We start from the raw sequence: 144,179 nt of genomic DNA on the forward strand, positions 1-144,179 counted from the left end.
ACATTGTTTAATGACATTATTAATACATTAACAAAATTTCTATAAAGTAAGACACATTGGTGCTAAAGTACATCTGGAGGAAATCCAAGTCCTTTACAAAACCACATACAAAAATGGCAGTTGTAAGGTAACGTTGACTACAAGTCTAAACATGAAGAGGTAATAAGCATTACATATTAAAAAAAGTATCAAGATATACACATTTTAAACCATTTGTACAAAACCTCTATAAATCTCTCTCTCTCTTATGTACAAAAATAGCTTAATATATCCCCAACCGGGTTAGGATAGATACAAATAGATTTTCTTATCATAAAAAAATTCACAAAAAAAAAAAAAAGATTGGAAGCATTCTATGATGGAAACAAGAGGAAAAGCTCGGATCGAGGGGAGGGAGAGGCACGGGGAGGCCGAAGGCAGATGGGGCTCCAGGGACTTCTTTGAGTACAGCATAGCTTAACTTCAGCATCTCCCCAGACATCGGGAAAACTAAACTTTGTCCGCAGGTGATGAACGCCAGTCTCTGAAGGGCCGCGGCGGCGGCGAGGCGCGGAGATGGGCCGCCTTTCTGCTGAGGAGGAGGAGGAGGAGGAGGAAGAGCTCCTCCGCCGGCCGAGGGGCGCAGCGCCCTTTCCCGCCGGCCAGCCGGGGCTCCCCGCCGGCCAGCCGGGGCGACGGAGCTCAAAGGCCGGCCGGTCTCCGGGGCCGGGGGCGGCCGCCCCGAGCGGCCCGCCCGCCGAGAGACGTGCCCGCACCGCCCTCCGACGGCAGGGGAACTGGAAACGCAACAGGTTCTTTTTTCGCGTGGATTCTTGTCTCTCTGTGTGTGATCTGCTTTTGTGTGGGTTTTTTTTTTTTTGGTTTCTGTTGGTGTTGAGTTTTTTTTTTTCCCTTTTGCAACTGTCCTGTAACAATAAAAGAAAGAGGCGATCAGAGCCGTCGGGCCGCAGAGCCGCTCGGAAGCACCGCGGGACACGCGGGGCAGCCCCCGCCCCCGCTATCCCCCCGCTGTCCGCCCGCTATCCCCCCGCTATCCTCCCGCTATCCTCCCGCTATCCCCCGGCCCTCCGCGGGCGCCTACCCACCTGCCGGGAGGGCGGCCGGCGCTCAGAACCAGCTTGTGAAGTCGAGAAGCTCCTGCTCCTCGGGGCTGAGCGGGTCGTAGGAGCCCTCGTCGGAGGAGTAGGAGGAGACGGGGGAGCCCGCCATGGAGTTCATGTCGTGGGAGTAGCTGGGCGAGATGGTGGGCGAGAGGACGCCCGCTTGGAAGGCGGCGCTGACGGCGTCATGCTCGTCGAGCAGCTGCTGCAGGGCGCGGATGTACTCGACGGCGGAGCGGAGCGTCTCCACCTTGCTCATCTTCTTGTTGGCCGCGCCGTTGGGGACGTGCTCCCGCAGCGTGGCGAAGCCCAGGTTGACCAGCTTCACCCGGTTGCGCTCCCGCTCGTTGCGCCGCGCCACGGCGGCCGGCTGCTGCTGCGGCAGGCTGTACCCGAAGCCGCTGAAGTTGAGCCTCCTCTTGCAGCGCATCAGCTCCGGCGAGGCCGAGCGCTGCCGCTTGGCCGCCCGCGGCGCCGAGGGCTTGCCGCCCGGCGAGGGCTGCCCGCCCGCCGGGCTCAGCTGCGGCGGCNGGCGGCGGCGGCGGCCACAGCCGCGGCGAAGAAGCACGCCGGCTGCAGGAAGGGCGGCTGCCCGGCGGCGCTGGACATCCTGGCGGGGCTGCCGCTGGCCATGGGCGAGGGGGCGTCCTGCGAGGCGGGGGCGCCCGAGGGACGGCCGGTCCCCGTACCCCCACCACCACCACAAAAAAAAAAAAAAATTCAAAAAGAGAAAAAGGAAAAACTTGCGACGTTCAATTTAAAATTAAAAAAGAAATATATAGGAAAAAAAAAAGAAAAAGAGCTAGGCGACAGACGGCAGGGGAAAGGGACAGCGGCGACCGACGGGAGCGGACGGCGGAGCCGGGCGGGCGGCGGGGACGGCGGGCGGCTCTGCCCGCCCCCCTCCCTCTCGCCCTCCGTGCGGCGGCCGCGGGGAGGCTCGTGGCGCTCGCGTGTGCGCAGGCTGCTTTGCAAAGCCCCTTTTGCAAAAAAGTGGCTGAGGATTGTGTCTCTTATAAGGGGCGGACGGGGCTCGCCCCCCCCCCCTTCTCCCACACGCACACACACACACACACACACACACACACACAGAGACACACAGAGAGAGGCAAACCTCCCCCCGCCACCCCCCGCGCTCACACACGCACACGCACCCCCTGCACCTTGCGCCTTCCACGCTTTGCCGGCCGCGCGATGCGCGGAGCGCTGCGGCCTTTTCAGCGCGGGGCACACACGCGCGCACACACACACACACTCACAGACAGACAGACAGACAGACAGACGCACAGACAGGCACAGCAGCCCCCGCGCCCCCCGCCGCACGCGCGCTGCCGGCCGCGCGGCCCCGCCTCCCCCCGCCGCCCGGGAGCTCTGCCCGCCGAGGGGCGTCCGAGACGGGGTGCGGATCGCGCTGAGGGTGACTCCCGGCGAAGCCCCGGGTGTGCGGGGCATCCCCTGCTGGGGCCGCCTCAGCGGCTCCTGCCTGGGCTTGGGCGGGATGTGGAGGCTCGGAGGCGCCCGCGGCGTGGGCAGGCGGGAGAAGCGCCCTCGCCACTGCGGGACGCGTCCGGGGAAACTCCGTGTGCGGGAGCTCGGCTCCTCCTTGTTCCTAGAGAACCGGGAGCCCGCCGAGCGCTGCCATGCCGAGCTCCATGAGTGCCCGAGCCCCGCCGTGCGCCCGGCACCGCACAGGCCCCGCGGGCCGCCTGGTGATGGCTCTATTAGCCGGCGACAGCCGCGGTGAGCCGGGCTGGGTGACAGGAGGAGGGCGGCTGAGAGCGGAGCAGGGTAGAGACTTCTCGGGAGAAGTCACCTCGAATTACCCCTCGGGAATGCTGATCACCACGGGATCAGCCTGTCAGGGGAGAAAGAGCAAACCGCTCCCGGGCACGTCCCAGCACGGGAAGGGAGGAGGATTGCCTCATAAAGTAAGGGTGTGTTGGGCAGAGCTGGCAGGTGTGGAGCCAGCCCACCCTTCACTGCCTGATCCCATTTCCCAGGCCATTTCTGCTTGCTGGGCCCGGGAAAGCCACTGACCCTGCTCCTCCCGTGGCATCCTGCAACGTGGAAGTGGGGCACCAGCTTTCCAAGCGGGCATTGATATTGGCTCATAACTGGGGAGTCAGGTTGGAGCTGGCCTATGCAGGGGAAATTATCACTGCTTTCAGGTGAAGTCTCACTTGTGCTTCAGGACCGAATGAGGCAAAGCAGCTCTGAGGTGCTGGGAGTTTGGGGCTGGTGTGCTTTGGGGGTCACACTGACCCTTGGAGCTGCAGAGGTGCACAACCAGGTCCAGCACTGGAGGATGTTGATCTTGGCATTCTCACCCTGCCCTCTGCCTTTCACATATCCATGTATTTCTGAAATCTTTAGCACATTTTCTACCTTCTACTCTGTCTCAGTTCTCTCTGCGCCTTTCCACTCTGTAAACTCAGATGTGTGTGCTCTCTAGCCCACAAAAAAGAGCAGAGCCATGGTACGACAGCCTTGCCATGGTGATATTATGGCTCTAGGAAGTCCCTGGTAGGTGGCTTTAATCCCTGGTACTCACACAGGCTCCAAAGCATGGAAGGAGGGGACCTGCACAGTCCATGTTAAGGTTTCAGTGGAAATGACTGCAAAAGTAAGCCCTGTACTGTTGTCGACCTCAATTACAGCAGTCTGTAGCTCTAGAAATCAGTTCTTCTCATCTGGATCTCTGACCCTGGCTGTGTGTGTGAGTTAAAATAGTGCTAACCAGAAACATAGCACAGGAGAACCTCAATGTGCACCTGCTAGCTGGTAATTGTATAATTTTTTTAACATGTTGGCTTTTCAGCACATGTGATGAAAAATGTGAAGTAGTTCTGTGTGGTCATATTTATTTTGGGACCACTTCACTGATCACGGACCAGTTTCTGACTTCTAGCCTACTGTCTCATCACATGGGAGATGTTTTAACTTATTTTATCCACTCTTGGGCAGGACAGCCAGACCTTAGCAGGATAAAATGTTTGCTTGTATTTCCTGTTTGGGAAGCTCTCCCTATTCAGTTCCAGGTCTCCTGGGTGGTTTGTTCAAAATCCCTTGTCTGGTGTCAGAACAGACTGCACTGGAAGCAGTTGTTGCACCACCAGCTCTGCATTATGACTTTGGGAAGTGCTAACAGAAATATCAAAGTCATTGCAGTCATTGCATATATATGTTCAAACAGACTGATTCTTCTGGATCAGCTTGCTTCCAGAACGGGTGCAGAAATACCACATAGGGACATTCCTGCCCTTTTTCCTGGAAGTGGCAGAATAAGACTGGAGTTTCTGGGTCCCTTCTTCTCCAGTCTCAGAGGGCTCTTAAAAAGGCAAAAACTGCGAGTCCCAGAGGTCACCAAGAGTAACTCATGTCATTGTGCCTCTGTGGCCCTGTGCCCATTTGGCCACCCTGGGTCACGGTACGTGTTTGTGTGAGGGATGGATGAGGGGGGCAGAGCCTTTTCCTCCTTTTTCTCTTTCCTCTCACTGCCCCCGGGGACCGAACTCACCCGTTATGTCTGAGGTGACTCCAATCTCACCAGCCCCTCTGTGTGCTCGCTGTGCAGAGTTAGGGACCAGATTTCTAGATAATAAATATTGTTCCAAGGTCCCCCGCCTCCACTCACTCCTATGCACAGTCCTGCACCTGCGCTTTGAAATTCTTAATTCTAATATAATGATAAATAGCCCTTGCCCTTTTCATTTGGCACTTTTACTTCAGTCTTCATTTATTTATTTATTTATTTTTAAATCTTGAACTGCCATTATTTTCTGGTGACTTTTTTTTTGTGCCTAAATTGTAGCCATACTCATGAGGCCTTTTGAAGTCCTTGCCTTTAAAAAAAAAACAAAAACAAAAAACCAAAAAACCAAAAAAACCCCAAACCAACAGCTCTGGTATGCTTTTTTTTTTTTTTTTTTTTTTTTTTTTTTTTTTTTTTCCCCCTTTTTTTTTTTTTTTAAGGCCTTTTTTTTTTTTTATCTTGCCACTTCTTTTCTTTTTTAAAGGCCATTTACGTTATGATTAAATGCTGTCTTGGAAAAGCAGAACGAAAGTCGTTAATCTATATAGATCTTCAAAGAATCGATACATTCGGGACTTCTGTAGGATTTGTTACACTCCATTTTGTTACAGTAGGCAGCTCGTCTGGATTTGGGCACATGTGTTTCTCTCCCTCCCCTCGCCCTCCCCCTCGCCTTTCCAGCTTCCCCCCCAAGAGTGAAAATAAAGTAAAAGGTCTTTCATGGTAAACAAAACCAGCTTATTCTCCACATAGAACACATGAATAGCTGGAAAAAAACTTACAATAAATGGTGCATTTTTTTCTCTGCTGGGTATAGCATTCAAGATCAGTCCAGTATTCAAGAAGCAGTCCATTTTTTGCTCAGCAAGAGAGTTTAGAAAAGAAGCGTGGGGTCTATTCAAGGATCTTTTCCCCCTTCACAATTGCTGGGCTTTATGAAACCTATCTTCCATGCCTTGTCAGAGTATTTCTGGGGACCAATTAGTGCTTTGTTGCAAGGCTTCTTTGCTGAATCTTTGAGCAGCAAGAAAAAGCTCTCTTGAGTCTCCCCTTATTTTGACTATTTCAGTCATTACTCAGTGTAATAATTAATATGACAACTGGACGCTGAAGTTTGTATAGAAACACCTCGGCTGCAGGAGAGAGCGTGCAGTGGGTGGTAACAAGCTACAGATCAGACCGAGAAGCCACACACACAAGGAAGGGGGGAAAAAAGAGAGGGAGAGAGAATAATGAATGAAAAGAAAGAGAGAAAGAATAAAGATAAATAAATAGTTGGTGCGGCCTGAAGAAACATAATACAGACTTAGAAGGGAAAAAAAAAAAGGCACTTTGAGTGGAGTGGGGGGGGGTCAACCCCACAGAGTTAAACTTATTTTGAAACAGTTTGCATGTGAATATAATTTTCGACATTTGCTACTTTCAGAAGTCAGGAAATAGATTTTCTCCTGAAAAGGTAAGATGGTTCCTTGGGTAAGTAATTTTTAAGGACCGTGTGTTTGCACTTTTGGATAGTTGATAAAGTTTAATGCCTCTTCCTAAGCGTCCCTTTATAGAAATAACTTAACCATGAAACCTTATTCTTGATTAATTGTTGACCACCCTGCCCAGGGTGCAGAAGGTGGGTTATCGGGGTAGCAAGTTCCAGTTTTCTTGGGGTTGTATCGTCTACAAGAGGAATAAAGCCTGTGCCTCAGTGAAGAATTAAAAATGACGTTTGACCAGGGACACTGCTGAATTCCCCTCGAAAGGCGTCTTGGGATGAACACTCATCACTTTGCAGACATTTCTTGGGCTGCCAATTAGGGCATAATAAATAATTAGAGGTTTTAAGCGTATTAGATACAGCTCATGCTAATGAGCTACATCAGGTCTTGTGCTAACCTGAAGTGACAGTTTGCATATAGGGCTAAAAAAAAAAAAAAAAAAGGAAAAAAACAAAAAAAAAAAAACAAAAAAAAACCCCAAAAAAACCCCAAAAAAACAGGTCTGGACCGGAGCAGCTTTTCCCGCGGCCCCGTCCAGCTCGCCCCTCCGCAGCTCCGCGGGTCCCGCGGGCGCTGCTCCCCTGCCCTCCGCGCCCGCGGAGCGGAGCCCTTCGCTGCCGCTCTGCCGGGTGGCCCCATTGTGCGGCCACGAGCTGTGCGTCTGTCAGAGCCCCGGGGGATAAATCACACCGGGCTGCCCTCCCGCATACCCCCAGCGCCACTTTTTGGAGAGCTGAATATTTTGGGTGGAGGGTGGGTTGTTCCCGGCTCCTCCGAAGCGGTGGTCCCCTGGCAGGAGGGGTAGGAGAGGTTTGGGTGATGCCTGCGCAGGCTGGCAAGCGGATCCCCCGCTATTCCCGGGGAGGGCAGGCAGAGGGACAGCCGGGGTCCCCGCCGCCGCCAGCCGCCTCTGCCGTGAGGACACAGTGCCACCTCCCGGCCACCCGGCCCAGGAGGGAGGGAGCCGGGGAAATCCGGCCGGAGAGGGATGGGGCGCAGCCCTGAGGCCTCGGGGAGCCCGGCTCTGCCGTCAGAGGGGATACGGCTGGTGGCTTTGCCAGCACGATGCAGAGGGACGTGCGAGGAAATGCTGTCTGTCTGTCTGTCTGGGGTGTAGGGAGAGCTACAGCACCCTGAGATCTCTGGTAAATGCACGCACGATGGTGGTAAGGGGGATGCCCCCCTCCCATGCACACACACACAAACCACCTAAGACACTCGTGGAATCCTCATCTGGGAATTTTTCCACCAGCTTCTGTCTTCATTAGAAAATTCTCCTTCCACTGCTTACTGCACCCTCAGGTGCACTGGGGCATCCTGAACCAGCAGGGAAGCAGGGAGCTGCAGGCCAAGGATAGGCCCAGTGTCCTGGCACAGGAAGGGACATCCTTGCCCAGACACAAAGACTCAGAGCTCCAGGGAAGCTGCCACTCTGCAAACGGGTGGCAAAGAGCAGTCTGAAAAGCAGCCAAAGTCCATGGCCTCTTGAACTCGCATCGCGCCGGCCAGGGGAGCTTGCCAGCTTCAGTGCAAAGAGCCCTGTGAGCTGTGGCTGAGAGCACAGCCAGAAAGGACTACGTGTGGTGTGTGCATGTGGGTGTGTGTACCCAAAGAAAGCGTGTTTTGGAGGAGAACACGTGTGTTTAGGCAAAGGCAAGGTGGCACATCAGTGCATATCTGCATATCGTTGAAAGGAGAGGGGGTGCTCGGTCAGCAGCAAAAGCCCAGAGCAGGACTGACAGACTTAAAGCCAAGCCAGGGAATAAAGCATGTGAAGAAGCTTGAAACCCAAGTGGGGAAACCTGGTTGGCAGTGTCGCTGCAGGGGGATGAACCCATGCTTGGTAGGCTGAAGTAGTGCTTCAGAGAGGACAGGGAAAATCCAGCAGTTTGGACTCTGAAATGGCCCAAGGGAACAGATGCTGATGCAACTGCACATTCCAAGAGTAACGTCACTGGGGACACACACCCACACACCACTTTGCTCCAAAACAAGAGACACTGGGAATTCCTCCTAGCAAGATAGAATTGTTTTTCCTTCAGCCAGTGCCTTTTGCTACAAAGCAACCTCTGACAGTGCAGACTGATCAAACAGTGAATTGGTGGTAATACACTGGTGATATTATTAGGATTGTGTAACAACAAGGGTGAGAGATAAAATAAATAAATTGCAAATAAAATTGCAAAAATATTGAAAAAAATTGCAAAAAAATTTTGCAAAATAAATACAAAAAAGCAGGGGGTAGGAGGCAAAATAGATGATTGTACAGATTTGACATGAGCAGTACTTTAGGTATTTGATATTTCTCTTTTTCTTGCCATTACCGTTGGGTAGAGTTTTGTTTCTTACACATGTAAGAAAAGGGATGGAGAAAAGGAAGGAACGAAGACCAAAAGCATGTAAAAGACATAAAGAAGTAAAAGAGAGATTAAAGCTTAGTCAGAAGAGAAGGAATAAGGAAAGAAAGAGGAAGGCACAAGCAGAGGAGAGAATATTATATCTCACTGAAAAATACACCAGATGGCAAGACATGGTGTACGGGGAAAGTAAACAAGACCAATTTCTGGAGTCTGTCTTGTCCTGCACAGGGGCTATAATCAGAGTTGTCACCATCTTCATCTCACTGTTATTTTTTTCCCAGGTGGCCTTCAGTCTCCCTATCATGGATAGGGCTGTGCCTTGTGCTGCACAAACACAGGACACAAAATACTGGCTACCATAATGAATTTACTGGCTCAGTAGTTAAAAACCCAGTAGTTTTTCTACTGCTGGCAATTACTGGGGATACTTTCCCCCTCTGTTCTGCCTTTCCTTGCCCCATCCTACCGCCATGTGAGCAGGATCCAGTGTGTTTCGTGTGCATTTGGCTATCTTGACCTGCCTGCCCATACCACAGGCTTGCTGATCACTTCAGAAATAACTTTCTACCCTACAGGCAGTTTCAGCATGCACAAAGAAGCAGCTCTTCTGAAAAAGGTACGTATTTGCACCCAAAGCACAGAGTCACTTCAGATGCCTGTTATATAATTGATCATTTCAGTGGGATGGATTCTGACTCCACAGTAAGAACTAAGAAAATTGTTCCACTCAGTTTCCCCACTGTAAGGCTGCTGGGTTTGGTAGGTATGAAAAAAATTACAGGAAGTCTTTTCTAGTGTTCACCAATATGAGTTTGCATAGGTGTGCGTAGTAGAGCTTCCTTCAAGGACAAAATAACTGTAAAGAGAATTCTCTTCATCATAAAAATATAGCAAGATCACCTGCCTTGACACAGTTTGTCTTTGTAAGACTTCATTTTCCCAAATAGCAAGATAGATACTTGTCAAGTTCCTTAATTTTTTCACCTGCCTTCTGATATTGGGCTACAGCTTTCCAATCTCCTTTACCCCCTTTAGGTGACTCTTATTAAGCCAAATCTGGGCTCTCTTATATCAGTACTTTACTAACCTTTCCTGAAATCATTTATGTGTCCCACCCTGTTCCCCTTGTGCTTTCCATGGCTGACACCACAAGCGAGCACAACACATCACCTGCAGTTCTACATCTTCCTGCCTGGAGCTCTGATCTACTCTTTCCTGCTCCTTTTCTTCCTTTACCTTCTTCCCCTTCCTCATACTCAGGCTCATATCCCAGTGTGAGGTTCATGCTGCTAACTCCTGTCTCATGCTTCCCCTGTGCTGGCTGTCTCTCTCCAGTGTCCAGCAAGCTCAGTGGTGTCTCCTGCTCTCTGAGCTCTTTGGAAGCAGCCCCAGAGGTCCTGCTAAAGGACAAATCCCTCAGCTGCTGTGCCTTGCCAGAGCCTTCCGTGCCTGACATTTGACATCCAAAGAACACATCCTGGAGGACGGCTGATATCTGTCCAAGGGGAGTGACCCCGAGGTGAAACCCACCTGAGGCTGAACGCGCAGCTGCAGGGGGAAGGAACGGGCTGCAGGCTGAACTGGAAACCATGTGTTGACTTGACAAAATGAAAACAGCTGATGTTGATCAGGAGGAGGAAGGCTGCTAATTCGGAGCATGCTGCTCCTCCACGCTGGGTGCAGACAGAAACAATCTGCTGGAGAGCTGCTCCACGCAGGCGTGGGGCTCATGGGGATGGCCGGGCTGGAGCTTGGTGTACCAGGGGTGGGTGGGGGGGGCGTGCAGGGAGAACGCCCCCTTGGCACGCTGTCCAGGGGAGGGAGCTGGGGAAGGGAATGGCTTTGCCTTGGCTGCTCCACTTTAAATACCTTTGCACGGATCTCTGGCCACTGCAGTTAAGCAGAAGGCTTCACCTGCTGTAGTGGAGGGGCCTCCCTGTGTGGGCATTGCTGGCTCTGCAACATGGACTCACAGCACTGCAAAATGAATGGTGACTCTTTCCAGGTAAGTGATGGGGTCTGTGCCTGCTTTTTGCAGAGGTGGAGGGGCGTCCTGCCTCACTCCTGCACTCCTGTGCTTGTCCTCCACCCTCTGAGGTGCAGTGTGACCCAAGAGAGGAAGAATCAAGGTGGTTTGTCATGATGCTTTGCAGTACCTGAGCAATTTTGGCAGCTCCTGTATTTGTCTGCTGTTAAATGTGCTCACAAAAATGCAGTGAGAATGCAAACAAACATTGTAAAAGTATCCTTGTGTACATGGCAAAAAGACAAAGAATCAAAAAAGACCAGAAGCTTATTGGAGGTCTTAAATGTGTGTGATGAAAAAAAGCTGTTTTCTTTTGTTAAGGGAAAACAGATGAAATTATGGGCTCTTCTGGTGTAGCTTTTTGTTAAATTTGGGGCTCTCTTGTTCTCTTTTTAATGTTTACTGACTGACTGACTTTGAACTCTTTGCTTTGGGAAATACAGGAAGGACCTGAAGTTCATGCCTTTTAAACACAGGCACTGATGTTACTGCAGGGGCAAGTGATGTAACCTGAGTCCAGCATGGTTAATTATTAGGATAAAATTCTGCACTTCTCTGTCCTATGTAATGCTGCTGAAGTCAGAGACAAGCTGCATCAGACGTGCAAAAAAAGGGGCTTCTATTTTTTATAAGAGCAGTGATGCCAAGGAAGCCTCTAGTCCTACTTTGTGTGCTGAGGCTGAACTCCCACAGTATTTCTCTAGAGTCTCACCTTGCTGCTTATCCAAGTTGTGTAATTGCTTGGTTCCAATGATGGCTGCCATGATAAGCATTTAAACGCCTTAAGAAATCTGACTTGGAAACTAATTCCATTTTGCATATCTAGTAAATTTGAGCATTACATCAGTGAGGTGAAAATTTTATATCCCTGAAATTGCAAGAAAAACTTTCTCTGGCTTTGCCAGTGTTGGAGTTCACTCGGAAGGACTTTAGGTAAATGTCTCAGCAATGGATTAGAAGGCTGACAGGATTGTGATATTGACCCCTAATGCTGCCACCTGTGTCAGAATGGCAATACTAATCTATGTGCAATGTGGCTAACTAAAAATGCAGGTTTGTGCTCAGGTAAACCTATCCTTGCATCTACATAACACTTTGTTTGAGACTGTCTTAGATTCAGGATGGGTGTTCATCCCCTTCAACTGGTTCTCATTTTATTTCCTGGAAAAAAAAAAAAACAGGTCTGGAAGAAAATTAGAGCCGAATTTATGCACACTGTAAATCACATACACATATCACAGAGACAATATTTCAACCTAATAAAATTGTTTCTTTGACTGAATCATAATCACTGTAGTAACAAAACAGTAAAACTACCCCAAAGCTGCAATTCCTTCAAGTATGTTGAGGGACTAGAAGTTAAAGTCCAAAATGAGAATGGAAAAACTGATCAACAGTTAAAGCTATGCTTAAGTACAAAAAGCTCAGCAATAATGTGAGTGCCTCTGTTTTTGCTGCTGTCACCTCCAGTGCATGTGTTGATATTTATTATCTGCAGCCTGTATTGATGCAGGCTGTCTCCATTATCCTGATAAGAATTAGGAACCAGGAAAACAATAATTTCAGTCTTCTTCCTCTTTGCAATTAAGGATGTCACCTCTGTGAGAGGCTCAGGTATGGACTGATGCTTGTTAAAAGACCTTCCAGGGAACTGAGGTGCAGATGTGCAAGAAGTTAAGCAAGTATGATGCTGTTTACAGCACTAGTGCCTACTCCCTACTGCAATGTGTCTTTCTCTTAAGCACCAATATAAATCAACTTACAAGAGTGGGAAAATGACTGAGGACAGATTGAAAGCAGCTGATCTCAACAAATCAAAGCTAGTGACCAATGAGTTTGGAAAGGCTTTTTAAGGCTTTTTTGTCTAAACTCATTGTACAAAGAGATCAGTTGTTATCATCAGGATTACCTTGCAGGACTTCAACTTTGCACTATATCCCCTGCAAGTATGCAAACCATGAATTCTTTATTTGTCACACACATTCAAGTCAATCTGTCATATAAGTTGGTTCTCACAGCATGACTTGGCAAGAATATGTTAAGTATAAAGCTGCATGTCTTTTAGAGCAGTTTCATTGCAGACAGTGAAAACCAAAGTCTCGATCCATTGGACAGACAATGGTGGAGCCAGTTCCGTCCTTGAGATCAGTTTTGGCTGTGGTGGGTGAAAACAGAAGGAAAAAGCCATGCATGGATAGTATTTGAGATGACAGTTTTGGTCACACTACCATAAAATTTCAGTACTACAGACATTTGTTTTGGCTTTTGCCAGACTCCTGTCGTCGATTTCCCTTGTGGTTGCTTGAGGTGTAAATGGGCTTCATTAGCCAGCTGACACATCACTTCCAGCTGCTTTTCCTCTTGGTCCTCCCCATGTCAGAGCTGGGCTGACTCCCTGGCTGCATGGGGACTCAGGAGACGCAGAGATGCTGCAGGAAGTGTCACAACTGAACAGGTGGCAATTTTCCTTCTGGGGCAGCACTCCTACTACAGTTTGCACTAGAGGTCCCTCATACAGCTGGTTTTTGGAAAACCTTTGCAGCCTCTGGAAACAAAGCCAGACAGAAAAATGTGTGGCCAGTCTGTTAGCAGCAGCCTTGGAGGCAGCCTTGGAGATGGCTTGAAGAATCAGCAATTATTTACTTTACAAAAGAAGGCAGCTCTTCATAGCTCTGCCTCAGGAAATGTAGACCCACCAAGAGCTTTATGGCTTCAGGGCAGCTGGCTTTGATTGTTAATTTGTCTTCTACAAAGGCTATCTTTACTGAGGACAATATTTGGGAACTGGGACTCTTTTTGCTCTGATTTATATGTTCAGTTGAGCAATAGCCATAATGAGAGCAAGCTCTGCCCAAAAATACAGATTTGTATAAGGAATATTTGAATGGGTACCTTGAATCAAGCTTTAATCCAGGACTTGTTACACCAGAACTCCCCTGTGTTGCAGATGTCTGGTGTGATCTTTGAAATAACAACCACAGGCAATTTGTCCAAGGCCAGTAGATGTTAAAAAAATTGAATAAACATCCAAATAATACATCAATGTAGTCTGCAAAAGATTGTGATGGTTGTACATCAAATTAACTCTGATATCAGAAAAATTAGGTGGTTGAAATCTCAGCAGGCATTTACCTGCCATGCCAAGTACCCAGCTTTCAAGATTTGCCTCCACTCCAGGTCGCAGTTTCCTCTTTCAGAAGGGGTGAAATAACTCTTCCCTTCTTAACAGGGCTTTTATGAAAAGAAACATATGTAGAGACATGCAAAGGCGTTCCAGTAATGAGAACTGTGAAAATAATGAAAATAAACCTTTGAGAGTACTGGAAATTGCCTTTTGGAATTTGCAGAGTAGAAAATCAATAAGAGAAAGAGAACAAACATAAATGAAAGCACATCTTGCCCTGAGTCTTTACTCATTATGGGATTTAGGGAACATCTAAATGTTCGCTCCAACATTTTTCCTCGTTTTGTTTTCTTTGATTTTCTTTGCTTGATGTTGTTTAGTTTTAAAATCACTTTCCATATCCTTCCTGTGAATGCTACCTCTCTCCTGGGGATATCTGGAAGGTACAAGCAGAACTGAAGGGAAACACAGACCACGGTCTGCATCTCTGCACAGAGCTCATCCACATTGCTCAGCTTAACCCCCAGTGCTGATGAAAAGGAAGCCTGAGGGAAGGACTTTGCACTGGAGCTGAAACCAAAGTGCAGGAATGTCTCCAGTCATCCCTGAGGGGTGAGGTGAGGCAAGGATGGCTTTAGGTTTATTTGCATGCTCTTTTTGGCTACCTTGCTCTCACAAGGGCTCTAGTTTGAGAGAAGGGGTTTGTGTCTCTACCACCATAAATCAGAGCAGCCCCAGAGCTGCTCTGCTGCTCACAGAAGCAGGGAATCTGCCTTGATTCCCATTCAGATCTGTTTTACACCTTCTTTACATCGCAAAAGGGACACGCAGAAAGGCAAAACTGACTCCTAGGGTGAATGGTAGTAATTTTTGTTTGTATATTTTTTTCTTTCCTTTCAGGAATCTAGCTACATTGAAGACTCCCCCAGCAAAAATGGTGTGATTTCTTTGATTTTCTCTCTGAAAGAAGAAGTTGGGGCATTGGCTAAAGTCCTGCGCACATTTGAGGTAAATATTTTCCTTCAGGTCTTTACAATTTTGTATTGCAGCCACACTTTCTCAGGTCTTGGAGGTTGTGTTTGTGATTCTATTTCATTGCTATTACAGGGGAAAGCAGCCTCCATTTCTTTTCTGGGCTTAAAATCCCTTAAAGTCTTGGGGCAGAATTAGCTTTTTTAAACTACAACCTCTACCTTTAACTGACATGAGGGTGAGAAAAATGCATTTTTTCCACTTAAGAGGGAAATATTTAATCATGACTGCTGTAGTAAAAGGTAGGGGTGAGTTGGGCTGTGACTTAGGATTGACTTACAACCAAGTAATTTGCCTTATAACTTGTAAGGCAAATATAACCTGCATGTGAGCCATGTGACTCACAATGCACATTGCACAGGGTGTTTCTGCTGGGGACAGCTCTTGGCTCTTGTCCACCCCAAAAAATCTGATATAAAAGATTCTACCATCTCCCACCTGCAGTACTTCTAGAGAGGGGGTTGAGGGTGCCTACAGAACAGCACAAAAATGACAGCACTTTTCTTTACACCAAAGGGACCCAGTAACTTATGCTGAGTGATTTGTAAAATTTTTGGGGAAGCAAGGAGCCATTTACCTTTCAGGACATTGTGTGCCTATTTATTCTTGCAGAAATATTTCCCAGATGTCATGAATGTTGTTTGAAAAGCACGAAATCCTTGTGGTTCAGATGGTTGTGTTGCAACACACAGCTGTGTACTCTGTGCTCCCAAGCAAATACACTTTTATATTGGTTCTGTGGCTTTTTTTTTTCATGCAATAGTTGTGCCTGAAAACAGCAATTTCTTTAGAACACTCTAAGAAGTTGTGGCCTGCATATTTTCCATTTGTAAATTGAATTTACTAGGAAATGAGAGATTGTGTGTACAAAAGAAAAATAATTATAAATTTTAGGACATGTTTGATTCATTAAGATAAAAGGAAATTCACCAACAACAGAAGAGCAAGTCTAAATCTGTGAATTGACTAGTAAAATCCTGCAAAATGTCCATATGTCTGTGTGCGTGTCTGAAAATGAATTAATGAAACAGTAGACATCAATGCATTTAATAAGAGAATACCAACAAACTAAATTGCTATCAGCTCTAAAGGAAAGTTTGTAGAGGAGCTAGTATAGGAAAGAGAGAAGAAACCATTTCTTGGATGTGATTTTTTTTGCCCCAAAGCAGATATTTAAACTAGATCAACAGAGTCACTTTTTCCCAGTGGCCCTGATTGCACCTGAGAGGGTGGGACTCGGGTGGTTTTCCATCCAACACAGCCAATTCTTTCTGTGCTAACTCCCAGCCTCCTCCAGCACCAAGACCTGGCATAGGTGCTCTTATATCAGTTTTACATTTGGCATTGGGATGGATGGATGGATGGATGGATGGCAGGCATTTAATGGTACAAGGACAGATCCTCAGGGCTGCTGTTGGTGAATTCCTGGTGTAAACCAGAGCAGCCTGTGGGCTGTTGTAACTCCACTCCAAGAACTCCACAGAGGTGTAAGTTTTACATCCATGCACAGCTGGGAAAACCTTCCCCCTTTTCCATCTGGGCCATAGCTGTGGTGCCTGAGAGAAACAGACTTCGTGCTCACTGACATCCACAGCACAGACAGGGAAAGTGGTGATAGGCAGGTAAAGACTGGAAACAAGCAGGAAGAACTTGAGGGAATTTTTTTGTCTTGTACTCCTTCACTCCCTAATAGTATTAGCTGTGAGATGCTGCTGGAATTAGTTCAGTCTCTCTGTGGGTGGGCTCCTTGGGCAGGGAGACACCCAGCCTTGTCCCCTGGTTTGTGTCACCAGCTTGTTGCTGGCTTGTAGAAATGTGGTGGATTCGTCTCAGAGGGGCCTCCCAAGAGGAGATGTGAGGGTGGCTGCTCCAGCTGTCATTGCCTCATGCAGCCACATGCAGGAGGAAAAGAGAAAACTGACAAGCCACAAATAGGATCAGGCTGTTTCCAGGAGCAGATGTGGTGCTGCAATTGTTCACTTCATGGAGGGGGTCCACACCTTGTGCAGCTGCTGGTGCTGCTGGCCACATGTTGCATGTCTGTAAAGCTTCTGCTCCCTGCTGAGGTGGGGGTGCCCAGACTGCTGGCACCTCTCTGGGCACTCATGCATGGAGATGCACAGCCCAACCCCTCCTCCCAGCTCAGATTTGGGAATGAGCAAGGGACAGTGCCTCCAGCACCGGCTTTGAGGATTTTGCCTCTTTTCTAGACAGTCTGTAAGACTAGTCTGGGACATGAAAGGGAGAGGAGGAGTGTTGAATGAGCTGTAAATATGAAAGACTTGAAAATTTGCCCTCTCTCCCAAGGAAAGAAGCATGGAAGGAAGATCCAGACTGAGTCATAGGGAATTGAGGGGATACCTAAAAAAAGGAGAAACCTTGAGGAGCCATCAGCACATGGGATGTGTTTCTGTAGAGGAGGTTTCTGTGTGGAGCTGGGAAGGCTCATCCTCTCCTTGGTTTAAGAACTGTAAAAAAAGAATTTTTACTCTGTGGGAGCATTGTTCAGCCACACTTGAGTCCCTTGCTGGGATGCACTCCCAGGTTCACACCCTGACCATGTCCCACTCCTGTGCTGGGGTGGAACTGTCCAGACTTTAGCCCCTGCCACAGCTTGTTCTCCATGGGCAGCAAGACAAAGGGACACCAAAGGGTGTGCTCTAGCCTGGGCCTGCCCCTGGATATCATAAAGTACAAGACGTCTGGCTCATCAAGCATCATGGCAGGTAGAATCTCTAGTCACCCACGGAGCAAACCACCCAGGAAAGGAATTAGTGTCCAAACACAGCCCAGATGGAAGGGGTAAGGCCTCATTATGGGATGGACTGAAGGTAGGGGAGCCTCCTCCAGGTAGGGGGAGGCTCAAGGCTAAGGGCTACAGAGTGCTCATGGCACAGAATTATGTCCTCTAACAGAGACTCCAAGTTTAAGAGAATTTCAATGTGTTTTGTGGAAAGATTAATGTTTGTCCTACTCAGACATCCCTCAGGGTTGCTCATGCAGTTGGCAGAGTACTGCATGCTCACATTTGTTTTTTTGCTCAAAGACCCAAACTCTAGTTTTCTGTTCAGGTCCCAGTTGCACACAAGTATGTGGTGACAGTGACAACTCTTATTTTTCCTATGTAGCTTGAAGGGCTTTTTCCTGAGCAATATTCTCAATGAACTCGGCTCTTTTTTGTCTGCTGGCTTTAGGTCCAAAACATACTTGATTATTTCCACTTTTTTCTTATGTTTTCTCAGGAAGACCCATCTAAACACCTGACCTCAGCAGGGTTCTAAGCTTTTCTGATCACTGGTTCTTGTCCCTTCTCTCTACTTTGCACATCCTTGCCTGACAGCATGAATCTCTTCCTCCTGGGCTGGCATAGCACAGGGCCCCTGCAGCCCCTTCTTCACTGTCCTGTGGAGAGATGTGTCTGCAGGGCCAGATTCACACTCTGATGTGCTGTGGAGTGTTAGCAGCTCAGTCATGCTCAGCAATAAGCAGATTGCTACAGCTGAATCCACTTTGCTTCCACACTAGCTGCTCTGTTTGTATGTTGGGATGTGGCAGACATTCACTTTTTGCTTGTCAAACCCAATTGTTTTGCACTTGAAAAGCCCCTTTGTCACCTCTGTCCTCATTGCAGGCTTGGGGGTGGCTGTAGGGGCAGCACAAATCCACCAGCAGGGTCTTTACACCGACTTAATTTTAATGGGATCTGCTGTACACTGAGGTACTTCTTGGTGTAGCCCTGTGCTGCTTATTTGTGTTGTAGAAGATGACAGCTAGGCAGCCAAAACTTGAATAAATACCTTCATCTGAAACAGAACAGCACACATGAGTAAAGTATCATGCTTAAAATCAGGAAGACAGAACAGTCATCATGAAATTGTGTTTATTTTTTGATTCACTGGATATATCAAAAATGTTCAGAGTATAAGTTGAGGCCAAAAAAAGAGAGGAATCTTCCAAGTTTCTTATCAAAATTGAGCACTTTGAGTTGACCCAAGTGTTACACTTGGTAGAAATAGTTGTTTCGCTATAGTGATAAAAACCTATTGAAATTGAGGAAGCTTTTTTAAACAACAAAGTTCATTCTGAAAATAAAAAAGGTGAAGAAAACTCCACATTGTTCCCCTTCAAAGATTGCCTTTTCTGTAATTAAATACATCATTTAAAAATATAGGAAATAAGAATTTCTATATACAAAAAGGATTGTCTTCAGTTTTAACTGCATATTTTCCACATGAATTTGTGAATACATGAATCTTCTCTGAAGTTCTTTTCCTGATGGATTCACAAGTAGTAGATTGTCAGCTGTTTTAAGTGGCAAATGTTGGAATACATCACAAGTATGCTCAATCCATTGTGAGAGAGGAAACGTCTGTCTTTTCCTCAGCGATGGGACCTCCTCAGATACAGAGCAGGACTTCAGTGCAAGGTGCAGCCATCAGTGGGTAGGGCTCTAGCTCAAAAGCAAAAAAAAAAGAAAAAAGTTGATTTGCACCAAGTACTCCTGCTCCCAGTGTAAGTCACTCTCCCATGGGGGTAAGTTACTGTTCCACAGAAGGATGGGATGGGAGTAACAAGCTGTACTAAATGAGACCTGCCACTTTCAGAGTCAGCAGAGGTGACTCTGCTCTGTTTCTGTTTAGGAGCTTCATTCCACAGCAGGTCCTACGTGACTGTTTTCTCTTTGTGCCCTGGGAAGGCACTGGCTCTGCAGTGGCTGGGGTTGTTTCCATATCAGGGGGAGAAAACAGTCACTTAGGCCAGGGGTGTGCTGGAAGTGTCTGCAGTGATAGGTGAACTGGCTTGCCTCTACCACAAGATAGTTTTTTCATTATACTGTAGATGTGCACAGGAGTGATCATTTCATTACACTGCTCCAAATCCACATCCTTGGTCTTATCCCTCCTCTTCCTATGGCCACAAGAGCAGGATTTCTGGATCTAATTGATCACCATGGGTTTAAAGAGAGGAATCTCTCTTCACAGCTGCTTATGCAATGCCCCACGCTGTCACGTTTTTGGTTTGTCCTGCTCCACGTGTTTTGTAGCCAGATTCTGCTGCGAGCCTTGTGCCAAGTGTCAGGGTTGGAGCAGAGTGATGGACACCAGGGGCTGCTCCAGTGCCAGCTGCCCTCTAGCACTTTGTTAGCAGGGACCTGCTCTGAGACACTTTTTCTCCATGAGTTTGGAAGGAAAACCCTAGCAGCTGTGAAGGAGAAGATTCTCTCTGTCTCCAGCTGAGAAACAGGCCCTTGGACAGCAGAGCTGCATCAGATGGCTGCCTTTGCCTTTGCTTTGGGAACCCATGGCTGAAAGCATTGCTGTAATTTCCTAAGTCCTCTGACCTATGAAAATTAAACACTGAGCTTATACTTGTGCTTCTGGAAGTGTCCACCTTCAGGAAACCCTGAACTATAACATAACAAGGGTTTAAAAAACATACAATTTTTTTTTTTGTGCCAGAAAGTGCAAGTAAAATCCTTCTTTTGCAAGATTTTTACCCAAATTCTCACTTAGTGTTGATTAGTGACACCATGGTGTTGTTGAAAGTTCTTCATCTGGTAACCATGTGGGGTCTCCTGATGAAGCCAAACTTCAATAATGACAACACTCATGGAAACAAGCTGCAGCTGGATTTCACAGCTGTACTTAGTTTTAGAACCATATATAGGAGCATTTAGTAATTAGTGAACAGAAGGATGTGTGAGAGTCATGGGAAGTAGTAACCCATAACAATTTCAGAAAGGATCCATCCCTACTGAAAGCTTCCCCACGTAGCCATGAACACACAACTTTCCTTTTCCAGTGCCCAGGCCATTAAACAGAGGGTGGGACTAAATTCTCTTGGTAGTGACCTCAGCAAGACTGCTGGTGTAGTGCAACACCAGTCTGGTTTTCTCCTGCTAGTGTGAGGCAGCTGCAGCATAGGTGGTGCTCAGTTAGGATGGAAAACCTGGAATAACCTGGGCAAGGGGCTGGAGCTGCTTCACAGACTCTGAGAGGGAGCCAAGGCTGATATCCAGCACTGTGAGGTAAGGCAGGGAGGGACATGGGCAATCTCCCCCCTGCATCCACCATTGCCTCTGTTTTAAATTTGTATTTGTCTTGCTACCCCCTTCTCAAGCTCTGTTAGAACTAATTCTAACTTGACCTTTGAGCTCTGAGAATGTATCTTGAGACTTCCTTCTCTAATGGGCAATGATATCGGATACTGGATCCGTTGACTTGGATACTAAAATAACGAAAGCTGAGTTTTTCCACCCCACAGAGTGAGGGTTTTAAGAAAGGTTTAAGAAAAAAGAAACCTACAACTGGCACATGATTTTATGACAGGATGTATCTATTGGGGAGGGACTCAACCTCTCTCCTGGTCATAAACCTGAAGAGAAAGAGAGAAGTGCCAACCTGCTCTCTGAGTTCCTTGCAGCTGCAGTGGGTGGTGGGGTGGATTCAGCAAAGACACATCTAATCTCACTCCATGGGCCCATCTGATCCCTACCAGCTCTAAAACAGGAAGGGCGGAAGAGATCCATGTTAATAGCTCAGAGGGGAACCCAGCCACAAACATGTGACAGCTGAGATCTTCCAAAGGTGTTAGGGTAGGAGATAGGTTCCATCAACAAAAAATAGCTCATAAAACTGGAATAACTTTTTTTAGCTGGCTTTTGAAGGCATACATTGTCAAGATGTCAATCTCTGATAAAAAGCAGATAGACATTGAAAACTGCTTAAAATGTACAACTAAACCAAAAATATGCCCCCATTCTCCTTTCTCAGGTAACTATTTGTCTCCAGAAGTTGGAGCTTTAAAGGAAACATCATCTATTGGGAGAAATGTGATGCAATAGCGAGATTTGGCAGCATCAAGAATATAAAAAAGTTCTGAACAGTGTGAAACTATGAAGATTAAACACTAGATGGAGTAGTAGGACTAGAATGAAATTGAGATTTATAAAGCAACTCTAGTAACAGAGCCACTGTAAATATTTTGAAATCAAGGGCTTAGTAGCAAGGCACAGCACATGAGAACACACATCTCCAGGAGTGCCAGTTCAGGGAGTTGGACATATGCTGCTGGATTCTTGCTCTATAAACAGTCACCAGAAGGGTTCTCCCTTCAGCTTCGCTGTTGTGAGGTCCTGAAATCTCAGCAAAAACATGTAACAGGTTGGCTCTGGACGTTGCTGAGTGGCAGATATCCCTCAAATAAACAGCAAAGCAGCTTGACACTCTGTGGGAAGGTGTGTTGCTTCTCTCAGGTGTAAGAAAGGAGGTAACTCTCTCCCTGGGCTCCTTCCTCCATCTTCTTTTTTCCTGTTTTTTCTCACTGTCTTAGGTTGTGATAGTTTGAAGGATATTGAACTCCTGCTGCCATAAGCATGTCTCATGCCTACCCTGCAGCTTATCTCTTCATTCCCAACCCTTGCATCATCCCGTTTATTGTGGGGGCATTGCTGTCTGTCCAGCTGCTCACCGAGCCTGACTGGAGAGCTGGTACAGTGTAAGAGTCACCTGATCACAAAACAAAGGGATGCAGTTTAAGGAGCCTTCAGCCCAGAGAAGGGAAGGTGCTGGGGGGATCTTATTGCGGCCTTCCAGTACTCAGAGGGGCCCTATAAGAAAGAAAGAAAGATGAGGACAGAGTTTTAGCAAGGCTCTTTGTGATGGCACATGGGTGATGGTTTTAAGCTAAAAGAGTGTAGACCCAGAGTAGGCGTAAGGAAGAAAACTTTTAGGATGAGGATGGTGAGACACAGCAAAGGCACAGCAGCTCCCTGTGCCTGCTCTCTGTCAGGAGCTCCCAGTGCCTCACCACATGGACAGGACAATGGGCAGTCTGTTTGGGAAGCAGGGCTTTGGAGGCCTAAAACAAACTGTCCCCAGGGCCAAGGACAGTGCTGGCCATTCTCTCCCTGGACAGACAGCCCTGTGAGGACGGCTTCTCTTGAGAGCAGCAGTTGGTGAATGAGCTTTTGACCTTTTCAACTTATTGTATTGGTATCTAGCCAAACAATTTGAGTTCATCTGTAGTGTGCAATGCTCAGGAAACAGAGCAATGACATATATGTTTCCTACCAAGGAATAAACTGCCTTTTGTGGAGGAGTAAATCAGGCCTTTGCTGCTGATGGCCAGATGCCCTTCTGCGCTATGCAAGCACTGAGAGGAGCAAAGAAAACCCTAAAGAGGCTCAGAAAGAGGGATGTACAGTTAAAAAATCTTCCATTTTTCTTCCTTGTAGGTCAAAAGTAGATCCTAATAGCATTATTTTGTGGATGAAATCCTGACCCCACTGTAGCAGGGCGTTTGAGATTGACACCAGCAGGGCCAGCACTTCACCCCATGTAGTTTGGAGTCTTCTTCAGCTTGAAAGACAAAAATCAACAGTTTCTCCAGGGATGCTGATCACCACATGTCAGCCTCTCAGACTCTTCTGAGGGTAATGATTCTATGATTCTGAGATCTTCAGGCCCAGATTTCTTCCAGGGATTTGTATATTCCTCCGAGGGGACAGAAGCCCAGACCTGGCCATGGCATGTTGTGTCTGCAGCACCAGTGTGAGCCTGACAAGATGGCCAAGGGGCAATGTCCATGGAAACCTGTTTAAAAGATTTTTCTCAAAAAAACAAAAAAAACCCCCAAAAAAACAAAACAAAACAAAAAAGAAAAATAAAAAACAAAGAAATCCAAAAAGAAAAAAAAAAAAACCACCAAGGAAAAAAAAGCAGTGTTTTCATATTCAAGTTATAGTGCTCAAGAAAACATTTTAGTTCAGTTAACAGGGTTAGATGTTCCTGAATTTTTGTTTTGGACTTTCTGGGTTTGTTGTTTTTTTCTAAACATTTTTTTTTGCTTTCCTGGACTTTTAATTTGCTTTTTGTTGGAAAAATAGGATTTTTAGTTACTTGTTGCTTACACATCAACATGGCAGCATGTCTGAGGTCAGGTTCCCACTGGCTATAGTCACCAATGCTACAGTTACCAGTGCTCTCTATCTTCAGAGCTAGGAGACGCTGCTGATGGTCAGCAAAGATTTTTGATGAGACAGAACTTGAATTGCTGTGCTAAAGAAAATAATCCTTCTCTGTGAGGGTGAGTAGACTTGGGAGCAGTTGCTCAGAGAAACTGAGGAGTCTCCAAACATGACTGGACATAGCCCTGGGCAATCTGCTCAGGCAACCTGAGCATATTATTGTACTGGTTGATCTCCAGAAGTCCCATTGCACCTCACAAACTCAGTGATCCTGTGATTTTAAACACCCATATTTTTATTTGCACAAACCTGGGCTGCCTTTTTTAGTGCAGATCCATGTTTCCCTTTGGATCTTTGCCCAGCAGCTGCTCACAACTCTGGAAACTGTGCAGGTGGCTTTGCAGGTGACTGCACAGAGGTTTGCAGAGCTTATCTCACAGGGTGCCCAGCTGCCTGCTTACCCAGCCTTCCCTCAAGATGCTCATCAAGACTGCATTCAGTTTCCCATGAGAAGGTGCTCTACAGGTGGAATGCCTTCTTCCTGTGTCGATGCTGGGGAAATGTTTCTGTCAACACAGACGAGCTCTCATTATGTGCTTGAGGGACTGGAGTTGCCATTTACAATACAAAGCCTGTTTACAACCTGAATCCTGCTTCCACTTTTCTCTAAGCCTTCAGTAGTCCCTAGTCCTCATGATGGAGCTCTGTGCAAGGGTGAATCCCACATATTTCTCATTCTTCCTTTCTGTTTCTTGCTCTGCTGTGAAAGTCCTCAAGTCCAGTGGCTGCTTTTGAGTTATTTGGATGGTACAGTATGGTTTGTTGACTGACATATGTATTTCTTCGGTCTTTATGTCATATTCCTTTCCCCAAAAACTGTGGGACCAAAATTTCTCTTTCTCATAGGAAAAAGGTATAAACCTGACCCACATTGAGTCCCGACCTTCCCGTCTCAACAAAGATGAGTATGAATTCTTCATTAACCTGGAAGGCAAGAATGTCCCAGCACTGGACAAGATCATCAAGTCCTTGAGAAGTGATATTGGAGCAACAGTCCATGAGCTCTCACGGACAAAGAAGAAGGACACTGGTAAGCATATGCTGACAAGGTTAACATTGACATGGACTGTTTATGTCACATACTGAAATTACTTATTTCCCCTGTAGTAAAGGAGATCCACTTTGGTCTTTATGGCTACACTTCTCTCTCTCTATTTTTCCTGTAATGTAAACGTTTTCATTTGGAGATTTTCTCTCAGTGTAAATTTTTGCCATGATTCTGACTAGGTCTCCTGGGAAGCTAGGGAGGCTCTGCCACCCACTTTGGTGGGAGCAGGACTAACTTTCCATTACTGTAAGAAATCCCAGGGAGGTCAGTTGCAGTTCTGCCTTCGCAGGGAAATAAGGAAAGATTTTTTGAGTTGTTCCCGCTCCTAATTCTCAGAGATTTGCTGGAGTTGAGGCTGCTTGGTGCAGTGGTGGCTGCCTAGCATATAGTCTCAGACAGACTTAAATGCCTCTTCAGATAACAGATGTGATTTTAATAGGATTTCAGACTTTAAATACTTTAGGCCTGGATCTTCCTCTTCCTTCCTAGGAACAACATGAAAGGACATTAATACCTTCTTGAGATCAGTGCTGGTAATCCTTTTACCATTTCCTTTGTGTCCTACCCATGACATTACATTTGAAGATGAAAAAGAAGAAGGCAGATTCTCTTTGGAGTCAGTTTTCTCCATTCATAGACAAAGGGACAAAAGGTTGATTAGGTGATTTATGATCATGTCAGATCGAAGAGGTTCACTTTTGGGGGCTTTTTTATTTCCAGAAGAAAGCTACAGGACCTACCAGGGTTTAACATTCATTTTTCTAGTTACTATGAAAAAGGTAATAAAGAATTTTATGAAATAATAAAGTTGTCTATAAACATTTGCCAGAGTCAGACAGAGATACAGCTCTAAATATCATCCAGCAAAGTCTTGCATGTGAAATTCTGACCTCACAGAAGTCAAAACTCCTGTGGTCAGCTGTAGGATTAGGATTTCACTGCATGTTGCTGTGTTGATCAAAGGAGTTTTTGAGCTAGATTATCCTGTCAGTGCTTCAAAAAGGGACTTGATCCTCTTCTGTCTGAGAGGATAACTTGTGTTTGTTAGTTTCAGCAATTCAGAAATATTATAAAATGAGAACAATTTATTGCCAAGGAGAGAGGGGAAGATTGATATTTTTCCTTGCCTTTTCTCATTTCTTTTTCAATTTCAACTCCTCTCATGAGCAATAAGGGTCCAGTCAAACTGAAATCCTCCAAGGACCATATTTTGAAAGGTCAAACAAGCCCTGCTTCGGGGATGAACTGTGGGTGGCAAATCCTGGGCAGAGGCACTGCAAGGGCAGAGTGAGATGGGAACAGCCCGAGCTGTAGGAAGTGTGGCGAGATGCTGTCCTTTATCTGGGACATTAACAAATAACAGGCCTTGTGGTGCCTTTTAGGCCAGCTTGTCTTTCAAATGTATCCTCCTGGCAAATCTGGTCACAGTCCACAGATGTGCCTGTGTGAAATCTTATTCCCAAAACACAGAACAAGAGCACTGTGCCTCCAGGGAGCAAAATCTCAGACAGATGGTTTATGGGGATGTTGCCACACTTGTCTCAGTGGGCAGGTAAAGGCTGGGAAGGTTTTCTTCCAGAGGCAATCTGGGATCCCATGGGACCGATTCTTTTGCTGCAGCCTGGGATGCTGTCATTTCTTCCCCGCAAAGGATTTATTTTGCTCCCGCTCATGATTTGAAAAAGAAAAACCTTATTTTTCTGTTTCCTGTGGAAAACACACAGTCCCATTCTTGGGGCACTGCTTTGTTGGCGCTCAGAGGAGATTTCTGCATTCTGTCCCTTCTGTATAGCTCAGTGTTAAACACTGTGTTTGTGTGATTTATTGGGCAAGGGATAAGTGAATGGCTTTTAATTTTTTTTTTGGACCTTTTAACTGCTTTTAGTACCTTTTCTTAACTAAATACAACATTTAATTGACACATTCCAATGGTTAGAAATATCAGATTTGGATCAACAGTGTAATTTTAGGTGAGAGCAGGCCAGCAAAGTGTTCTAAATCCAAATGTAGCTTTGGAGCTTCAAATGAGAAGGGCTGGCAGCTGCTGAGCCAAAAGCTCTTTGTGTATGTGGAAAGATTTGTTGTGAAAACACAGCACATCTCCTAGTGGCTCTTTTTGGAAACAAGATGGTAGCTGCAGTCCATTTGGAGCCCATGAATAAAAATAATTAAATATTATTCTGTTGCAGCATTAGGGAAATGCAGACAATTTATTGCATTTCTGAAACAAGCTGGGAGCTGAGGATCTGTAGGGCCCTTGTTTGCTAGACCCTGAGGCTAGCCTGAGCACTTGAGAGTGTTTAAAAAAGGGCTAAACCTGGGCCTTGAACTGCTATAAATTGCATAGACCTGTCTTTGACCCTCCTCACAAACCCTTGTTTGCCAGACCCTGAGGCTAGCCAGAGCACTTGAGAGTGTTTAAAAAAGGCTAAACCTGGGCCTTGAACTGCTATAAATTGCATAGACCTGTCTTTGACCCTCCTCACAATGGTCCAAGTGGAGGATTCTGCAGAAGTCCTCGCTGGCCCTGCTTTGCTGCCTCTCATATAAATGGCTTATTAGCATTCTGCTCAGCATTTGACCCCACGGTAATTTGGTCACCACTTGGGTGTCCAGCACCATCCCATAAATGCTGCTGTTTCACTTACAGACAAATCAATATTTATTACTGATCAGCCCACGTTTGCTCCTCAGACCCTCACAGAGGCCCAGTGTTGCAAGAGTTCGCCCTGGCAGTTCATTAATGGCTGTGCAGACAGACAGCCAGTCTGGACGGGCTGCAGGAGGATGTTGCAAACAAAATATGGGATAGATTCAGCCAGGGGGTAATTTGATTTGATCTTTTGAATAGTTTCTGGGAGGGCTGGGGACAGCGGCCTGGCACATTGCATCCAGGCAGAAGACCCACCAGTAGCCTTTCTTCACCCTGGCCCTCGATGTGAGGGCTGTATGGACTTAATGCAGGGTTTGCCCCAGAACTGTGCTCAGAGTCTTGGATTCTTGTTTCCATGAGAGCTGAGAAAGCTCAACACTTTCAAGGACCCAGCTTAACAATTTACACTGGTGCAAGCAGCACTAAGTCTCCTTGGGATTTCCCTTCCACAGCCTGCCACGTCCATCCAATTCTGCAAGCTCAGAGCTGCTCTCATTTAGCTACTGCTGGTGTTTGGGTAGGCAGGATCAGGACTTGGTGCTAGGAAGTTGCTTCTCCTGTTTAGGGAAAAAGCAAATCGCCCATCTCCACACCCAGGACTGGCACTACATCAGCCTGGAGTCAGTTTTTCCTCGAGTCTTTAATGAGGCCTGCACCAAGTACTAAGGCAATCTAGAGAATAAGATATTTAATGAAAGTAACTCTGTATGGAAAGTAAGTCAGCAATGGTTCAAACCCTGCCCGGCAAGACCTTTTTGATTCAGGCCAGCAAAGCCCTACAGACACCACTGCCAAAAATCCAGTGCAGACTTCAGCCCCCACCAATTTTTCCACACAGCTTGGACCCTTCAGATCATGCTGCATCCCTGAGAAGAGTGGTTTTCTCTCTAACACTGACAAATCCTTTGCTGTGGGGCTGCCGGGCAGCCTTTCTTCCCCAGTGCCTAACACAAAACCATTCACCAGTGCACCTCACCCCAGGCTGGTAGTGGGGAGTCTGAAGCACAAAACAGTGAAGCAATTCCCCACCATCACACAAAGCTCAGTGCTACAGCCAGGAGGCAAACCCAGATAGAAAATGGATGTAAGTAGTGACCACTCTCTATAGATCAAACACACTTTTTTCTACTCCCCCCTGTGACTAGTTCAAGTGAAGGGGTGGGGGTGCAGGAAACTTTCTGACGGCGAGGGCAGAGTGTTCCTGGAGCAGCTAGGAGAACCAGCGGTACATCCAGCAGCAATGAAACCCATCTGGGGACCTTCCTGGGTCTGCTGCTGCCATCTAGTGACTGCTCAGCTCTGGTTTTTAGGGCAAGGAGAAGCATCCTGGAGAGGGGCGGACAGCATCCCTCCTGTGCCGGGCGGAGGAAGGCGCGGGTACCGCTGAGCGGGTCCCTGCATCCCGGGGAGCTCCGGCATCCCGGGATCTTCCTGACCCGCAGCAAACAAATGAAGGCTCCCAGCACGGAGCCAGGCTGGAGATGGGACAGCAGCACGGGGTATGGGCGCTCTCTCTGCTTGGGCCCCAAATTGAGCGCTGTAAAGCTGCTGCTGCTGCTCCAGTGCCTCCGTGCAGGTGCCTCGCAGAAACCCGGAGCCACAAGCGCCCTCCGTGCCGTGAGGCTCGGCACAAACACGGCTGAATAGTCCTGGAGACAGGGATCCTCTTATCCTGCGGGTGGTCCATCAGGTCTGGGATGAGCCTCATTACCAAGGCACTGCAGGGAACTCATCTGGCAGCTGCTGGCCGAGGATCAGGTTCACTTGATAATAAGAAGGGGAGGTATGGCCCAGCAGCGGAGCTCCCAGCTGAGCAGAGAGCCACAGAGGGGAATCTGCTGTTTTCCAAGCACTGGCTGAGCAAGCAACACCCATTTGCACAAGAAAGTCTCTTGATTAATTGCAAACTTTTTACTGATAGAGGCTGCCCCTGTTCAGTCCTCTGTGTTGAATTGCCATGAAGACACTTGACTTACTCTTTTTTTATCTCAACATATCACATCTGGAAATCCCTGTGATTCTTTATTGTCTCTCATCTTAAGTCCTTCTGCAATGAGAGGGTCACATGGGCATTACACTGTGCGGTCAGCAAGGTCTCTCCTTGCTGGCTGTGCCTGAGACAGTGTGTATAGCATGTGAGTTACAGGCAACAGAGAAATAGACCAAGAGAGTTAATCAAGTTAATGCATTATTGTGGAATGACTGCAGTGATACAGTGCTAGTCTGAGGTATTAGGAAGCCATTTGTTTTGTTTCAGAATCCTAGCTCAAGTGGGGCCACCAAGTACGTTTTAGAAAGAGTGTTTCAGACAGTCCAAAAATTCTTTATCCTTGTTACGGAGTTTCCTGTGATTCCTTTGAAGGGGATGATTCTGGCTTATTGTGAAAATTTTCTGCATTTTTGATAAGCCAAGACACCAGAAGTAATAAACAGAAAATCATAAACATTGCAAGCCAGCTCTGCACCAAGATTCAGATGCTTTTGATGTTCTGTATTCTTCCAACAGTATGAAACGATCACAGATTCAAGAGAACTTGCTTGGTTTGTTCTTGTTTCCTACTACAGGGAAAAGAATTGAAATAATTTAGCCCCTTGCATATGTTTCTTTATATATATATGATGAAAAGATGAAAATGTCAGAAGAAGGCAAAAAATCAAATAACAAAGAAGGATACCAGTCTCTATTTCTTTTCTGTTTTGCAGTACCGTGGTTCCCAAGAAGTATCCAGGAGCTGGACAGGTTTGCCAATCAGATCCTAAGCTACGGAGCAGAATTGGATGCTGATCATCCTGTAAGAATTATTTTTTAGCAATTTTTCTAATTATTGGCAATTATGTTTCATTTAAATTTGCTCTTTTTCAGTACAGATCTAGTAGACTAAATTTCACATGGTACAGGACAAGAAGGCTACCACATTTCTAGGGTTATAATCAGCCCAATCCCTGGTTATGGAGTAAATCAAACCAAAAGTTGCTATAATTGAGCAAATGCCAAGAGATCTTAAAAGTTGTAGTGGTTTTCAGAGCAGAAGGCCACCACAAGGACACATCTCACGCATACTCTTCCCAGGAGGCTCTGATGTAGTGATTTCAGGCTCACTTTGTGTATCACTAACAAGAAAAAGAAGCTACATGGCATAGCCCAGAGAAAGACTTTTTTCATCATTGATTACATACACATGATTTAGCTCAGTGTATTATTATGTGGATACTAAACCTGACATGGTACTTTTATGGTGAGACATGACAAAAGAAAATGTTCTTGGTTCAAAAAGTTTATGGTTTAAATGGTAGCATCAGAAAGTTTTGTTCATTGACTTAGCTGATAAAAAAAATTGTTTTGCGGTTTTTCAGTTTTGTTCAGATACAAGAATATTTTCTGCCTCTATTCCCTCTCCAAGCAAACAACAACTTACTTTCATTTGTCAAAACACACTGAGTTCCATGCAGTGCACCAGAAATTGCTGCTATTAGTTTAATTGAGATAGGGTGATTATAAATAAATTACATGCAGTGCACCAAAAATTGCTGCTATTAGTTTAATTGAGATGGGGTGATTAGTCATTCACTACCTATTGCTTAATTCAAGACGTGTTATGTACCATGTACAATGATTCATGATGTTCACTGTGGTCATATGAGAAGCAGAATGAAAAGAGATACACTGAGCCAATGGCCCCCTTGTGTGTCATGTGGGAATAGACCAAGATTGTATTTGAAAAAAGAACCTAGGGAAAAAAAAAAGAAAAATATATAAAAAGGAATGAAACGTCTCTCCTCCAGTTCCTAGAATTAGTTAGTGGGTACTTGTGCTTAAAAAAGAAAGCCAGCTGCTGGGGTAAATAGGTGACAGTCCATAGAGTGCAGAAAAAGAGAAATTAAAGGAGCCTGTGTTTTTAATAAAGTGAGGCATGGAATTTAATCACAATGACCTCCGTGACAGGTTAACCTTGGACAGTGCATTTTTTTGGCTGTTGGCTATCCCTTTTTTATTCCCGCTCGTGAATTTACACTCCACTCCAGCTGCCTCCTGTACTTGGCTGTGTTTTGTGGCCCCTCAGTCCAGCTGTGCCATTGACCACTAAGAGATGCATTTATGGACTGCTGAGGTGCCCAGGGAGCTGTTCCTATCCTCCCTGCAGAAGGGCATCCTAGCTTGGAAGGAGGATGTTCCTGCACTCCAGGTGGTGAAGGCACTCCTGGTCCTGAGGATCTTTTAGTCTAAACAGCAGGCACACTGGGGTGGAGGAACGGTTATCCCAGATGAAGATTTAGAGGTTTTATTTCTTATCCTTGGTTTTATTGCTAATTAGCTGCAAAGGTCAAGCTCCCAGCCACAAGGTCTATGAGACATTCTTTGTAGTCATTAATTGCCTCCAAATTGTTGAATTTGTACTACAAATAGGGGGTTTTGGCCTCCTAAGTGGCTACTGATCCTCCAGCAGTTTGAAAATGAGCACTTTAAAGTGTGGTTCCTGCTGAAAATCTGCCTAAAAGGTTCGATAGAAATGTGTTTCTAATGTGTTTTGATTCTGCTGCTCTAGAGCAGCCCAGCTGTGCCAGGGACAGCAACAAGCTTCAAGGGAAACCAGAAGGGCATGGTTATCCCAGTACTGATAATTCTGGGTTGCTCTTGCCAGGAGCACCTTGCTGTTGCTGTAAAGAACAAATTTCCCTATCTTATATGAAGTGGAAATGAGAAAAAGAGAGGACTTGGAGGGGTGGGGGTGGTGAGAGGCTGTGGCTGCTCAGTGGCTCTGCAGCCCAGGAAGGAGCGCTGCCCTGGCTGAGTGGAGGCAGCTTTCCACCGACCTTGCTGCACTTCTTGGATGCACCAGCCATGCCTGAGTGTGCTCACTGGGAGGAAGGCTCTTCACCTTTTGCACTTGCTGGCCGTTTTGCATGGACTGCCCATCGCTGTTTCTCTTCAGGGGTTCAAAGATCCCGTGTACCGGGCCCGCAGGAAGGAGTTTGCGGATATCGCCTACAACTACAGACAGTGAGTACCCACTGCATGGGAGCAAAGCAAGCCCTCATCTCCTGCCCTCTCCTGGGGTTCTCACCCTGCTGCCTATCCCTCCTTTTCCACAAACATCCTCCTGCTGTTGGTTTTTCTCTGCCATGTGTTTAAATCTTCCTGTTCATGCATTTATCCTCAAATCGCAGCAAAACAAAGGTAAATTGTTCCAGGCACTTGTTCAGAAGAGACATCATCTCCCCTCTCTCCCCACAACACCCCTCTTTCCCAGCTTTGTTGTCTAATTGAGCAGCAGACTGTTGCTGCTACAAAGACCTGAGCATTGAATAAATCTGGTATTCCCCATTTAACCAGGGCTGGGGGAGGAGTGTCTATCATTAACATTAAAGCAGGATCTGCATACCCTATTAAAATAATGAATAACATATGGTTCTGATGCTAATCCAGTGTCTGTTACCCTACTTTTATCATGTCTAATCCAGCTGCAATCAGTAATTTAGGCTTTAATTTCCCAAGAAAAATAAATTAATAGAGATGATAAATTCAGTTAGAACAGGCATATTTGATTGCTTTCAATGATCAGATCTGGAGGAGAAAAAATTCTGTTCCCAGAGACACTCACACGTATAGATCGGTACTACTGCACCTGATTCTTGCTGGGACTGGTAAAAACTGTGTTTGCAAAGAAAAAAATAACATATATGGTAAATTTTGGGCTACAATTTGCACAGGATCAAAATATAGCCCCTGAGCCAAAGAGCTAATAATGTAATCACAAAAGGAGAAACAAAATTGGACTGGTTGATGGAAAGTATAAAATGTCAGGTGAAAAAGTCAGAAAGCCAGTTTATAGCTAGAAAATTTGAATAAGATTTTTGTGTCCAGATGTGAACAGATCTAATGTACATTCTTAGATATCCCACAGAAGATACAGAGAAGTGGACAGGATGAGAGGCACAACCAAAGTTATCAGGCTTCAAGGAAAGGAAAGGGTTCTTAAGTTGTGAAGGTGCTACACAGCTGCAACAATGAGATGGGTCACTGGTTGCTTGCCTTCTTCCTAACATTAATCTAATCCTCTTCTGTATCCCTTCTTTTGCATCTGTTCTGTCCTCTTTCTTTGTGCTGTTTGCCCCTACTTTGCCTTTGGTTTTTTTGGCTCCTCTCATGATAGATTTGCCTACTGTTTTTGTTGAATGCTCAGTTTCCCTGATTTCTCTTTTCTTTGCTTTTAGCTTGCCTCTTCTCTCTGCCTTACTTTGCTTCTGGCTCCATTGATCCCTAGAACAGTTTTTTAATTGAAATTTGAAAGGTTTTAAAGCCATAGCTTCCCCCAGTAGCACTCGAAGATGGTTGAGGATTGTTTAGGAGTGCTATAGGAACAAAAATCACCCAGCAATCCTCATAATTCAACATGATGTTTAAAGCTCCATAGATCAAGGAGAGCTGATACAGAGAGACAGAAGGTGATGGTTCTCCATAGGAGCTGCCCTGAGGCTCAAGAAAAAAAAAAAAGAGAAAGTGAGAGATGGTGGGGGGTCATCAAGAGTTTAACAATGGGTCTCTGGGGTTTGGAAAGCTTCAGCATTGTTCCAGCAGTGTTGTTAAACCTATTAAGTTACTTAAACCCCTTTGATTTTTCAAAGCTGCTGGATTCACCTATGGCCTTAACATTATTGCAAAGGAATTGGTTATTCACAGGAGACCAAACTGCTTGTGATGTATAACTCCTGTTAGCTTCAACATGAGCTAAGCACGTGGAGGCCTGAGGGTGGGATTTAACTGATAATTGCTCATTACAATTATAAAAAGTCAAACTGGCTGGAGTCTGCATCTGTTATGGCACAGAGCACAGATCAGAATTTCTCTGCCACTGCAACAGAGTTTTATGGATCTGATGGTTTCATGTTTTTACAAAAACCATTAATATAATGCTCACTAGAGCAAGAAGTAAAACAGCTCCTTCATATAAAGAAAGAAAAAAATAAATCGAAACCAACAGCAAGCAAGTATTTTTAGAAGAGCACCTTTAAAAGACAAACAAGCACTGATTTATTTTTAACACAGTAATGCAAGGAGCTGTCTAAAGGCCATTATCTCAGCCAAGGTCAGTTGAGTCCTTTCCAGATACTGCCTAGGGACCAGTGAGGCTCCTTTTGCACTTGTGTGTCAGCCCAAAAACATCTCCTCTCCTGCACCAGCAGCTCCTGGCCAGTCCTAGTAAAGCTGCAACATGAAGCAGAATAAGAGAACTGTTTTGAAAATGGCAAAGGACATGGGAAATGGGAAAGGACAAAGAGCATGTTGATGGCATGGAACATTTTCTGTGGCTGCTATTGAGGACATCCATTTTCTTTCTAGTGGCCAACCTATTCCTCGTGTCACCTATACAGAAGAAGAAAAGAAAACCTGGGGCACTGTCTTCAGGGAGCTGAAGACTCTGTATCCAACTCATGCTTGCTATGAACACAACCACGTGTTCCCACTGCTGGAGAAGTACTGTGGCTACAGGGAGGACAATATTCCCCAGCTTGAAGATGTTTCAAATTTCTTGCAGAGTAAGTTTGAAGCACCTAAAAGAACCAAATGAAGTGAAAGGCCTCAGCTGTCAGTGGGGGGTGATGCTTCCAGAGAAGGAAAACCAATCCCTGATTTATCAAATGTTTCCTATGATGTTTGGGTGCATCTCTTAGCCTGTGTCCCAGGTCTTGCTGTAATGCTTCTGGGAATACAATGGGACAAAATGCTCAGATGCTGTGTTGGTGGTATTCCTGGTCAGAAAATTGCCTGCAATTAAACTCTATTTAACATAAGGAGATTTCTTGGGGTTTGTGTTGCTGAAATGGCTCACGAGGTATTAAAGTCTTTTCCCAGCCCCGTGACCACAGAAGAAGCCAGATTCCTCAGCTCTGCTTTTCAAGGTTGTTTATTTTCTCTTATCTAACACATTCTTTCTCCAGCCTGCTGAGGTCTGTCTGGCAGGTTGGTTCATGGCACACTCCCTGTCCTTGGGGTGGTGTTAATATTTTATACTAAGAACTACATGTACTTATTTACCAATATTTACCAATATTTCCCAGTACCTATCACCTATCATAGACAGTCTGTCTTTACTCTAAACCAATCCAAAAGTGCCACCATCACAGCAGAAGCCCTGTCCTTGGGGTGGTGTTAATATTTTATACTAAGAACTACGTGTACTTTATTTACCAATATTTCCCAGTACCTATCACCTATCATAGACAGTCTGTCTTTACTCTAAACCAATCCAAAAGTGCCACCATCACAGCAGAAGATGGAGGAGGAAGGACAGAACACACCCAGACTCCTCCATCTTGCCTCTTGAATCCCCAATCTAAACCCCAAAATTCTACTTTTTTACCCTGTGACAAATTAACTATCATTCTACTTAAACTCTTGCATATTGTACGTCTTCATACACAGCTGGTAATTTTTTCCATGGGTTAAAATTGAAGGCACAGGTGTCTTTGACTGTGTGCCAAGGTCTCTGAGCCCCCTGCCAGGGTCCAGGGCAGCCAGAGGAGTGTCCTGGCTTCCAACAGAGATTAAAAAAAACCCAAAACCACCAACCATCAACAAACTTTTCCCACTGTAAGGAGTCTGGATGAGGATAAATCAAACACATCAGCTGTTTTTAAGGTGCTGTCTTTCTGTCCCTCCAGGCTGCACTGGGTTTCGGCTGCGTCCCGTGGCAGGCTTGCTCTCCTCTCGGGATTTCCTGGCTGGGCTGGCGTTCCGCGTGTTCCACTCCACGCAGTACATCCGCCACGCCTCCAAGCCCATGTACACCCCGGAGCCGTGAGTACCCTGGCACACAAAGGGTACTCTTGAGAGCTGCAGCACACCAGCAGCAGGGTCAGCACAGCTGGGAATTGCTGCCTGGGACTCGGCAGCACTCCCGGGAGCAGGGCTGAGGGAGAGCAGCCAAGGGACTACTTTCCTCTGGAAACATTTATGGAGCCTTTCTAGTGTGTTTAACAGTCTGCAGCCACTTCTGCAGGTTCTCCTGGGGCAGATGAGATAGTTTTGCTACTGAAGGCCTGCTTGTGTGGTGGCTGGGATGCAAGAGAGCAGTGTACAAGGGCACTTAGCTAAACCATTAGCACCAAGGAGTGCAGCAAGGACATAACCTGCTGCAAGCAAGCTACTGGCAGTGAGACAGGAGAAGCCCAGACCACTGAACCCATCTCTTTTTCATTGTGGAGTGTTTCTCTCTGTCCCTGTCAACTGTGCTTTTCCCCCTGCCATTTTAAAAACAGATTTCTTATTCTGTTTCATATTGTTGCAATTTTTCCTTGGCGTTGTTTTTTTTGTTGTTTTTTTTTTTCTTCCTACTTTTCACAAACTCTTTTACCTTTATTTTACTTTTTACTAATGATTCTGGTTTTGTTTACCCCATTGTCATCATGCCATGCTGAAATGTCTTTTTTCCACCTTTTTTCCTTCAAAAAAGGTCTTCCAGGCCTTTTTTGGACGTCTTATCCCCTTCCCCTTTCCATCTCGCCAAATCACTTTTCTGTATTTGAAAAATCTAACAGTCCCTGCTGCTGAGGGGATGTATGATACAAAAGCACAGAAAGCCCTGGGGTTTGCAAGCATTTCCACCACGAGAATAATTTCAGTGCAAAATGTTTTCCTGTGAACAGTATCTGCTGGTAGGAGCAAATGCACTGACCTCTGGACTGTGTGCTGGCTCTAGGGCATTATTCCAGCATTGCTGGACTTTTCCTGAATCACAGCTGTTCAGATGTCATGTTTTCCTGCAGTGACATTTGTCATGAGCTGCTAGGACACGTGCCTCTTTTTGCTGATCCCAGTTTTGCTCAGTTTTCCCAGGTAAGTTACTCAATGGTTATATTATGTATATAATTAAACACACAGTAATTCAGAGGATGGTCCAAGAGCTGTGAAGGGTGGTGCAGATTTGCCTTTAAGCATACTGTATAAGAGTGGCTGAGGTGGTTTATTTATTGCTTGAAATCTGAACACAATTCACGTAGGTGAAAACATAAAGTCCAACTCCAAACATGATCTTGTGTGAGTTGCTTTTTGACAGACCCTGTGAAGCCATCATTTTAAAACCTTCCTGCAGATCCTTCTGAGTGAAGTCACATAGCTCATGAGTCAGATGGATTATTACCTCATGATGATATTCAAATGTTAGGGAAAATGGAGATTTTGGTTTTTTTCTGTTGAAGTGACATTGGAGGCTGAGTAAAGTGATGAACTGTCTCAGCTGTAAGCATGGGAGAAGGCTGGAGAGGAGATTTCTTTTTGGTAGTGTTAATGTCTCTGGAAAAGAAGCCAAACTCCAGTGAAGCAGTAAAGTTTTGGCTGCATCCTATCAGAAAACATGGAAATACACAAAGCTAGAAAGGCATAAAGACTGATAGAGGGAAAGGAAAGGAAAGGAAAGGAAAGGAAAGGAAAGGAAAGGGAAAGGAAGGAAGCTTGATGCAACATCTCAAAAGACAAAAGTCAGTTTGATCTCGTTAGTAAGTTTTCAGTATTGCCTTTAGGCTTTGCCCTTTCCAGTACTGGTGTTTCCTTCTAGATGAGCCCTACTGTACCTTGGCTTCCTAGGATATGACATGGTGATAAGCTCCTCTAATGCCTTTGCTGTGTGTGGGGAGAGCCCTCTGATTTTTTGCACAATGCAGTCCTCACTAGAGCAAATCAAGAAAGGAACCTGGCTATATGTAGTCTCATGTGTCTGTCTTTTGAATCCAGCTATTTCATGCCTCCTAGAAAAATCTTCATTAGCTCCCAAGGTATGAATAAGCTCTTTCAAATCATGCCCTGTCATTCAAAAAAAATAGCTCATTCAGGGCTCCAGGAGAACTCCTTTAATCAGACCCATCAAAACAAAGAGAAATATATAAGGTGTGTAGGTGTGATTGATTTGCCTCCTTTTGTCCCTATCATTCTCTCAGATGTTCATTGTAGACTTGATCAAAAGCCTGTCAAAGCAAGAGGAAAATTTTATTTGACCTCAATGGGCTTTGTACCAGGCACAAAGGATCATGCCTTGTAAATGACATTTGGACAAGACCCTTTGTTCATTTTTGGAGAGATTTCTGGTTTAAAATTGATCTTGCATGATAGGAACATGTCCTGTAAACATTTGTGTGTGGTAGTAAGCAATGGTAACATTTAAAATGTGAGCAATTACATAAAACGAGGCAGGAAGAATGTTTGCAATAAACAGCTTGAAGAATAATGGTTTATTGTTACAGGAAATTGGACTGGCATCTCTGGGAGCTCCAGATGATTTCATCGAGAAACTTGCTACGGTAATTTAATAAATGAGGGCTCAATTTTCCAAAGCGCCCTGTGTTGTCTTAATTCTGCTGCCACTGAAGTCACTGATAGAACTCCCATAGAGCTGAATGGGATCAGAGTGAAGATCATGATTGGAAAACCCTACCCTGAAACAGTTGTGCTGAAGGAAAATAGCTTTGGCACCCCTTATTCAAAGTGACAGTTGTGATTAAACACAGAAGTCCAAACAAGATTTCCTCCAGCACAAACATATTGGGCAAGATGAGATTATATGTTGCTACATCCCCACAGGAAATTTCAGAGGCAGCTTCTGTAGCTATTTCACCTTCAAGCATCTCTTCCACTTTGCCAGGCAGGCACTATCCTCTATAGTCAACATAGATCACCTGGATAGCTACTACTGAGACCCAGAGCTGCAAATTTTGAATAAAATCAGGGATATTGCTCTGAGATTAGTGTCCCCAGTGCCAAATGGGGGCCACCTAGGCAAAGAATTCCACCAGCTTTGACACTTCTGACAGATAGGGTAGTTTTTTCTGAGCCATGGCAGATATCCCTTCAAAAGGACAGACACAGGAGTCAAATTAGGCCACTCACCATCTTCCTCCCCTATTGCACCAACAGCCTGATCACACCGCTGCTGCAGTCAGATGCCCTGTGTGATGCAGGACTCAAACTTTTCTAAAATAAGGTTCAAACTTTTCTAAAATAATTCAAACTTCCACTGGGTTGGCCAGTCAAAATAAAGCTTTATTGCTGTAATTTCATTGCTCCTGCTGACGAAGATAAGCACAGTAAAACACAAACTTTGTTCGTCATGGAACTGAACTGATTCTCAGGCACAGAGAATCTAGTACTGTGCTTCTCCTAGGAGAAGAATTTCAGTCTGAAGGGACATTTATTGCATTTATACACTCGAATTTAACACATATCACCATTATCTTATATAGAAATGAAAACTCTAAATATATTCAAATAAATGGTGTACTTTTTATCTAGTAATAATAAGTTTCTGTCTCATTTTCTTTCCAGGTTTATTGGTTTACAGTTGAGTTTGGACTTTGTAAGGAAGGAGATTCCCTCAAGGCATATGGTGCAGGGCTGCTGTCTTCATTTGGGGAGCTGCAGGTGTGTTCTAGAAAATATTTCAAATACGTTTATAATTATTCAAATTTCTTTTCTGAACAGCTTCAGATCTTTGATTTTGCTTCATATTTTGTGCACAAAAGTAGGATGAAATGTAGTATTTCATTGTAGAGCTCTGATAAATGTGTAGGTGTATGGATACACAAGGAATTCACACCTCCTTCTTTCCCAGTGACATTATCACTGTCTACCACAGGAGAAACTCTTCCCTGTCTGAAATGGAGTTGCTCTTGATTTTTTTCGCAGCATGTTCAAACACTCTTACACTGAAATTAATTTCTTACCTTTTTGTTCATAGTATTGTTTATCAAGTAAGCCTGAGATTCGGCCTCTTGTCCTGGAGAAGACTTCTGTGCAGAAGTACTGTGTTACTGAGTTCCAGCCTATCTACTATGTTGCTGAAAGTTTTAAAGATGCAAAAGAAAAGCTAAGGTACTGTAGTCATTCCAGAGAAGAACTCATTCTTGTCTGCTGCAAAGGCAGTGGATCTCATCGCCGTTATAGGTCTTGGGTTGACAATCATGTTTTGGGAGGCATTAGAAAAATCTGTGCAATGCTAAAGCATAATAAACGTTTTATAGCCTCAGAATCTTGGGCAAAAATGAATAGTAATAGGAATATACCTTATGCTTGAATCCAAGATTTGTGCTTAGTGTAACTAAGAGCTTCATCTGTCTAACCAAAAAAAAAAAAGGTTATTTGTTCAACTGCAGTGATACTAATATTTAAAGTCAAATCTGGCTAATTAATGCAAACCAAGTAACTTTACCATTACTAGAATTAACAGTTATTGTAAAAAAAAAAATCCTCGTAGTATCTACTCCTTTTCCTCTGAAGTCTCCCCAGCTCTGAGGTCTTCCTAGCTCTCTGCCCTGCTGCTTCCTTAGCTGTCATAACTCTGGCAGCTTTTTCTTGTGCCTTTTTCTTTGGGGAAATACCTGGGAAGGATGGCCTTCTCTTCTGGGCTGGGCTATTGATATCCTGCACAGAGCTTCTGTCTTCTCTGTGTGTATCCCTGAGCAGCAAGCTCCTTGAGGGTGTGGAAAATGCTGCCTCACTTAGCTGCAACAAAATATGTTGGAGCTTTTTTTATTTGCTTCAGTGACCAAATTGAAAAAAAGTGGTTAAATTGAAACAGAAGGTCTGGGGTTTGGTCCGGTGCCTGTGTTAGAGGCTTGCATCTGGACATATGTGTTTGTGGGCAACAAAATACCTTTCTGAAAAATAATTCTGAGACTGACCTAAAATATCTCAGCTTAAGACATTAATCTTCTAATTGGGATCTTACCTTCATCTGAGATTTAGGAAAGCCATCTTCTAATGTGATCTTTCCTCTTAGAAAAACTAGACCAATGCTGCTAAATTCATCATAACCAACGTAATATTTTTTCACCGTCACACCTTGTGGCCTGTTGATACTGAGTTCTGTTTGAGACAGTGTCCTTAATAAGGTTAATAATAAGGTTTAAACTGAAGAAACTTTGTGGGGGTGGCATCTCCAGCATATTCCACTGTTCTAGGCCTATGGGATTTACCCTGCTGAGTCACAGTCTGTGTAGTGGGGCTCCATAATCAACTCCTGCGTGCTTCCCTTCCTCTTTCAGCAATAACTTCAGTAATACAAAGCAGATATATAAGCCAGCATCCTGCTGGGGTCTACAAGGAGCCTGGAACAATAGCTCTGACCATCTCATCCCATTCAGAGCCCTTCTTTCCGCAGTTCTGTGGTTATGCAAATTAATATTTTCCCAAGACACCCAAGTCTTAATGCTTTTGACATGGAATTAACTATTTTGCAGAAGGGAATGCTGCTTTACTCAATTAACTATTGTCTAGCTCTTAAATTACCTGCAAACCACCAGGTAATTTAAGAGCTAGGCCATGCCAGAAGTTAGGTGCCTGCTTGCTCCTTGACATAGATCCTTGACCTTAATTCCCCAGAAACTCAGACTTGGATTAGAATTCCTACCTTTTGCACTAATGAAAGGAAAATGAGGTTTGCAAGCTTGGCAGATCCCAGTTGCTACATAGTTGGCCTATACCAGGGGCAGTGTTGCCATGCCAATAGCTTAGTTCTGTTCAGAAAAAAAACAGAGGTGATAAGGACAAATGCAATTTCAAGTGTGTTGCAGAACATTGTAGGTCTCAGATCAGTCAGCAGGAATTTCAGTTATATCCTTCCATAGATTTTTTCACCCACAATCAACAAATGCACACACAAAGAAAAGAGTTGGTGGAAAAAAAAAATTAAACTGTACATTTGTTTATGTTTTTTCCCTCAGGAAATTTGCTCAAACAATCCCTCGTCCTTTCTCTGTTCGGTACAATCCCTACACACAGAGGATTGAAGTCTTGGACAATGCAAAGCAGCTGAAGAACTTAGCTGACACGATCAATAGTAAGGAATTGCACATTTGTTACCTTGAATTCCTCAAAACTTGGGTCAGAAATAGGGAACCACAAGGCGGATTCCATCTGGCTGCATTTTATGTTCCGAGCCCTATCTAAGATAAGGCAGCACATATCTCCTTTCTCATGAAAAAAATACTTCCAATTTCTAGCCAAGCTTCAACAAGCATTTCCACTTGACTGTAACTTGCTAAATCTGAAAAACCCAGTTTTGGGGGAGATGCTAGGAAATGGCAGATGGCCTTGAGGTGGATCCTAGCCGTTTTCAGTGAGGAAGAGAAGGAGAAGCATGGCTTTGATCACATTTTCCCCCTCACATTGGCTGGCCTGCGGAGAGCCAGCTCCTCTGATCCTGTGAGCCAGCCTGGCTACCGAAGGCAAAGGGATGACTCTGCAGACCTAGTTCCAGTAAGACTCTAATAAACATGTTCAGTTCAGCACTTCTGTGCTCACCTTATTCTTTAAGTGAATGGATATAAAGGGCAAAAAACATACAGGAGTGTTAGAAATGGGCTAGTTCTGGAATTAACTGCTCTGATTCTTTCCTTTGCAGGTGAGATTGGGATCCTTTGCAATGCCCTCCAGAAGATCAAATGAAGATTTGCTGTAACTTGCTAGTGACTAGAAGCTATCATGTGCAAGTGCCAGTCTTGATCTAGCCTCAGTCTATTATCTTCCAGTGAACTGCATCAATAATTATGTTATAAATCTTAGTTATTAGAGATTAGCAGAGAAATAGACATCTATAGGTGACTCTCAACTCTTCTGGCCTTCAGACACTAATCCATTTTTTCTCACTAACGTATAAAAGTTACCTTATTCCTGGGAACCTGGGGGAAGTCTGTGCATGTTTTGTGCCAAAGGTTAGCAGAAGGAGATCTTCACCATGCAGAGCATAATCTGCTGCACCTGGGAGGTCTGGGACCAGGGATGGGATGCCAATGATGAACAGAGTGATCCACCTTGCCTTCTCTCAAAGTCACTCTCCACTCAGGGCCTCCCAATTGTCCAAGGTTCCCATGGAGTCTGGAACTCTACACCTTTCAGGATACACAGGGAGATCTTTCAGGATACAAGGGGAGATTTCTCTTACAGGCATATTCATCTGCTCACATGATGGCTGGTGTGTGAAGGCTGCATTCTTTGTGTGTCCTTCCCTGAGAGAGGTCTCACAGCCTAGAAGGTGGATACCAGCAGCTTGGAAATTGAGAGGAAATGCCTGTTACAATGCAGCTGAAGGTGCTGGAGCCTTCCAATTCCTAACTCAGTCTGTCTGTGGCTAGAGTCCCCACCAAAGCCATGGAAGGCCTGGGTCAGCTGTGTTCCGTGTAACTGCATTCAAACCCAAACATGTTATGTTTCAAAACAGGTCCTAAGTAATGACATTTTTTTGTAATTTTTTTGTAGCTCCACTGCCCTTTTGAGCTTTAATCTCCCTCTTTTTTTGGGGGGGTGAAAGCAGTTTAATTTTTCCTGAAGTATATCTCAACTGTGTCAGGAAACGGAACCAAAGGTGGCTCCAGCTTAACTCAGCAGCTGAGCATGGAGAGAGAAGAGTCTTGCTGTTCAGGAAGCTCTTTCTGTATTTATCCAATAAATTTCACTCGATCAACTGAGTGCCCTCTTGGACTGGTCCACATTGTATAATTCCTTCTTGTAGCTCCCTGGTTGAAGGAGGGAACTCAGCATTGGAGCAGAATGGAGCAAAGCTGAACTGCATTTCCAGCTTGAAGTAATTTTGCATCACGACACTAACATGGCTTGGGGGGGGTCACATTTCTGTTAGAAGATTGAAAGATGGAGAGGGATTTGAAAGGCCACAAGTCTCATACCTGTGATAGTACTAATTTTGTATTTATAGTTTGAAAATCAATATGGCTTTAATGTAAGCATCATCCTTTAGGAAGATAGAAAGTACAGTTCTTTTCATTACATATATGGTAGGTAATAACATTAATTTAAGGATACCAGCTGGAATGCTTTTCAATAGACATATTTATGCAAAATGGTATCATTTTGGTGCTTTGAAGTAACCTTTTTTATCTCAGTATCTTTTTATTCCTTTCTTTCTCATCACAATGTCTCTCCAGATCTTTCAATCCCACTTGACATGTATTTTCAGTGTGAAAGTAGCCCATATTTTTCTCTCTTAATATAATAGGACCCATGAGGTAACTGTATACTACAAAGAGGCAATTTCATCCCAAGGGTAAAGTCTTTCAAAGTAATCCTCAGACAGCTTTCCAAGCTCCTCTGCTTCTGGCTTGAATGACAGCAGCAGTAGTTCTACAGTGATATTGAGAGCTTAGGATTCATGATTTTCTTTTATGTGCAAGTGGAATAGTTAGAGAATATTGATGCCACATGTCTGATTCTCTGTCCCCTAATGCAGGTTTAAATAAGCAATAGCTCCAGCCAAAGCAGCATAGCATGGCTGCTCAGCAAGACAAATGAGAAAAAATTAAATGTTCAGCATTTTAAAAGCAGAGGAAATGTATGGAAAGTAGATTTTCTTGCAGAATAAATAATCTTGTACCTAAGTACTTTAAATACTACAAATAAATCACATTTTAAATAGTACTCCTTAATGGGTGACTTCTTATTTCCATGCCTAAAGAAAGTTCCAGCTGTGCAGGAAAATGCTTTTTGCATTATCGGACCAATGTCAATCCTCCTTGTATGGTAAGCATCCAAGTCAACCTGAATTAAATACTCTGGTAGGAGGTAATGCCCATCTGAGGTGCTCCCCAGAGCAGAAAAAAAGCTCTCTTGGGCTGATTGACTGTCACTCATCCAGCCTAGATTATGGGACTTCCTGATGTGTGCCATTACTTAGAAATGCACAGCCACGCCCAGCCTCCTCTACATTTGCATACTCCAGAAGTCTTTGGGTGCTACTCTGACTAACCTACCCCAAGCTAGTCTTTTAGGTAACCTTCCTCACTTCTGTCCCACTGTGATCACATTTTTTGGTGTCCTCATCTCCAGCTCAGTTTCAGGTGATCAAAGAAGCTTTTTGTGAGACCCCTTCCTTTCAGTGACCTTGGCCCAGGGCGATGACTGTGATGGAAGGACACCTGGTGGATTCCTCTGGGTGTCTGAAGATGCCTACATCTGACAGCAGCTGTGACTGTGATGGAAGGACACCTGGTGGACTCCTCTGGGTGTCTGAAGATGCCTACATCTGACAGCAGCCTTGGAGAAGGGACATTTTAGTCCCAAAGAATGCAGAAATTGTTGAAAAAGAGATTAAGCACAGGAGTAGTCCATAGGAATGCATTCTTTTTACTCCCTCTGCTGCAGGGAATGCATTCTTTTTACTCTTCTCTGACAGCAGACAGCTCCCTGTGCTGTCTGCTGTCAGAGAAGACATGTTGATATTCACATGTAACCATCTAAATTAACCTAAATAAACAAAAAATATTAATGCTGCATCCATCCCAAATGAGTGGCCCTCTTCTCATATCCAGATTATGCTGTCAGCTGTCAGAGAAGACATTTTGATGTTCAGATGTAATCATCTAAATTAACCTAAATAAACTAAAAATATTAATGCTGCATCCATCCCAAATGAGTGGCCCTCTTCTCATACAGGATATAGACACCTGAAATGGCACCAGATTAAAAAAAAGGGCAGGTTGTTTGTGGTGATCAGACATGGCCTTCTTCTCCTGTGCCAAACCTTGCCACCGCTCCTGGGGGAACGTGGGAGTGGGGAGAGCTTTTTTTGTCTTAAAGCCCGTTTCTCCACCCAACTAATTCAGTTGCAGCTGCCATTCGACCACCTCTGAGGTGCCCCCTTGCCCTCCTGGAGTCGCCTGGGACACAAGCCAGGCCTGGAGGGTGCTGCAGGGTTCATGAGGGATGGGTTCTGCCAGGGGTGGGTTCTGCATGGCAGACAGTGGCCTGCCCCATGGCCCCTGGGCCTGGGCTGGGCATGGCTGGCACACCCCTCTTCCCAGGCTGGCACTCACCACACCCTGCAAAGCCCACTGTGCCTGAGGTCTGGAGGAGCCAACATTCCCCAGGATGCCGAGACCTCCCTCCTGGGCACAGTGCTGCGAAATTCCCCTTGGGTTGGTCTGTCAGCAAGGAAAGAAATGAGGAAATCAAGACCTTCCCAGTGCTCTGTCTTGACTCAAGGGAAGACATGGTGCTGTCATGATCCCTAGAGAACAAAATTTTATTTAACTCCCTCAGTCAGGGAAGAGGTAAGAGCACAATAACACTTAGGGGTGTGGCTGAGCCAGGATAAGCTAAGTAGCACATAAAAAATGGCTCCATCTGGAAAGGGAGGCCACAGGGGTGGTCTTATCTCTGGACCTGCAGGATAACCTTCACAGGGGGTCTGGCACACTGTAACTTGAGGTATGAAGATATGGGTGCTCATATCCAGAAATAATTTTTTTAATGTCAAGTGTAAGGGAAGGGGAGATGTTCCTGCTTTGTCAGGAGCAGAGTTAAATCCCTCTGGAACTTATCGGGCCACCCACAAGAAAGATGTGACCCTGGTCTATTTGAGAGCCTATTTCACTGGAGATAAAATCATGACAGAAACAACTTCCAACAGAGGAATGTAGCCTGGGGACAGCACTCCTCTCTTGGAGGGTAGAATAGAACAGGTTCAGATCCTGTGGGCAGGAAAAGCTCAGAAACAGGCAATGGGTTCTGACTCTGGCTGAGGTCTCTGGCACTTCCAGAACTGTGTCTGTACAGAGCAGACAACACTCAGAATGGGCTATGATTTGGGAGAGGAGCCCATTGGTTCACTGGGGATATAGACAACCCAGAGAGGGTCCCAGTGAGGTGAGACAGAGTGGGCATGAAGGACAGTGTCAGACACCATGCAGGTCAGTCCAGACTGGGAGATGTAAATGGACCTCAGGCTAATGGGCTGCATCTCCACAAAGGAACCCCTATCCAAGGCTGAACAGCTTGCAGACACCTTCAAACAGAGCAGGAGGACTGCACTTTGAAGTTGCCCAGGGGAGGAGGGCCATCTTGGGCTCTTGCGCACATCCTACGCAGGTGGCTTCCCTTGATGTGCCTAGCACAGCCAACATAAATGCTCCCACACCTAACACACAGCAGCCAGCTTGTGTCCCTGCTCCTGGCAGCTCTGAGCTCACCACACACAGACACAGTGCATCTCCAATTCCCCTGGCCATTGCTCCCACGCCCTCAGGCAGTTTCCACTCAATATCTGGCTGTTGCAATCCACTCCCCTATCTCCAGATGAAGACTGATTTGGTGGGGATGTCAGGCCCAAAAGAAGAGGCCAACAAGGAGGAGATGTGTGGCATACAGTCATTGAGCAGCCAAGGCAGCCTGGACTCCAACAGGGAGGATGGCAGAGCATCTGTTATCCTGACCCTCACGCTCTACAATGTGAAGAAGATTGAGCTCTCTAAGGCAGCCAAAGTCTTTGAGGTACAGACCTCAATGTCCCTTTCCTTTGCTGAGCCCTCTCTTCTGTCTTTACTGCCTTCATGTCTCACAGTCTGCACCTCTCCCCCTCTCACCCTTCTCCTGGCTTACACCTCATGCTGCCTTCCCCCTTTCCCACTGTCCTGGTTTTGCTCCAGCTGCTCAGAGGGCTGGGCTGGTCTCATGGTGAAGAGGGAGAGTGCTCTGGAGATGGGGGGAGAATCTGGGCACAGTGTTTTAGAAGAATCACCATTACCATTTCATGCAAGGGCTGTTTAGAGCAGACACCAATCAGTTGTTTCTTTCTAGCAGTTGTGGTGGCCGGCATTTCAAGCACTCAGACTGTGGGGATGTTAGAAGCCAGTGAATTTTCTCTGCATATTTGGCAGGAGATACAAAGACTATAAGAGCTGTGAACCACACAGGCATTATGTAGTCTGGACACTTGAAGTACCCCTACCAGGTGCTCACTCTTATCTGGGAAAATGAATTACTCTAAAGAAAAGTATTGTGCTTGTTACTTATTTCTCACAATTATTTAATGATTATGGTGCTATTATCCATCAATAGATCTGCTTTCATTCTGGCAGGGTTTTAAGTTACCCAGCCACTCATTTGCTATTTCTGCACAGATGAAATTCTACAGTCAACAGTATCTCATCTTTCATCTCCTTCTTTCTCTCCCCAATGCTATAGTGTTTAATCTTTAGCTCTGTCTGCATTTTAGCTCTTTGTAAACCAGATGTTATTGGACTTCATTGCTTAACATGTACTTCTAGTTAATACCTCTTTTAGTCACCTTTTAAAGACATTGTAGAAGTGTGTCTAGACTTACCTGGATTTTCAGTCTTTGGAGAAGCTTCATCATATGAACACTTGGCTCTTGCAGATGTTTGAAACTCAAATCTATCACTTTGAATCCCGTCGAGCCAAAAAGCCCAAGAACTCTGTGGATGATCTTGACATTTTTGTTGAATGTGAAGTTCACAGTGCTGATGTTGGTATCCTTATCACCTCCTTAAAGAAAGTAGCAAAGGATGTGAAAACCAGCAGAGAAGACAAAGGTAAGAAATGTATGCATCTCTTAGTGCAGTTCTTTTGGAGTAACCTTTTTTTAGTTTTAGCTTCAGCTTCATAATAGTAATTCAATTTGTGAGTGTGCATTCATTATTTGTCTCTGCATGGCTGCTTTCCATTGCCATTGGTGCAGAAAGAGAGGCACTTTATCATAGCCAGTGGAAGTGAGGTGAGAAATGTTCCAGCAAAGAGGGAGATGGGAAGGATAGAAGAGCAGAACAGAAAGCTGAGGAGAAACTAGAAACTCCTCAATGACAGGAAGATTTTGTGCTGAAAGCTGTGCAGAGAACTGATTGCTTCAAGACAAACACAGAGGCAGATGGGTATTTTTCCTCTTTGCAGGCAGGAATGGGTGAATACAGCTGTTAGAGACCTTTAGTACAATCCTGAGGATGACAAGGCTGAGGGTCCAGCTCACAGACTGAGTTCTCTGAGTACAGAACTGCCATGGGGTTCCCCTCTCTTGACAAGACCAGACAGATATTTCCAGAGCACTTTAAACTTACACAGTCCTGTTTGGGCACCTTTGGGTGTTGTTTGAAATTCACTGCCAGGCTAACATGAGAGGCAGCCCTGGTCAAGCTGTTCTCAGGATCCGTGGGCATATGAAAAGAGCATCACTATTATCAGGGAAACTGGAAAGCCAAAGAGGGTTTTGGAGATGGAGAAGAATTTCTGCAGGATTTCCTCAGGATTTGAGAGGTTTCAGACATGCCAGGACTTAGAACTACAATAAAAACTGGGGATTGTTAAAAGAGGGTGTGCTCATGGGGTCTTTTTTTCTGTAGGGAACAAGCAAGATGTGTGGGGACAGAGTGGGGCAGCTGTGCTCAGGTCCAGGTTTGGAGGGGATATGGCAATAGATGGCAGAAAAGATTCCTTGCATGCAGAACCACTGGTACAGCCAGGGACAGAGGCTCAGGAAAAAGTTCTGGGTGCACATAAGGCACCTGTCAGACTGGTATTTCTTCCTACTTATCACAGAATTTGTTGTAATGCATGAAAATTACATAATTTCCCCAACATGCGCGAGTATTTTTAGATTTGTACTTCTTTAAACTTGGTGTTCTTGGATCTAAGATAATACAGCAAAAGTTAAATTTACCAGTGAATAGAGAGATGTTTCATGTCTTGTTTAGTATGTCACCTTAATGACCCCAAATGGACCTTTCTGAGTTGTAACACAGAAAGTCTGATTACAGCATCAGTGTGACCTCAGAAAGCAATTTCAACTTTGTGTTTTTCCAGCAATTCTTTTTTAAAATTAATTTCTCATAAATGCTGGCATTTAAAATAAAATTATCACATTTTATTTTCATTTTAGTCAAAAGCTTCCCACTTTATAAGAAGGAAGCTGTTTGGAAATATAGCTAAAGAATAATGTTGCTGGAAAAAATAATAAGCCAGAAGGAAAAAAACTTGAGGATTCTTCACCTCTTTGGTTTCTAGAAATTTTATAAATATCATGTATTCTTTTTAAAATATTGTCTAACTTTTAAAGGTATGAAAATGTCAGACTGCTTTTTAGACAAACCAAAATAAATTCTTAAATCCAGAATGTAGAAATATATTTGTTGCCCTGTGTCAAATAAAAAACACATGTGATCTAAAAAAATATTTTTGCCTTTAAAAATTGTTTCTAATAATTAAAACTGAGAGATTATCACAGTAAGTTAATTTCAGATAATTTTTCATCCAATCTGCCTGTTTAGTAAGAAAGCAAGTCAACTACTGAGATGTATGACAATTATGGTAACATGTAGATATGAAAATTCTTAGATATTGATGAAAAGACTTTGTAATCTTCAGCACAGTTTTTATTTTCACTCTAAAATTTATTTGATTCTCTTTCATTTAACTCTTTCTGCTTTCTCTCCAGTGCCCTGGTTCCCCAGAAAAATCCAAGATCTGGACAAGTGTCACCATCTGATCACTAAATATGACCCCAGTTTGGACCATGGTCACCCTGTAAGTTTAACATTACTGTTGTTTTATCTTTAAAAGAGAAACTCTCTGTAGGGAGATTGTTGTAAGGGAAACTTCAGGAGTAAAGAAATACTCATGAAAGAAGAGGAAAAAACCACAGGGGTAGGTAAAAGCTCTTCTTCAGTGGAATTAGTGACTGCATGTCCACATCCTAAGCACAAATTCTAGGAGAGGGAAAGAAGAATGCACTGTAGAGCCCTGCTATAGTGATGATAGTAAGGCAAAGTACTGAGAACAAACAAACAAGCAATTTAACACTTACTTCTCATCAAAGTTTCCCAGCTTTAGTACAGATGAGATGCAAGTTAGGCACAGACACAAAAGGGACCCCAAAAAGCCATTTGTCACTTGACAAGTCAGGTCACAGAAGCATTTTATTCTGTCAAGCATCACATAGAAACTATCCATGGAAAGGACAAAAATAAGAGATATTTTGCAGTGAGAAATGTAGTGAAGATGTAGATGTGTGTCCACAGAATCTACAAGAATGTTTTTGTCATTCCCTTCTCTACATGTCTGAATTCTATTAAGTCCCTTTTATTAACCTACACCAGGTTTTGTTGAGAGCTGTGTACAGTCCTGTGCAATACAAAATAGACCTTTCCAAGTCTATCTTCTATTTTTGAGAATCACTCAACTATAATGTTCTAGGCGAGCTTCATGTCCTCCTTAACCAGGACATTTTTCATTATTTCTTTCTGGTACAAACAGTCCAAGTGTTTGTAATTTTCCTGAGCTAACTCTTAGGCTGTTTCTCATTAGATAAATGAACACACATAAGGAATTCTTTGAACTGGACTAAGTTCCCTCATCCTTTGCCAAATAGAAGGTGTGAGCACTGAAGAGTTTGAGGGAAAGCAGCAGTGGTGATGAGTTACTGAAGTATTGAGTGGGGATAAATCCAAATCACAGAATGTAGTGCAATTTAGAAATACCTAATGAGTTGAAAACAAGTTACCTCAGGCACTGAACATCACTTGTCTGTGACAGATGGGCTGATTTACCAGGCTTCTGAGCAGGGCTCAAAAGTGGAGAGGCCGGAAGAAAGCACAAAAGAAGCTGATGTACAGGGAGCTCAGCAAAGATTTTGCATTTTCCTAACCAATAGACAGTTTGGGTTGTTTCTCTCCACACCTTCAGTTTGTCCTTTACTGGCCACAGCAATCAAACTGACATCCCTGTGACACCAATGTCTGGGCCACCCTGGGCCCCCAGGGAAGTTCCTGCTGCCCAGAGGGTGGGAACAGAGCCCACAGGGACAAAGCTGGGATGTCACAGCATCTCTGTGAGTCTGGCCCAACAGCTTTCCGTGTGTTTTACATGGATTGTTGCAGCCACTGACTGAATGAACATATTATCCACAACACATGACATCCTGACATGCTCTCAGGATCCAGCCCTTTCCTCAGATTCATGCATACAGCACTCATTAACTGCAGGGTTACTGGTATTATTGCTACACTAAAAATTATGTGAATATACCTAAGGGACAAATTTGGCTTGCAGTACACAAAGTGGTTCCAGTAAATGCTGAATATTTTAGAATAATAAATATTTGTACAGTGATGCTGATCAACACTGTTTCATAAGTTACATTAGCACACGGTCCCACATTTAAAGTTTTAATTCCTAGTATGAATGATGTAAAATTAAAAGGAATGTGATTCCATGCCTGCATGCATATTCAATATCTGGCCAAGACTGCCTGAAGTTTTAATTCTAGTAAGCACAGAAGGAGCAGAAAGAAAATGCTGGTATTCAGTAGGTAAACTTCCCTTTTAAACAGATACCACTGAGTGTGTCTTTATCACAACATAGTAATAAATGGGCAGTGAGAACTGGGTGTGGGGGAGCCTGCACTTCTGATGGTAGTTCTGATGATTTCTACTTATGCCCACAGATCTCTCATGATGTAAAACTCTTTTTTCCTAATTATTTTCTAACCCAGGGATACTCTGACCGGGAGTACAGCAAGAGGAGGGCATTCTTTGCTGACCTGGCCTTTAACTACAGAGCGTAAGTACAAGGCTGCTGAGGGGAGGTGCAGTGCTCCATACTGCCAGACCTCATGTCCAAGACATGTCAGAGATGTCATATTCTGTCCATGGATCAGTGGGGCCACAAAAGCTCTCACTCCATATGAAATAGACTTTTGTGATGACACAGCAAATACATTTTAAGACAAAAATCTTAAGGTTGCATTCACATATCCCAATCCAGTGCTATATTTTGTTTTAGCAGAAGTGATTGCAATATGACCCTTTACTTCAAGTTTCTTTTAGGACTTGGTCCTGAGCTGAGGGTAATGCTTTTCAGGGAAATTTGAGGAACTATATTTAGCAACATATTTTTGATGGTGGAAAGTGATTTATTATTTTTGTGTTTCCTCTTTTAAATGTCTCTGTCTATGCACACTAACTACCTAAAAACGTGAAAAGCTCTCAGTTTTCCTGTAAGTGATGGGAAATGTTTCTACCTTTATGTGTGGAGCTTCACCAGAGCTACACTGCTTTCTGATAGGGTTAATCAAAGGTATAGGTACAACCAGTCATGGATTATCAGCCTCATGGTATCCAAGAACCGGTGAAGTCTGTGAAGTCTTGTGAGACTTCTGAATACAGTTTTCTCTCTTCCATCAATTATCAGATTCAGCACAGCTCAGAGCAGCCCAAAATCAGAACTGAACTGACTCAGAGCTACAGAAGAAGCAGCAGTGAGGAAGAGGAGAAAAGACCACCCATCAGAGAGTCAGTGCTAACCCACAGTGAGCTCCTGGGCAGCTCTCTGCTCATGGGTTTCTGAAAGCTTCTCTGTGATGGTGCTGAGCTGATCACATCCTCCAGGGAGGGCTCCTCCAGGCACACACTGTGTTTTGCTGCCAAGATGCCTTCAGCAGAGGTGATGGCAAGCCTGGAGGTCTCTAGTTCCATCTGTGAACCAGAACACAGCTCCCTTTCTCACATATCCCTCTGTTTCCTCCCCACATTGTAATAGAAGAGGGAACACCCACATTAGAGCTGACCAAAACAAATGGATGGTTCATTATTTACTATTTCTGTTTCTATTTTCATTATGGCAAAAAATCATGGTGCAGGCAAAAAAAAAAGCTTGGAAACTGAACTTGAAATCTTAAAATGTGTCATATTTCTTCTCTTCATTACAGAGGAGACCCTTTACCTCACATTGAGTACACAGCACAGGAAACAGCAACTTGGTGAGTTTGGTAATTATGGGCCATTCCATAGCAGTCCCAGGAAAGGCTGGCAATGTGACACAGCTATAACCTTTTTAAAATGTTGTTCATCCACCCCACATTTTACTCTTTGGTTAAATGTAATCTTTTGGTCATTTGGCTTTCTGCAAAACATTCTCAGGGCTGGTCTTAACTATTCACTTTCTAGAGCAAAAGGCATTTTCCTGACTATCTCCCTGCCTGCAGATCCCATCAGGATATCAGAAGCCAGAAAACATCTGGGCCCTATAGAATAACTTCTGACAGACCTCTAACTCACCATAGCTATGGTGCTGGCAGAAATATCACATTTTCAAACTTGTTGTCAGGAGAAAACACCCACTCACAGGACAGAAATTCACTCAGAGGACACAGCTAATTCAATATTCACAGGACAGAGGAGCCTTGCTTGTACTCCTTCAAGTATTCATTGTTTTTAACATGAATGTGTAACATTTTACAAACTGAAGGTGGAGGGAATTTTGAAATACCTCTATAATACACATTATTTACACTGTAAAAGGGCCTTAGATAACATATAGATATCATATGAAATTATAGTAAGTTACTGTTACAAGGGTGCAGCATTTCTTCACTGGGGCTTTGTTTCTCATAAAGGTCTACCACTCAAAAAAAAAAAAAAAAAAAAAGCCCAAAACACAACCAATTAATTAAAAAATTAATTCAATTCAGAGTATTTTTTAAAACATTATGTGAAATATGTGGCAGATTTGAAAGGAAGCAGAGCTCTTGTTTCAAATCCCTCTGTTTCCACTTTCTGCCACTAACTTGAAGATCTATCAGTAAGCAGCAGAAATTCCACATTTGTGTGATACTACAAAACATTAATATGTCCAAAAGTCTCAAGAGCAGAGTCCTGGGATTGTGCAAGGTGCCACACGTGCACATAAGAGACAGTCTTTGTTCAGAAATTTAAATGGAAAGAAGGCCTAAAGGTGGAGGAAAGGAAGAATGAAACCACATTTTCTAACTGTGCCACTGAAAACCCTAGAACTTAAGTAATTTGCCCTAAATCACATCATCAAAGTTTATTCCAACACCAGGATTAAACCCATAGAACTAGATGTCTCATGCCAGAACCTCTCTGGCAACCCATCTCTTTCAATAGTTCAAGTAAAATCTACTTTGCCACAGAAAGTCACAACCACATAAAAACCTTGCATCCAGCTCATCCAGGAGGACATGCTTTTATTAAGCTCAAATAGGTTTTTATAGCATCTTTCAATAGTCAAAGATTGATGGTCAGTGTCTTGCTCATGATTACTACCACCAGCCAACAATCTTGGCATGGGATGGCGTGTGGGAATGTCGTATTTAAGAAAATTTAATTTTGTGTTCTTTCCTGTTTTTCTCTTTTATTGCCAACCTTCGTCATTCCAGCTCTTCTCCACCTAGAATTAGACCCATTGTGGCAACAGAATAGACTTTTAAAGGAGTATCTGCCCATTTCCTTAAACAGCCAACCCCAGTAACCCAGGTTGTCTTGTTATGTAAAGCTGTTTCCAAAATTAGCCTTCCCAATTGTTATCACAGCCCCCTGAGGTCAGCTGCATTACAGCACAGCTTAATTGAGCTGTGCAATTGCAGGGGAAATTCATAGCACAAACTAAATTCCCTTGGTATCACTCTGAGGAGTTGCTGGATGCCTTCAGTTTGTAGCAACGTGGTTATAAAAATGAAAACCAAGCCAGCGAAGAAATACGACTTTCAGAAAACAGAGGGTACAGATGATCTGAGCTTTTGTTTTCAAAGCAACTTCTTGGAAGGCCCTGAAACTAAGCAGTCAGAGATGCCATATGGGTAAAAGCTGTGTAAGAAAAATGGAGAATTCAGGGAAAAATTATGGGGATGCACCTGTCACATCTTCCTAATGAAGCTGAATAGTGCTACTTTTTTTTTTCTCCCTGAAAAATAAGGAAATTTATGTAAAATTAGGTTATTATCTTTAAAGTCTTTCAAGCATCTGGTTCCGTCTTTTGTCAGGATGCTCCTTTCTAGAGTTTTTAATAATGTTTGCTTCCAGCAGTGACAACAGCATACCTGCTCCTCTCTTGGCTTTGGAGGGTTTCCTTAGATGATTATCTTTGGGTAATTCATCACTGGTCCCTGGGACTGCCTGCAGTTCTGTGGTAGCCAATGTTTGGACACACACAGAATGACACTGATAAAAGAGACCATATGTGCACAAGTGTAAACAAGCCTGCTCTCTCCAGACTCCAGTCTGGGCATGAACCCTGCACTGGTTCAAATCCCACACAACCCCACTGAAGTCAGTAGTATTCTATGAGGAAATAAGCCAGGGCAATGCTTGAACTCTAGTCCTCCTCATTTTTTCCTAATTCCTGCATGGAAATGGCCCAGTCTCCTGTGGCTTTTGCAATAGTGACAACAGCCACTGTTTCCCTCTGTTCTTTTAACTTTTTTTCCTCCTAAGGTTTTCCTCCCCCGCTTCATTCTGGTTCATTATTACTCCCACACTGCGTAAGACATTTGTACAAATAAAGAGCCATAACCAGGGACTGGCTATCACCTCCATAGCAACAACAGCATCACAAAAAGGAGAATAATAATAATAATGGTAAAAAAAAAATTACAAAAACAACAAAAGGTCATTTCCCGTACCCAGCATTTCCAAGAATGATCTCAATTTTCATAAAACAATGTTTATAAAGTTGTTGAGACCCTAGGGCCATGTCTGAACAAAAATAACCATTTCTATAAGGTTCTTTGCCGTCCTATTACTACTTGCTTATTTTGCAACAGCTAAATATATTTCAAACCACAACTCTAAATCCAAGTACCATCAAGTTTGTGAGAATATTAAAGCCTGTTTCCAAATCAGGTTACATATATTATTTCCAGGCGGTCCCTTTTTGTATAGTGAGATAAATGTTTCAAGAAGCTGGCATATCTTTCATATACATAGCCTGTGCCTGGCATTTTGAACTGTGAAAATACAAACCTCTTCACCTGTGCAGATATTATCCTTCAGTATCAGAAAAGGTGCTTTTCCCAGAGGCTTTTAAGAGACAAATATAGGCTAGGCTTCAGGGTGGAAAAGGAGGGAGCAGCATTTCAAGCTGTACCCAAACATAGGAAGGAGGGGAATACCTGATTCATTCCTTTCATAAGCTGAGCAACAGGGTATCCCAGATTCAGCTCTCTTCCTGGGATCTCCCTGCCTCCAACACACTTAGCAAGAAGGTGCCTAATCAAGAAACACTTCTGTATCTGAATTAGAGTTCTGTAATATTGAAGGACACCTTCTGAAGGAAAAGTGAAACAAACAGCCCTTATGGTTTGCTACATCCAGCCAGGACCAGCTTTCAAGCACCAGCTTTCAAATCCCCAGCTCAGATTTTTAGACCAATGACACCCATGCTGGGCCTTTACATCTCTCTGTGGATCTGCAGATGGTACAGGTAAGCACTGCTTTATTGAGGTATGTCACTCTATCCAGTTTTTGGTTTTCAGGAGAGAAGTCTACAGGAGGCTGAGGAGCCTTTACCCTACTCACGCCTGTTCCCAGTACCTGGATGCTTTCCAGCAGCTCGAGAAGCACTGCGGCTACAGAGAGGATAACATCCCTCAGCTTCAGGATGTCTCCAGATTTTTAACAGGTCAGTCATTATAAATTATGGTTTGTTCTAAGGTTCCCTGCACATATTTGTGCACCACAAGCCATTTCCTAGGAAACAAGCTGGTGAGCAGAGCTGATGAGCTCTAGCACAGGGCGCTCATTCCAGGCACATGGAGGGACCCAGCTGGAAGTTTGTGTGTGTTCTGTGAGTGGCAGCAGCTGCTGTGGCACTACCAGCTAATCCCTGTACCAGCAGCACTGCAGCCACAGCAGACACTGCTCAGTATGACTTCCACACTGCCTTTTTGTGGGTATGGCTCTGTTTTATGCTTCTGTAGCCATGCTGATAGTAAGCCCCAAACACAAGCACAGGTACGTACCTCTCAAGTATGCTTTTTTCCTGATCCACCTGGCAGGATGGGGATGTGTGCTAGAGAAGATTTCCAGGAGATCCTGCTGGTCAATCAGCAGCTTCCTTGAAACAACTCTGCTTCCTTCTGTCTCTGTAGCACCACTTGTCACACCAAGCTTTTTGGTGCCTGCCCTGTGGCTGAGAGAAGAGCACAGAGGCTGTGGTGCTAGTCCATAAAGGCATGAAGAGGTCACCTTAGAAAAAGGACACACAAGTCTGCCAGGCTGTTAGCTAGGGGCTGACTAGCCAGGAGCAGGAGTGAGGGAGCCTGCATTGTGAGGCCACAGGCTGCATGGATTCCCAAGGCCAGGTGCTTTGTGTAAACCACCTGATTATCAAGAATTGCTAAAGAAAGGTGATCCTTAAAGCCTCCTCCTCAGTGAAAAAATGTGACAGAGAGAGGACAGCTTATCACCATGATTAAATATACAATAAAATATATGTCTTACCTTTAAATGAATACAATTAAATGCAATATTCAAATGTAATACTCAGGAAATCAAGTGACCTGCTCCATATAAGAGTAGGGGATACCAGTTAGCTTGAATGAGCTTTCTGTGTCTGAAGAGTTTTCTAAGACTTTGGCATTTCTCATGAAGATTAAGCTGTTTGATGACAAGGTTTTTATTGCACGTTTAGTGTGAGGGAAGGGAGGGTTGCCATGTGAAAAGCATATTCCATAAACAACCTTGCACAATAGCTGTAGGATTTTTTTTTTTTTTTTTTTTTCACAATTCTTCAATTAGTTGTCCCCTTGCACCCAGCTGTAGGATTTTTTTTTTATTTTTTTTTTTGTGTAGGCATTATGTATTTTCTCATATATTCTCACTCTATTCAACTACCCATCTTACTTCCCTCTTATAATAACTGGGCTGATAAATATTTTTTCTCTTGAAGTAGTTGATCTCATTTAATTTGCACAATAGCTGACAGCAGGGAGTTCCAGGAATTGTGATTCTGACTTGATTATCACAAATATTCATATCCTTCAAGTGTATCAGGTGATTTCAAACTGGGAGAATTCAGGATAGTGCAAGACTATGCTGCCATAATCCTATCTGCATTGCTCCTGTAAGTTGACAGAATTTGGTTGCCTGGAGTCTGCTCACTTCCTTTACAGGCTCTGGTTCTAAATATTCTCTGTGCCATAAAACAAAGCAAACTAAACAGCAACTCTGACAAACCTGTCAATAATCTTTGGAAAGATGTTCTCAGTGAGTTTCAACTAATTTACTATAAACATAAGGTGTCTACTATAAGCTAATTGTATGAACTACCTGGGAATGAGTATCAAGAATTTCAGAGGCATTTCATTCCATTCTGAAATGGACAGCTAAGGAAATTGTAGAACTATTCATAGTCCTTGAGGCCACTGGTCCTACCCTCATTAAACTGTAGATTTTTTTTGTGTAGGCAATATGTATTTTCTCATGTATTCTCACTTCTATTCAACTACCCATCTTACTTCCCTCTTATAATAACTGGGCTGATAAATATTTTTTCTCTTGAAGTAGTTGATCTCATTTAATTTGCACAATAGCTGACAGCAGGGAGTTCCAGGAATTGTGATTCTGACTTGATTATCACAAATATTCATATCCTTCAAGTGTATCAGGTGATTTCAAACTGGGAGAATTCAGGATAGTGCAAGACTATGCTGCCATAATCCTATCTGCATTGCTCCTGTAAGTTGACAGAATTTGGTTGCCTGGAGTCTGCTCACTTCCTTTACAGGCTCTGGTTCTAAATATTCTCTGTGTCATAAAACAAAGCAAACTAAACAGCAACTCTGACAAACCTGTCAATAATCTTTGGAAAGATGTTCTCAGTGAGTTTCAACTAATTTACTATAAACATAAGGTGTCTACTATAAGCTAATTGTATGAACTACCTGGGAATGAGTATCAAGAATTTCAGAGGCATTTCATTCCATTCTGAAATGGACAGCTAAGGAAATTGTAGAACTATTCATAGTCCTTGAGGCCACTGGTCCTACCCTCATTAAACTGTAGATTAAAATTGGATTACTTTAGCCTACAGGTTATACATGAATGAAACAAATTTTTTTCAGAAGAGCTGTGCTAACAGCTAGACACAATTAAGAGTGAGGAATCTATTTTAGTCCCATAATATGAGGCTTTGAATGCATATCTTGGCTCACTTTCCTCTAACAAGGTCATTTCACTATGCAGAACACTTTCTAGAATAGCATGAAGATTTCTATTATTGCAAGGCCCAAACTCAGTCTGAGACAGAAGCATCTGCAAGGTCTAAAATCTGACCAAAAGTTAAAGCATGTTGCTAAGGGCATTGACCAAACTCCTCTTAAATGCTGTCAGGCTTGGGGCATTGACCAGTTCTCTAGGGAGCCTATTCCAGTGTTTGACCACCCTCTCAGAGAAGAAATGTTTCTGAATGTCCATTCTGAACCTCCCCTTGTACAGCTTTGAAAATAATAAAAAAAGGAGACAGAGAGACAGAGAGAGGGGATAACCTGGAAAGAAAGTGATCATATTAAAACCAGCCCACACAGCCAGATAAACTTCCATCTTCTCTATAACTTAGCAGTATCTGTGAACACAAGAAAGCAATTCCTTTTGATTTGGGATGAGATCTGTCTGTTTTTACCTATTAGTGAGGCTGGCTTGAAGAGAAATGAACTGTACTTCATAAGTATTTCACAATTACTTAAAGGGAATTAAGCAGTTAACAGCGTGATCGCTTACACGTGGCAAGTGTTTTCCTGAAGGGTTAACTAGATGAACCTAGGCACATCTTTCTTTCTAGGAAAGATGTTTGGATTGAGGCAGTCATTGTGCTCCACAGCTGGAAGAAATTACAGCCAGTGAACTGAAGCGAGCTCACACTACAATGCACAGGCTGCCTGTATACACCCGTTTTTAGGCCAAGAATTAAGCCTTGCAGATCACTTTAGGTCAACTGCTCAAGACCTTCTCTGCAACACACTTTGATTTCCCAGATCTTTGGGCAGCAGGTCCAACCAGCCACACCCCCAGTTCTCTGCTGATTGCTGGTTTTATTGTGCAGTCGTGAACTAGGAGTTCAGGTTTTGCAGATATTACCTTCAGCAGATAACTTTTTCCTTGGGCTTTTCAAGGCAACTGGCCAAGTCTGTTCCATCAGCAGACTGTCTGATTCCCTGTCCTCTATTTAAAAGGACATCTCAGGGAACACAAGCTGTAATTTTCATTTTGCCTCCTTCTCCTCCAACATGGATGCTAAAGCTATATAAATTTCCCTAGACTCTTTCATAGACTTTCCAAAATTGAGTTACTAAGGTATTGGTTTTCATATCATATATTTTTCAGCTAATGTAATTTTCACTCAGAATTCAGCCCAAAGATTGCCAGATTCTGAAATGTTCACATTCCTCTGGATTGAACCAGCAAATAGACAAAGGTAGATACATAATCTCCACAGGATTTTTTTTTTAATTGTTCATTTTTGAGGCAGTTCTATACTAGTTACATTTGAATTGAGGGGAACAATAGAAGATATCTGTGGCAAATGCCCACCATCCAGTCTATCATAATGTCAGAAAGAAGCACTTCTTGCTGTCCTCTCATTCCTCAATTTCTTCTATATTTTGTCACTTCTTTGAATTTTTTTCCTCTTTTTCTTTCTTGGGGTGTTTTGTTTTGTTTTGTAACGGGAGAAGTACTAATAGCCTGACAGAGTAAGACAAGAAATTCTGGAAGAAACATGAAAAAACAAACCAAAACAAATCTCGTAAATGGCTTGGTTTCTGGGTGGGATTTTTTTGTTTGTTTTAAAAAGGAAAAAAAAAGGTTATAGACTTCATGACACAATAGAATATGGATGAAGAATTGAGAATAAAGCCATTTCTGATTTTTTTTTTAATGCAGTTTTATGCTCTCAAGAAGATGAGATGTCATTTACGGGAGCTGAGAATGAAACACAGATTTTTGAATATAGGACTTCAAAAAGATGATCATTGGCTCACTTTGAAAGTGGTGATTTTCAATTTTCTCAGCTTTGCAGACCACCAGCCTGTTTCCCATGGAAATGTAGAGTGTGTGTTCTATTGACCACCAGACTGGTTATTTTTTTGGTTATCTCTCACAGTCCTTTCCAATAATGCAGGGTGCTCTGGGGTAATCCTGGACGTACAAGCTAAAATTACAGTACAAAAGTATTGCATTTTTCTGTGTCCTGGTCTGTGGACATGTGCAAAGCAAAACACCTATGATCACATCACTGGGGGGCTGTGCAGTGGGTTCTAGACAAACATAATGGTAAAAAAAAAAAAAAAAAAGAAGGAAGAAGGTAAAGAAGATGTTGAAATTTCAGGCTCTTTCTTGTTCCAAGGGCAGGGTGAACAATACTCAGAAAATGTTGTTTTTGAAGTCTCACTCTGAAGTTTATTGCCCTTATCTATTACAAACTCATGAGGTGTGAGTTCTCCCTAACAAGTCAAGAAAGTGCCCTAAAATAGTATCTGTTCAAGGCTATTTAAGTCCTAATTACCCAATAAACAGTTGACATATATATTATTTATGCTTCTAGCCTAATTATGATCACCCAAAACGCGTAATGCAGATCTCTTTCATCTAATTAGAGAAAATCACCCAGATCCATGAAGAAGAAGGAAGAAGGTAAAGAAGAACAACTTGCCTCTGTCCTAAAACCTCCATCTTTCTTCATATTTATTTCTATATTCTAAAACACTAAACTCTAAGTTTTCTACCTTGTTATATTACACACTTCTGACCAACTACACACCCGTAATCCCAGTGCTGTTAATCAATTTCGGAAGTCTTCTCCACAGCCTCAGGCCAAATGCAGTGTTCTCTTGTGGGTCTGTGCCTTTCAGCACAGAAAGTTTGAAATTCTCAGCACCCAGGGTTCCAACACACCAGATGCAGGTTCTGTTCCCTGCTTGATCTGAAGGACTGTGAGTGACCTCAGACAACACCACTGTCGTGTGGAATGTAGAGAATTGGGTGTATATGTGCAAAAATGTGCCCTGGGGTGGGCAGTGCTCCCACACCTCGTGAAACTGCTATGGAATGCACACAGGATGGATGGATAGGTGATTCCATGTTTCAGGAACTGGTCCTATACCAGCACAGAGGCACGTCAATCACAACAAGCCAAGGTGTGCCTGCTATGCTTGGTGGAGGGAACGATTCCAAGAGAGCAGGAAGGATCCCTGAAACTACTTGGCTAAAGTAAACATGCCGTGTAGTTAACCCTAGAGACAGCTGAATTTGGTGTCCCTTCCCTTTGCAGAGAGAACAGGTTTCCAGCTGAGACCAGCTGCAGGACAGCTGTCTGCTCGTGACTTCCTTGCCAGCCTGGCATTTCGTGTCTTTCAGTGCACACAGTATACAAGGCACTTCTCTTCTCCCATGCATTCCCCAGAACCGTAAGTTTGATGCCCTGATATAGTTCCATCCTTCTGAATGTGTTGGGGATAATTATCTTGGGACTGGCTCTGGAGTTCCATCCAGTAGTCTAAAGAATAAAACAATTTGAGAAACTGGTAGCTGGAGAGTAGAAGGGGAAGTCATGCATGAGAGGGTGTGGTTCTCTGTCTCTTTTGCAAAGTTGTCTGGGCAAGGAAAAGACTAAAGAATATTTGGTTTAATCTTTTCATCCTGCCTTCAGTTACCATCTGCTGGGGTTTGATTTCCTGCTGTGAAACTCTCCCAGTAAGTGCTGGCCAGACAACAACAATTGCATTTCATGAGAAATTACAAGTTCACACAGACGCTTTTTTTGTATGCTGGGACAAAACAGGGACCTTTCAAAGATGTTGTGACATAGAAGGTTAGTGCCCATGCCATCCCAAGGAGACAACAGACAAGGTGGCAGGGGGCAGCTGGCTGCTTGTGGCAGGAAGGAATGCTCTGATCCTTGCAGAGCCAGGCCAGGTATGGAGGCAGTCCCTGTGGAGCAGCATTCACACCAGCTCCCTTTGGGGTCTGTTGGCCAAAGTCCTTCACAGGGACATCATGAAGGGCAGGAAAGGAAGCCTTTAATAAACAAGAAGGTCACTTATTTTCCAGAGACTGCTGCCATGAGTTGTTGGGTCATGTTCCCATGCTGGCTGACAAGGAGTTTGCCCAGTTCTCACAGGTAAGAACATTTTCTGCTGACCCTTTAACCAGCTGCTCTGGATAAGAACCCAGTGACTGCCTTAAATACACACAGCTCACCGTGCAATGCAATTCTAGGACTGGATTGTGCCTGAGCCATGACCTCCAGGCATGGTGGGCTAGCAGCAACCTGGGAGATGTTTGCTCCAAGGGAGGAGTAGCACTGCTCCCTACAGACACAGTGTGAAAGGAAGGGCAGGCAGAGCTTGTGGGACTTCTCTGTGGGAGGGCTGTGTCAGTCTGGGGAAGGATGTCTCTGCGGGGCTGCAGTCTGAGCTCTGCTGACCGAGCTGCTCCCCTGGCTTCCTGGCCTCCACCACATGAACCTACACAGCTGAGCCTCCAAGCCGGTTCTGTCTCTGGATGTACATTCTCGTCTCACAAGAGACTTTAATTGTGTCCATCACCATGTCATTCATCAGAGTTGTTTTTCCCTTTACAACTCACCAGATTCTCACAGCATTGCTCACACTGGTGAGGAGGCTCCAAAAGCAAACAGAGCTTCTTTGTACAATAAGGGGTTTTTAGTATGAGCAGTCAGTGTCAGACCCAAATGAACTCAATGACCTCTCATAATTAAAGACTTCAGAACTTTGAGCATTCCTCAAAACCATAGCAGAGGGAAGAAGACATCTCATTGTCCAGGCTTATCAACCAGTGGCCAGTGTGCAAACTGGGGATAAGATCAGAGGGGTAACAAGATGTAGGTCCCAACATGACCCAGGTCCTTGAAGAAATATCTTTAAAAGAAAATCAGTTCACCTCATATGAGGTGGTTTCCAGTTGTATCAACTTTAACACATGCCAGTTACCACTTTGATTATAAATATTGGTTATCAACAGAATCAGAAGAGTCGTACATTAAGCATCCTAGTCATCTATAATTTATTCTGGAAGAAACCTATTCAGTTCAGTTCAATACTGGAATTTAAGACACATTAAAAATAAAAGACTACAGAAATCAAAGCTTTCAATTTTCTTCTTTTCCTATCAATAGCACAGAATATACAACATGAGATCACATTCAGTGAATTTTCACATTTCACTTTTTGTCTCCACAAAGTATTCTCACAGTTGAAATTCACCCCATGAAAATTCTTTTTTGCTCCATTCAATATGAGATAATGAATGGTGAAAATGCCCTAGCTCTGTTTGTTTGTTGCATGATATGGCTCCTGGGATACCAAAAAAACGAGATATCTACAGTTTCCTATTGTGAGAATAACATTTAAGAGGGAGCACAGATGAAAGTAAACAGAATCATCCCTGCACAGATCTGGCCTGCTCATAAGGGCTGTCAGAAAGAGTGAGGGACAGAAAGGTAATTGCAAATGTAAAACCCACCTTTGCTTCCTTCCTTCTCATGACTCTCTGTAAATTTTTTCCTGGTGTAGATAGCCCAGCATTAAGACAAGAGATGGTTAATTTTGCACAGAGAACACTGAGGATTAATCACTCATCTAATGTGGCTCCCAGTGGTATGTAGCTGGGGGCCAGGGAGAGGTAGGCATCCTGGAAGCCATGGAAGGTCATTTTGGGTGACAAAAACAATGAATAGTTCATGCTATTCATGCTAGAAATGATGTGTCCCTCCCCTTTCCCCTCTTTCTCTCCCTTGGGCTGAATAATCACACTAGTGTAACACTGTCTGCTTGCTTACTTGCTTTAGGATATTGGACTGGCTTCTCTTGGATCATCTGAAGAGGAGATTGAGAAACTGGCCACAGTAAGTACAGATGGCAGTTTAATATCAGAGGCAAGCCCCAAACGATTCACTGAATATCCCTTGCTGTGCAGGGAAGGCTCTTTTTGTGCCTCAGATTGACTACAGAAATGGGAGCTTCAGCAGAATTGTCTCTTCTCCTCCACAGGTCAGGAAGGTGCTGGAGCAGGGACTGAATCCCTCTGGGGGAGCCCAGAATGGTGTGATTCCACCCGAGGAAATGCTAACACTTCTTGGTTTTATAAGAATATATTTCTTAAGCTAAGTTTGTACAATTTCAGCATAGGATGGTCCCAACTCACATTCCAGATTCACCTAAAACATTAGATACCCAGTGTGATACCTGTATTTTCTCCTACATGAGGTGCAGGGAACCATCACAATTTGTTTCTCCCCACATTCATTAACCTCACCAAATGGGTGTGCACTTAAAAGCAGTTTGGGAGCAGGTACTGCCATTCAGTTCTGAGTCACTAGGCTCCCTACAACCATCAAAAGTATTTGTACAGCCTCTTACAGCCATTTAACTTGTTCTGAAAGTTGTCAGGAGGCCAGGTGATTTTTTTTTCTGATAATGGCACCCATTTACCAGTCTTGATGATTTTTTCAGAGGAGCAGAGGAGCCTTACCCCACTGAGCTGTGTGAGACTCATTTAGTACAGGTAGTGAATGAGAGGAGAATGTCACTCCTGAAGTTTCTTACCCAGTCCACAGTCCCACTCAGGAAGGAGGTTGTGGCTCACCTAAAATCCATCTGCACATATCCATCCTTGGGTTAGGACTAAGTAAAACCACCATTATTTTTGAAGATTGCTACAAGTGCTGAATCCTTTATGATTTCATCCCAAACTGGTGAGGAAACAGTGACAGTCCACATTTCCTCTTCCACTACCTGGGTCTAGAGAGGCTAGAGTGAAATTAAGATCCATGCCTTTGTTAGGGTTAAAAAATTCCAAGTCCCAGAGAACCATTTTGCATCATTCCCCAGGACTTGGTGAGATTGGGTTAAGGCCTGTGGTTTATAAAGCTTTCCTCTGCAGGCACCTCTCCCTGATCCTGAACTGAACAGGCCTAGACAAGAGACAGAGGATCAGAATTAAGATCAGAACAATAAAGGGTCTCATGGCTAAAACTTTCTTAGCATCATCCAGGGTTTAGGGAGGTAGAATAATGGCACTTTTTTAAAGGGCTCCCTACAGTTCAGGGCCTGTGAGAATACAATTTTGTAAGTGCCATTCAAGTATTCTAAACAGTAAGCCTATTCTGGATTAACATCCCAATAGTCAAAAGTTTAAAATTTCTATACCTAATCTAGGCTCACTGTTTGATTCCTTTTCTAAAAAGTGAAGATAGAAGAGAACCTGAAGTGTATTCATTATCCTGACATGAAAGTCTAACATTAATTATAAGATTATTTCTCAAAGTCCCTGTCATTCCCCATTCTTCATAAAGAGAATTTTGGTAACTAGATTAGAAGTTTCTTTAAAGAATCTCAAAATTGTTGCTATGGTCTAAAACACTTGTAAGACAAATTTTGAAATGCCATTATTTCGTTCAGCCCCATGACTTCTCTAAGTAGGTGGATCCATGCACCAGAGATGAGAAACTGCCAGTGCCCTTGTCATCCAGAGTGCCACTAATACATTTTTAACTCTCTTAAAATAGTGAGAGCTTGAAAGAACCTCACTATCCAAAATCCAAATACAGGATATCTTAAGAAACACTAAAAAGAATTCCTCCTCCTCCCATGTCTCATTTTGCAGTCAAAAAAGCCTCCTGCAATATGAAGATATACTAAAAAGACTTTTCATTGTGAAATAATAAAAATCAAGATTATTAACAGAATATAAACACATAAGTATTTGCTGAACTGTAAAGAAAGCAACTCAGGATCCTGCAAAAGGAAAGATCCTGGCACATTTTTAGTTCAGTGATATTTTTTTTTTCCTAAGTGGGGCAACAAATTTTGAAAAATTACATGTTATATTTAGTGTGTTATATGCTGAGGGGAAAAAAAAGTATTTTCTTAAAATATGCAACTATAATATCTGAAGACACAACACTATTAAGAAATGAAGATAAAAGAAAATTAAAGGAAAGATGAGAAGCTTAAAAATTCCTGCCTTTTCAGATTCTTTTTCACAAATTGTTCTTATTCCCAGCTTTACTGGTTCACTGTGGAGTTTGGCCTCTGCAAGCAAAATGGATTGATCAAAGCTTATGGGGCAGGACTGCTTTCATCTTATGGGGAGCTGATGGTATGTGTCAAATGTTGAAAATACTGAAAGATTTCTATAATCCACTTGCCTGAACTCTGGTAAAAGCAAACTATGCTTTTCTACAAAAATTAGTATGATTTAAAACTCAGATTTTTCTTTTGCAAAGAAATAATTCTCCCTTCACAGAAGCTACTGCTTAGCAGAAAAGCTACTGTGGTATTGCACCTGTCTTTCATCTAAAGAGATGAAATTCAGTGAAAGCAACCATCCCATAAAACATTAGATTTTTTGTTCCTGCCTCTGCCAGTAGTGATGCAGCTGACTTTGACACAAAACTCACGTTCCTTTCTGAATTACTCACTAGAGGGCAATATTATGCCTATTATGAGCTTGGCTATTTTTTCCATGCCACTGACATTCAGACACATATGAACCAGAAAGGCATCGATTGACTGGACCAAATGAAGGGCAAAGAAACAGGAAAGAGCATGGACACTGATAAAAAGAAATTGTTTTAGTACTTTTTGTTCTAAATACATTTCAACACTGATGTCAGCTCTAGTTTTGCATAGATCAGGATCAAAATCTGTGAGCTTCATACTGCCTTGCTTAGGTAGATTAACTGTAGAAAGAGGACTTGTACATTTTTACAGAAAGTGGATTTCCCCTCCTTTGACCAAACAGCTGATAGGAGAGATATTAATTTCTCTTTGATTTTGAAGAGCACTGATGCAGGTGATCACTTTTTAATTGCGGAAGCCCTAAAATGGTGTCAGTAAGGCTCAAATTCTTCAAGCTGTGCAGATATTGGATGATATTTTTTAAATTGGTAAGAACCAAAGGAAAATAAATACCAGTCTTTTAAACCAGAAACCTTTTTTCTTTTTCATGGGAGATATATTTTAAGCTTAACACATAAACTCAGCAGCCTAACAGCCAGATGCATGATACATTCACATGGAATTGTGGCTGAATTAGCATAGCTTGGACTCCCTGAACTGGAGATAGTTGGGTTGTCATGACAATAAACATTTTACAAAACTCTCCCAATCTTGTACAGGTCAGCCCACTTCCCAGTCAATTGACAGGAAGGACAAACAACATTTTGATGTATCTCAAGGCATTCCAAGTAGGAGTTCCCGCAAGGGAAGGTGAAATTAACACAAGGAAATGGGAACCTTCCCAGACATCAACCTTCAGTTTTACCACTTGCTGAATTTAGCATTGTTTTTTCTCACAACACTTGCAATTTGGAGATTTTTGTGAGGTAACTGTGGAGAGCTTTCTCTCTTGATAAACTGAAAGATCTGCATGTTCATTATCACTCCAGAGGAAAAAACATGACTTCCTTTCTACATTGCAACCTGATCTTGGCCTGGTTGCTCATCAACTTCACACTATGTACTGCTGAAGCCACTTAAGGATCTGGGAATCCTTCCGTACCTCTTATTTTCACTGACAACAAACAGGAAATATAAACTTGCTTTCATTTACCCAGTAAAACCAGAAATGTCCAATCAAAGCACAATTCAAGGCCACATTTATTCTACTCTGCCTGGCTTAATACTTTATGGTTCTAAATCAAGTTCATTTACATGTTAAACAGGATACTAAAGGGCAGAAGTAATCACATTGCTGATATTTATGTAGCTTTCATAGCAATATGCATGAAAAAACCCATCTGATGCGGTTACGTCCTTTTTCTGTTTAAGCTTTACTCAAATGAAGGTAAAATCTCATCAGAAATGCTCACTTTTGGTGTCTGTAGTCAAGCTCAGCAGACTTGTACTCTCTCTTCTCTATTTCCACCCTTTTCCTCCTCAGGGACCAAGAAGCTTTCTGCTTTTGGTTAAAACCATTGGCAAGGACTGCTTGTGCACAAAACTGTGCTATCTATATAGAACAAAAAAAGTACAATCTCAAACTCCCTACCTCTGAGGCTGAGAGGGAAGTCCTAACTCTTCCTGAGCTGATAAATGGCAGCTTTTTGTCATTAATTTTATCACTGGTAATTGTTGAGTAAAGCTACTGGATAAATATTTTGATAAAGCTGAGTCTACCTCTGTGTTCATCCATCATATTAGTGAAAATACATGCAGGAGTGATAGCATTTATACTCAACAGGTAATGAATAGAACTGTCCCCCTTTCAGCATGTTCATCTTGTATATAACACAAATAAATCAGAAGATGAGCAAGCAGTTAACCAGCAGCTCTGCTATGAACCCTGCAGAACCCCTTTGTGAGCTCTGCAGGTTCCTCACTGTGCATCTTCTGGGACAATGGCTTAGTGGCTCTGTGCAAGTCACCTTGAGCTCCTGAAATTTGTTGTACACAAGTTAATTATATTAATGAACTTAAATGCTGAAGTTTCCTTCTTTAACTGACTGATTTAATCCCATTGACTTTTATTTAGAACAAAACCAAAATACATACATATTTGCATTTATTAATTCTAGTCTGCCTGTGCATCTGATTCTAACTTCAGTGTAGGCACTGGCAGTGTGGGTAAAGTGGTGAGGTCCAATGCCTAAGCACCTGTTAGCAAATTGCAAACCTGTACCAGCTGCTTCTTTTACAGCTAAATAGAGAAACTGTGTAGTGCAGTGCCTGTTTCATAGAAAGGATTTTTTTTAGAAATAAAGCAGTGTCTAGACACATCTGTCAGAGAGAAAATGAAGATTGGAAGATAGTGAGGCTCATGATAGACTTGAGTTTATTGCTCTAGATAAGTTTTGTTGCTGCTTGGCAGAAAGCCATTATCCAAACTAATAATTATCTGCATTCTAATAGTCTTCTCATGGGACCAGACCAAGACTTCTTCCTGGAGCTCCCAGACTTGATTCCCTATCACTTAACTGATCAACATATTTGGCACAGGCAGTGAAGTTTTGGCACTTTGTTGGCAGTGAACATAGTAAATCCTGTAGGAATCTCACTGCAGGTCGTGTGTTGAAGGAGACACACTGCAGCAGCCTGGGCAAAGGGAGGGGTTTCCTTGGACCTGAAGGCTTTTAGGCCAGGAGCAGCAGAATGATTCAGTCACCAAGGAGGGCATAAGGGCATGAGTTACTGAGGTTAGATGGCTGGCTGCAGGAAGATAACAACTAACCAGTGGGAGAGGGCAAGCAGCAGTCACCCAGCTTATGTTATATGAGAACTTAGCATCAGCAAGAAGCCTGGGAACATCCCTGAGCTGTAGCCTGGACTGACTGACTGTGGGTGTGTGACTGTAACCAAGGGAACCACATCCTGACTATGAAATCTCTAAAACATTTCCCTTTTCTCCACAGCACCCACTCCCTACAAGTCTGAAGTCAGCTTCAGGTAGATATTTTCTGTGGATGAGTTGATCCTGCCCAAACTCGGGGCATAATTTGGGGGTAAGGCAGAGGATGAGAGGAAGAGCTGGGCACTCTCTGCATGAGTCTTGCACTTAATCCCTGTTATCTAACAAAGCATTTCGTAACAGCAGCTAGGTATCAGAAGGATAACCATCCCCAAGTCTAAACTGAGCAGTTGTAATGTGTCTGACTGCTGGCCAAACTTGCCTCCTCTGAACTGTAAGAATTCCTCCCCAAAAGCTCTCAGTATTGCACTTATTGCACTGTTTATTTCACTATATTCTGTCAGCTGTTCTACATTATCCCAAATGCTTCTTCTGTTAACACTCAGCTGGACTCTGTCCTACATACTGCAAAATCTTATGGCTCATACCACAATTCTGGCAACACTCAGTGCTACATATGCTTTTCTTGCAGCACACCCAGTACTTAACTTGTAGAGGCCTTTAAGGCCATCCGGTTTCAAGCTGAACTTCCACTGAAATCAATGGGATTTCAGTTCTGCTTCAACACTGACAGTATAGTGGGACCCCTGTCAGGTTTTGAGTTACTGAAATCTTTTCCCATTACTTCCCCAGAGCTTCTAAGATTCTAAGAGCAGCCTCATGTTTGTGTATACCAACCATCTTAGGTTGTATGAGTACTATCCAAGGTTTACTCTTCAATTACACACTGCAAATGAAGAGCAAGAAAAACACCATCTTTTATATATTCTTGGGAGTTTTGGGGTTTTGGTTTTTTGGTTTTGTTTTTGCCTTTTTTTTTTTTTAAGCCTGGTATTTATTTCTGCACCATTTCATTGAAATGTCTAAATATGTGCTTAAGAGTACTGTCTGAATTTTTCCAGCTAGCAGATTGAACTGAAAGTCTTGAGCAGCATCACCCACTCTTACCAGTTACTTACAAGTAGCACCCTGAGAGTTGACATTTGGATTATAAAATGGTGAAGGGAGTCTCCTGAAGACTGGGGAAGAGAGAGAAAGGGAAAGAGACAGATCTCAGAGAAGGGTGGGTACTAAAAGAATGCCCCCAGGTGAATGGGGCCCACTGTCCAGTCTGAAGGTGAGAAAAAAGCTCTCAACATTGATGGGATGAGCTCCTTTTTCCTTTTGATTTGTAGCCAGGACACTTCACCAGCCTGGCCAGCTGGAGGCCCAGCAAGCTTTTAGGCACATCTGTGGTGCAGCTCAAATATCACTGGGGCTGAGCTAGTTTAAAGTATCTCACTTAGGTTTTAGGGGCAGGCAAAGTGTTTAGGAACTCACTTTAAACCTAAGCAGAGCTGCCTTCCCAGGACTCTGTGCAAGTGCCAGACTGGTGGCTGGTTTAAAGGGCATTTCCAGTATGTGTAAACAAACCATGTAGATGTACCTTTGACTGAAGTGTGGACAGAAGAGGCTTCTATAAGCCTCGTGTTTGCCTGGGGGGGCAATGTAAGAGAACTGTAGAAAAACACATACAAGGACCTCTATGGGTTCAAAAATACAAATGTGCACAGGCAGTATATAGTGTTTATTTATATACTGGATTTCAGGGAAGATCTTAGGTCGCTATACTGGCCTGGGAGCTGTGCATAAAATACCAGAAACATTCTGTCTTCTGATCTTCATTGCTGCAGGAAGCATGAAATTTGTGACAAGGGCCAGGGGACTCTGAAATAATGCTAGACAGGACTGTGAAACTTCTGTGTTACTATTTGAAAAAAAGAATCATTATATTTTTTTCTCCTGGATATTTATATTTTGGGGTATGGCATAGACTTTCCTCTCCCTGTCTGAGGACATGGCTGCACTATCCAGTTGTATATCACTGTAATATAGGAAATATATATTTCTTTTTTTTAATCTTAAAAAGTCTTTATTATTTGGTTTATTAACTGCTAATTATGAAAATCAGCTCTGACGTACGAAAGAACAGGACTTTATATTACCCCTAACTATTCTTCAAAGAGAATTTTACTGCCCAGCAGGAACTAATTCTTTCTCTGTTCATTCACCTGCTCTAACCGGTGTTGTTCCTGCTGCAAAGTATGCTTTGTCAAACAAGCCACAGTACAAGCCTTTTGATCCAGAAGTGGCTGCAGTTCACCCCTATCAGGATCAAGCCTTTCAGCCTGTATATTTCATAGCAGAAAACCTGGAAGATGCCAAGGTCAAGCTTCAGTAAGTAAAGTGTTTGTGGGTTTTTTCATTGAGGGGCGCACACTGGGTTGATTCTTAATCTCAAATACATTTTTTATTTATGTATAATTGCAACAACCATGCCAGGCTGTCTTTCTGCATCTGCATAGTGGCTTTTGCACCACAAAGTTAAGCATGAGCTTGCTTACCTCAGAAAAGTTTCACAGAAAGTCAGAATTTATTTTTGCTATGCCCTGTCCCATGCTTCATCTTAACAATGCTTCATTTTAGCACCTTCTGAAGTAAATTCTGTAACTGAACTGTGAGAGTGCAATCCCACCCTGTGTGCTAGTCCATACAAACAGGAGGTCGTGAAGAACTGATTTGCCCCAGGTCACATGGAAATTTCATAGCAGTCTCTGGAATTAACAAGGATCAGCAGGGGGCTTAAAAACAAGATTGCCTTTCTCCTCTGATTATATCTGCACAAGAATCCAGAATCAGCATTCACAGGCAATCTAATTTCTATAAAGTAGCTGTCTGCACCCTAAATAACATCATTTCAAATTAGCTTGAGGTGTTTCTTAACACATTGCCTTAACTGTGTGATGTTATGCAGTAAGGATGTTTTTTCTTTTTTCCCTTTTTTTTTTTTTTTTAAAGTAAGCAGGGTTTAAATTTTGGCCTTCACCTCCAATAGTTAGAACAACATGACCAATTCTGGCTGGAGGCAGGATGTTGGTTGTGGAGCTACTGGGGAGCATGCAGGAGCTGAAATGAGGAATTTATTAGAGGAAGAGAGCCTGAGCCAGATTTCTTCTCTACTCTCCTCGCCTCTTCCCCAGAAGCACTGTCTGCTGAGGCTATAGCCATGGTTAATTAGGCTCATCATCTTAAATCTAAATGTTCACATTAAATTTTTAATACATGTTAAAACGTGGGTGAGAACTCACTGGCAGGAGAGAGAGGACTTGCAAAGTATTTGACTCAGGCAAACCTGCAAAGAACGTACGAGGACAAGGAATACACCACTCTCAGGCATGAAGCTTTTTCATACATTTTTTCAAGATAGTTGCACAGCCAAGGCTGCTCAAAATAACTGAAAGCACAAGAATCTGTCAGCATGGAAAACATAAGGCAACAGCAGTACAGGGGGTTCCTACCAGCGTGCACTTAATGGAAATATTGTAGAAAATGGCAAGCAATCATGTTTTTTCTTTTAACAGAGACAGAAAATAGCCCAGGATGCCTAGTATCAACAGGTTTTTAGAATATTACACAGAAAGAGCTGCTCCAGGTTATTTCTTGGAAGCGAAGGCGGCAGACATGCTGTGCTCCTGCATTCCTCAGCTTGTGGTTGTAATAACTCTGACTTGTGTGAGCGCAGAGCTGTGAGAGCACAGACGGGACTGAGCCAGCCAGGCTGAGACCAGGCGCTGCAGATCTTCGGGGCTGCAAGTGGCTCAGCCGTGGGCAGGGTGTGCTGCACCAGGCACAGCTCGGGAGAAGCAGTGAGGAGGTGTCACAGCAGCCTCTGCTCCCCAGTGAGGCCACGACTGCGCCCTGAGAAATGAGGTCCTGCAGGGTTTGCACTTGAGGAAATGCCTTTTGAACCAGAAGCTCTGTCCTGTCTCCCCACAGGAGCTACGTGATGAAGATCAAGAAGCCTTTTGCTCTGCACTATGACCCCTTCACCAGCAGCATAGAGGTTCTGAACACGCCACAGAAAGTCAAGAGGGCACTCCACCAGATAAAAGAGGAGCTGGAAAACTTCTGCTTGGCCCTTGAAAACCTCTCTTAAAACCACAGCAGTACATCTCACCTGTCACTGAGATACCTGTAGGTGGTGCTAGCACATGAAGGCTTAGTGATGAAGTTGTACTCGCAGGCAGAAATCTTAAATACACAAACCAGCTCAGTTCAGGTAATCTTTTCACTGTAATTTAGGCTGCTGACTTAGATGAAATTATGAGCTCCTGCTTGGAATGCTTCAATCACAAACAAGCCTTACTCCAATTTTTACTAGGTGATATGAGCATACTTGTGTGTTAGGGGACTCACACAGGTTTTTTTCCCTCCCTTGCCACCTTTTCAAGTTATCTGTCACAAAATACATGGTAAATTGTCATCCACACAGCGTTGTAATTACTGCCTTAATAGTACAATCACAGCCTCTTGGTCTGGCTAGCCGCCCACAGCTAACTAACTGCTGCTAACTAATTAGCAGTCCTTGCAGCTAACTAGGCTGCTAGCAATTAGCATCACCTATTGCCCACAAACTATGAACGGTCCCCTAAAAATATGCAAATACAAGAGTTTGTTAGGGGAGCATTTCTGCTCACTGTTTAAGTACTCATTCAGTAGCCTTGAAATACGACAAAATAATTTCTTGTCACATTTGAGATCACAGAATATTTGTACCTTCATTGAAAGAAAAGGAAAAAAATAAAAGGTTCAAGGTACTCTGGCTCTGTCACATACAGGGTTTCTTAATTTGAATGGGAAATCTAAATTCTAGGAAGGAAATTCTTGTGTAAGGAAAGAGTTGTAAAAAGCCCCTTAGCAAATAGGCTTCCGTTGTTTTTTTTTTTTTCGTGGAATTCAGATTCCCCTGGATACCATTAGATATCTTTGCCTCTTGTTGATGTCATGATGATTGTAGTAATGATCAAAAGGTCAAATCTATGGAACACCTGGTAGAAAACGTAAGATCAACCACTAGCAGCCATATAGACTTGCTATAGAAAAAAATATCTGAAATATTCTGTAACTTATCTCATCTCCCTCTCTAGCTCCTGAGATGTGCCTGAAGTTTATTTACATTCCACAGGTCACATTTCCCAGAATCAGTCTTATTATTGTCTATTCCAGACTTTCATGCTGTTTATGTCCCCTTCCTTCCTCTACAATGCACAAATAGAGGGTAGCCCAGGAAAGGAAGATGCTCCAGACCAGAAGGGTTCCCTCTCCTCTTAGCAGCAGTGCAAGCAGATGGGGTTGATGCAGGTTACAGGCATGGCATAAGAAGGGAAAATGTGGATCTCATGGCTCAAGCTGCGTGATAGTTATCTACAAATGTAAAGGCAGATTTATCCTGTGCCACTTAGAAGCTTTACTTTTTTATTCAAAATTGTATTTAGCATGCAGCTGCCTCTTCCACTGCTGCCCTCCAGCTGCCCAGTACCCAGGGTACAGGGTCTGAGCTCGGAGGAAAATGTGAGGTGCTTTGGCTCTTGATGGAAAAGGAGTTATCAGAAAATGAGTACCATCTCTGCCTGGGCTGCTCGCTGTGGGATAGGAGCACGTACACAGACAGCCACAGAGCGATGCACAGGCTGTTATTCCATACAGACCTTATCTCACTGTTATTTTTCCACCTGAAAGGCACTATAGGAACTGTCTTATTGAAAGTTAATAGAATGCTGGTTCTTAAAGCTCCATGTCTACAGCGCTTCCAAAAATTTTCCCATGAGCAGCAATATTCAGGATCTGTGTAACTTTTGCAACTGCTCTGTTTTATTAAAATGTGGTGATGCCTGAAAAATTTTGAAGTATCTTGGCAAAAATGGCTGAGACCCCCTTCCTCTTAGCAGCAGGAACATCCCAATCTCCTTTTTTAATTTCAGTTTGTTTAAAAATTCTACTCCAGGAGAACACTTGCATATCATAAACCCTGTTTTGCTAGAAATTCAGCCAGGGACAGAGCTGAAGTGAGTTCTTCTGCTTCCAGTATATTTCTGCTGTGATGGAAGACGATCTCTCAGCATGCTTTTATGGGTTTAATTCTACTTATCCTGCTCATAAACACACACACACAAATACCATTCCTCCTCAGAGCAATTTGTTTTCTTACATATTGTAATAATTTATCTGTCTCCTTCCTGCCAATTGGTGCATAGGCAAAAAATATTTGATAGCTCACAACAGAATGTTTTCAGAAGTATTATTTTCATCAATCAGTCCTTTTACAGTGAAAATTAAATCATGTGCTCCAGTTCTGTGTGTTTTCCTTTCCTTTCTTTTTAAGTGGAAGATAATGCCAGAGCGGAAGAGCTATCAAAATATTTTCTATAGACGGACTCTCTGGGCCATAGGGTCTTTTTCATGTATTCCCTCTGAAACGGCTGAATGTGGAATTTAGACTAGAGTTTGGCTATTACTCAGAACAGACCTATATTTGGAAGAAATGAGAGACCTGATGGATTTGTTTTGCCCAAGGCCTCACACTTTCTTTGGAGGGACTCCAGGCCCGCCCACACATCCTTGTCTTTTCCAGGTCCTGTAGCAAGGAGAGAAAAAGAAACCATTTTGGAGCCAGATTCTCCCACCCTTACACATGCTGAGGAGTACCCAGCCTCTCAAGCAATCCCTGCGACAGCACTGAGCCTGTTTAAGGTGCTGCACACAGGAAATTTTATCAGCAAGATTATCAGAATCACTTTGGGTGTTCTTGCTTTTTCCTTGCCTCAGTGATGGTCAGCTGGCATACAGGGCTAGGGTCGGCTGCAGTGAAACTTGGTGAAGCTGCAGAAGTAATGGATTTGGCTACCTGAACTATTAAGATGCATAAATATTTTTCCAAAGGACGTAAATCTTTCCCTCCTTGCTCAGGCAGAACCTACCCCAGGCTAGCCACGTTTGACAGTCCCCTCTGAGAAGGTCCAAATTCTTTTCTTTTGATTCAAAACAAAAGCCTTCAGGGTTACATCCTTAGGAGTTACACTGGTCATCCTGCTCTTCCAATTGTCATTCTTGCATTTCCTCACAGAAGCCAACAAGTATCTCATCCTCCTGTCAGTCTAAGGCAGCAATGATGGGAAAGGCAGCGATGGGGCCTCCCGATGAAAATAATGGCACAGAGGAAAAAGCACCAACCAGTAAAAATATGTCTTTTTGTCAGTTTGCGTTTCAGCAGTTTCATGTTAATCTTGCACAAAAAAGTTTCCATAGCCAAGTAAAACACATCTTGTGACTTGAAACTGAACTGATGAACTCCCCATGGGCCCTTTGCTTATCCCGATAAACTTATTTTTCCTAGATGGAGTGCGTTTAGAACCAAATAGTGTATGTTATTAAATCTGTATTGTGCTCTTCAGTTATACATGGGAGAGTTAGTAAATTCAGTTTGTGGGTTTGGGTTTGTTTTATTTTTTGGCTAACCAAGTCTGTCCTCTACCAATTTTGGTCCACCTTCAAGCCTCCAGCTGCTTCACTGCTTCCCTGCAGATTTGCTAGTGATGCCAAGGGTACCACTGTGTTAGGAGAATATGCAGTTATGCAATTTGGGGAATTTGGCAGGACAGCAAGGGGAAATTTAGGCTGGCCTCCCACCCACTCCCATGAGAAATAGTATTGTATTACAAGGCAGTGCTGTCATCCTCAGAAAGACCTTCTCAATCCCTTCCCTCTGGTTCCCTTAACATGTTGATCTTTGTACTACCTGGTGAATACAAAACTTTCTTAACCACTTCAAGAGAGGCTGGGGTGGGGGGAGGTGAGGTGAAAGAAGGGTGAGTAGAGAAAAAAAATAAAGAAAAAAAAAAAGACCTTCCAAGAAAGGAAACCTCATTACCCTCAGTCTTCTTTGTCTCTGCTGAGCCATGAAGAAAGAAGAAAACAAATCAAGCTTCCATGGAAAAGATAGTGAGTTCCCAAAGAAACCTACCTCATTAAACCCTTCCATGTACAACTTCACACATGAAGATCTCCTTACACCCATTACTGAAATGCCACAACTCCCCCAGTGGATCATGACCACCAATTAACTGTGCACAGAAGTGTTACACGACTTCTTGAGTCAGGAAATGAAGCTACCAGGAAAAACCCTGCAGCAGCTTTGCCTTACACACCTACTGCAAAAACAGAAGGTTCTCTAGAGCCTGCTTCCATAGATATCCTACAGTATGGAGAAATTCCAGTTGGCACAGAAACAGAGGGGTACACACACACATCCCCAGTAATCTCAGCCACCACTAATCAGGAGTTTATACGTGGGCTTTGAGATTTAGTCAGAAGACATTACTTTGCAGCAGTCTTCAGCTGGCACATGATCAGAGGCTGGCAGAAAGGGTTATTGGCTGTATCATATTAAATATACATTAGGTTTGGGTAAAGCTGGTGGCTGAGGTCCAAGGTGAAAGCAAATCTCTGGCACCCTCTCCCACCACACAAACTCCACAGGAGAAAGAATGACAGACTAGAAAAGGAGCAGAAAGGCTGACAACTGGCAGAGCAAAGGGATGAGGAACAGAAAGGACCCATAGATATGCCTGAAACGTGTTTGCTTTGCATAGGTTGTTTCATTGTATTTGAGAAACATTTCTGTCTGAATGGGAGCTTTTTAGCATAAAGGACACAATTTTGTACCTGTTAGAGTGTGGAGGAGTCAAGGTCACTTAGGATTTTTTAACTCTGCCTGAGAAATGTTAGCCTTATCTGAGGCATTCATTTAACTTTGAACACAGGATATAAAAGATAGAAAACAGAAAAAGAGATCTTTAGAAAAGACATTTTTATATGGTGTGTGCAAAACAACACACCAAAGAAGGGCAACAAGTCTTGTGAAGGGTCTAGAAAACATCTTATGTAGAACAGCTAAGGCAGATGACTTTATTTAGCATCAAAAAGAGGAGGCTTGGAGGCACCTCATTGCTCTCTACAACTCCCTGAGAAGAGGCTGTAGGCAGGTAGGGGTCAGTCCCTTCTGCTGTGCCTGCAGTGGGAGCACAAGAGGAAATGACCTTCAGCTGAGACAGGGGACATTCAGACTAGATATCTGAAAGATTTGTTCTCTGCTACAGTGGTCAGGCATTGAAACAGGCTGCCCAGGAAGGTGATGGAGTCCCTATCCCTGGAGGTGTTCAAGAGTATCTGGATCTGGCACTGGGGGATGTGGTTTAATCGTCCAGGAGTTACAGTGGTAGTGCTGAGTGGACAGTGGGACTGGATGACCTTGAAGGTATCTTCCAACCTTAACAATTCTGTGATTCTACAGTTCTGTGAAAGTTGAATCTGACAAGGCCTTGCTGCCTTGCAAGACACAGGAGTCCTAAATTTTGAGTGAAGGTTGCCTTAGGAATGAAAAGGGAACAGCTGGCCAAGCACTGCCCTCTCAGCAGAAGACGGTGAAATTATTGTTGCTGTAACTGTATGTTAGGTACTGTCTTTTACCCTGTCTAACCATTTTGTCAAGAGCATTTTTTTATTTTCATTAGTTTAAAATATTATTTATTGATAACTTTGATTTGTGCTTGCAAATGGGGAAAACTATCTCATTAAACATGAGAAAGTTCAAGATTATTTTCCCAAGGTATTGGGTGGAACTTGAGCAACACATGGGCATTCTTAAATGTAAACCTGGCCCCTGATGAAGGCAATTAAGACCTGGCAAAATGGGTACACTTGGGTAGAGAAGGTGACACTGACTATCTGATGTATCAAAAAAAAAAAATCTCCCATCCACAACCAGTGGTGTTCATCTCCAAGGTATGTCTTTCACAACATTAACTGTGATAGATTTAACATAAACATCTAAATATAAAACATAACACCTAACACTTGTCAAGTACAGTTACTAGAAGAATCCTGCCTTAAAACAATTTTGGATGCCATTTACAATGGTGTGTTCTATTTCAGCTGTCGCTGAAGCTGTGGAGTTTGGGCATGGCATGCAAGAAAACAGGATGCACTGCTGACTTTAGTGAAGCCAGTTTGACTGATCTCACTTGCAGACTCAGATTCAGCAGCTAAATTTCTGTTGAGCAGGCTAATAGCTAAAATGTGGAAGTAAAAATAGAGGATCCATTTGCAGTCATATCACTGTGCAGATTTAGTAGTTTCCTATTATATTTACTGAGAAAAAAACCCCAACTGTCAGTATTATGAAATATTTCTTGAAGTGGTAGACTGCAGACTTTAGATACTCTGCTATAAACAGACAATTAAAATGAATTCATAGAAGGAAAATATCTATTAATCTGTTAATTAACAAATGCTGTCTTTCAGTAATATCTCACAAGATGACACAGATGATCAACGTGTTTTGTACAAAGCTGTTAGGAACAGTCTCAATAGAACCTGTAAAATAAAAAGAAAAAAGGCCTGTTTTTAAGTATTTCCTGAATGAATCCCAAAACTGATGGGTTAGAAATGGAATGTGTGTTGGATGATGATACGAATTTTGTACAGTGTTTAATTCTTCTACTTCAGACATTTCAATTTGGTTCTGACTCTTGATTAGTTCATATTTCTTGCTTTAAATCTGAGTAAACAAAATTATTTAACTCGATTCCTGTGTCTCTAGTGTCCTACAAAGGCAGGCTTTGCAACTGAATCTGAGGTTTAGCCCCTTTGTGAAATGCTGTGTGAGTTGCAGGGAGGTTGAGGAGGAAGGGGTGTTGTAAATGAAACTTGTTAGCTGCTGTTGCTTAGTAACTTTCCTCGAATTATAATCTTTATCCTTGGGCAGAAAACAAATTAAAGGTCACCAAAGTGGGTTTTCTGTCACAAATGTGTCATCCAATATTGCTATCATGTGCATGCACAGTTTGGGAATAATTCCAGCCCATCACTGGCTTTCTGATGATATTGGCTGTCTGGGCAATTTCTCTGTACTTTGTGATACATCATTAATTTCTGTACTGCTATATTACTCTGATAAATGGAGCTAGAGATAGATTAAGAAAAAAAAATTCAAAGGAAAAATTCAATAGGAAGTCAAAGAAAACTGACTTCCTATTTCCTTGACATCTCTATTTGTCCAAGAGCTAGACTGAAAACATGAAGCAAAGCAGCAATGATGTCATTACACAGAAAGCTAGAGAACACATCACTCTTTACTACTTAAATGGAAAAGATGGACTCTACAAAGAATTTCCTGATGAAATTCTGCAAATTATTCCTCACATTCTAGAAGTTTACCAAAGCATTGGAGTGTTGACTAACAACTGAAGACACTAAAATTATTACAGAGGACTGTGGGGCCCTGCATGATTCATACCAATGGCTTAGTTCTGTATGAAGCTGATAAAAAGTGGCATTACAACAGAATTTCAGAAGAGCTTCTTAGGCTATGCTATATGGTGTGCTATGTTGCCTGAGAATTTAGGCAAGGAAGTTCAGGTCTTTTGCTTTCTAATATAACAGATTTGATATTGTGAAACCCTGTTTATATTTGTGTGCAACACAGAGCAAGATAAATTGTATCATTTAGGAAACGTGGAACAAGAGGAAATATTTTTGTACATAAGGAGCAGCGCTCATATAAGTGAGGAAGAAGGTATTCGTGTAGCTAGGGGCACCAACAAAACCCATCAAGAACTGTTTTACTCTGAATTCCTCCTACAACACCATCACAGTCTTCTGCTAGCAACTTCTCTCCAGAGAAACAGGTTCAGCATTTGTCACATTAACAGACTTCCACCCTCAGCAAAGGAGTTATTTTGAGCATGACATGGAAATCTTTCACTAACAAGATCTCGGTAGATGAAATTAGCACATCCTCAAGATGTGTCGTACACAACCTGTTACTCCACTGCAGCTCTGCTATTTCACACTATTGGTCAGTGGAAGAGAAAAGCAGAAGCAGAGCAGGTGGGAAAAAATGGGAGAGAGCCCTGGATGCATGGTAGTTCTGAGCAGCAATTTTGCTCTGCTTGAAGCAGAGTAAGGGGTGTGTGATCTGTTCCTGAATTAAAGGACCAGTCTCACACACAGCTGGAGTGGAAGAGTGCCTGCAGTGCATGTACTGTTCTTCATACCTCAGGCATATCCTGTGCTTATGCCACACAAAAAGATAATATATACTTTGGTCTTTTCCATGCCCTTGCTAGACAAGCTGGGGACAGAGATGAGCTGTGATGCTTCAATAAGTTTCCTTGGGCAACAGGAGAAGTAGGGCAGAGAAAACTGCTGAAGAGAGCATGAGGACTCATGTCCCACAATAACTGTGGGCTGAATGTTATCCTGAAAGCAGAATCAAAAGATAGAAATGGTTTTTTTCTCTGCCAAAAAGGGAAAAAGAAGTTGTACACAGAAGAACTGGTCCTATCAGAACTGTGCCTGGAATAATAAATGTGTTACTGTACAGAATCACAGAGTTTGGAAGGGACCTCTGGAGATTGTCTACTCCAGCAGAGAGGGTCAACTAGAGCATGTTGCTCAGTATTGTGTCTAGCTAGGCATTGAATATCTCCAAGGGTAGACATTATACACACTCTCAGGGAAGCCTGTTTTAGCATTTAACCATTCACAATAATTAAAGGGAAAAAAAAACTTTTAAAATTGGAAAGGAATTTCAGGTATTTGATTTTTGTGCCTATTGTCTTGACTCTTTTTGCAGGATACTGCTGAGAAGAGTATCTACCCTTTTTACTGTCTCCATCAGGTATTTATACAGATTGTTCAGATCCCACTGAGCCTTCTCTTTCCCAGGCTCAAAACAGTTCCAGCTTCCTCAATGTCTTCCTGTACGTCACATGCTTCAATCCATGGATAATCTTCCTGTTCCTTCATTAGACTTGCCCCTATATATTTTGGTCCTCATCCTTGTGGCTGCAGCACTCCAGACACTGTTTCAACACTGGTAAGCCAAAGGAGAGTTCACCTGACTCCTTGTGCCTGCATCTTCATGCCATCCAGGATGTTGTTTGGCCATCTTTGCTTCAGGGGCATATTGCTGGCTCATAGTCAATTTGCTGTCCCCCAGCACTCACAGGCCATCAGGGTCTTTCTGCCAAGCCACTTTGTTTGCAGCTGGTGGATCTCCCTTGTCTGTACTGGTGCCTGGGGTTAATCATCATCAGGTGCACTGTTTCACCAAGATTCTGGTTGTCCCATATCTCCAGCCAAAAAGTCATCAGGCTTTTCCATGTTCTCATTCAGCAGAAAGCCTACATTCCACTCCCCCGCCCCTGTTTTCCTGTAAATACACTCCTAGAAGCCCTTCCTGTTTTCCTTTACATCTCTTACCAGATTCTACTCTAGCTGGGACTTCATTTTCCTAACCTCTTCCTTGTATGATATAATGTGTCTGTATTCCTTATGAGAGATCTGAAACTAATTCCACCTCTTGCATGTTTCTTTTTTTGTGTTGGAGGTTTGTCTGGAGCTCCTGTTTCACCCATGCCCCATGGCATGTTTCCTTGGCTTCCTGTCTGCCAGGATGGATCATTCTTGAGCTTGGAAGAGGCAATATTGGACTAAATGCTCAAACTGTCTTATGAAAATGTAGAGGATGGGGGAGGTGAAAGAGAAGGAAAGCAGAAAGGATTTTATTGCCTTCCACTAAGGCAACCTGTAGTCATGATAGAGACCCAAGTTCACATGCTTACTCCAGCAGACACCTAATTTACCTCGTGAAGGGCAGTGCTCCAAATGAAATGCAATTGAGAAAGGCTTGTTCTGTAATATCAAATTAACTGGGCTTATTGGACAGGTTCTTTGGATGTGGACACCCTCAGTAAGATTGTGTGTCTCATCTTGCCCAGAATGTGGCATTGGTATAAATCTGGAACTCTGGCATGTTGGAGGCTCAGTTCCCCAAAAGCTTTTACCTTTTGCCAATCACAGGAGTCATGGAATCATTAAGGCTGGTAAAGACCTCCAAGTTTCAGCCTTTGACCAGCTGTCACCATACCTACTGAAGCACTGCACTAAGTGCCAGGTTGAGTTGTTCCTTGGACAATTCCTAGGAAGTCTTTGGCTTGTAACAGATGTCAGAGAAACACTTGTTTTTCAAATCCCTCTGTAGTTGTGTCTGAGGAGGCACATCAGACAGTACATCTGATTGTGCAGAATCTCAGATGTTCAGGGAGATTCCTTCTGTTTCAGTGAAAAGGAAGATAACGTTTTGAATAGATATTCTTGGAATCTGTTAAGTGCCACGGGGTACTAAATCCTGAAAGGCTGAAGTGGATACTCTTATTAATAACATTAAATAACTTGACTTTTAGGTGGCCTTCTTATTTATATTCTTCCCTGAAGCATGGCACTGAAATTCGAGAGAGCTGCAGCAATCCTGGAATGTGGAGAGAAGACCATGGAGGTGTTGGTACTCCAAGGCAACACACTGCCAAGGGACTTGACAGTGCAGTTAGCAGGTGGAAGGCAGTCAAGAAACTTGTAAGTAGCTCTGAGGATTGTGGTTAAGAGCAGGCAGATCAGAAGAGTTACTTTATATAAAGGCATTGATACTCTAGTATAATAGGAACATGATTTCATCCTCCTTGCTTCTCTTTATATCCTACAGGAATACCATACTGTCACATCCCTTTCAAGGGTACCCTTCACCTGCTATCACACTTCAGAGCTCCAGCAGATTTTCACAATCTGCTCGGCTTCTCTTGGCTGCCCAGATCCCGAAGTGTCTCAGCCTGGAGGATGCAGGCTGTGCCATCCTTGCAGGGAGGTTGTACACAGGTGGGGTCGGTCTCTTCCACCAGGCAGCAGCTGACAGAACCGGAGGACACAGTCCCAAGCTACGTCAGGGAAGGCAATAGGTTGGACATCAGGAAAAAAATTTTCACTGAAAGAATAATAAAGTACTGGAATGCTCTTCCCAGCGAGGCGGTAGAATCACCATCTCTGGATGTGTTTAAAAAAAGGCTGGACATGGCACTTGGTGCTATAGTCTAGTTGAGGCTCTGGAGCATAGGTTGGACTCGATAATCTTAGAGGTCTCTCCCAACCTCATGGTCCTGTGCTTGGGCAGCAGGCTGCCCGCGGTGCCCTGCCCGCCGGGGCGGCTCTTTGTCCCGCAGCGCCGGGCAGCGCAGCGCTATTTGCCGTCTGCCCACAAGGTGGTAGCGCAGCATCAGATTAATGTGATGTAAACACGGGGCTTGCCCGAGCTCCTGCCCTCTCACCTGACACCTGCCCACTGCTGGAAAAACGTGCGCAATCTTCTTCCTGCCCGCTAACTTTCTAATTCAAGAACAGCGTGAATAAGAATAAATATTTGAGAATAAAGAAGAGATATCTATTCCATGCCCCAAAGGGCTGTGTGGAAAGAATGAGTGATAGGGATAAAATCATGTAACCCAGCCTGGAGATTTTGACTAGTTTCCAGAGCTGGGGAGGCCAGATATTATCAAATGCTGCTCCGGGGTGATGAACCAGTCTGGGCTGCAGTGGTCCCTATCATCACACTCCAGTGGTTGCAGGGTGTGACAGATTGTCCTTTCAAGGCCCACCAGAATCCGTGTCCAGCAGCTTGTAGGACAATAAGCTGGGCATCTCTCTAGTGAAATATTTGAGGTCTTTTCTAAAACTAGTTTAAATGACAGTTTTGTCCTCAGCACTACTGCTACTGGTTTCAGACAGTCCCATCCAAATCCTTCTCTGACTTTCCACCACTTGCTGCTACATACCACACCTGGCAGCATAACTATGACAGATCAGGAAACTACTTTGCCATTATTATTCCCTCCATTATTGTTCTCTTCATTATACAAACTGCTCTTCCTCAACCAAGTTCCACAGTGCAATGGTATTTCAGGAACTGCAGTGCCATCACAAACAAGCAGACATTCTACTTACAGCAGAGGGTCACAAGTGGGGAGAAACACATTAAACCAGAGCTAAGCCCAAGAATCCATTTTATCATGGACCTATGCTTAGTTTCTGATGGTGAACAAGCTCTCCTGCCAGGATCTGTGTCTTATTTTTCAGTCTGTTGTACTACAAGAGGTAAATTTCCCTTTAAAACATGTAATTCCCCTTAATGTTACAGAGATAACTACTTAGAAAGTTATTTAATAATAAAATAGCTATTTATTTTCATACCATTATTAAAATATAGCCAAGACAATGAACACCTCATGAGGATTCATACATGCTCAAATCCTCTTCATAGAAATAGGTCACAAAATAAAAGTGAATTTTAAGAGTGTTTTTTGTACAGTTAATCTCTTGTTCAATAGAAAATCAGAGTAAACCCTTCAAGGTGACATCCTATCCCAGCAACTTGTGCTCAATTCTGGGATGTAACCTAATCAAGTAGTGATTTTTGCTGGAGACAAAGAGGTAGAAAGAGAGATTCATCTCCTAATTAGTGTGGTCTCTCTCCAGAGAGAGAGATCTTAGTAATATCACAGATCTTACTTATGTCACATAAGTTGGGGCTGATTAGTAGGGCCCTTTCTAGACTGCCCAAATTGCTCTCTCTTTCAGCAGGTCACCAAACTAAGTGTCTCTAGCCTCAAAGCCAGGCTGCTGGGCTTCCTACACAGAGCTGAGAGGACCTGGTGTCTCAGTACCAAAGAAATCAAAATAAGGTTTTCAACCTGGCTGGTACCAACACCTAGTACTGGAACAAAATTCCATTGTTGGAGTTTATTTACCAGTAATTCTAGGTGGTCTCCCATCAAAGTGCTGGGAAGTCCTCGTCAGTGTCACAGTGACTGCCCACAACCCTTACAACCAAGACAAAGTGTTGCACAAACTACGCAGGCTCTTTGCTCCCTGGGGCATCACTTCATACCATGGGGCTGACTACAGTCCTTCATCTCTTACTGTAACTGTAGTAGGAGGCCTTTATTTATGTCAGAGTACCCTTACAGTGTGCTGATAAAGTATTACAAAGTATTCCAAGGAATGGACATAGCTGTCTCCAAGAAATGGAACTGCTGTTCCAGTCTGGTGAAACTATCCAGTTGAGTGAAAATGCTTGCACTGATAAAAACAGTTTTGCCAGCATGCTCATGCCACTGTTGGGGATCTCACACTCCTGACAGACAGAGCCTGGCAGGAATTTGGAGCATAGATGGGACCCAGATCAAATGAACAATTTGGAGTTAGAATCATATAGCAATGATCCTTTCAAAATGCTTTTATTTACAGAAAACCTCAACTGAAATAAAGTCTCTTAACAGGAGGTCTTGATTACTTTTCCATTTCCAAACCACACATCATAATGGGGATGGAATGTGGTTACCATAAATTGTTGGTTTACAAATCATCACTGACTTGTTAGCAACAGCTAGGATGTTAGAGTTAGAGCAACAGTTTGGATGTGATAAAATAGCAAGGGCCCATTTTTCATGGCATTGTTGGAATGAATATAAATGAATTCTTCCCAGAGATTCATTGTGGTGGTTGTGGTAAATAACAAACTGCATATTTCCTGCTGATGTTGAAATCAATGGGAGTTTTATTATTGGCATCAGGAGAAACAGGATTTGACCTTAACAGAAAAGAGAAGAGGAAAAGAGAAAAAGATGAGGAAAAGAGAAGAATGAGATTGAGAATTCTAAAATGACTAGTGCTTCAGTTGCCTGGGTGGAGGCACTTCAAAAGAGGAGTCTGAAAAACAGAAAACTGGGGCCCCCCTTTCCATTTGGATTTCCTCCCAAATTTTCCTTTGAATTCTCTGTTTGTGAACATTGAAATGGAGGAAAAAACAGTAAGTCACTGCTGAAAATACAGATTTTTGTATTTTCCTTTTCCTTGGAAGTGTTTCTGCCTCTTTAATGGCACTGAAGGGTTCTCTTATTGAGTTTTGGATGAATCCTATAAAAATCAGCAAAGGCATTATTTCAGGGAAGGCTGCACAAACTTCCTTCCATACTTGTATTTGTTTCATGACAGAGATCACTATCAGTCATTTAACTTTGTTCAAGTAAAATACATATTTGTTAATAGGCAGAATTAGCAACCTTGCTTCTGTCATAGAGTTAAATCTTTACAAGAGAGATTCTGCATTAGAAATAGAGACACTAGTGACCCAGAAGAGGTCACTACTCTCATTTAACTTAAAGACTAAGCTATACAATAGACTAAGACTAAGCTATACAAATTCATGTATTTCTCCTCAAATATTCTATAGAAATAGAATAAGCCAAACAAAATAACAATGTATGCATTCTCACCATGCGGAACAACACATTACGAACTTTCATTATCATGTGAATTCAATGTGAACTCACCAGCATGACAATTCCTAAATATAGTTTGAACATTTAAAAGATCAAAACCTGGTCTTCTTAGGTTGACAGAAGAATTTCCAATCTTTACAGAGACGAGAAGAGATAACTAGCTGAATAAATTCAATATCAGTGGTGTTATGTTAGTCTATATTAGCTGAACAATTAGGACTTGCCCACTGAGATTTTAGCACAACAAACCTATAAGCATCATTTTCAAACTGGAGATGTCCTTAAAAATACCTAATGGGGGTTGCCAATAAATATACAAAGAGCAAATTCAAAGAATAATTCTTCTGCCCAAAAGAAGTATCTGTGCATTTGATTGATGTTTTATCCTTCAATACCCACAAACCACATCTCCTGAAATATGAATCTATATCCAAGGACTCTGCTCTTTAAAGTTCACCAAACTACTTCTCATGCAGCTATGCAAGGCAAGATGAATTTAACCTTTGCTAAAACCCCCCAGAATTTTCAGTATAAATTAAATGGTCTCTAGCACATGGAAAGGGAGAAACCAAGCCCCAAACCACCTTTTTTTTTCTTGTAAAGGGCTAATGGAGTTCATTATTTCCTGACTTTTTTTTTCTTATCTATTGAAAATTCTCATTAGTTGCAAGACAGCCCTTTAAATAGCATATGTTGTCCCAGTCAGATGAGGAAGGTTTACAAAAGAAAATTGTGTCTAATAAATGTAATTTTTCCTTAACAGATTCAGACATTGTTGAACTTTAGCATGTAGGAGCAGATGATCCAACTGAGATTATCACAGGAAATCCAAGAGGAATTTAATCCAATCCTTTGAACTTTCAGTAAGATTACTTAACTGTGAAGTACACAAGGAATTATGTTGACTATTGTCGTATTTGGCTAAAGACCCCTCATTTTACCAAAGCCTTCTCTAGAAAATGATCCTTTATCCCCAGAGTCTTTTTGCTGTTGCCTGAAACAGACAGTAAACACAGTTGAGACTGATATTGAAGGAAGTGCTCTTCTTGAAGGAAATATAGTGTTCTAGAAAATCCTAACTCGTCAAAATTTCCCCCTCCTGGGGCAAAAGGTAGTTCGTGCTTCTCAGAAGATGCACTTAAATTTATTAGCTCCATTTAGCTTTTGCCTGGACAACTCATCCCAAATCTAATCAGGGGAGTACACAAGGTCTCTACTGAAGAGGAAGCCATTGCCCATTTCACTAATGTAATAAATTTGTTTCTCATTCCTCCAGAGTGGAACAGAGGTCTTGGGTCCAAAACAGCAAAACGCGTGCATTCCACAACAGGACGGCTCTTCCTCGTCAGTGCACTGCTCTATGAGGATTTCAGAAAGAAGCATTTCAGCTTCACTACTTTCCCCTGAACACTGGGATGTTCAAAAGAGAAGAATTCAAACTGGTATCTTGGAGGTCTGTGGTCTTCTTTTTTTAGAAATGGGTTTGATTGCACTAGATTGAGTTAATTACTGTGACTATTTACACACTGAATAAGTCTGGACTATGGTTTTACTAGGTGGTACAATTTCCCAGACTCATAATGAATAAAGGTACTGCTATTAGAGGAATTTCTAAATGTTCCAACATTTCTCTACGTGGCAGATGGAATGGTTTTGCAATGTAAACTTATCTAACCTAAGCTGCCTTGCTTGCACACCGGTAGCTGACTCACTGTGCCAGCAAGGAGCTTAGTCAGGACTAATTTGCCCATCTTGGGAGAGATTTGCAGCCTCTGCTGAATTTCCTGCTCCCATGACCAGAACTGCCCTGCTGGCACTCATCTGCAGCTGCAGGCCAAGTCTGCCACCTCCACGTTTCAGTGGAATCACAGCTCACTCAAAACTCACTCCTAAGACGTCCTAGTATGTGCCACACTAATACCAGTTAATAAAGTACTTGCCTGACCTACATCGGCTTTATTAAGAGCAGAACAACACAAAAAAGCAGGCTTGGAACTCCAGGAAATATAGACCAGAACTTTTAGATGCTGTACAGACCTTCCATGTCAGAACAAGTCATCTTTAAGTGTACTAAAATTCAGGCATAACAAAGTCATTTTCCCTAACAAGATGTTTAGGTCCAGTTTGCCCTAATTCTGTACTTTTCATATGTTTATTTGCCAGTACCTGAACTGTTCAGATAATGATGTTATTTCAGGATTATCATTTTATCCACAAGCACTTCCACATCCCCTTTCAACTACACTTTTCTCCTTGGACTCAATTCTTGCTTAGAGAATGCCCATATTTCAGCATTCTAGGGCTTAAGAGAAATGTGTGAGTGCTTCTTAAAAACCACAATTAATGCAGGGAACTACTCCCAGTCAAGCAGTGGGATGGGAGGAGGGCTCATTGAGACCTCACGTTTGGGAGGCACTGAGGGAGGCAGCCAGCACAATCCTAAGGATGCCCAAGAAGCTGACAGACTCTGTAGAAACTCCTGTGGAGATCAGAAGATGCTTCAAACTGAGTGCTTCTCACATCCTGCTTGATGGATATAATAGCAACTGTTCAGGCATCTGGTAGCCTTTGGCTATGTGCTTCCAAAGGAGTGTGTAGTGCTGCACACTGGTCAAACAGCACAAAGGCTCTTGGGTCTGTGGTTTATAAACAATGCACAAGCCAGAATGTGGTATTTGGAAAGCTGATGTGTTTCTAATGTATGTAGACGTTGTTGTAAGTAATATCTAAATTATAAACACTCCCCCTCCTCCACCTTCCAAACTGAGTCCAAAGTACCAGTCCTTGCCAGGGACAATAAAGTAACCCAAGTTTGGAGCTTCTCGGTCGAGATAGTTTTGAGTCATGACATTTCTTTAAAATAAACATCAGGAAATTATCCAAAAAGTGAGATCACTCCACTTTGTAAAATATCTTTTTATCTCCCAAATATTTTGCCTAGTATCAGTCACGTTTTCCTGGAAAACTGTAGTCTGACATAGAAGTTTCCCTGTGCAATTTCAGGTGGATTAATTTCAGCTTGACAAAGTTAGGGTGGGGTTCAAAATCAACCTTAAAATGGAAGATCTTGCATAAAGCTAAATTATGGAAGAGCTTCTCCATCTTGTATTTTCTCTCAGCCAGCTCACAATAACTGTGCCTCTACTACCGAACATCCGAGCCAAAAAACAGAAAGACAAAAGCCAAAGCCAAACCAAAAGACAAGAAGCAGAGACAGCAAAGAAGACAGAGAGAGAAGAAAACAAAACTACCTCACATACAGACCTTATGCTGAAAGCCCAAAGATTAGAAAAATAACCTCTGTAAAAGACAGTTTCAGCATTAGGAGATGACAGAAGCAGAAGAGGTGGCAAAGCACCTAACCTGACCTACTGTCAAGAAAAACTAATAAAAAAAAAAGGTGGGAAAAATAAGGTGACAAGCTTGTCACCTTAAAAGGAAAAAGTAATTTTTAATACTGAGTATATTCAAACCAACAAAATACTCAGAAGTTGGATCAGTTCCATATCAAAATAACTCAGCCTATAATTACATGAGAATCAAAAAATACCAAAACACGTAATAAAGATACTGCAGAGTACTTTGTCTTTTGTGGAGCAAGCCCATTCATACCACCAAATAAGGAAAAAAAGTTAAAAGGAGTTGAACATAATGATTACCAAAAGGGAACCATAATGCGTGGGAATGGGCAGAACTGGGTAGGAGAGAGGAAAATGGGCTGAAATTAACAGCAGTAGTGAGTGAAAAAATTGAGACAGCTGTGTACAAGACTGACACCTGAGAAAAATCAATACCAATCAGATCTTGAAGAAATCCCTATATCTAAGTATGCTGAGAAAGATAGTATCTCACATCAGTACAACTAGTACTTTTAGGAAAAGGATAAGCATGTCTTCAGAAAAATAGATCAACCTTCAGGTATGAAATGGGGAAAGGATTTCAAATGCCCTGAAGATTGTTTGAATTTCCAACAATACAACTATGTATAACAAGCATACCATCACTTCCCACAAAATTAATTTTGCCTGTACACTTAATCCCTCATAGTTATATCAGTAAGTCACTAGGAATCCCCAGAACAGAGTCAGATATAAATTGATCCATCTGAACTGAGTAAAATGATCACACATCTAATTTCATCAGCTGATAAACCACTTCAGGATCTGCCCAGCAGCAATGCTTAGTCTTAATTCCTCGACAGGGAATGCTACCAAACATGCTCATCATGTATCTTTGCTCCCATTGAAGAGAAAGGAAATCTTAACCTGTCATTTTGGTGGGAGAAGGATGAGGCTAGCTTTGAAAAATCACACCTATTTCAAAGAAAAAATTCTGTGCCTTATAGATATAGCCCATCATTTAAAAATCAAACACCTGACTGCATGAATAAACTCCTTTTTTGTGTATACAGCATCAAATATTTTTCACATTTCTTCATCAGACTTTGAAGTGTATATCAAAAGAAAGGAAATGGAGAACAGGAAAGCAAAATTATCACTATCTATTCTACCCAATGGCAAATGGAAGGATCAAACCCTCAGCCAGGTAAAGCCTACTGTGTCTTCAGATTGCACATTTATACAAAAGGGACAGCAACCTTGTGTCCCCAGAAGCAAGCTCTTTTTCTTCTTGTAAACACCCCATTTGATCTTGGAACATAAATAATAACCCTGAACTTCCTGCATTTTACCCTAGATCTACTACTGTCATCAATGGGAGCATTGAAGGAGGAGGGTGTAGGCACTGGGCTAAAGCTTTAGGCTAGATCCAAGTCCATGTTATTTTCTGTGTCTAAAAAGTGCCCACAATTTTCTGGGTAGCCTATAAAAACAACTGAAGTAATTGTGGTGATCTTACATTGTTTAGATTGTTTTCTTTCCACTCCCCAACAACGCCATGACAATGATCTATTAGAGCTGGGCCAGACTCGCTGCAGAAAACTTAGTATGACCTGAGAACCAAAATGCAGTCACAGCCCCAAACACCTCAGGGGTGAGATGAATTCTTTGTCTATACTGTATCCTAAATGCATCCAAATTATTCCAGTATCCATATATCTACGTGGACCACTTAACTCCCTCTTGAACTCTCCTTAGTGCTTTAAATTGCTTGTCAGCCACATGTGAAAATATCTATCTCATCTAAAATTTACATTCCAGAGTTTTCTGTCACTGATTTCTCTCAGCAGTAAGGCTTCTTCTGATCTCAGTGCCACTGAAATGGTGGGACTGAATTTTGCACAGAGACACAGAATTGTGTGTGGAGCAGAAATGTAACGAGCTCTGGGTCAGAATTTCAGCAGTCCCTTATTTAGGGCATCAGCATGGGGGAGTGCTAGCTGAGATAACAAGGTAATATGATTGCTGCTGCTGGCAAGAGGACAGATGTCAACATTGCCTCTCCTTTTCACGGAAACATACCTGGCTTTATGAAGAATAGGTTAGCAAATATTTTAATACAAATAGCAACCTCAGCAGAGCTGCCAAAGCAGGCTCCAAAGAGACTGACTTGTTTACAGTCTGGACCAGTGCCTTAAAACCTGACGTGCTTATTCAACAGAAAATTAACCCCAAAACGGGTATCATCATTACTGTAGGGAGAAGCTCCAGAAAGATAATATCCTAACTCACTCCAGCTGAACTCAGGACATTGTCCACTTTTTATCACATCCAGTGCCCTTGTAGTCATTCAGAATAAACAAGCAAATAAAGAAGTGAGGTATATCACATGTGATAGCTTGGGTCACTGGGACTGCATGGATGTTTGGATCTAGCCCAACCTCCTGCCTTCACTTGAATTACTACTGGAATCTAACTTCTTGCATTGTTTTAAGAGACTAAATTGAGCTCTCTATGTACTTTGGTCATCCCAACTCAGATGTTATCTTTTCCTTTCCCACTCTAGTTTTTGGCCACAAAAAAATATACATAAAGAAGAGTGCTGAGAAGAGCCCTTTTTTCCCAGCTGCAGAGTGTGTGTGTATGTGTGGGTCTATGGCTCTCCCCAAAAAGCCTTTGACCAAAAGTGTCATTTATGAGGTCATTTGTTTAAGAGGTTACTAGTGATCCTCATGAAAATGAATACTGCTATAGATTTGACCTTGGAAGCAGCATTAGTGATACTAAACTGGCATAGGTTAAAAAGGAGAGAAGAAATTGTTTCCAAAGTTACTGTAGATATGCAGTGACAGAAGAAACTTTCACAGGGAATGGTCACTGCTCTGGAAAAGTCACTCTGCAGAGGTGTCATAATCTTTAGCTATCAAATTTCTTGGAAGATGGAAAGACTGGTCCTGGAATTATTATGCAAAGGCCTGTAATACTGGATTTACCAACAGAGACCTCGGCCAGCTTTCATTGCATAAGTCAGTTCATTTTGAGCAACCCCATGGGGGAACAAGAGACAGAGCTGAAGAGAGACAGGTATGAGCCAGGGCTTTCCTGTGTGACCCGGTGCCAGAGCTCTGTGTGAGACCACACACTGCCCTGCAACCCAGTTCTTTGTGAGAAACCAACCTCAGACCTTCATATAACCTGGAAACTAAAGTAACTGAGTTTGGATTTCATGCAAGACTTCATTTTTACTTGCAAAACTTTTACTGAAACTAGAAAAAAAGGGTTTTTTCTATCCCAGACTATTGATATCCCAGACTACTGGGATAATACCACTAATATTAAGAGACAGCAGTTGTGATCTAGAAGAAAGGGTGAACACAGAGAGTAATTTCTTGGGGTGGCCAAAGTTGATAATAATTTGTGATGGCCACCCTTGATGACTAGCACAGAGGGACAAAACTTACGTTCTTGTTTAACTACTCTTTCAGTGAATTTGTACCTGGACACCCAGGTTTCTGCATGCAGCAGCAGGCCATTTCTTGTAGGGATGGAATAAAAATCCTGTCAAAGCAGTGAAATCTGTAAGAATGCAAAACTGAAGTAACCTGCAGTTATCAGGTCACAGGAAGTTTTGTGGATTAAACACATAATCCAGCTGGGATTTGGTGAGAACTGAAAGCACATACTCTCTTCCACTGAAAATACCTGCCAGCACCTCCTTTGTACTGCAAGTGGAACAGAACACAATGAGAGCTGAAAGGTTTCTCACAGTAACCTAAAAAGCTTTTTAAAAGAATTGTATCCCTTTTGTAGAATTCTGTAACTGTTTAAAAACAAAACCAGAAAAACCCAACACTGCTTCCTCTTGTGTCTGTATTTTTAGAGTACTATCCACAGAAATTTACTAGAGCCAACCCCACTAAATTCCTTTCAATTGTCCCACAAGGGTGGTTCTCAAAGCAAAAAAGGAGAAAAATGCTGGCAGTTTATGTAATGTCTTTTTCACTTATACAGTCTGAGAAGATATCTAAGAATTTTAATGGTGTATGAGTCTCTGGTGGCAAGAATCAGTCTGGAGAGCTTTCTCTACAAATTCAGCCTTGTTTATTTGTCTGTCCTCTTGTACACCCTTGCCCCATCTCTCTCTGCTCCTGAGAAGACAAAGAAAAAAATATATTCCCTTGAAAATCAATAGACTGAACTAGAGTGCAGTATTTGAACAACTGAAAAAAACCCAAAGCCTTATGCATTTTATAAGAGCTGCTTCTGGGTGTGTTTTGCTTGAAACAAATATTTGCCTACTGAAAAGTCTGTTGGGTTCAAGCGGCATAGTAAAATGTTCCCTAAATAATCCTTACTCAATTCCCTGCCTTTCCTGTAAGAAGGCCAGCTTCTTTAACCTTTACTATCAAAACTCAGCATAGTCCCCTCCTCTCTCCCTTGCACCATACATAATCTGGAATTCTGGACCTTGAAATGCCCAGCTTGTACCCTTCCTGCCATTTAGTGCCTTGATGACTCCACACCTGTGCTATTTTGCTTCCTCACATGTCTGATACAAAATGTTAAGCATCCTTGTGACCTTTAAACATCCTGCACAGTTCTCCTGTTTATGTGATCCAAACTCATCTCCACCTCCTGTTAGAAAATCCTGTGCATGCACCTGGCTTGATTACATCAGCATATCTGCACACAGCTGAGCTAACACATTTCAATGAATCTACTGCAGAAGCAAAAGGAAATTAATACCTTTCCTTCTTTCTGCAAGCCAACAGTTGCTTCACCATGGTATCAGTTTGGCACTAAATGAGAGTTGTCTGTAAATGCATTTCACTGCAACCTGAATGCCATTATGTAGAGCTGGAAAAAACCAGCCTGACAAGATTTTTATGGTGGCCACTAAAACATAAAACTATTTTATTTCCCCATGCTTGAAACATCACCTCCTATTGGTGTTATTTTTTTTTCCTTCCTTTTTTTACTAGATGAAGTAACCACATATTCCAGGAGTAATATGTGCGTAAAGCAAAAGTAGTAGGAGAGACACATGCCACTCCCTGAAAGCTGCTACAGAACTCACATTACATGCAGACAACCCAGCAGTTGTATTTCTCAAGGACACTGCTACACATGTGGCATTTTTCAATATTATTTTACTGTACATGAGTAGGTGATGCCCCTTTCTTTTACCTGGACAACGAGCGTGCAGGAAACAGCAGAAAGAGTCACAAGGGTCATATAAATGTACACACACAGCAACACATTTGATCTGTAATCCTGAGTTTCACTGTGCATACACAGACCTTTTTCCTTCAAGGGTAGAGGGCTAATGGATTGCAAGGTTCTGGAAATAACTTCTCACTTCTGCTGAGCAGGATGAACCACTGAACAGAAACACGTGTTCATCACAGGCACTGGTTAGCTGAAGGAGACCAGCACTGCAGGAAAACAAGTGTTACTAGGAATAAAAAGTCTGCTCCAGATTCTTGTTCTGAACTTGACACCAAAGTACCAGGAAAGTCTCTGTGGGAGAGTTTGGAAGACTTCAGTTCATGTCTGGTGGAGCAAACAGCAGTTGTAAAATCTCAAGAGATGAGGGCCACCCAGAGTGTGTCAGTTTATCAACTGGACAGCTGTGGTGTGTCTGCAAATGCCAAACCATAAGCACATTGGCAGGGGAAGCAGGAATTGTGGCCAGCACACAGAGAAGTGGCTCCTGAGTTTCTGAATTGCCTGCCTCTCAGAGCACACTTATGGTCCAGGCCAGCCTGCCAGCTCCAGCAAGACTACTGTGCAGCAGCCCAGGGCCATAAACACACCTCACACCTGGCTCCACAGCCTCTGGGAAGGGCTCTGAATTAGAGAGGATGGCAGTTTGGGAATACTGCAGCACTCAGCTCAAGTTCCTGCATTGGACAGGGCAGGAGGATAACAGTGTAAAAGGAAAGACCTTATAGACTTACTGTTCTCTAGTGAGAAACAGCCCTTTGGGAGCTATGAGCAGCATAAGAAAGGGACTTCCTGGTGGTAGAGAAACCACTGAGAGACTTGACCAAATGCTCTGGGGTTACGGGACTGGGAGCAGAGCAATAAAGCCACTTTAAGGCACCAAAGTGGTCTTACCAAAAAAAAAAAAAAAAGAGAGCCATGTGTCTTCAGTGCAAGAGAGTCACTTGTTGCTGATGGCTATATTTTCTACCCACTGGAAAGCTGAAAATCAAAATAAATCACTCAGGAGAGGAAGGCAGAGAATTATGCCTCACAGAGAAATTTGGGCTACAGTGACAAGATAACCAATGTCAACAACAAATGCCTGAGGAAAGTGAACGTGGAGTAGAGTAACAATTGAGTGAAGTGTTATCTAAAATATACATGGTATTTTATATCAGTCTTAGGTGTCCTTCAGATACTTTATCAGCTGTAATATTTATGATTATTGGTGTTCATAGTAGTAGCATTAATGTATCAATAGGCTGTGAAGAGATAAACTCTATTCCTAGTGTATTCCTAATGGAGTTCTAGTAAGTCCTTGAGCATTCCAACTAATCCATTCTGAAGTCATTGACTAGGGCTTAGTTTGTTAGGATTTTAAGTTCCTAACACAGGAAGAAGGGGCAGAGGATTATCCAGGCTTCTTAAAACCCTCTAACCAGTTAAGAGTTAGGCAAGGGCAAGGAAAAATAGACGCGGTTTTTGCTGATTCTCTGCTATCCTCAGGCCTGGCTTCATGGGCTGTTAGATATTCTGGCCAGAAGCTTCCTCTTGCTTTTCTCTACTTTCTTTGGAGAAGAATACAAACCAGCAGGCTGGGATGCACCCTGGAAATGCCTGCTGCTCTTCTGAGGTTAAGGGAGAGGGAAGGAAGTTTCTAGAAACTGACAAAAGATCCAGCCTGCCTCTCCACTGACTTTGCTTTCCTTGTGAAGAACCAGTGTCCCAAGAATCCTTGAAATAACATGGACTCTTCATCCCTGCAAATATGGAGAGACAGCCTTGGGGTATCATATCAAGCAGGAATCAAGGACTGATGATGCTGGATCCTATTGATAAAAGTTCACAGCAACTACCCAAATGTCCCAAACTCCAACTTATGGTGACTGTGATGACCACAACAGAGAGAACAGCACAGACTGATTTAAATTTGTTTCCCAGAGAGAGGATGAATCAACACATGATCCACACCAGGTGGGTTGAACTAAATCACCATTAAAGGTCACCTCCAATCCAAACCATTATATGATTCTATGATCACTGAAGTTTTTCAATAGGCATTCTGGAGGTAACAATTTGAGAGATGGGCATTGGATCCCACTAGGAAGCAGGTGGTGATTTGGGATATCAGGAGACCTCAGGATGTGTGCCACTGAGAGAACAAGGGGACCCCTGAACGTTGTTCTGTTCCTCAACACCTGCCAGATTTTGAGTGTATTTCTTAATAACTGACCCCTGGTCCAGGCAGCTCCTCCAGGCTGGTGTGAGGGAAGGCAGGCAGGGCTAGGCAGGCTCCAGCTCTGGCCATGGGCACAGCTGCCAAGTGGCACTGCCAAGGAAAATGTTAATTGCCCAAAAAACATGGTCCTGCCACTCAGCTGATGAATTCTTTCTCTCTGTGAATCACGAGGATGTGAGACCACCTGACACAGAATGACTCTGGTCATCTTAATCCCTGAATCTCTCATCATAATCACAGCAAAGCATGAAAAAGGGGAAAAAACACCACAAAAACAGCCTCACTTTTTAACTGTACCTGTAAATGCCACACCTGTTAAAATAATCTTTTGGATACTGAGATCAGAGTGAGCAGTCAATTTTGCCTGAAAAGTGTGAACAGAATGAACTTCCCCTTTGAAACTTTTGTGGGAATATCCAAGCACTGCCTTAAAAAAAAAAATCTATCTTATTAGCTACAGTGGATAGCTACAGATCTTGTTAGGACAGCTCTAACAAGACAGAAGGGGAAAGAGGTTGATGATTAGTCATTAATGAAATGCAGCCACAAAGAAGATGACAGCTATGACTCTAGCATGTTTTGCTAAAGAAAGGGAAGCATTATTGTCATTCCAGAAAGCTTTGGCAAGCCTCCACTCTGAATACAATACAATTCTGACCACCCACATGTGGCAAAGATGTATTAAAAATGAAGCAGGTACAGAGAATGGCCACACAGCTGATCATAACCTGCCTTGCAGAAGAAGGCCTAAACCAACTGGTTGTTCAGCCCAGCAAATCAAAGGCTGCTGGATGTCCCAATAATTATAAGTTCAGCAAACATAAGGAGAAGTATAAAACTAGATAGAGAGAAGAAATTTTAAAATCTAGACAATAACAATGTCAGTGGTTGCACATTGGCTAGGAGTAAAGTTAGGCTGGAAATAAAAGGTTTCAGATTTCTGTAAGAATAAGAGGAGCTTTGGTGCTCCTCTCCCTGCAATCCCCACTCTGCTGTTCATGGTCTCACTGAGTGGCTGCTGGTATTTCTCCTATGTAAATATGAGCCAAGATTAAAAACTGGCTGTGGGACTGAATGGGGCCTCTGGCTTCCATGGCTCCCAGGAAATCACATTCAGTGAGTAGCAGCTGTCCTTCTGTGCACTAGGAGTGAGCAGGTTTTTCCTTATCTGTTAATCCATAGGAAAGTCAAAGGGCTCACATTCCATCCCACTCTCTAACACAGCATTCAGATTTATAGAGCAGAACAACACCTTTTTCTTTTTTCCTAAAAAGAAACCCCACAACTCTTAATGGCAAAATCACAATGTTTTTCCCTATAATAATGAAAAAGACATAAGGAAAATCAGATTTTTAATAAGGACATATAATTTAACAGAATCACTGAAGGATGAGGCTGGATACTTTAAGATAATCCACTTTCCAGTACAAAATATGTTTCTTACTAACTGCTCCATACAAATTATTAAAATATCATTCATCCATTCCATGCACTGCTTTCATCTCTGTCACACATTACAAAATGTAATACCAAAGATAAGAAACCATCAACAGCAGCTCCACTGCTCTCAATAAATCTGCTTTCTACTCCTCTAAGAAACAACACCAACATCTGGATTAATCTTTAGTTATTTGCAGTAGCAAATCTTTATCTTTAGTCTGAATTCTGGAATAAACTCATATAAACAAAGACTAGTGTAATAATATTGAAATGCATTTTATTTATCTGCATGGGAACACACTATTTTGCCCATAAACAAGGGAACTGTCATATTTAAATATTTCTCTAGTACAGTCATAAATCTCTCACAAATGAATGTCTGAGCTCTCTCTTTGAACTTTATCTTGCCTTTACAGAAATGTATTGTCTATGGTTTGGTCTTTTGATTTTTAGGTTTTTTTTTAGTTGTCTGCTTGCAGTTTTGTCTGCTGTCTGTCTTGCAGTTATCTGTGACTCGCTGAGTAATCCTATATTACAAATGAAGACACTATGTCTACAAACATAGGTATATAGGAGAATTTATACTGGGAATATGATATACTCATCATCCTTATCCCAGGTCTAGTGAAGTCAGAATCAGTTTTTACCCTCTCCATTTATTTTTAATTAAACTTTCTAAAACAGAATGGCTTTTTTTCCCCTCACATCAATAGAGCTGATGTGTAATGTAAAACTCAGGATAGTTGTTAGAATGTGTTCCATAGGTGTGGTGAAATGCTTATCTCCATATTTTAATACTATAGAAAAGAGAAGAGAAAAACAAAAAGTAAAAGGAATTTCACTAGACTCTACTGGGTCTCGAAAAACCTAGTACTTGAATCCAAGAATTTCACTCATTAGGATGTGGTACTATTCAAAACACAGCAGCAAAAAGTTAAATGACAATACAGTGCCATTTATTGTATACTGCACCAATAACAAAAGCCTGGAAAGCCAGCCACTTCTGCAGGAAGGTTCTCCTCTAATCTGTGTATTCTATACATCTATCCTGAAGTTTCTGAAATTTCTATAGGGAGGTTACATTTTCACTTTCTGTTCTGCTGTCCACAATCAAATATTATAGCGCCAGACGTCATTGCTGGCCATGAAAGGCCATGAAAAGAATGGATAGTATTGCTATGAGACAAAAAGCTGAAGGAGGGAAAAAACAACTCTATTAACACCACCAGAGAAATGAAATTCTCAATAGCCAGTATCACTGCAAACCCTATTTCACCACAGCTTTTAAAAGGGCTGTATCACAAGACACTAGTCTGTGCCAGAGACAATCTCCCTCATTATCCAAGGCGAAGCCTGCAGGGAAAGGTTGGACAGACGCTGCTGGCTCACTGAGGTAAGTGCCTTGTTATCCATTCTGACATTAAGGAAGTGGGAGTGATCCCCCAGAGAAGGGCTCCAGAAGACAGGCGAAAAAATCTGGCGGAAGGAGCCCTACAACCAGACAAGCCTGGGGAATTGGCAGAATATACGTGAAATTATTGCTAATGCATGGATAAGTAACAAAAGCCCAGAACAGATGGACTCTTGGGATCCAGCTTCAGATCCAATAGGAGTACCATTCCCCATCCTCTAATCCCATGCCACCCATCCCAGGCACTTTGAGGGCCAGTAGGGTTCTCTTCCGATGTGCTTGAAGCACAACCAGCCATTGTCACTTTCAATACCTCTTTGTAATGTCTGCAGCCCTAAAGTCACCCTGTAGGGAGCAGCTGCTGTATGAAAAGGGAATGAGCTTCTACTGGAAAAAAAACCAACAACTTCTGTTATTGAAAATAGTCATTACTTCACCACTCAGCATGCTAAAATATTAAATACAGGAAATTGCCTCTCAAATTGCTAGACATATCAAAAAAATACATAGTATTTGCAGGGCTCCATCTTTGCTACTCTCAGTTTAAAAATCAACTTGGACCCCCTGTGGGGGAAACAAGCAACTCCATGAGTACATCTGATGATATAGAAACTAGCAGTAAGGCCAGTAGTCTGCAATGAAGGGAATTATGAAGGCCAGAAAATCTTCACTAAGAAGCAGGTCATTCCAATGGTGACAGCGATGCCTTCTATGGAAGACCAGAGCCCAAGAAAACCTTCATGTACCCATCTGTGTGGGTCATCAGAAAAAAAAGGGGTGATGCAACAGCAACCCAGCAGACCTCCTAGATCATCTCAAAGGAATATTGTTCCTACAGTATTACCAGTACCTTATCATGACATGGAGATCTTTCCAGTCATACTCTCTGAGGAGTATTTGCCTCAAAATGGTTATTGCAAATTACCACAAAGCACAAGCCAAAAACTGTGAAAAAAATGTCAAAAAGAATTTTCCTCAAAAGGCACTAGAGCCTGAGTAAGAAATCCTTGCAGTTTTCTTTTCATCCTTTTCTTTTGGCCATGTTTTCATGTCTTTTCCCCAGACATGTACTATCCTAACTCAAAGCCAAAGAATAAATAAATATATGTGCACATATGTAGTAGGGTTACTGAATGTTGAGGAGGGGAAGGAAAAATCTATCAGGTCAAGTTTTCAGATCAGAACTAGATTTCCTCCTAAAAGATACCACAGCAATCAAAATGAAGAAGTATGTTAAATAAAGCCATTTCTAGGGAATAATTTATGGCTGGGATCATACAGGAAGAGCTTCAAATGAAAGAGAAAGATTCAATACAGATCAGTAAAGGGGGATCCAAAACCATTTGCCTCTCAAACAGGGGAGATTTCATCCCCATGGGAGTTGGGGCGGAGGGGAAGGAAAAATCTGTCAGGTCAAGTTTTCATATCAGAACTAGATTTCCTCCTAAAAGATACCACAGCAATCAAAATGAAGAAGTATGTTAAACAAAGCCATTTCTAGGGAATAATTTATGGCTGGGATCATACAGGAAGAGCTTCAAATGAAAGAGAAAGATTCAATACAGATCAGTAAAGGGGGATCCAAAACCATTTGCCTCTCAAACAGGGGAGATTTCATCCCCATGGGAGTTGGGGCATATGGTAAACTTTGAATTCAGCTGGATCCAAGAGCCAGTACCACTGAGTCGGGATATGGCCCCTGGCCTGAGGTAGCTTCTGCCAGCCCCAGATTCCTCCGAGGTCTCTGCTCAGGGAGAGAGGCAGCCAAGCTGCTCTATGCCAAATCAGACTACATCTTCTTTTGGGCTCGTGGGTTTTGAGGTGGTTTTGCCATAAAGGAAAGCAGTGACTGGGCCTCACATGAGTGTGCTAATGAACACAAGTGCTGTCCAGAGCAGCTGTGCCAAGCCCAGTAGCCTGTCTCTGACAACAACTGCCTGGTTAACTCTTTGAACCAAAGGGAAAGTACACTCTATCAAACTCCCCGAGCTCCCTTCAAACTCTGCCTTTGGCAAAAGGCATTCTGATAGTGTTGCTCCTCAAGAAATACAGAGCAGTTCATATGGGAGAAGCAGCATCTCTGAGCCAGGATGTGTCATTTCCTCTGTATAGAAGGTCTTAATGGGAGCAATCTTTGAATCATTGATGTTCTGGGGTAGTGCAAAAAGAGATATCTCAAAAGAGAATACACTTGCATTTAAAAGAAAAGGAAACCAAAACACACCACAGAATCCACAAACTTCCATATTCCCCTGAAATCCTTGCTGTAGAAAATCTGATTAAATGAACAGAAGTTGTTCTTTCTGCTCTTCCAAAATTAAAATCTGTGAATTTCTATTATTTATTCACCTTTTTATCATTAAATGTGTAGAGGGGCTTAAACCTCAGAAACCTCTGGAATATTTTTTATTGAGAGACAAAAAATTGTTTCAGTTTCTTTACATATAACACAGTAACTCATCTCAATCTTTCTTGCATCTGATCCATATCACTTCTGAGTCAAGGGCCAAGTCTGTAGTAGGGAAAATAGAAATCACTTTATACTGGAAGAAATGAATATTTGTTCTAGTTGACAGACTAGCAGGAACTCAGTAGAACAATATAAGAGACAAATCTCAGAGCAGGTTATTTATTCTTATTCAACCACAGTACAGATTTCCTGATGAAGCTGGAGTTCTGGAATGCTTGACCAGATCTCTGTGAACCTTCTTACCAAGGCTGAAATTATCATGAATTACTATTGTACTCATTAGTGGAAGTTCTTAGAGACATTAAGTCAACTACTGGCTGACCTTCTGAAGTAGTAGATTTACATCATCCAAGACTCAAAAAATAACAATATCAGCATTTAATCACTGAAGATTTTTATATAAAGCTTGCCAAGTTAAATCAAAGAATTGAAAATATCAGTCTAAGAGACTGGTATTCACACCTGCTCATTATTGATAAAATTTTGCTAGCTGGGTTTCCTTTTAATAGATTTATGCCAGGTTAAAAGTGACATCAATCTCTGATGGTATAATACAACTTCAATCACTTCTTAAAAGACAGTTCATTTTTGCATGCAGGCAGATAGCCAAAAAGAGCATTTGAGTTGGGACTAGAAACATTTAAAACATCAGTGGTTAGTTCTTACTTACAACTGAGAAAATGACAGTATAAGAAAGTTGAAGAATGCCAGGGGTAAAATCTCAACCATACTAAGGTTAGATGAAACCAGAACTTCTACCCTAAGTAAGTTTTTTCAGCAAAAACTCCCTCAAAGTTTTGTAAAAATTAAAGTGGTGTGGTTATGACAGTTACATACATTTTAACAGGCAAGAAGGTTGCATAAATGTTTGAGGGTTTGGGCTAGATTCATTTGAAAGTAAGTAACAAAATTGGAACAATTATTCCCTTTTCTTCCAGATCTCAAAAGTTCCAGTTCTCAAAGGCAGTAGCTGGAGAAGATCGGATCTGACCCTTATTTCCACCTTCACAATTTAAGTTCTAAGTGTACCAAAGAAAACAGCACTGCTCTTCATTATGGTGTCTTAACAGATCCTTTCAATAACTAATCACATAGATTTCCTAGTGATTTTCCTTTCTATTTCTTTTCCTCAAAATGCCTGATGTAACTCTGTCTTTAACTTACCCGCAATAAAATAAACATGACTCCTCTTCCCTGCTGTTCATTTTTAAAATTCTGCAGCTTCAATCTCATACAATTCTCGGGCTCTCAGGCTATCAGCAGAATTTCCCTAGATGTGTACAGATACAGCTACAGTATATTTTGTTCTTCATTTGTGTTGGACATGAAATTTTAGTTTGGTGTTATGCATTATGGAGAGTCTGGAAGGGAAGATTGTTCTCTTTGCACTTGGCCCTGAGGGTTGGCAGCAACACTGCAAAATGACTTTATCCCCAAACCAGATGTTCAAGTTGTTTTAATAATATCTTATGTTTCCTTCACAAAATAAAACAAAAACTCACTGTATCAGAATGTTCCAGTGTTACAGCAAAGGGATTTTTGCTGTCTGCATTTTGCCCACCAGATGGTAGCACTGAAATGAAACCAGAACTTTTCTTATCTAAGCACTTATCACTCTCATAGGTTGGACAAAATTCTTCCTTTGCAGGAAGATAGGATTTAATTGCAGGTTATTCCCTAGGGCACCTGTACAAGCTTCTGTATTATCTGATACAATACAAACATAAGCAAAATGGTGTAAGATGGACCCTCTTCTTTCATGGATTAGGTGTTATCTATTTTATTTGTAGTTTATATCCTTATTTTTTTCTTCTCCATTTCAATTTTGTTTCTCATCATTATAAAAGAGACTAGCAGAAGGAATGTTATCACATAGTGTCATGGCTAACATTAGGATAGTTTAAACTCAGTAAAGCTGAAAACAGCATTGATTTTCTATGAAAACCTTGTTCTTGGTTTAGAGAAGGTTAAAGCCAACCAGAGGACTGCTAAAAACAAACACAAAGTGTAATGTGTTGTCTTAGAGAAGTTACTTTTTATCTCTGTGTTACCTGCTTTAGTCTTATTCATGGACCAAAGATGCTATCTTGGTTCACTTTTGTGATAAGAACATTGCTCAGATGCTGTGAAGGGCAGTTTTTCTCAGCTCATAATGGATAACAGGCAGAACCAGAGGTAACAAAACTTCTACCCGAGATCCTTCAAGCACATCTGTTCATATAGGCTTTCAGAAAGAAAGAACTTTTAAATACATTCAGTGAATTCAAATTCTTATTTTTTTGTTTTGAATGCTTCATTCCAGTTTCATCATTAGCAGATTTTCCCAAGAAGAAAGGCTTTATTGAAAGCATAGCGATTTTTTTTTCACCTGACTTAATTCCAAGCTAGTGACTACCTAGCTCAGGCTTAAGCACAGTACTCAAATTCTATGAGGAAAGCAGTGCAAATATTTTCAGTGAGATTTGAGTCAGGACCATTTTCTCCTCAGAGGTTTGCTCTTTTGCAGGCTTTTTCTCTGTGTAAGTGGCCAATATATCATTGTTTGCAGACCTTTATCTAAAACATTAAGTTTTAACAAACAAATTTTTAGTCCACAGAAAGGATTATTGTCTCATTTCACCATGAAAACAAGGCTCTCACATAGTACTGAAGATGAAGTGGACAACTGTCAAGTGCTGCAAGAACAAGTCTTCATGAAGTCTAGTTCTACCAAAATTACTGATTTGCTGCATTTCTACAGTCTTATCTTTTCCTGTAGGCACTGTAGGCTGATGGCATATCATTAAGGAGAACTCTTGTATTGTATTTAGTTTAGACCTTAGCATTTTGTCTCCTTTGTTGGGGCAGACCTGTCTGAAATTAAAATTCTTGAGAATAAAACTCCAAGGAACACATGGAAGTCATGAGTTTTCTGGTAGGATCAACACAAGTCCCTGAGGTTTAAATGTAAATGCCAAAAAAAAAAATAAAGGAAAGAAAAAAAAAGGAAAAAAGGGCTAAGAAAGCTTAGCAAATGGTTTGGTGGAGAAGACTACAAATGTCTGGTAAGTATCTTGGTACTATACCATTTGAGGTAGCTGCTGGATTCCTGCCAAGCTTTGAAAGTGAAATGAACCTAGAGTACAGCAGGTTTAAAATATTTTGAATCTGTGCCATCAATCTGGAACTTGAGCAGTATTACTCAATTTTCCATACTTTCTTTCTGAACCTGGCTGCACAGTAAGAAAATTTGAAGTGGTTTTCTATAAACCTGGGTGGCTTCATGTTTTTTTATATAGAAACCATCTGAAGTGTTGTTTTCCCTAGGTTTTGACCCCAAACCAGGCAAAAGTTGGTCATTTCAGCTGAATTTCCTTTTGAGGTTTTGGATTCCTTCCAACCTTAAGCTCTCATTCAGGCTGCAGAAGGTTTATATGTGCCTTCTTTGTGAACCTGCTGAGTTTACTCATCTCACACAGTCAGAACTCAGAGGTTCTACCAAGAAGTGAAGGGAAAAGATGTACAAGGAACAAACAGATCAAGCCTGTAGTCCCTCAACATGCAAAACTTCCATTAATTTTATTGAAAGAACCATGCACGGTGCAGATCTAATCACCCCACCCCTTCATCAGGCAGGGTGATGTCACGGGAGAGACAAGGACTCAAAGTTCAATTCCTGTCTCTGATGCAGATTTCCCCTACAGTTTTGGACAAACCAGCCAGGGTAGAAATCCAGGTCACACGGAAATGAATGGCAAAATTCTTATTGACATAAGGGCAGGATTTCATCTTAATCTACTTCCATTGGAGCTCTTGATCTTCCATCTGAAGCCCTTCACTTCATCCCTGTTTTTGTCCCAGCCATTTGTGCTATAAACTGAGTAATCATGAGTCTCTGCACACTACCTAGAATCGGCAGGAGCTGATCTCAGGTGGGGCCTCTCGGTGCTCCTGTCCTGCAGATGACAGACAGTAATAAATGAGAAGCACGTGCACTTGGCCTGAATGGAAACAGATGGAGAATGCAAGGCCAGAGGATTTCACTGGACAAGATCACAGCACCGCATGTGCTCCATTGTTAAACTCTCCAATGTCCTGCAAACATGCTGGATCTTCCTGTAGGCTCTCCTTGCTAACAGAGCAAAGCAACACTTCTGGCACAACAGAAGATTGTGTTCATTGACAGAGTATTCACATTAAAAGCTGTTTTTAAACAATAATGTCTGTTAGCTGACTGGTTGAATCTAGGCACAGGGGTACAATTTAGGCAAGCCAGTAAAACAAAACCATTTTTGAATGCATCAATTATAATTTTATAAAGTATTTTTCATCAACATCTGGACTTTAACTAATGCTAGCAGGAAGTGAAGAAAGACCTGAAAGCTGTGTATTTGCTTCCAGGTCTAGTTGTACCTAACATCCAAGTACCTCCATCAGATCATCTGCCAATTTGCAAGTTCAGTATGTGCACTTTTCCCACTAGATCCATGTTGCTTCTAGACTGCGTGTTCTGCCTACAGCAGCATAATTCATTACACGTGCTTTCATGAGTACAGCCATTACAGAGGATGAGAAACAAGTAACACTGTCCACTCCCATGTCTGATGTTCTGTCCTACTGCTTATAAGCACAAAAAAGTCTGCATGTGTATCACCTGTACAAATACAGCACTGATATTTTCATCAGGGTAGGCAATGGTTCCAGCATATCCAGATACAGCTCTAGCTTCAGTTTAGCTCCCCTCCCCACCCCAGATTTACTTCTAGTTTTGTAGTTTCCTATTCTTTCATTGCCTGGAGGTGCTTCTACAGTTTTGTGTGTACCTTGTCTCTTCCCTTCCATGTGCTCCTTTCAGAAGACTTCTGACTCTGTACCTTTTTCTGTCTCAAGGAAGGTGACCTTGTCCCAAGCTAAGGAGCAACTGCATCCTCTCTTTTCAAGAGAAGAAATAATGCACTCTTTGGCTGCATCCAAGCTAGTAAACTAAATGTGCTAAGGAATGTTCCCTGGCCCACAGCACCATCTGGCACAGAACAGGCTGCCTCAATCCCATTCACTTCCCTTGCCCGGCAAACTGGGGCGAGTGCATCCAAACTGCCTCCTGGGAGCTGCCCTTGGCATGCACTACCTCCCCAGCCATATTTGGGAATCATCTAGGACAGTGCTACCTGACCTGGGTCAGAGTGTGGCCAGCATCCATGCTAAAAATGTCACAGCAAAAAGTGGTCTTCAGCTCTCAGGAACATCCCCTGCATGGCTTAATTTGCTAGAGTCAGTCCAGGCTTGGTTCCTGTGCTGTTAGCTAAGCACATGCAGATGACACTGTGCACTGTCACAGCCTTCTGGTTTCTGCACACCAAATCCTCTAGTGATAGGGATGGCAATCAAGCCAGCAAAGCCAGAGGTTGGCTTTGGACAGGGAGGGAAAATTAAGATTGTCTGCAGTCAAATAAACAAAAAACAGAGGAAAAATAAAAGGAAAAAATTGGTTTCATTGCGTGCCTTTCACCACAAAATACTCCTCTTCACAATTCACTGTTACATTTCTCTGAGCTCCTGATTCTTTTCCCATCTCCATGTGTTTTCTGCAGCCCCTGCCACTTCCTCTGTGATCTTCTTCCTTCTCTTCACACCTACTCAAAGCTATTATTTCTGAATCAATTTTGACACACATTTCTCAATTCATTAATTTTCTTTCCTATGGTATGCCTCTCTGCTTTAAATTCTCCTTTCCTACATATTTTCCTCCTTTCTCAAAACTACCAAAAACTCCTCTGTTTGATTCACTTACTCCTTTGAATTTTCTTTAATATCCTTGATCATATATTGTTCAAAATCTAGAATAATTTTTTGGCTTTTTCTTAATCTGACAGTTACTTGCTGCCTTCTCTTGACACACTTTTCCTGCACCCATCCTTTAAAATTCAGGATTACACAAAAAACTTTTCCTGTTGCTTTCATAATCAAAACCCAGTTCCATTGCCTCTTGCCTCTCCTCCCAGATTTTCCTTTATCTATTCTCAGGTGTTGAGTTAGCATTCCTGTTTCATTTCCATTCAGTCCATGGATTATGCCAGCTGATTGTGCCTTCCCAGAGGCACTGACTCCTCTGACTGATATCTCACATTAACTGAGGTCCAGAGTCAGTAAAATATTTAAGCTTGTATCTAAAGATATCTCTGTTCAACAGTGAGAGCATCTGTACAGAGAGACCTAAGGTGCCTCAGGCAGGAGTTCATCTGCAGCAGACTGAGGTTCAGCACAGACAAAATGTCAAAGCATCTACCCAGGTCCTTGTGTTTTGCAGCCTTGAATCCTGGTGCCAAATCCAAGTGTTTTTTGAAGGAGCCCAGGCAGGGAAATTCAACCATTCCTGTGAGCACCTTGTGAGGTTTGAAGAAAATAGAGAGCATGCCTATAGCTCTCCAGTCTTTGTTGCACAGTGGCAAGATTATCAGTCAAGTTTCAAGTGGTAATTGACAGCATCTGCCAGCCTTTGAAACCTCACAAACAAAAGGGAGGCCCACAAGCAGTCCCACAAGTCTCACATTTGTTGGGCACAGTAACTAAGCTCAAGCAGGAATAACTGGTAACATGCTATGGTCTGCAATCTACAGGAAAACAGAATTATCTGATGGCCAGGAAAAAACATTTTGACATTGTTCTTTCATATGTGGCTTGACCTATGAAGCTTTTGTCAAATTTTAAATTAATTTTCAAATTTTGAGCACATTCTTCTTCTCTGGACAACATTAATTTTAATCAGCAGAAAATCTAATCTGTGAATTTTAAAGATTTCTCTATTTGTAATGTTGGAGGCTTTTCAAAGCTGAGAAATAAACAAAAAAATTCCCCTACAAAACAAAGAAATAAAATCTTAAAGAAAATTTCTGGAGTGAACAGTCCCTAGACATTAGTGTTTACATTGCATTCAGAGGTAAAAGAAAGTAGGGTGCAGGGAGGGAGGAAAAAAGTATTAATAGAAGAACAAAATATTTGTTTCCAATTAAAAAAAAAAAAGAAAGAAAAAATTTAGAAGAAACTGAAAGTTTTTTCTGAAAGTTTTGGTTTTGGAAAAAAGCCATTTTATATTGAAATGTTTTACTCCAAGTATTTTTTCCGTCAGCTCTAGATTAAACTGTTCGAGTTGAACTTTTGCTTCATTAGCTGTTTAGCAGTTTCAGGGCAAATCAACAAAACACAGACAAGTCTTAGTAATCACCCCAAGTATTCTTTTGTGGTCCAAACAACATTTTTTTCTTTGTAAGATTTTACCCCTCCTCTCAATTTTAAGAGCACTTCATAGATTTCATTTGATTTCTCTTGGTCTTTAGGCTCTCAGAAAAAAATTTGTTGAAACTATGTGATAGAAAATTGGGGATTTGGCAAAGGAAACAAACAAAACCAACAACTTTTCACAAGGATACTTTTTTTTTCTGTAGAGCATTTTTTTTTCTTAAAAAAATATTAGAAATGCATCCAATTTTCTGGCCTGAAATCTTTAAAGGAAAAGGATTTCCAACAGAGCTACTTAAATAATTTCAATGGTGAGTTTTTCATAACTTTTATAAGTTAAAGAATGTGTTTCAGCAATGACAATTTCTGTAATAAGTCATGCTTTCCTATTTTTATAAGCAACAGAGTCCCAACAGAGATCTACTGAACACCCTCCATTTCAGCTTAGCTGGGGAAGAGGTCTCAGTCATGCTACAACTTCAGGCATGTACAGGAACAGCTGCTGGCTTAGCACAGACCATGGTTTTTTACAAAAGAATTTCTGTTGCTGGTAGTGATACGAGCACACAACGGAGGGGTGAACAATTCTGAAAGATCATAACAGACTCAGAGCAAACCCACCCGAGATAAAGTCAAACATGACTTTCAGAATCATGCAGATTATACAAACTGTTGACTGCAAACTCTGCCAGTCTTCTGTTGCATTCCCTTTGTCTTGCACTTGTTCTCTAGTGTCATTAAAAATCATGCCAAAGAAAATTTCCAAGGAACCTGGGGACTGCATGCAATCTGAGGAATTTCAGGGTGGAGTTAAATAATTTACTTATCAGGGCCTAAGATCTTGTGCTTGGCTGGTTGCTCTTACAGAAGTGGCCTCTACAAGGATGGAGGGGCCTGGGGAGGTCAACCTATATCCCAATTCCCTCACGTTCTTCCCCCTCAATTCCAACACATTTTGTGCTATTTTGTGTTTATTTACTCTTCTCATACCAGGACATCTTTGCCCAGAGGTGGACACAGCTGTAATATCGCTGTAAACACAGTGCCTCAGTCCTTCTTCCCAACCTTCAGATCAACCACAGCCAGGATGCTGCTAGTGAACAGAGCAAAGCATCAGTCTTCTCCCTCAGAAAAAGTTACAAACCCCTGCTTCCTTTGCAGATACCCAATTGTTTAAAGAAGTGAGAGTTGTGTGCCTTTCTTACTTTATCTTCTCATTGCAAACACCAAATTTTTATAATCTCTCCCACTTACTTACTAGTCCTTTGGGACTGTACCCAACATGCAAAAGTCTTTTCTTTATGCCTGTGAGACCTTCACTCAAAGGACTTTATGCCTGTGAGACCTTCACTTTTTTTTTTTTTTTTTTTTTAATCAAGGGCATGGAGCTGCTGACTTCCACCTTGCTGATTTCTTTGCTTGCAGCTTGAAACCTTTTCTGGCTCCCTACCCAGCCAGCCAGCACTTATTCTCTCAACAGCAATAATCACATCTAAATTAGAATTTCTGTTAAACAACATCCCATTTCTTTCAGAAACAGGAAAGATGAAAACATGTATAGGAAAGCCTCTATTCATATTCACAGCAACAGGATGTGGGGTTACCATGGGTCATACAAGCATATGGTGCAAAAGGTGAATATTTGCTGAGAACCTTTGCTGTTGAGATCAGACTGTAGAAACTGCATTTTCTCCATAAGGGTTTGAACATTCCTCCTGGCAATGACTGTTTGTTTCAATTCACAAAAAAAATTTGATTTTGGGCAGACTGCAAGTACTTATTTATTTTGGGTTCAACCACTGAACCTTCCCCCACCAGCCCCAAGTAACATTTGAAAAAAAAAAAGGTAACAACTTCTATAATTCTAATCCAGAATATACTTCCTAGGTCAGAGTTGCACACTGCTTCATCCCTCTAAATTAAGAAGTCCCTGATCTTTTCTTCCTTTTTACACCCAGCCACTTTTGCTCTGAAAAAGACCTACGCAGTGACTTGGATAAGAGAATTCAGGTTAGTCTCTGCTGTAGACATTTCTGATAAAAGAGCTTCTGTTACTAAGGTAAGCTCTAGGCACTGGGAGAATAGAGGGATTCTGTACAATTACCTTCTCTAACATACGTCTCTAAGCATCTCTCTCAAAACCAAAGCAAAGAACATTATGAAGTCACCATGTGGTTCTGATGACTTCTTCTCAAAAATATCCCAACAAAAAGTGACCAAACCAAGAACTAGAAACAGTATAAAAAAAGATGAAAATAAGAATTAGAAGCATGGGGTACCCTATGTTTGAGGAGAAATCTAGAGCTCTTTAGCCTTGAAAGGGACAAATGGGAGGTAAAGACATGCAAGAGCTTCTATAAAGTCACTTATCTCATTGCTCATAATGAAAAAATGAGAAGTCATCAAAAGAGTCTTAAGTAACTAATTGGAGTAAATCAAAAGTATTTTAATTAAGAAGGTGTAATTTAACTGTGGAACCGCTTCATCACTTCTATCTACAAGCAGAAAATACCACCTGAACATTTTTATTTTCTAGGAATATAATTACTACAGTTCTTCACTAGAATGTTGGACTTAACCTTTATTTTTAAATAAAGGTTTTCTTCAAAGGAGAATGTATACACATACGGAAAGAATGAGATTTCAGGGTTCTGCAGTAGACATGAAGGCACACTTTAAAAAGCAAGTTTATTGGAAAAAAACAGCAGCTGTCTCATTACATTAAAAATACTGAACAATAACCCAGGAATGTTTGATATGCAATAATTATGTCCTAATACACACTGAAAATATTTTTAAATATTTCTAGGCAAAGTTACTTGCCTGAGAGCAAATATTTGAATCTGAGAGCTGTCACAGACAAAACACCATTGAAGAGTTAAACCTGACTGGATTTTTTTCAGATAGGTACACTGCTTCATTGAAAAGGGATGCGATGTGCCAGAGGAATTTCTGAGTTCATTCACACAAATATTTGTGGTAATATGACACCAGGAGTACTCTGTGAGTGGGCATCAGTAATACTGGGGCAACAGTAGATGACCCATTAAAAGAACCCTATTAGAGTCTGGGAGGTGGGCAAAGATTCTGAGCTGCAAAGTGAGCATCTCAGCCTTTAATGCTGTACATAAAATTACTGCTTATATGACTTATCTGAGGAGCTGCTGAAGGATTGTTTAATTCAACGAAAGAAAATATTCTTTCAGCATTTTAGACCTTGCAATGTAACACAAAGGAGTGCTGGCATTTTCTAGCATTAGCCATAGGGTATGGGCTGGGTCATAAAGGACCCAGCCACTGGATTTAGTAGCGAAATTATATCCCCTTACTCACCAGATATTTTTTTAATTGAATTTAATTGAATGCAAGCAATTAGTAAAGAATTAATCAATAGCCATAGAAGAGAGGACAGCGTAACCTCTCAGAATTTCCACAACCAGACTGTAGTGCTGACTTTGAGATCCCTGTTAGCAGTAGTCACCTGTGTTCTCCATGGTTTACCACCACAGTGTCACCATGCACTCTGAAGCTCATGAGGCTGCCCAACCAACTCTTTAGGTGGGAGCACTTCTGGAGGTTTTTGTGAGCCAGTTCCTGTGGCTTTCCATTTCTGAGGGCTGCATTGGCTTCATATTTGTTCTCAAGAAACAGAAAGCCAGTGACTCCTGAAATTCTCTTCTGAGAGCATTTACCATCACAAGTGCTTACAAGAAAAGGCATTGTTAAGGTCATCAGCTTATTCCCTCAGCAGAAGTCCCATGGATTTGCCTGAAAAATGCTCTGAGACATTAATGGCAACTATTGTACATTCTTGGAGCTCGTTTTCTGCCCTATCCGTCATCCTTGATGTATAGCACTTCTGGCTAACCACAGTTAACCACCTTCGGTTCAAGAAACCCATTACATTCTGGCACTGAAACCTCTGTTCTTCTGCCCTGAAGTCTCTAACATCATCTCTGTGCAGCAAGATGTATGATGTTTTGCAATAGTGTTCAATGTGAATAAATTTGTTAAATGCTCCAGAATATATTCTCATAACCAAACTATTTCTGCTAACCCATGCAAATATTCAGAAAAGGTTGGCTGAAAAAACTAGAAATTTATGGACTGCTGAACGCAATTGGTTATTAATTCATCTGGAATCCTATATGGGGGGGATGGGAGAATATACTACAAATTTATAAGTGGTTATTTTCTGAGATGTAACATACAGCAATTTAAAGCTAAACAATATCTTTCTCATTAAAAAACAATGTAATCCAAAATGACAAATCAAATTCAGACAAAAGCAAACAAGATCTTCCTATTATTTCAACTTTTTGTTTGTTTATCAGCATTCTGTTTCTTAGAAACCTGTTAATACTTAAACTCTGATAATGTACTCAGGTCCTTGGAGCAAAGAAAGCTACACATTATGAGACCTCAGGAGCAGAAAAGATTATTTAAAATTCCATTAGCACTTCTCCAACAGTCAGCACAGGGACATTTTGACACTACCTAGTGACACCCTCCTGATCTCAGCATGTTCCATTTCACTTCCAACACCTTTGCAAAAATCTATGCTTAGGCAAGGATCTCCCTGAAAAGAGCCCTCATAGACCACTCCACGCTTCCTCTCATAATCATGCATATTCTAATCATGCCCTTTTCAAATGGAAGGCTTTTATTTTATCAATTTCATGATAAATGGACACTTTCTGAGGCTAAAAGGGTGGTCTGTGAAGTAGTTTCTATCACATAGATTCCCATGGTAATATGGTCTGGTTTTACCTCAAGTGATTTATAAACTTGTACATGAAGCCACTCCTAATTCAAGCCAATAACCAGCAGTTGCATTTTGCAGTCTGAGTACAGTTCTATCACAGTCAAATTTGTGTGTCGAAAGGATATGCCCAAAATCATCTTGTTCTAGAACTGCAGTCTCTCATCCACATAAATTTGTCTCATTTTGAACTCTTTCTTAAGCAGAAAAAATTAGTTTGAGCTCCTCTGTGGCTGTCCTCTGAGTCTTCCCCCTTGTAATCACAGGAGCTTTCACTATAAATATTCCCCTGAGCAAAGTGCTCAGGAGAATATTTATAATAAATCAGGGAATAGGTTTGCTTAGAAATAGTAACAAGACTGTGAATCTCTGGGTGGCCTCTCTCTTTTGAAGTTGTTCCACTTGCCCAGTTACCTTACTGATGTTCAGTCAAATTCCTTTGTCACGACACACAAATCGTGGTAGGTTTCCTAAATAACCAGTCTTACTCATCCCAATTGGATATTAGTTCTCACTCAATTTAAGGCTTCTTTTTTTGCTTGGCATGCATTGCATAGATTTTTATAACACATAATAACTTCTGTCCCAAATAAGCACATCATCAATCATTATTTCCAGTCAAAGAGATTTTGGTACATCTTATGTGTCAGTGGAATCCTGCAATGAAAGCACTTCAACTTATCTGCCTGAGGAGAAGATTCTAACTCAACATGCCAAAACCAAAGTCTGGAGAGGAAAAATATTAAAAAATAAAATAATTTAAAGAAATAATGTAGGTTTGGTCTTTCCAGCTTTTCTCACAGGCTAAGAGATTGCTTGATAGCTTTGCCTCCCTTCTAAATATGTACAGTGGCCATACCATCACTCAAGTTCATTGACTTCTGACTTCATTTAGCACATTCTAAGTCCGCTAAGCCATTTAATTTTCTTTCACAAGGCTCTGAAAGGATTATTTGTACTCTATGTATGTTTTGGCAGAATACTAGGATCTAAATTTTTGTGTTACATCCTTGGTACATTTCTCACCATTAAAAGACAATTATAACTTATACATTTATAAGATTGTCTGTGCCCCATCCAGAAGACCTGCTAAATAACTTATGGTTATCAGAATGGTATTCAACTGATTTAAAAGCTGATTGCTGGTCAGCTAGCTTTACTATGCTAGTGTGATTTTTGTCACACAGATGCCTATTATCTTTTCTGCATAAAAATAATTTTACTGTTCTAATACTAAGTAACCACTAACCTCTCTGTTAATTGTTAGATATTTCAATTACAGTTTTGAAACTGACTATACAAACACTGCTGGTATCACAAAATTATTTTGAAGAAAGCAGATATACCACAACAGAGAATAATCACATCCCACACCTGCTCCACACCCAAGCTCCCACCACTCCTAGAAAGAGAATGCACAGAAATAGATTGCAACTTACCTCTCTTTCCCTCTCAAGGACCTTCTCATCCTGGTTCTTGAAAGCTGCATCTGGGAAGGCAATTTTCTCATGTTCTCTTCTTGCCACAAGAAAGCATATAAACGAGCTCAGCAGCTCCTGCAGCCTCAGAGGAGTGTTCTTTAGCAGGACAGTTGAGTAGTGGAGACCTAGGCAGACTGGAGGTTTTCAAGACTGGTCGAAATAAAGCTCCAAGGAACCTGGTTCTGATCTCAGAGCTGGCCCTGCTCAATAAGAAGAAAAAGATGTCTCCCCCACCCTGAGTTACTCCATTATTCTACACTTCAAAATATGATAAAATTGTATCTCCTCCATTACTGACTTTAGAGAAAAATAATAATCCTCCTAAAACACTCCTAGAAGCCCCATCCTCCTTGAGGTAGCCAACCTTAATTCTCCTCCAGCCTCAGAATTGCAATCAGCTGTGGATATCAGCAATCTGGTATCTGTTAAGGACGTTGTACTAAGATGGTATTCACAGGTGTATCCCCTTTAAACAAGAACCATGGTCCTCTTCCTCTGACTACTGACCCATTATTATCATCACTCAGACTGCAAATGAGATGGCTATTACTTCCTTTAAAGTGTTTTTGCATCTTGGTTTTAGAGTAGAAGCATGCCAGAAAGAAAAGTCTGAAACAGATCACAAGATTACAGAAAAGTGGTCTCCAAGTCCCTGAAGGACACTTGAAAACATATACGTATTCCTTATGGTTTATATCAAGGCTATAAACTCATATATCATGGATACCAATGCAAATTCTGACTCTGCTGATCCCAATTGGAAGTCAATGAGAAAGTCAGGTTTCCCTTGCCCAGGGAACCTTAGCCTGATAATATGAACATGCCTTAAAACTTTTTCAGATATGATAAAATTAAATCTGCATTCTATATTTGCAAGATTAATCCCTCAGATCTAAACCATGCATTTATTTCTGGCCAGACAAAGTAATAAACTGGACCAAAATCTAAAATAAGATCTAGAGCTAATAACTCCCTCCTGCAAATTCATAAATATCTGTCCATATTTGAGCAGTTACACTGAACCTATTATATATGCCATAACTTTAACTTGTCTACCCCTTTTGGGCAATCTGACTCCAAATATGCAACTCATTTAGGTTCATGGCTGTCCTAAACAAAATTGACCCAGCTGCACACTGAAGTGTTGCAGAACAGAGGTTTTACACATTAGAATAGAGATACTTATATGAGAAAAACCACTCACAGATATTGCAGTGTGAAATCAAGATTGTATTTTTCTTATGTACAGTTCAATGTCTAAAATTATAAGCTTTCAACATGATAAATCCTATAATTACAGATCCATATTTTTTTCATTTAAATATGTTTTTGTATTGCATTTCTGCTTACAGAAAGGCATAATTTCCCATGTATATTCACTATTTCTATGTCATCTCAGTATGTTGCATGGGGTTTTTTTTGTTTTGTGCATGGAATTTAAATACCACAATGACAGGCAGATCAGTCAAATGGGAAGCTAAGATAGAAGTGTAGCAAAATATTGTCCCACAAAAATCTCTTTAGCAAAGAACAACTTCCAGACCTTAGCTTCCCTAAAAAAGCCAAGAATAATTCTCTCAAACAGAATCTTGAGGTTAAAAAAGATAAGTCTAAACAGTGATTTCTTGCATAAGACTCAAGTACCTTATCAGGGTCAGTATTTCTATGTTCTGGAAGTGTGAAATATTTCCTGAGCATGATTTTTTTAATAGGTCTTTTGCTATAACCTATATATTTAAATTCTGATAATTCAGCTCTATCCTCCCTTTTAATTCTTATTTTCATAATCTTAAAACCTTGATCTTGCTCAGCTTATAATTTTAAACTACTGTTGGAGCCTCATTTTGAGCCACTCTCTTAATTCTTAGATGAATTTTATAACCCCTAATATCATTATATGCACTGGTGAAAGCAGTGATTTACTGTGACCACTCTGCAAAGCAATAGTCTGTAACTCCTAAAAGAATCATGCCTTGATTGCCAGTATCTTCTTTTTCTGAGGCTTCTTCCAGAATTAATTTCCCTCTACTCCATGAAAGCTCCTCTCTGCTGAATAATTACTCCACATATTTGTTTGGTCTTTACCTGGCTACCTCAGATATGAGAAATAAGAGCTGGACTTGCAAACTCTAATCTGTTTTATCAAAGCACCAGTTTCATTTTTCTAATTTTAGAGTAAATCAGAAATTCCACAAAGATGAGGTGATACAAACTCTGCTGTAAGACAAGTCTTATAGAAAGGATTTCTTCACTGTGAATGGAAGTTATGATTCCTCACTATTGATTTAAGGTATACTTTTATGAAGAGCCCATACCCTCCACTCTGACCCCACCACCCAAACCCAACTTTCAGAAGACTTCATTATTTGAAAGAGTATTTGTTAAATATCTAAACCTAGTTTCTAAAAACAAAAAGTCATCAAGAGTTCCACGTTTCCAGGAAAAGTTTTCATGTTAAAAAACAAATGCATTGTACCACCTTAGCAGTCATTATTTTCAAATAGACTTGCTTGCCTTTTTATGGCTACTTCTTCATATCTTTACACAATTAAAAAAGGCTATGGTTTCTTATTTTGGATATCCAGTTACCTCAGAGCAGGACCAGTGTCTTTCCCTTAGACAAGCAGGGAGCAAGGACAAGTGGGAGCAGAGAACAGAGACCAGGTGGTGCTGAAGTAGCCCTAGAAAAGTAAGAGGTTATTAAAGCCTTGATGGGACACAATATAAATTTACGATGGTGCTGGCAGCAGGGGGAGGAGAGCTAACCACACCTTCAAGCTCTCCCTTTTCCAGTCCCTAGTAAGAGAGACTCAAGAGTGATTTTTTAGTCCTGGTGCTGCCCAGGACCAAGACCACAGCCATGACAACCTGGCTGTCTATTTGTCTGCAATCATGATGGATATGTGCACAGTCCAGCTCCCACTTATCTCCAGGGCTTGGTGACATTTAGTCAGTCTTCAGAGTTACTCTTGAATTCACAGCTATGCATCTTAATTTTTTCCAGTAGACTGTCCATCATTAAGAGTTCACTGGACATAATAGGCTACCAGTGTCACCCTCCTTCCACTGTGTAGTTCCATAATCAGATAAAGTTATATCTCAGTTTTATTTCCTGTACTCATTACAATTTTTTTTTTATCATATGCTAGACACTTTACATTATTTCTTACTTCTCCTATTTTTGTCTCTTATACATGAGCTAAGACAGCTGCATAAGGCAGCACAAGCATTTTGTCTCAGTATATGGTGTTCCACTCTCAAAATCACTCCTTTGGAAAGCCCTGGGATTCTGGCAGACACCATAAATTACAGTTTGGTCACATCCACACCTCTAAAACAGCATTCACAAGCACTGCTCGTTATGGTATTTGGCTGAAATGCCCCATCTGTCCTCACAGTCCAGGCTTTTAGCAGACCTTAAATTGTGCCAAATCTAGTCTGTTTTTGCTGACAGGTAGTCTTATTCCCAAACTTTTACTACTCAATAGACTGTGGGGTTTTTTTTCTTTTTTCTTTTTTCTAATCTCACAATTCTAAAACCTCCCACTCTGCCCTATATCAAAAGTTTGACTCAGCCCAGAGGTACCAGGATTCTTTAATCAAAGAACTGTCTCTGGTGCATCAGGCAGGTTGGCCAGCAAGGCTCATTCCACACTCTCTGAGGAAGAGAGGTACACCTGTAATCTCTGAGGGCAACACACAAAACTTCAACAGGCTCCAAATGAAGGCATTTCTGGACCCATTCCTTCATAATTTTTGACAAGAATCATGCTCCCTTCAAACAGTACAGGACTTGGGTCAGTGATGCTCTAAGTCTGGTCTTCTACTGTCATCATGATATTTTCTGAAAAAATTCTCTTTGCCCAGGATTCTTCTCCTGGGAAGCTGAGAAGCCTCAGAGTGTTTTGCTGCTTTGGAATGTGGTTGGAGATTGTTTGTCCAGCATGTGAATTGTTTTTACTTGGTGACCAATCACTGTCCAGCTGTGGCAGACTCTCTGAGGAGAGTCACGAGTTTTCATTATCATTCTTGTTAAGCCTTCTAATGTATCCTTTCTCTATAGTTTAGTACAGTTTTAGTATAGCATTCTTTAATATAATATAATATCTTAATATAATAAATCAGCCTTCTGAGAACATGGAGTCAGGTTCATCTCTTCCCTTGTCCTGGGAACCCTCACAAAGACCACATTCTACCAGACTCTGAATTCATACTGCTGGTGTCACCTAGTCCTACAGGGGTGACACTAAAATTAGGGTTTCCATGATTATCCCTGTTCATGGCAGGAAAGCTTGCCCCTGTATCTCTTTATTTTGCCTTCCTTCTTCCCTGTGGCTTGACCACACCTTGTTGGTTGATTTACACCAGCCAAAATGAACTGTTTCTCCATGATTATGTAGTAAGTACCCCAGCACGGAGTGCCCAAGTTGCCCGTGTTGCCTTTGAGTCCTTGGAGCCTTGCTATCTGACAAACCCCTGCCATGTGTCTGGGCCTCAATCAGCCCTTCCAGAGAGGCAACCAAGACATTTGAAGCAGCAGAGTTTACCAGCATGAGGAGAAAAGAGCCCAGGCTGAAAAAGGGAAAAATGGCACCATGCACTTAATATAGGAAGACTATTTGTCCTCATGTGTCTGAGAATTCTCTGGAACTAGTAAGGAGTTTAAAAATCAGGTTTGCTGGGTTTCAGATAATTGTTCTTGAAAAAAAAAAAAACCACAGGAAAAAAAAACAAACCTCATGAACTCTAACCCTTACTTTGGCTCCAACATGCAAAGTAATTAAAAAAACCAAACACTAATTGTGTTCAAAGTGGTCTTTCTGTCCTTTGGGCAGACCCCTTTTTTCTGCTCAGCAGGTACTTCTACCCTTCACCCTTTGTAGCTCTCAGGGATTCTGGACAGTGCCAGAGACAGCTTTGAAGGTGGCTCACAAAGGTCTGGGGACTGTAAAGCATTATCTATAGATAGCCCAAGAGTAAGGAAATAGGACATCTGCCCACAATTTTTGCCCTGACTCTTCCAGAAACCTGGCATAAATCCCATTACATCAATTTCTGCTCTGATCAATGGCATCTCACACAACTTTATACACTCACCTTCTTCAAGTATTCATTTAATATTTTATCAACCACCCTTTATGTTTCTCCCATGGCCAAACAGGATTTTGGCTCTTGAGTCAACAAATCTCATTCCTCTCTTTCAGTTTTTCCTCTCTCTATGATTAACTTATCCTTCCTTGCAAGGAGATGTTGTTCCCTGTGCCACACGCTTCTCTAAACTTCTGTGATCTTTGCTTTTCCACAATTCTCTGACCTCCAAATCTCTTATTGCTGCATAATCCTGTTACCAACACCTCCCTAACTTCCCCTTATTTACACATAAACATACTTGTCTTCATCACCTCCTGCAATGCTTCACCACTTTGCCCCAAAAAGGACTGGTGATCCATAAAGAGTTGGAAATTTTTGTATTATTGACCAGAACACAGAATCTTAGCCTTCATCAAAGTACTGTCACTTATGAAAGCATTGCAAGAGCTCTCAAAACACCATCAATGTCCATTTTCCCCCAAACGACAAATTTTTATTTAGAAGTGTTTTATCTAGAGATTTCTTCCAGAGATGAATCATAACAGATCAATGGAAACATACTCCAGGAATAGAATAACTGAACTCCTTTGCATTTCAAAAGAATACAGAAAGCCATCTTTTCCTTCCAGCTGAAAAACAATATGAAATAATTTTTTAATCCCACAAAATTAATGCCATAATATTTTTCATTTCATCTTCATTATGAGCTTGATGACATGTAAAAGAAAGTTTTTGTGGTCCAAATTTCAAAGCAGGGCTTTATAATGAGAGACTTGATCAACCTATGAGACAGACTTTGAAACCACAGAATTAAAGTGAAGAAAATGGATGAAACACAGTACATTAATACAACAGCAGTCAATCAAATTGATGAATCATAGCCTATAAATTCTTCTTTTTTTTTTTCTTAAATGATGCAGATTTCCTGGGGTTTGACCTTATTACACTTTTTTTTTTCAAAGATCTGGCAACATAAACATGAATTTAAATGACTTGTGACTTGTGAAATGGTAAACTTTTCTGGACTGTAGCCTTAGATTGTATTTGCTTGTAAGTTCCTCATCCATGTTCTTCCAAGAAAAAAAAAACCCAAACAAATAAATCAGTTAAACCACGCAGCTTCAGGTGCAAAAGCTTTAAAAGAAAAACAGGAATTGCATGGTAGTGCTAGCGGAATGCACTTTTAAAGGATCAAGGTGTTGTGTCACTCACACTGACTTACAGTTGCCTTGGGTAATAAAGATTAATTTTCCCTCTGTTTGAATGGACACATTTAATAAAATATTCCTAGCCTCTCATTACATCTTGGACATTGAAAACTATGAGGTGGAAAACACCATGCATCGTTCCCTTGTCTTGGAACAAGAAGAATGGAGTGCACGGGTAAGACTTTCTAGGGATCTGCTAGAGCAGCGAGTCAGGGTGCACAGAGCATCCAGAGAGACTATCTCAGGAGCAGAGCAGGGAAGGCAGTGTTGGTGCTTCCTTTCTCTCTATGAAAGAAAAACACGACTTTGTCCTCTTATGGGAAAAAACCCTTACTGTGTACACAGGTGCTGATCCAAAGCCACTGAAATCAACACAAATATTTACATGGTCTTCAGAGGACCCTGAATCAGACCTACAGCCATTTGCTCCAGCTGGCATGTGGAGGGGGAGGCACAGTCAGGTTCCTTGCATTCCTCATGGTTCTCCTGTTCACCCTCACAGGTGAGGAGTTCCTGCACCACCAGCACCCAGGCTGGGGCCACTACCTCAGTAGTAAAAGTGGTCAGGGAACAACAAGGGTGTCAGAGATAGGGGGGCAGGGATAATGGAAAGCTTGTTCTCCAGTTGTGCTGAGTAAGGATTGTGCTTACTTCTCCCATCTGATTGCTACAAAATTATTTATAACTGTCCTTGTGGGAAAATACAGAAGATAATAATGAATGCTATACAACAAACAGCTGAATCACAGTGTCCCAACCTCACATTTTCCAGCCCTTGAGCTCAGCCATCTAGGAAGTGCCAGAAACTAGAATGCATTTTTATAAAAGAAAGTGCTCATATCTTTTAGGCAGCCAATGTTTGCCTGCCATTGGCTGCTGGAGTCATAGCTTTCATCTAAATTAAGAGTGGTCACAAATATTCTCATAAACTCAGTAGTCATCCAGCTGTGTGGTGTGAGCCGACAGCTGTGTGACACACAAGAGTCAGAATAGAACTGGCAGGTGAGCCAAGGAAGTTTTGGCTGTCCTTTGGAAGGGAAGACTTCTGCAATGTTATTTAAGCCTTCTCTGAAATCAACTGCACTTCAGTGACAACAAAAAAAAAAAAAAGGCAAAAAAAAAAAAGAGCTATTTCATAAGTCTTATGTTCCAGGAGGAAAACATCCTGCGAGATGGACTTTGCAACTTCAAATTCTAGGTCTGTTTGTTAGCTAAGAGTTAAATTCAATTGTGCAATCAGAAAATATGGCTCAAAACCTGATTCCCAAATTAAAGAGCCATGTTCTCCTGCTTGTAAATTCTCACAGTCTTTCCTAGGTGACTGCCTGCATTTGTTACCACCTCAGCTTTAATGCTCTATTTTGTCACCTGGTTTTCCTCCCATTTTGTTACATGACCATTTCTAAAACTGTTTCCAAACAGAGCTGTTAACCAATAACATGGTTTTCATTTATCATTTAAATAAGCAACATTTTGTTTAACATTAATAGATTGCCACATGTTTGTCCAGGGAGATGGGACACAGAAGCTTTGGAAGTGAAATTTGTCATTAAAAACATTTCCCAGCTGATGATTACTGAACTATTTATAATTAGTCCCATAGGACAATTGTAAAGTACTGATGAAGCAAGATCATCCTGTAGATTAGATGTGCCTTATCCTTGCCCACAGATCACTTTCCTGTGAACCCCATAATGCTTTTTTAACCCTATCCTTCCTGCAAGGTAATCTTAGATTGCAGCCTCATATATCCAGGGTCAAACAGTTCCAGCAAGGTTAGCATCAGTGGTGATGCATCCAGACACATCCAGGGCTATGCTGGACTGAGGAAAAGAGGGATAGGAGGAATGTTAGAGATGAGTGTGATTAACTGTGGTATCCAGAGGCACGAGGGAAAGAGAGGACATGAAAGTCCAGCTGTATCTGTAAAGAAAAGGAGTGTTCAGACCCTGATGGAGCAGAAAAACTTCCTGGAAAATGGTACTTGGTGTCAGTTTATCATCACAATGTTCGGGATGCAGATTTTTACCATTATTGCATTTATTTGATGTTTAGCTACAATTACAAGCCAAAATTAATAGTACTACTTCTAAGCAATGTAGAGTCAGATCAAAAAACCATTCCACAATCCAGGAAAAAGGTTGCCTAGGCCAGCTCAGAAAGCTGGAAATCACAACAGAGAGATAGTGATGTTAAATCAGACCTTGTGAGTTAGCCTTTCAGGCCCCTGCCAAGTCTGTAACCCTATGGAAACCTCAAAGCATGAGGTGTAGGTGTTATTAAATATGCATATAGAGTAAAAAGGCAATTGAAGGGCAAAAGGACAAAAAATATATCCTCTCTTCTGTCTTTCAGGAACACCATACTCTGAACAACATAGATATCAGAATGCTGGTCAGAAAAAAAAAATTTATGCTTCAAAAAGATGTAGTACAGAGATATCAGTCCAAGAGCACAAGCCTGACACCATGGAAAAGGAACTTAAGTTTTTTTAACTCCACCTCATCCCACAGCCTATAAATTTTGGAACTGAGGTTCAAGGTGCCTATATATCTTTAGGTGTATCTGTGAAAGAGGGCAAGAGGCAGAAGTGCTGCTGCAAAGTTATCAAAAGTTATAAAAAGTTATCAAAAGCTCTCCATGGAGGACTACTCAGTGCACTTTAGGGACTGGAGTTCAAAACTCCTGGTTATGCCAATGCTTCCTTTAACCTTTGCTGTGAAGAACCTGTCCCTTCTACCTTCTCAGATAAAGTGGGACAAGCCTTGCTATCTTATTTCAAAGTTCTCTGATCAAGTGTAACTGTTAATGAATACACAGAATTAAGTCAAGTTACTGACAGCAGTCTATTGTGAATAATAATCTTTTCTCAAATTTATTACCTAGTTGTTGGTTTCCCACATTATTAAATAATAGGATTGATATAAGATATAGGATTTTACCCTTGTTACATCTTTCTTGAAGTGTTCAGATTCAATAATTTAGGATCTATGTTTCATTTTTGCAGCCAAGAGCAATCACTTCTTTGTCCTGATGTTCATTGGCTGGATTCACTTGGAAAGCCACCTTCTCAGGATTTCTTTTGCCCCAGCTCTGTTAGCAATACCTCTAACAGGAAATTTTGGGGTGGTCACATCTGGAGGCAGAAAAATGCAATTTGTCCTCCAAAGGACTCCAAAAGTGAAATGTACAGGAGCATGTTATAAAACTTTGGAAATTATGTATAAAAATCAAACTAAAATGACACAGGGGCTCAAGGCCATCTTGGATGGGGTTTTGAGCAAGCAAGTTTTTTTGCTTGCTTTCTCCATAGCAAAGGGGTCTGGAGCCAGATGATCTTTCAGCTCTCTTCCAATGCAAAATATTCTATGATTCCATAAATAAATTCATGACAGCTGTCAACTCACTCAAATCCAGATAACTGCCAATCACTACAGGTTAGATTCTATTTTGTCTAAATTATAATTCAAATTTGTAATAAATCCCCAAGAAGCTCTGCAGGGGCTGTGCAGCTTTTGATCCCTGCTGTTCATGGCTGTTTACTTCTGCAAATGTCCACTGCAAGAGGAGTCGTGGTCCTTTACATTTTTCTGTCCAAGAGTATTTTAAGATCAACTCTTCCTTGAACCATGAACTAAAGATATCCAGTGTGGAAGCACGTCTTCATTAGAGACATCTGTGATACCATCTTCTGGAAATGTACAGTTTAAGCCCTCTTTCATGCTCCATATTGTTTTGAAGAAGGATAAACAGAAAGACAACTAAAATACCATCCTCACACAGACTGTTATCAGCCAGAGGTTAATTTAGGTGACACTGAATTTTTCCACATTTTAAAAATAATAACTCCATATATTTTACTTTTTATACCTGCTAAAAGGCAAAAAAGCAACTAAAAAAACCAACCAAAGAATCCCCCAATTTTTATTTTGACACAGCCAATTAAATACTTAGTTATATAAACAAGAAAGCAAATATATGCTAACCTTTCATTTTCATAATTTAACCCAAATGAACAAAATCAAACTAAAACAACCCCTGGCTGCTACCACAGGACAGGTTACACCTAAATCAGAGGCTTGAAGGAGCCCAGCTGAAACAGCCTAGACATTCCTACTGTCACCTGTGAGTTTTTGGAGAAATCCTCCTGTGGCTGCCTGTACAATGCCAACCATAAATGTTATTCAGACTTGGAAAACTTTATGGGCAGCAGGAATAGTTGAACACTGGAATAGGCTGGGAATCCTATGGCATTGCTGTCAACAAAGAATCATAACAAGAATGCAGAACAGTATCTGTTATGAATGACATCTGGCTCACCTGGGTCAGAATAAATTACCTGGATGGCCAACACATGGCTGTTTTTTTCAGCCTATTTTCAATGATTTCTTTGTTTTAAAAAGGTTGGGGGGAGTTTTTGCAGACTTGATGTTTGTGCTGGATGTGACTATGTCTGCAATGTCACCTGCACCACCAGTCACATAGAAAGGTCAGGAAATAGGACTGGATTTCCCGTGGCAGGAGAATCCAGTCTCCTGACGTCACATGCTTTCCATCACATGATCTTTCTTTCCTAAGCCTGTTGAAAATCATCACTAAACCACACAATATTCCTCTTCTACCCTTCCACTACCCTTTTAGATTAGATGCTCACAATACAGAGGTGGCTCAGGCAGATTTCTAGTACTTCAGTGCAGAATGCAGGAGGAAGGAGAAACCTACCAACAGTAGTACTGAAAGGACAGTGCTCTAAGTTTCCAGAGAAGGAGGATGTATGGCAGTCTGGCCTCAAATGTGAATGGAAATAGAATAATTTATCTCAAATATATTATTTGTATTGTAGGTGAATTCATACCCATAGGTCAGTTTTACAGGTGCACTTACTTTGAGAATAGTGCATTAAAACCACAGCTGTTCTTACAGGCTTAGCTCACAGGCAGGAGTAGTTTAATGGATGGGATATTATATATATATATATATATATATATATATATTTGGGGCTTTATTCATTTATTGCTGATACACACTGAAGTACAATGCCATAGAACAATCCTATGAGGCAGGCTAGAGGAGGGAAGGGCTCACTCTGCTACAAATGTGGTTTAAAAATATAACCTGGGAAGGTGTGTTACTTCATCATTTTAGCCCAGATGAGTTCTAGAGAAATTTCTCTGCAAGTCTATAAATGAATAAGGAGTATTAACATTTCTGGAGGAATCTAGGACAGACTGAGAATGAAATAGAAAGTAATATTCCTGTTAGAGAATATTAGGTGAGGTTAGTATTCCCCATTGCATTCTGCAGAATTTTTCCATAAGAAGACAATATAAAATGAGTTAATGGGTACATAGAGCGTTGGCCATATTAAAACAAGAGTAAAAATGGGTAGGTATCTAAACCAAATTCTCTGCTGATGTAAATCATCCCAAATCAACTGAACCTAATTAACAGCAAATTGGAAACCCACTCAAAATTCTCTCTCATTGGCTGAGAAAAAAAATCCATATTTATTTTTCTCCCTATAGACTGAGTTCATGTAAGTTGAAATTTTAAGGGCAACAGACAGAGTTGAAGCTGACATACTGTATATCTAATAGACAGGTTGTGAGCAAATAAAGATTTTGTAATTAATATTTTTAATCACAAAAGATGAGATTCAGTGGGTTAAGTCTAGCTACAAGGTCCTAAAACATAACATACATTTCACAACCTCCTTGTGTCATGCCATTGTTGCATCTCTAAATTAAGTGGCACTTGGAAAAGGTGCTTCTTTCTTTGACATAATAAGAATATTTGATTCTTGAAAATGTTCCTGAACCTATAGAAGAAATAAAATTAAAAAGCAACAGCAACAATACCCTGGTGAATTCACTGGGACAACTGAGAAACTAAGCAATGAATATAAATTCCAAACTAAAAGACCAAAAGGGGAACAGGTCCTGTACCCAAACTCAGGGGACTAATCCATCCTAACAGTCCAGGAGTTGCCAAGGGAAGCAAAAAATGAGGATGAGGTGCTGGCAATGGGTAGAGAATGATTTTGAAAGCACGAATACCAGAGTGTTAGATGAAAGAAAATTTAAAGGCAGTGGGAGTAAAGTATTGGATCACAAAGGGAAAAAAATGGGCTGGGGAAGAAAGGCACAGCAAAAACCATCTGCAAGCAGCACTAGTGATGGGGAGAAAAGAAGCAGGAGACACACACCCAGGTGCACCATTGCCAAGCAGCCCAAAACAAAACCCAGCATCACTCGTGTGGGGATTTTTCCTCGCGCTCGCTCTTTAGATCAAAAGGAGAGCAGCAACGCAATCTGCTCTTTGCAAAGAGCACTTTCAGCCAAGACAAGGAGAGTGCCTACACTGGAACATCTGTTCCAAGAAGCCACTTGAAAAATAATCTTATAATAGCATGGGGAAAACATCTGTGCAGCATGCACCAGACCACCAGTAGTGCAGCAGTAGAGGAGTAGAAGGGGGAAGGAAGACAGGAGGGAGTGAGGGAGACAAAGTAGAACAGGATTAGGTCAGGGGCAAGTACCCCAGTGAGGGGCATGACCCACATGTGAAGAAACTGCTCGTTTGGTGTCTTTTCTCTTCTAATCCTCAGCAAGAGGCAGACAGATTTCTCACCCACTGAGCTGTGTTTATTGGCAGATATTACTCAACATGTGCAGCTTTGAAAAATCCCAAACTACAATCAAAGTGTTTGAGAGGCTGCATGAAAAGCTCCCTGTCCTTGGCCTCTCATGTAACCCCCACCCCTTCTTCCTCAACTTGCTCTATCTCTGCTGATAGTAAAATAAATGTGCTTGATAAACAGCCACTGCTAGCTCAGGTGAGGAGAACTAGGAAGCCAAACCACTTTCACACCATCAGTGTATCTGAGTCATTGTGACCTCAGTAAAAGAGAGGTCCACTTGTTTTGTTTTCACCTTCAGTCTCAAAGCAAACAAATTCATCAGAAAAAACATTGTAGCCATCACACAAACATGCACACACATGTGCAGTGTGCATTGTGTTCTTGGCTTCTCCCTTCCTCTGTTTTATTTCAAGAGAACAGAACCCTTAGAGCTGCCCCACACAAACTCCTGTAGCATGGCAACAGTCAGGATATTTCCCCTGAGTACTGACACCTCTTGCAGGAGATTTATAAGGAAAACAGTGCCAAATTGACTGATCCAATGTTTAACTCGGTTCTCTAAACAAAGAGAGCCTTCCCAAACATGTGAATTCTTGACAATGAGGAAAAGAAAGAATCAGCAAGCCTTAAGCATGAAACTTCCATACAAACATTGACCAGGTACATAAAATTGAGCTGGGAGGTACTGGAAGTTGGAGTACTCCTTGTGTACACACAGGTAGCTGTACCCTTCATCTTCAGCACAGACAGGAGAAAAGGGCCAGTCTCCCTATCCCTCACATAATCAGACTTCACTGTGGGAAAGTGAGAGGGCAATGAGGAAGTTTGAGTTATTTTAGAAGCTAGTTCTTAAGCTGAATTAACCAGATGCAACTACTAACTAGGTAACTTTTTCCCACCCCAGAAGTGGGCAGGAAAATTTGTAGCAAAGGACATATTAGGACATAACAAAGGATCAGATGGACGTGTCCACTGAGGTACGCACAGGTGGGATATTGGGTGATTAGAATGCTACATTGAAACATATCCATGGTCAAAACTGTACACAGTTACAGCTGGTAAAGTGTACCATGCACAGATCTTCTTTATATCAGTTTCAGCGCTGCTCTAGATGCTCATCATCTCTATAACATGGCTACAAAAGGTAATAAGGAAAGAGACCAAAGAAACAGAAAACACATGCTGGGAAATTAAGAAGAGGAGCTGATAGCATGATGGAAAGGAAGGCACAGCTTTCCTGCAGATTATAGACCAATAAAGGTCTTAGGAAGTAGGCAAAGTGTGAGAAACCAGGAAACACTGGGGATCAATTTTTTTCTGTTTCATTCACAGAGAATCAACCTTCTTTTCATGTCCCACTGTTATGCTACTGGTGCAGGTCTTTCTTATTTCTAGCAATGCTCAGAGAACTTTGTTTCAGTTGGAAGATATTTATTTATTCTTTTCAAATATCAGAAGTGTAAAATAGAAGAAAATTGTTTTCTTGTCAACACTCACATTGGCTCTCAAAATGGTTTTATCAGTTTAGCTTCTGCATGCCAATGCAAACTAATGCATGTATCACAGGCTTACACAACAATAAGAGGAATAACCCCAAAGAAAGCTGCCCTGGTTTACTTATATTGACATAAAAATATGTTAGGTCAATCTAATTCTATTTGGAGTGTATGAATTGCTACAGAAACCAGCTGATCAAAATCAAGATTATTTTAACCAAACAATGCTGATTGAAAGCAGTTTCACTTCAGTCTTTTCTTTTGTGGACCACAAATCCTGTGAACTGAGGTCATTTCCAGATCAGAGATGTGGGAGGGGGAGCCAGAGGAAATGAAACTGAATATATGGGCAGGAGCACACAATAAGGGCGTTGTAGGTAAAGATGAGCAGCTTGAATTTGACATGGCAAGTGACAGGAAATCAATGGAGTGCTAATGTGTGGGAGGAAATGAGTATGACTTTAGCAGAAACATTTAGGGCAGATGTGAGGGAGAGAGCAGAGGAACCATGGGGCCAGACAGGAGAAGATTACAGTGACCAAAGCAAAAAACATCTGAGACACTGACAGCAACCTTATTTTGGGAGTTTCCTCTCTTCTCACTCAGAGACAAAAGTTAGGTGAACTGTTAGGTGTTATTTGAGCTCTAGGCCTCTAACAGCTCCAGAACTCTTTTTTTCTTGCAATGTATTGTAATTGTGCCATGAGTTCCAAACAGAGAACATCATGCAAGGCTGTATCTCCCCTGCTCCCTAATCTCATTCATCTGCACAGTTCTCAACTGGAATATCATCCAAGACATCAATATTTTGAACACCCTACCCTCATTTAATTAGTAGAAGTATCAGAAATCCCATTATTCAATCCCTTGGCTGGGAAGCACTTTCTCAGGGCGAGCCACACAATGTATTTCACCAGCATCAGTGTTATGAGTGTTTTTCTCTCACTCTGAAAAAGACCCCATTAACCTAATGACTAATATTCCATGAAGTCTTCATTTGGCACTCTGCCTGCACAATACCTCTAATGCAGACTGAGCTCTGGCATGCTAGGCATGATCACCTGCAGGAGGAAACAAACATTTCTCCACCTTCTTTGTATGCTAAAAGGATTCTCAGAAAAATGGGGATGCAGAACAAGATCCTTCAAGTCTTGATAGAGGTGTCATATTTTCAGAATAGTCATGGGTGAGATGCCTCATTCACTGAAAATCTGCAGGATGTTCTTTAAATTGTCATCTCTTATGTAAAAGGTGAAGCTTCTCCCTTTCTGAGGGCAGCATCTTCTCCCATAGCCCCCTCAGACTGATATGCCACAACACCACATTGCAAGGGTGTAACCACTTACTTGCGTAACACATTTAACACAAAACAGAGCAAAGAAACATGGAAAGGTAAAGCCACCAGTGGCACACAGCCTTGTTCCACAGGCAGCAGCAAGTCTCCCTGATTGCATGGCAAATTTTGCTTGTTCGGGGCTGCTTTCCTCAAAATTTATCAATACTTTGTCCCCACAAGCAGGGTAAGTGATTTTCCTGCATATATTTAGAATTGTCTCACCTAAACATGAAAAGTATTGTAATGTTCAACAAACAGTGTCTTTGCATAACTTAAGAACTCCTCTACTGCTTTTTTTTTTTCTCCAACCAGAAAAAATATGGGTTTATCCCTAAAGATATGGGGCATATCAACTAAATTTATGTATTACTGGGGTTTTTTGTCTCTTGAAATTGAGTCAGAGAACAGAAGTTGAGCAGAATGTTTTTACCATTAGCTTACTGTAACATACATAATATTGCCACTGGAAAAATAAAACTTGGTTGATTAACAGAGAGAAAAAAATATGCTATAACTCTAGTAATCTATCAAACTTTCACTCCATACATACCTTTTATTTTTTGAGATATTAAGGCAGAGGGGATTGAAAAATATGCCGTTCTGAAGTATGCAGTAACATACTAAAGAAAATTTTGAATCAATTCACTCAGCCAATCATCACTCCATTTTTTAAACATTTTCAGCCTACTAAGGTTTTATTAGTGGATTAAAGAGGTGTAAATTTTCACAGACATACAACATTTGACTGTAAAAAGCAGACTGAGTATAAAAGAGAATACAACTTTTCACTCCTCTACTATGATCACAAAAGCCTGGACCATCTCATGATTTTTTGGAACCACTTTAAATAACCTCCTAAGCATCAGGAGAGACTACTCATCTAGAGGAGCTGAAGATGGTGGATTTAGGGCACTGTAGTTCATTAGGTGGCACTTATCTGTAAATAAATTTAAACTCCAGGTTCATTTGGGCTGAGGAAGATGGATGATAGGTTGCAAGGCTGTGTTCACAACCCAGACCCCTGACAGATACCCTGGGTTTGCCTGATCGTGAAAAAGATTAGGCTGATAAGATCTGTAGGCACGTGTAAGAGCAGACTCTGACCCCAGGGGACTGATGATGACTTTCTTTCTTCTGAGACTCTCTAATGAAAAAAAGCACCTTTTATAAGTTCTGAGGGCCTGAGAAGTCAGACTTAAACATGTCTTGTTTCTCACTTAAGGAGTGTGTTCAAGAACATTAGGATGCTAATGGTAGTAAGGGAGGTGCCAGTGCTAATGAATACATGCACTGTGTAGGGACAACAGCCTAAAAGTCTCTTTGGTTATGGTGAAAACAGCGAAGAGAGAAATAAAATTAGTTTCTATCAAAATAAAGAGTTTTTCTGATCCTGTAAAAGGAGAACATGTTGCTAGAAGAATAATTTCCAGTGGGCAACACTGTGTAGATATTTTTCTCTGAATGGCAATAGTCCCTGTGTTGTCATGGAGTGACCAAAATGGTCTATACAGTTGGATCAACAGTTCTCAGAAGATACAATTTTTACTCCAGTAGGTGAATACCAAAGGCTTCCTGATGTTCCTGATGATTTTGTGTCATCACAGGAACTCAACACTGAGTTATTCTTACAAACATACATCTGAACCTCTTCAGAACCAGCACAGCTACAGCTGCACAAGCAAATAAAACATCCCAGGGTCCCTTTTCTGTCCTTTAGAAGGAATGGCATGCTCTTGAGAGCAACCTTGTGCGCTCATAGCTATGAGCTACCCCAGACCAGGTGGTTTTATCCATGTTGTTTTCTCCAAACACCCCCTGGCCCTTACAATAACCTCAGCCACAAGTGAGCACTACTTTGGAGGATATAGGCAGCAATGCAAACTGTGCAAAGGTGTGTGCCATCAGCCAGACACTGGATTGCAAGGGAATGGTAGCCAAATTCTACATCATGGCCCTTTACACTATCCTTCCACAGATGGAGCCTGTGGGACCACTAAGTCATGAAAGTTAAAAAGCAAGGAAGAAACAAGAGACATTTATTTGAAGACTTTGGATTAAATTATCTTCCTTGAACTCCCTATGCACTGTATTGCACCAAAGGAAAACTACTCAGACGTTAATGAGAAAAAAAGGCCTTCCAAACACGGAGTCCTTGCCCTCTGTACTGCCCTGCTGGTGTCTGAAGAAACCCTCAGAGGTTCCCAATTAAGTTCAAGAGATGACACTGAAGATCTTTTCTTTTATCTGAGCAAGTGAAAGAGATGCAGTTAGCGGAATCTCCACAATAAAGAATTCTTTCTGAAAGCAATTGTCTTCCTGACAATAAGGATTCTTCCTGACACATGACCTCAACACATGTGATGGGAAGTGCAAGCAAGAAGACCTTGTCACAAAAGAGTCATGTGGGATAGGGGACTAAACTGTTCTGAGGCAGAGAACTAAAAGGCTATTGGAAGCCACATGGCTTAACTCAAACTGAAAATCTCCTCTTTTCCCTGTTTGCCAAGAGGAAAGTTCTTGGCAACAAAAAAAGTCTAGGAAAACAAAGAAAATTGCTAAGTAACCAATGAACAAACTAACAAGCAAAATGACAGAAAAATGATCACAAGGCCAAAAGCATTGCAGCCTGTGATGAGAGCAGAGCTACATCTGAAGCCAAAGGCAGTTGAAGCAAACCAAGAAAGAAGAAGCTCACACCACTCTTCACAATCTGAGTGCAGAGCACAAACAGAAATAGGGCATGTGTATGCTGTTTAGGCAATCCAAGGGCAGATAGTAATCTGGTTTGAGAGCAGAAGGCACTTTATCATCCCCCAGTAGATACACATGTGGACCAATGCTGAATGGAGCAAGATGGTGTTTTAGTATAATATAAAAAGACTGAGTTCTCCCTGTCAGTGTAAAACAAAATGCAACCTTAAATATGGCCTCACAGTGGCTCCACCATAATTGCTTGTTCCCTGCTGTGTTCCCCATACAGCAGACCTAGTACTGACATCTGGTACTAATTTAGGGTTCATCTGTTCTACAAAAACAAATATATTGTGGGGCCTCCTTGCAGCAGGCTTGCCCCTCAACTTGGTTAAACCACGTTCCATCTTGTAAAGTAGATGTGACATAACTGTTTGCATTTTGGCCCTGAACCATGCTACAGATGTTGCAATGTTCAAGAGCCTGAAGTGGCTTAAACTGCAATGCTTGGGATCTTCTAGGAAGCAGCAGCAATTCCAGCTCCTTTAAGAGAGAGTGGCATTAACTCTTTCCCTCCACTCCATAAGAATACTTCCATATTGTTAAATATACTGATCTGCACAATTCTGACACGAGGCACTTTAATTTTGACCATGTTTTAGGATGCTCAGGTCAGAAAATATTGTGGGAAGTTTGTTTGACCCTGCACATAAACACATTTGCCATTTATGTGTGAAAGGCTGTACACCGCACTCTCAGGGAGACAAACAAATTCATTTGGACTTAAACAAGAAAACAATTAGTTTTGAGGCTAAATGAAGGGTTGTGTGAGATACATGAAACTTCACGGAAGGTACCTGAGGGGCACCCACCTGTCTTAGCAGAGGATTTATCCCAAATGCCTTTCTGAGTACCTGAATGTTAATTAACATTTCATTCTTGAACATTCCAGTGTGTGCATCCCCACTTACTGCTCCAGGGACTGCTGACAAGGCTGCTCCAGTTCCAGTTATTGCAGAAACTTCTCACGCTCCGCATGCTGTTCATTCTCATGTGGCATTCTCTTTCACTTTTTTCGCTCCAGCTACTATTTCTTTTGCCAACAAAGATTAGCATAACCTTCAAGAAAATCTGGCAGAAGGTCACGGTCATTTCAGGGAGAAGTAAACAGAGTGAGAAAAGCATAGAATGGAATTACTAGAAGAGTGTAAGAACTCTTTGCCCACTATGTAGAGGCCATGCTGTCAAGCAAAAAAATATTGGTATTTAAATCAGTTAAAACTTACGTAAACTCTGCTAGATTGCTGAGAAGTTGCATGGGTCTGGAGTTCAGGACTGCATTAGGCCTTAAAAATATTCAAAACCTACAGTCTGTTACTCAATACAGATTGTTTTTCTATTAGTTGGGGTGTGAGCAGCAGAAGAAATAATTTGCAAATATTTGGAATGTTTCTATTTGTCATTTTTAAATCAATACATATATCTTGCTATTCTCCATAGGGGTTTTCTCTCCCTCTTATGTAACTGGTAAAGCAGATTTTTATTTTTCCTCTAAGAAAAAGAGAAGTTGATCATATCAGTCCAGGATTTTTTCCAAAAAACCTGGAGGCAGTGAGGTTTCCATATGCCAGGGCCAAAATACAGATGTTTGGCCTAAAATTGGTTTTATTATTTTTATTTTGGATTTTGGAAAAACAAGCACACAAGTCTCGGCAAAAGAACACAAGTCCCCACAAAATAACACAAGTACATGTGTTCTCTCTATTACTCTGGAAGAAAATGCAGCAACCAAAAGGAACAAAATGAGCAGGCCTGCTTTCTCTAAGCAGTGCTTTCAGACATGGAAAAACCAAGCAGGCAGAAAACAAGTGTAATGAAGGGACTCTGACCCCACAAGAATGCCCATTTTTTCCAAATGAACCAAACAGTCTAATAAAGGATATTACCTTCCCTATAAATCTTGTTTCAGAGAAAATAAAGGCGTAATGATTTCAAAATGCTCCCACAACAAGTAGAACCAAGGCATAGAGCAGCCAGGGCGACAAACAGGCAGAGACCAAAGGCAGAGTTCAAGCAGTAGCTCACTGTGAGAGGAAAGGGCTGGATATCTGGCCCAGTAAAACCCTCCTGTTTGGAAGTTTCATGAACAATTACAGGAATGCATTGCTGGTTTTCGCACATACTGCCTGAGGTGTGTGCTCTTCCTCTGGTGTTTGAACTTGGCTGACAATTCTTGACACATGATGGGATTGACTTGAACAATGAATAAAAGCTAGCTGAAACAGACACCATGAAGTATAAATAGAGGAGTTAGCAGCAGAGTTTCCATCAGAATTTGCAGAACAGTGTTTATAAGTTTTGCTGTATACATGTGGTTTTGCTATAGCAACAAAGATGAACAGTCATCATTTTCTGTGACCAACACCAAATCTAGTATTATCTGTATTTCTTGTGAGTAGAAATGATTTCACCTCTGCATGAGGTTCACTCTGGTAGCCAAAGTGGGGAAGGAATTTGTGATACTGAAGTTCATATACTGTGCACATATGGGATTCCCCAGTGGCTCAGCTCAGTCAGTATCACAGCAGATCTTCCAGTTTCCCAATGACAAGTAACTGAGTCAAGTGAGAAACTACAAATACTAGTCTGTTTTCACTCTACATTTTGAGAGTCTCTAGAGTCTCTTGCTCCCAGCTGGAAGTATCAAATAACTACCTGATAGTGTGTGAGGCATCAGAAAATAACAGCCTGCAAGAACGAATACATTTGTTTAGCAGAGGGAAATTCAGAGACCTGATGTTAGGCTCAAACTAGAGTACACAAAAATGCCCCAGAAGTATCTTGGGCATGTGCCTAAGATGTATTCCACAACAGACAACAGGATGATTTCTCCCATCCAACAGGAAGCACTAAAGGCAATTAAAGAGCTTTGAATACATGATTATTTATTTATTTCAGGTTATTTTCAACCACTAAAAACATTAATCAACCAGACAGCTGAGAAAAGGGTAAAACAGCTACCCCAGCTGATACTTTAAAAACCTTAAACTTATTTTTTTCAGGCAAAATTAAAAATCAGGCAGAAGACAGTGGAGTTCAATAGCAGGGGTGGTAGGTGAAGTAAGAGAAGATTTTGGTTCAATAAAACAGCAGGGTAACCCCTACAAAAATAAAAAATTGCATGGTATTATGGCTTTAATTTCAGCAAAATAGGTACCAGGGCTCTGGTTGACAGATGAAGTAGTCAGGAAGACTTAATCTACTCAAACTACATGAAAGGAGAGAATCATGATGACAGAACAAGACATACATATCCAAGCACATAGGCCAAATAAAACCATCATTTTTTATGACAAAACAAAAAGCAAGTAAGTATGCTGAGAGGTAATATGAGTACTATCGTGTGGAGCCTGGAGAGTCAATAAGGGTAGTTGGAAATGGTCATGTAAGAGAAAAGAAATTATGTGATTAATAATAGAGAAACCTGATGGGGTAAGTCCAATGGACTTTGGAGGATTGTATTTCATGTCTAATGTGTTCCATAAAAGCTACAGTGGAAAATCAGATAAGGTGGTGGTGATATTTTGCATCCAATGTCCTGCTATATGATTAGAAAGTTATAGATGACTGAGTGGGCTCCACAGTGTTTGTGGTTAAAGTACTAATTAGCTAAACAAACAAAATCAAACTAGAAGGTCTCTTCAGCAGCTTAGCACAATTCACAAAAGCAGAGGAGCTTCCCCTCAAAAAATCTGGTTGTTAAGAGCAGAAAGGAAAATTCTGTTACCTAAAGTGACTTTTATCCTGCAGATCATTTTCTCAGTCTACACAGCCAATGTAGACTTCAGAAATTTCTAGAAGTAATGGATTTTTTTCTTAACACAGAAATCCTGCATGGGATATCAAGTAACTCAGTAATGTCCATTATCAATTACTCACCATAATGGACCTCATTATGATAAATAAGGAACAGTTAATGGCTTTTACAAAAATTGAAAAATTGAAAAATTGCCCAATGAAATGAGGTTTGATTTATTTAATGCAAACAGGATATGTCACCAACCTGAAATATCTTTTGTTGGATCTTTTAAAACCTGCAGGTTTTTGAAACTGAGAGGAACAGTTGAGTTTAGAGTTGGGAAAATCCATTTATATGAAGAAGTGTTAAAACAACCAGGAATTTTTCAGGAGCATCCTGCTGGATGCCCAAGAAGGGATTCTTACTTTGAATCCCTCAGATTCAAAAAATATATACTTGAGTGAAGAAGATCCTCTTGGTGAAAGCAAGCACATAACTTTTGTATTTACACCTGTATACATACACAAGCATATAATACATGTATGTGCATGTATACATGGAGAGGGAAATAAAAATAACAATGAAATTACTATAGAATACAAATAGAAGTAAGTGGGTAGTGAGGTTAGTAACTCAAATGAATGAGTTTTAATAAATCAACAAAATTTTAATAAGGCAATCAGAATTATTCCAGAAACAATAAACTCAGTGAATTAATTATAAGTTAATACCTAGGTTCAGACAGTGGGATGGTGAAGTGGGATCAAGGAAAAGCAGAAATGTCCAGTACATATTTCAGTGGAATTTGGAAGGAAACAAGCTCTGTAGCTACTTCTGAATGTACTACTGATAGATCAAATAATTAGCCATGCATAACAAAGGAGGATATGAGGCAGTCTCTGTGACAAATAAACATTTACAAACTCAGACATCTTAGCATCAAGAGTCTTACATCAACCAGCTGAGGAAACCTCTAAACCATTATGATTATTTTCTGGCAAACATTAAAGGACAATTAAATACAAAATTTAAAGACTGAATTATTAATAATAAAATTATTAAAATCATTAATAACCTGGACTTAGAAGATAAAACCAAATGAAAAATAAAATCACCACAAAGAATCTCATTGATTGTTATAAAGATAAGCAAAATAGACATATAACCCTTACGAAGGTGCTGATGAAAATAGCTTCATTAAAATAAATATCTGAAATTCACATCTTAGTATCTTAGTACTGTATAGTAGTTAAAGACAGTTAGTTTGAATTTGAAACAATAAACGGACACTCAGAATGAAGTAGCAATGCCAAAAATTACATAATAAAAGCATAGGTATTTTTCATTAGCCAATCCAATAAGATGTTCTATTTCTTTCCACCCTTGCCTCTTAGAAAATGTAAGGGTAAGTTTCAATTATCTAATCATCAAAATCTAATAATTCAACGTCTGGAAAAGCAGACAAAAACTGATAGCAAAACAGATCAACCAACAGGCTTGTGGACAGACATCCACCCTTGCCTCTTAGAAAATGTAAGGGTAAGTTTCAATAATCTAATCATCAAAATCTAATAATTCAACATCCGTCTGGAAAAGCAGATAAAAACTGATAGCAAAACAGATCAACCAACAGGCTTGTGGACAGACAGAGTAACATGTATGAATCTAAATCAGGGCTCTGTTGTGGCATTTAAAGCAAATGCCCCATTTATCCTTGCTTGCCAGGTATCAGTTCAGATTGTGAAGCCAACCTAGCAGTACAGAACAGCTGCTGATGAGGTGACTGCATTACTGTGAAGTTTTCCAGGTTGTACCAAAAAAACATACAATAACACAATGCCCTGGTACTGTTGATATCTAAAACCCTGGATCAATTCTCATACAATATAAAATGACAAAATTTGTCCATGCCTTTATGTGCCTATTGTACACTAGTTCTCATGACTGTGCAATTGGATTTCTTCATCTATCCAACTTTTCTGCTGCCTTAACAACCCATCTTTTTCACCTGACCTTGATATTTTTGTCCCTGTATTCTTTTAATTATCCTCTCTTTTCCCCTATCCATTTTAAAATGCTGTTTTCCCTAGTTCCAAGGGGAAGTTACTCAGAGAAACCTTCAAGATGTTCTCTAAGCCTCCAAAGACACAACACCTGCCAGCCTGCACTGGGAGAGGTTCAAGCATTCCTCCCACAGCAGGATTCCCCAGTAGAATCATCATGGTTGGTTGTACAACAGCTACTGGGTCTGAGAGAACTGGGATTCCTTGAGAGCAGGAAGGGCTGGAGAAATTGTGTAAACAGTAGCCTGTATGGCACTTTTGGTCTTCTTTCAAAATCCTCCTCCCTTGGCCACTAGGTGTTGGCCAGCTGCAGGAGACACCAGAATCAGCTGAATCCTGATATGGGATCAAATCACAGAACGTTAAGGGGTTGGAATGGACCTTAAAGATCCTCTAGTCCCAAACCCCGCTGCCATGGGCAGGAATATCTCCCACTAGGCCAGGCTGTCAAGGCCTCATCCAAGCTGGCCTGGAACACTGCCAGGGTTGGGGGCAGCCACAACCTGGCCCTGGGCAACCCGTTCCAGTGTCTAACCATCCTCATAGTAAAGAATTTCTTCCAAATCTCTAACTTAAATTTCCCCTCTTTCAGTCTGTACCCATTACTCCTTGTCTTACCACTACAGTTCCTAGCAAAGAGTCCCTCTCTGACTTCCCAGTAGTCCCACTTAAGACACCAGAATGTTGCTGTGAGGCCCCCATGCAACCCTCTCTTCTCCAATCTGAACAGACACAATTTCCTTAGCTTGTCTTAGAGGAAAACTGCTCCAGTCCCCTTATAAACTTGATGGTCCTCCTTTGGAATTGCTCCAACAGTTCCCTGTCCTTCTTTTGTTGGGAAGACCTGAATGGTGGCCAGTACTCCAGGTGGGGTCTCACTCTGTCCTCAGTGCTCAGAAACATCCCTTCT

The 144,179-nt window shown here is 41.9% G+C and overlaps 3 protein-coding genes and 1 long non-coding RNA gene across 4 annotated transcripts; 2 read left to right on the forward strand and 2 right to left on the reverse strand.

The window, feature by feature from the left end:
• Nucleotides 1–888: 888 nt before the first annotated feature.
• ASCL1 (achaete-scute family bHLH transcription factor 1) lies at nt 889–2,236 on the reverse strand. The gene is given in 3 exon segments (XM_039708136.1): nt 889–905; nt 1,086–1,631; nt 1,634–2,236. Coding segments are annotated over 2 exon segments (624 nt in total). The 5' UTR covers nt 1,734–2,236; the 3' UTR covers nt 889–905; nt 1,086–1,107.
• A 7,942-nt stretch (nt 2,237–10,178) lies between these two features.
• Nucleotides 10,179–43,842, forward strand: PAH (phenylalanine hydroxylase). Its single transcript, XM_039708218.1, has 14 exons — nt 10,179–10,197; nt 10,376–10,484; nt 14,530–14,637; nt 24,536–24,719; nt 30,094–30,182; nt 32,322–32,389; nt 34,730–34,926; nt 36,052–36,187; nt 37,156–37,225; nt 38,626–38,682; nt 39,704–39,799; nt 40,116–40,249; nt 42,100–42,215; nt 42,780–43,842. The coding sequence occupies exons 2-14, from the start codon at nt 10,443–10,445 to the stop codon at nt 42,821–42,823; spliced, it is 1,341 nt and encodes a 446-aa protein (XP_039564152.1). The 5' UTR covers nt 10,179–10,197; nt 10,376–10,442; the 3' UTR covers nt 42,824–43,842.
• On the reverse strand, nt 43,677–45,521 carry LOC120501654. Its single transcript, XR_005627365.1, has 2 exons — nt 45,374–45,521; nt 43,677–45,303 (listed from the first exon to the last, which is right to left on the reverse strand). It is a non-coding gene; the product is annotated as an uncharacterized LOC120501654 (long non-coding RNA).
• Nucleotides 45,522–47,482: 1,961 nt separating this feature from the next.
• On the forward strand, nt 47,483–75,310 carry LOC120501694 (tyrosine 3-monooxygenase-like). Its single transcript, XM_039708293.1, has 12 exons — nt 47,483–47,656; nt 48,543–48,717; nt 50,610–50,698; nt 52,665–52,732; nt 53,880–53,930; nt 57,444–57,589; nt 63,236–63,371; nt 64,015–64,084; nt 65,774–65,830; nt 67,990–68,085; nt 73,418–73,551; nt 75,151–75,310. The coding sequence occupies exons 1-12, from the start codon at nt 47,483–47,485 to the stop codon at nt 75,308–75,310; spliced, it is 1,356 nt and encodes a 451-aa protein (XP_039564227.1).
• Nucleotides 75,311–144,179: the final 68,869 nt, after the last annotated feature.

The sequence above is a fragment of the Passer montanus genome, unplaced genomic scaffold, assembly GCF_014805655.1.
Source record: "Passer montanus isolate IOZ18808 unplaced genomic scaffold, ASM1480565v1 scaffold20, whole genome shotgun sequence".
In the NCBI taxonomy this organism is placed as follows: Eukaryota; Metazoa; Chordata; class Aves; order Passeriformes; family Passeridae; genus Passer; species Passer montanus.

Bases quoted from the DNA above. Each gene is read 5' to 3' on its own strand.
- LOC120501694 (XM_039708293.1), top strand. From the start codon at position 47,483: ATGTCAGGCCCAAAAGAAGAGGCCAACAAGGAGGAGATGTGTGGCATA. The intron at 52,733-53,879 runs GTAAGTACAAGG...TCTTCATTACAG, and splicing joins CTGGCCTTTAACTACAGAGC to AGGAGACCCTTTACCTCACA. The intron at 53,931-57,443 runs GTGAGTTTGGTA...TTTGGTTTTCAG, and splicing joins GCACAGGAAACAGCAACTTG to GAGAGAAGTCTACAGGAGGC.
- PAH (XM_039708218.1), top strand. From the start codon at position 10,443: ATGGACTCACAGCACTGCAAAATGAATGGTGACTCTTTCCAG. The intron at 30,183-32,321 runs GTAAGAATTATT...GTTTCTCTTCAG, and splicing joins AATTGGATGCTGATCATCCT to GGGTTCAAAGATCCCGTGTA. The intron at 40,250-42,099 runs GTACTGTAGTCA...TTTTTCCCTCAG, and splicing joins GATGCAAAAGAAAAGCTAAG to GAAATTTGCTCAAACAATCC.